This window comes from Pavona decussata, unplaced genomic scaffold (assembly GCF_977016875.1).
Source record: "Pavona decussata unplaced genomic scaffold, jaPavDecu1.1 SCAFFOLD_272, whole genome shotgun sequence".
Classification (NCBI taxonomy): domain Eukaryota; kingdom Metazoa; phylum Cnidaria; class Anthozoa; order Scleractinia; family Agariciidae; genus Pavona; species Pavona decussata.
The window spans coordinates 392,103-536,281 of NW_028145674.1; the positions used below are offsets into that span (position 1 = coordinate 392,103).

The window sequence follows — 144,179 nt, forward strand, 5'->3', positions numbered from 1 at the left end:
TGTTCAGTGCGCCCGGAGGGCCAATTTAACCTTGACGCCCCAAGGGATCCAAGTTTGTGCCATTTTGGTCACAGTTTGAAACACGACTGGCCTCAGTTTATCCCTAAGGTGTATTTGAAGTCAGTCATCAAAAAATTTGATTCTCACCCTAATTTAGGAGAACCAACTTATTAACCCCGATGATAGGCTTCATTTAATGGGATAAACTGAAGAGCCGTTCTTTTGAATTTACGGCGCAACCGCTTCAGTTCAGTAGCAATGCGTTCTGAAAGCAACCTCCGTATCTAACGTACAGCATAAAAATATATGAAATACTCGTGCAAAGGTTCTTATAAATTTAGATCGAACCCTGGATTTTTCCCTAGGTGGTATATTTTACAACGATCTTGGCCGTTTTCGCCGTAAAAGTTCACACTTGAGTCCTTACCTAACTGTTCTGAACGGTCCCTAAGACCTTTCAAGCTTAACAATTAGCTGCCTGTAATAATAGCTTAATTCATTTAAATTCCTGGACATATCATTGAAGATTGAGTTTACTAAAAGCGGTCGACGTGTGAAAATATTTTCCTCTACTAAGGTCGTTCAAGATGCGAAGCCAGAACGTATTTGAACACACTCAACGTGTTTTCATGCTTATTTGAGCGTAGCAGCTGGGAAGACAATGTAATAGGGAAATATTTTCACGCATCATCATCGTCATCACCGTTCATCATCGCATCAGCAACTACGCCCTTATTAATCATTCGAGAATGCTATTTTGTAGTGTTATAGTTAACCTAGAAATCAAACGGGTCACTAAGTGACACGCATTCGTGAAGGAACAAGTTCTTCGTTCAATGCTCGTGAGTAATAAATTTATATATTCAGCGGGTGACTCGAACTTTGACTGTTAAAATATTTCTGATACTAACGCTTCCATCTAGTTGAGAGAATTTGGACAATAAACGACAACACACGAGGGTACTGCTTTAAACTTTTATCTAAGTGGTCATATTTAAGGATTTTATTCAGAAACTCAAAGTAAGAACTGACTTGTACAGCATGACGAAGAGCACCACAAGAAAGTACTGCTCAGAAGCTTTCATTTGAATGGTCACAATGAAGGATAAAACCACGTTAGAACCACCTTGTACAGCATGATAAATACTACCGCATAAAACTACTACTGGATAACTTTCCTTTGAATCGCCACAGCTTAGAAATTTCGTCCATAGTATACAAACGGAAGAGTTAGCAACGCATTCGATGACTTAAGATTTAAATCTGTTGTCCTGGGGAGATATAAAAAGGTGGGTTTGCATGCGAAAAGTACCGCTTTAGGCAAATGAAAATAAACCGAGCGTTGAAAATTAGGTCTGTAATGCTCGTAACACTTCGAAGCCGCGTTAACTAGAATGTTAGTAAAGTACAATGAAAAATGTTGATGAGTGGATTCAAACGCATTTTGAACCAAGAGAAAGTAACTCTAAGAATTTACTCGAATTTTAGTTGTGTTCGTGTTTCATTCTGGTTTTATTGACTTTCCAATGAATGAATGCATTTCGCGCGCTTTGGACGCAGTTACCATATATGGTATGTAACGGTGTCTAATATCGCACTTGAAGACGAATCAAAACGAGGCTGAAGTTCCATTGAGTAAGAATAAAAAATGACTGGCAGCACTTAATGTCAGACGGGTTCTCCTGGAGTATTACGGAACTCCATCCCCAATGTCTAGCACATCGATATGCAAGCTTCGGTGGTCGTCTTTCTTCTGGCATGGTTTGTTCTAGCGAATACGAATGAAGAAAGCGACGAAGACGTTCATTTCACGAACTCTTGGGCCGTTCACATAGATCATGATGATATCGAAGAGGTGAACGATATCGCGCAAAAACACGGCTTTGTGAATCAGGGACAGGTAGGTGCTTCACGCAAGACTCGATCAACTTGCCAACGATGCGAGAGATCTGAACTTTTTTAACCCTGATTTTGTTTATGAAAGAGGTTATTTCCTGCGAGATCTTCAAACGCTTAATTTATTTGTTTAGTCGAGGGCAGCGCGACCGGCGACCGGTTTTCTTCCCTTGATTATTATAAAGACATGGTACCAGAAATCATGTCACATTTTAAGGATCACCAACTGTAAACATGTCAATACTGTTGCTTTGTTTTTCGCAGATAGGAAGCCTTCCAGGTTACTATCACTTTGTCAAACACAGTGCCCGAGAAAGATCGCGAAGAAGTTTGGACGAACATATCGAGACCTTGTTATCTGAGCCCAGGGTAAGGTTTCATCCGTTTATTTTTGTTTTATTATTTCCGACTTGCTGGTGGATTTTAAATCAATTCAATACCATTGCCCATTGCCGCTAGACAATAGAAATCTGAAATCACTAACGCCACTAACAATTCATGATGACAGCGCTCGAGACCAAACTTTTCGCTTGCGATGACGGCGGTGGGGACCTGACCTTTTTGTTTTCCTAAGAAAAATTCCACGAAGTCACGGTTCTCTGCATTTATTCTTGTTTTGTTAACTGCTCACTGACTGTAGTGACACCGGCTGTGATCTTCAAGAGAGCGGAACTTTACTGCCAATCTCAACGGTGACAAAAAATTGCCGACTCGTGAAATTTGTAGATGCTGGGTGACAAGTTCCTTAAGTTTTCTTCTTAGAATCCCGGCTATGGACATCGTTACAAAACCATGAATAGACAACCAATCTGGGAAAGTTTGCCTTCAATTGGAAGCTGGCAGCCTGTCATTTATATGATTGTCTTTGTGAATCTGATAATCGGGGGGCGTGCTAGAGCGAAATTTTAATTTCGTGCGCGAAAGTTAAGCCGTACTTTCCTTATTTTAAGGGTTTCTTTTTTTCAGTTATTCCGGCAGTACATGCATTTGACCTCTAGTTTCATATAGGTTGTGTTTCTTTTCTTCGCCTACTTTACCAAATTTTCAGCTTTACGTTAATTAACTTTCAACGGTAAAGAAAACTATTTGTTAGTACCAGGAACCACTGATGCAAGCACGGAGAAGAGCAACAGCTTATTTTGAAATGACGCAGACGTTTTGCGTTTATTGCAAAATTTTCTTTCAGAACATCTCAATATAGAACGTTAAGTGTTTATAACTTTAACTTGTTCAGTAAATACTGACATCTGGGTACTCCGATTCTCCACCTCTTCACTCTCGGTATTGCTATGTTGCTATCACAAGAAAGAATTTTCACATAAAAATTATGCCCGCTAACCAGTTATAAAAGTAAATCAATCGCTTGTTGCAATCATCGGATTCCCACAAAGCAATCATATAAAGCAGTAATAAAATTTTGTTATAAATTACACCTTGTATTTTTTATTGATGTTTTTACCATGGCTGACTGAGTAACTTTAATTACTTACCCGTTAGTTTTTTAATCCCATTCCCCGTTAATAAGATTCTATTAAATCTTGCAAACCAACACTAAGAAGGAAAAACTCAAATATCTCGTAACAGTTGTGTCTTGAAATGCTTTTCATTCAATCATTTCATTGAAAAAGTTGAAACCGGCCCAATACATGATTCAAAATGATTGCAGAAACGAAAAAAGCGCAATTCCAACCTTGTATGATATACGTACAAGTCGCTTACACCAAGAAACCATGATACCATCTTCTCTGGCAAACATGATTATCCTGTTCTCTGTCTTCAACACAACCTTTTGATTTGTGTCTGTGCATAGCAGTAGTCATTAACACTAAACATTTTCACTGACCTCGAATTCAACTTGAAACAATGTCTTCTATTATTCTGATTCTTAGGTAAAATGGGTAGAACAGCAAAGAATCCTAGAACGGAGCAAGCGTGACTTTATACCTGGCGAGGATGAATTGGTACAGAGATCGGTAGAGAGACTAAGACAAGATACCGCAGTCACTATCCGTGATCCTTTCTACAAAGATCAGTGGTACCTAGTAAGTAAAATGAACCTTAGACAACAAGGAGCGTTACCGTCACATACATCACGGAACCGATGGGTTCTCGAAGTCTACACATTCTCTTCTTCCAATGTTTCTCTTTTGACGTGTTTTGACGCCGCCAGTGCAATTTAGAAACAATTAAACTAGTGTTTTTAAATCCTATCAGTTACGAAGAAAAAATGCAACAATAGCAATAATTAATACTTTTTTTGCTTACGTTCCTACCGTTCGCAACCTCAATGACTCTCAATCGTCTCATTTCATAAGATTCCTTACGAAATCAATGATAATCTCAAAAAGAGGCATTGAGGATTTTAGTTTCATTTAGAGACGAAAATTAAAAAGGGACAAACAGTAGTGAAAAACAACTGGAGGAAAAATTACCCAACTCTGGATGAAGGGAAACCGAATACGAACAATCCGGGCCATGGCAATTCACGAAGCCTTCCAGAGTAAAGGTGTATTCCAAGGATTGTTTCTTAATAGTAGGGAATTGTTCAGAATACAATACTTAGGATGTATCGTAAATTAATCAAGAGTACATCGTGAATCTGACCGCTGGTATCGAAAGCCAAGGTAACCTTGGTAATTCTGGCCGATGTTTCATATTAGGCTGGTGCGCCAGCGTGAGGAAGCGATCTCAACGTCTTTTCGTACACCCAATTCGGATTTCTTGGCCAGTAACAAACAAGAACTTTAACCGTGCTCTCCACAATAAAAAAATGCCCAAATTACATCCTCATTGAATCCCACCTCAGTTGTTTTCTGTTTCCACTTCTTCTGATCTTTTCATCCACCTCCGTAGAAAAAAATACGTGTATCGTTTGCTGAAAATTATTTTTCGCTCCTCTAAACCCTGATCTACAAGCTGTCAGTCTTACAGTCGTTACATTCGTAAGGGTAGAATACAAAAGATAGTTATAGAGTAACGTAGAGGGTAAAATGATTGCCATCTGATTTACCATTAGCAAAATATCGGCCAATCTTCTGGTCCAAGCGGGATTGATATCAACGTATTACCAGTCTGGGCTCAAGGGTATTCTGGAAAAGGAGTCGTGGTGTCGGTCCTGGATGATGGTGAGTTTTGTAAGGAGCTTTAAATTAAATTTAACATTAGTAAAATTTATTGAAGCTTAGTGAAGATGATAGTAAGTGGAGTATCTGACTTTAAACAAAGACGACGGCAACGCCAACGAAAACGTCACATGAAAATAAAAGTTAGTGTTCCTTGCACTACCTCGCGATGATTCCAACTCGTTCAACTTGGCCTTGATGTGGCCAACTCATCCGGACAGAATTGGTAGAAAAATTTACCTTCTAGTTCTCACGTTCTCCAAAAACCTTGAAATAGGTCATTTATCTTTTTTGTTTGTTTGTTTGTTTTTTGCCGAGGACGGTACAGAAATGTACCACAATAGATAACGCATGTGCAGGGCCTGGGTTTTGCTAATTAAATCCTGTTTTGTTTTGAAGTTCTCGTAGCCGTCGCCATCACCGTAGCAGCTACTTTTAAAACTCTCTAATATTTAATTTACGGAAGACGACATGTAAGCCCGCCAAGAAAAAATGCGTGTCAATGGAAATACGTGCGTGCAAAAGCTGGCGCGTGTGGTATAAACGTTTAAAGCACGTGCGTGAATTTTTTCTCTTTAGAACATCTTGGATAGAAACTTCTCGGATGGAATAAATGAAGTCTGACTTGGGGAGTGTATGTGCATATGATAAGCACCGTTACGGCAGGTGGCTTTAAAAGTCTGTCGCGTGGTTAGCCAGATTTGACAGATGTGATAGTTTCCGAGTTTGTGCCATTGGGGACCATTCAAAATTTACGGCAATTTTGCTGTTATTTCAGTTATATCTGGATTATTCAAATATTCTTCTGCACATCTAAGAAGTTCCCTTTTTGCATTTCTAGGAGTAGACCATACCCATCCGGATCTGAAAAGCAACTATGTAAGTTTTTTCATATCTTAGGCTTAGAGCAGTCGGTTAAATGAAATGTAGATTGGGGGGAATTCAAGAATAATTTACGGGTGGTGCTTGTCGCAATTGTAAAAGAAGTAACACCTGCTACTAAAACGGATTTCTAAGGCTATGCAGTCGCTTTTTGCAGGAAATATCCTGATGGGAACTACTAATATAATTACAAAGTAAAATGTCTTAATGGGAACTGCCAAGAACTTGAATATAATTAGAAAGTAGCAGCTTGAAAATCGTGTATCACTTTGTTAGAGACAGAGAGATGGGGAATTGCCAAGAACAGAACTATCCACCAATATGGAGCGCCCAAAGTTTTACAAAACTGACCAGTCTGGTACTTGGGCAAACCTCTACGGAAAAATCATGACATTCAGAATCCATTGTAATGAGACCGTTTGATGGTCAGTCTAATAAGGTCTCTATCTGAAACGAACAGTTCGGTTGGTTGGGCCTTAACTTTACATAGTATGGAGAATCAAACCTATTGTCTCTTTTAGGATCCCGACGCAAGCTTTGACTTCAATGACTTTGATGGAGATCCAAAGCCTCGTGATGAAAGCCTGGAAAACTGGTAAAACGAAAGGCACTTCGCACGGCAAAATTCATGCAAAAAAATACCTCCCTGTCCTCATACCGGAAAACTATTTTGCCACATTGATACTCCTGAAATTGTAACTTCCATTACGAATTTGCAGCCTTGAATTTGCCGTGTAATGGCGCCTTATATTATTAAGAAAGGCGAATTGCAAATAAAGGCAGGAGCAACCAAAAACAGTACAATTAACCATTTATTAAATGATACTAACCTTGTATAGGAAATCTAGTGGCTCGCAAGATAGTCTTTAAAAGGACCCCTTTTTATGGCGTTGACACTGATTGAAGCTAGATTAGACTATATTAGATTCGATTAGATTAGATTACAAAACCTAACTTGTCTACAAAATCGTTGTTTTCGTCTGCAGTCCAATTTTGGCTAAGAAAATACCTTTTTATACAACAAACAATCAAGAACCACCTCGGTATGATTAGGTTCAATTACATGTACATACTCGTTGGTCTGTTTGGTATGATGGCGGGTGTAGGTAATGTTGGAAGAGACTGTTGTTTGTCACATTATCACTGACTGACGTTTCGACAACCTGTACAGAAGTCATCTTCAGGGTCTTTAGCTACTGAAAGTCTAGCTAACACTAGGGTCAATCAATTAACTAGCCTCTTTTGTCTAATGTTGTATAGCCATGGCACAAAATGCGCAGGCGAAGTGGCAGCCCAAGCAGATAACGGCATCTGCGGGGTAGGAGTGTCCTTTAATGCCAGTATTGGAGGTGAGGCGTTTTATATGAATGCATTTCTCTTCAAGAGTATGCAACTCTCAAGAAACTTACTTCAAATTAGAATATGACAACAATCCAGGCCTATAACGATAGAAACTTTCAGGTATTACTCCCATATAGTTTGCCTGACTGAAGGTCTGGCCAAACGAACCCATCATCGCGATATAACAACGTCCAACGCTATTGATTAGATAGGACGTGTCGGGCTTCATTGACCACGTTGGATCACGTTGGACGAACTGATTTCCATCATCCCACGTTGTTAAATCTTTGATGCGAATGGCCTGTTCAACAGGGTCGTTTCATGTTAAACGTTCAGTTTAAGCTTTAAATCTGAATTAATTGTAATCTCAGCATAGTGCCTAAATAGCTCTTGATTTAAAATCAATCAGCTAACCTGCTTACCAATTCTTGGAAGTAGTTTCTTCCCTGAAAGAGCAAATTAATCTGTTCCTTGACAATAATATATAACCTCGTCTTTTAGAAGCTAGGAAATGGCGGAAAAACTTCATAAGTTCTACTTTCAGAAAGACGTTCTCAGTCAAAACGGAAATCAAATCAACACAGACCATTTTTTTTTTTTCTGTCCTTGGAAAAGCTGCTTTAAGACAAAACATTTTTCTTCTGACGCCAATGCGTAATTCAGTCTATGACTTTAAATACTTTAAATTTTACAGGTATTCGTATGTTAGATGGCAAAGCTACAGATACCCTTGAAGGAAGCTCGCTAAGTTACCGTTCAGATTACATCGACATTTACAGCTGCTGTTGGGGGCCGAAAGATGATGGAAAGAGATTTGGCAAACCTGGTTACTTGGCCAGTAAGGCGCTTCAAATTGGCGCTGAGCGGGTACATCTGGAGACATTGCTTGCTCACATTTTGATTTAAGGCTCAGAAAGATTTGCCTACGCCACACTGGTCGTCAAAGAAAAAGTTACAGTAACACCAAACTTCCATCAGAGTAGCAGTTTTATACTTCTTTTTGTTGTTACTGTTGCGTTTTCTTACTAAAAAAAAGGACGAATCGTTGTTAGACCAATCTCGAATAATCACACGAAGATAAAAATATTAGGACTACATAAACCACTTCTTAACTGGGCTAAATTGTATTCTGATAACACTTAAAAATCGCGCAGGCCCTGTTTAACATTTGTTAGATACTTGTTTAGACCAAGATTTCCCCTAGCCTAGTCTAAACTTGTGTTTAATGATTAGTCCCTCGACCCAATGGGTAAAAATGGGTTGCCCTTTTTCCTATGATCCATTTCCAAACTGTTCGGGAGTTCACACTTCGTCTTTTACAAACAATGGTTACAAGAACGAGGTGAAAATCAAGCCTAATTTTGCTTGCTGGACATTGTTCTTTGCTAGTGATGAGCTGGACACTGATAGCAACTAATCAAGTACTTTCTTAACCTGTCTCGTTCTCCAGGGTCGTGGCGGTAAAGGTAACATCTATGTGTGGGCGACTGGAAATGGAGGTCTCACAGACGACGACTGCAACTGCGATGGCTACACGACCAGTATATACACCATCTCGATTGGCGCCATCAGTGACCACGGCCTTTCTACCTATTATACAGAGAACTGTGCGTCTACATTGGCAGTCACATTCTCTGGAGGATCACACAGAGAAACAGCTGAGAACAAAATCGTAAGCTATTAAAACTTTTATATATCTGGGGCACATAACGAGGATTTTTTTTTATTAAGAATGCATTGTTTATCAGGAATGTTTTTTCGCATGAGTGACCAAAAGAAAGCTCATTCCATTCCCTATCTCGTAAATACCTCTTGCCTTTCTGCCACAAAAGTCTGAGTATACGTTCTTTTCTTTTAAGGTAACTACGGATCTAAATCACAAGTGCACAGAGGTATTTAAGGGGACGTCATCTGCTGCGCCGCTAGCCGCAGGAATGCTGGCTCTGGTCTTGGAGGCAAAGTAAGTTTATATCTTTCTTGTTGAAACGCTCCTCTTTCCTACTACTGTTATGAGCTTCGTATTTCATGTTGTTTTTGTTAAATCCACCTAGTTTTGAAACGCGAAATTTCCTCTAGTAACAAGTTCTCTCCTAATGTAAGCCCCCTGAAAAAGTACGTGAAACTAATATAAGGCCAGTTGTTCGCAATAGTAAATTGCTGGCTGGGAAATGGAAGATGCTAGGATGTTTAGAATACTCAAAAAAACTTGCAAGGAACCAGCAAATTGCATGTTATTCAAAGAAAATACTGAACATACCTATAACCACACATTATGAAGCACTGAAAGTCCTTGCCTTTTCTTTAGTCCTAAGCTAACATGGCGCGACATACAGCATCTTATCGTGGAAACGTCTCAAGTAACAAGTCCGCTGGATGAGGGATGGAAGATCAACGGAGCAGGGAAACGTTACAATCGCAAATTTGGGTTCGGGAGGCTGGACGTGAATAAAATGGTCCACAAAGCACTTAAATGGAAGAACGTAGACAAGCAAAAAGTATGTCATGGAGCTGCACACACTACATCAAGGTTTGTGAAGAAACTATTTAACGGTTCCATTGGACTTAAGAGACTCGAACTTATTGTTACCCCAGAAGACGCTTCTCATCATAGTACGCGTGTATTTACTACAAGCTATATTTTACCGCGTGGATAGGAAGTTACTCAATAGCTAGGGTAAAACACTCGGGAAGCACACAACACAGTGTTGTCAGTATCGAGTTTTAGGGTTTTCGTATTGTATGTGTTTAAGATAAAGGTCTATTCAAAAAACAAAATTAAAAAAAAAATTAAAAAAATAAAACACTTGGAAAACCAACTAGGTAACCCATACAAATGGATTTAACGGGCATCCATTGGCGCAACCTATGAAAATGCTGCCGTGATTGATCGATGTATATTTTACTTCTTGCACTGTTAGTTGTTAAAGATTTAAAGGTACATTAAGACAACCACTCGAATTATTTATTTCATATTCTAATATTCGGTTTTATCAGCGGAGTTTATAAGGTACGGCTTGGCCATCGTAAAGAGATTCGAGAGCTGACGTTTCGAGTGTTAGCCCTCTGACCAAATAAAACCAAATATTCGTTTCCACTACCTCAATGACTCAGCACAACACTTTCTTTAAAACCTCACTCCCTCATCTATTTCATATTCTGGTCAGAAGTAAAATTTTCTTACTTTTTACAATTACATTATAATCCAACAGATTTATTCGGGCCTCTGGGAGTCTTATTCTATCAGCCAACACGTCGGCATGTTCAAGTACCGCCTCAGAAATAAGAAAACTAGAACATGTACAACTCAACATCACATTGCAACATCGTCATAGAGGAGATTTGAGCATTACACTAATCTCACCATCTGGCACAAGAAGCCAACTATTGGCCACCAGACGGAATGACCATTCGGCCCGAGGACTCAAGGTAAGTTGGGCAGTAAAATCCTTCATTTTTATCAGCCCCGGCATGGCAGATAACGTTGCGTCTGTCACAGTGAATAGTATCAGTGTATGTAAACTAACATGCTCGCTGCTATTTAACCCGGGCACTAAAACGGAGCTTAATATTAGATGGTCCTAGTGATTATAGACAGCTGCAGATTTTAAATTGGAAGATTCCTTAATAGAGTAGCCACTCTATGATACCGTTATAAGTCGGCAATGTTTTTACTGGTTACAATTTGTAACATTATTTAAATTTTTATGCAACTATTTCTGAAACGTGTCAGTATTTACGACGAGAAGGGAAAATAGTCATTCAAGACATGCAAGGACTTCTTTCCTGCTTAGAATTAAGATTGCCACAAATAATACGTTTTACAAACTACCTTTAGTGCAGTCTAATGGGTAGTTCGTTCGTTTAAATTTCTTTCATTTCCATTTATCACCTACTAAAAGTCAGTTTGTTTCCTTTAGAATTGGGTTTTTATGACAGTACATTGCTGGGGTGAGGATCCTAGAGGAATGTGGACTTTGATTGTTACTGACAATGACAACAATAATCGTCAGCACTATCTGGAGAAGCTCACAAAAGGAGACGAAGAGGATGTAACGAGAATATTTTTGGACAGCACAGGCAAATATCAGCAAAAGGAAACGCCAAATTTCACACCCCAAAAAGGTTATCCACAGGACCATATTTTGAAAACGATGGAAGATACAGCTGGAACGGTCTTCAATGGAGACGGGTTTGCAAAGCTCGCACACCTAAAGAACGCTCATCACATTCTTTCTAAGCCTCGAGTAAGGCTTAGTAAAAAGAATGGGTCAGTGAGGTATCACGGCGTGAAAACAAAAGAACACAGAGCAGCACACATGCAGAAACATTATTCGAAAACTGAAAAGAATAGCAAACCTAAAACAAGGAAAGTAAAGCAAATAGCGAAAGATTCGAAACAAAAACATATCCAAACAAATGCTAGTGTAGTTAAAGATCAAGGTGACAAAAAGTCGTCGAAGAAATATACATCATCCAAGAAAGTGTATTCGAAAACAGCTCTTAAGAAAAAACAAAAAAATTTTAAAGACGCTTTGAAGAAAGAAATCAGTGACGGAAAGAAAATTTTGAAGCCTCAGAAAACGTCATCAAACAAATTGAACTCGACTTCAACCATAGCACCCAATCTAATGAAAAATTTGAACACTTCGAGTGCCTCTGTCTTTATGAATAGAAATGCATCTGACAATGCTACAGCCCTTGATCTCATCAGAAAGTTGATATCAGAAATTCAGAAAAATCCATTGGTGACGAGAATTGCCTTGGAGGCCTTGAAAAATCCTGCCATTGGAAGACTATTTGATATTGAGTCCTCTTCAGAAAACAACCAAAAAATCTTGCAACTAACGAAGGGTATCGGGCAAAGCAAGGACATGCAAAATGGGTCCACGATACATGGTTTACCGTTCAACACATTTAATCATACTGTCGTGGGTAAAAAAGAAGTGGATACAATCCCCAATAATACAAAACTTGGGAACAATAGAACAACTCTAGAAGAACCACATAAACGCTTGCTAAGAGTTAAAACAAATAAACACAGACGCATTCAGTTCTTCAAAATACTTAAAGATACTCAAGAAGCTACTCGTAGAACAGACGCCAGTGGAAGTGGCATTGGAGAGAGTGGAAATGATATGGACTCGGGGAGTGGAGACTATCTTGATCAAAACGGATCAGAACATGTGGAAGAATTTCAGATAGTAAAATTTCAATCTTTTCGCTGTGTGCGGTCCAAAAACTGCAGTGATATTCAAAAGGAAGACACCTCTATTTCTGGTTCGGAAAAACCAGTGATGAAAGTAATGAAAATACCGACGGACTTTGAAAGGGAAGGCGACACCTTCGAAGCAGACGACGAAGATGTAAAAGAAAACAAATTTGGCGATGGAGATGGAGACGATTTCTTACAAAATGTAAAAGAGGCTGATGGAAGTGACGAAGAGAGCGACGATTTAGTGACAGACTTTGGAGCCGCTATGAAAGACATTATTAGAGAGAAGACAAGACTTTGCGCCAATTTTTCCTCGGATTCAAGGAATAATTCATCAATTTCTAGCAAGGGGAATTGTCCAGAAAATGCCACACAAGCTAATAAAAGGGAAAGAGAAGACAAAACTCTCGCACATTATCTGGCTGTTGATAAGTTGAAGTCAGTGTCAGAGGACAACGACCCGGATAGCAATGGAAACCATGACGAAAGCAACTCTTTACAGGATGTTAACGTAGACAGCAACCCTAGTGGTGATCAGGATTCTTTAGTTTCTAAATACAACGGCAAGGACTTGGAGGTCTTACAAGAAGCATTAGAAGACCAACTGTCACGCCTGTCCAAGGATCCAAATTCTCAAAAATCCAACGCGAAAATTCTAGCACGAGTTAAGGAAGATATAAACCACGGTGATATAGATGATTTAGAGCTCTTAGAATCTCAAATTACAAATGGAAAAACTGATCTTTCTAGAGTTGTTAGGAGCCTGTCTTCTGACGATGAAGAAATGGATGATATGGATGATTATGCAGATACAACACCTGAAGTATTTGGAGAGTTCAATGGTGAAGTAGAGGAGTTAGAGCGCAGAAGGATATCGCACCAAGCTGATGAACAAAAATCATCACAAGCCTACTATGTTGAACCAGACAAATATGGAAAGGATAACTCGGGAATAATAGAGTCTTGGACTTTAATACTTTATGGAACTAAATAGGTCAATTTGTATGTCAGTTTTTGTAAGGATTGTTTTAATTAGAATGTTTTAAAGACGAAGGATATTTTGCAAAATGTTTAGAAATGTAGAAAAAGAGAGTTTTATTTAAAAGGTTAGTCTAATATAACGTCCTGGTGCATCTTGATATTAATTAAAGTATAGTTAGGTTAGAAATTACTCTTTTCGCCAAACTAGAGACTCTGCAGACACTTTACTACGTCAATGTTTTGCATATTTTGCTTCCTTTTTGCTTTTCATATCGCTGGTGCCTTTTCTACAAAAAAAAAGAGTTTCAACAAATTCTTCGCAAACTCAAGAACATTTAGGACAATTTTTTGTCACGAAAAATTTACCTGTAATAGTCTGTCTATACCAACTAAGTTTAATCAAGTGCTATTTGAACAGATAAAAAGAATTAATTTCTCTGAAATGTCAAATCCTGGATATAAATATCAAGATCGTACGTCTCCGAGAACACGACAAGTGGCTTATTTAAGTTATAATTTCTGATAAAAAAAGGCTTGTATTTTACCCAAGAACTTCTTAATCGGATATAATATAGGCCCCGGTTGCTCAAGGAAGAGTTAAGCTAAGCCAGGACAAATCCGTTTTTTGCATTAGTTGCTTTCAAATAATAAGTTTAAGCTAGCAAGGACATTTTATCAAATCTCTTCATCCTGTAACCAAAGAGCACGCAAAAATGAACAATTTGAGATAAATTATAAATATATAGAACCATAGAACAGTGAGTGGAGGTTCGATTGTGTTGTGGTAAGCGTATGGGACTTTTAATCGGAAAATCGCAGGGTCATTGAGGCAAGGTTGACCTTTGTATTGTGGTCTTGTTTTCTCGCTACTTCAATACCTCCACAACCTGGCACCAAGAAAAAAAAAATTCCACCTTGCCTCTCTTCAATCTGGTATACAATTGGTTACCGGCCACATACTGCTAATGGTAGCCCTGCGATGGACCAGCATCCCATCCGGGGAGGAGTAGCACTACTTTTACAGTGCAATGAACTCAACCGGGGCCACCGAAAAAACTGACACTGAAATTTAAAGAAATGTTTTCGTTTTTGATTGGTTTACAAACTACCAAGGCCAGACTCCTTTGTTGTAAACGTGACCTGTGATTGGCTGATCAATGTTGGGTGGTCTCGATTGAGTTCGTTGAACTGTAATTGCTTCATGCACAAGCCGGGTTAATTTACGACAGTATAGACCTCTTAATCTTAAATCTTCTCTTTCAATAGAAAAAAACAAGGCGATTAGTTAATTCGAGTTAACTTTTATTATGGTCGATAATTGTACCAGATATTAACATAGGCTCGTAGGGCCTGCATGTGAAAGGTTTAAAGGTATGATCCCGTTTTATGGGGGCTTTCATGGATTAACTGATTTTTTAAGCTCAGCAATATCAATAGTGCAAATAAAGTTTAAAATCGATGGATGTGTGTGAATAATGACATCACTCGAACCTTAAAGCTTTATACATGTATTACGAACGTCCTTGTGCCGTTAAACCCTCTGAAAGATAAACGTTAGTCAATGTGAAAATGAACTATCCAAAGTAGAAACAAAAATAATAGTTTTAGTCTTGATACAACGATTTTGGGAAACCTCCTGTCCTTTTTTTATTGATTTTATTATTATTATTATTATTATTATTATTATTATTATTATTATTATTATTATTATTATTACTATTATCATGAAAGTAATTCTTAACAGACCCCATAAAGCAACATTGGAGCACTGATTATTTCACCAGTTCCCACTTTCAGTGACAATTAAGGGTAAGTTGATTTGAAAACATGTTCCACACAAAACTGTCGAAAACAGCTAACGCCAAAAACGACATTTACAGATTTCAGACAACAGGCTTATCAAAATGACCAACTACCATTGGCTTTGATTGCTCAGCTGGCAGAGCACTGCGCCGGTATTACAGAGGTCCCGTTCAAGCCCCCCTCCTTTTTTTTCCAGGCTTTCCTTTCTTTTCGCAGTATGCTTTTAAAAGTTGCTTACGTAACTGAAAGAGTCTCTCGCTTATTATGGCTAATTTTCTGCTAACGTCAAAAGACTCATTTAGAAACGTTAGACGGATTTTCTTTTGTATTAACTCGGGTATTGCCAAGTTCTTCTTTTTTATTCATCTTTCCTGAGGATTCAAAGGACAACGATCCAGATAACAACGAGGACAACAATTTGAAATCAGAAAAAGAAGAAAAATTCTGCTTCTGAATCAACAGTCGTACCAATTTACATTGAAAAGATGACCAGGAAAAGCCATACTCTCGTTTATTTATATAGTTTTAGTTTCCTATTTCGTATGACTTCGTCTTCCAGTAAAGAAATTGAACGTGTTCGGTCGTTTACATATGAAGTCTCATTTTGACAGTAAGTAATGCTCTCCTGTAAGTAAGGAATACAGGGTTGAAGGAATTTTTGGCAGCGATGACCATTTGTAATAAGGCGCTCTTGACGTGGAATTTGAAAAAGGTGCTCCTTACATAGTATAATTTTGGAAACGGAAAAGTTTGCTCCAAGAGCATGCTGCAAACCACAAAATACCCTTTTTCTTTAGATTAATACCCATGAGGCTGCTGCCCCAATATATTTGAAACACAGGTCTTTACACTTTCTTCAAGGACTTGTGGAAGCTCTGAAAACGCGACAAGAACCAAAGATGTCTCTCAGGACTTCCGAAGAATTCGTTCAGCTGTCAAGAAATTAATGTCCAAGGGCTTTCTCAGTTCTCATAGGTTGCCATAATCTTTGATGATTCTAGTCAAACACAGGTTCGGCCATAACACCCATTTGTTTTCGTTCGCTAGCGTTAGCGGCCAAGCATTCCGATTGATGTCAGTGTTGAGATTTCCACTGGGAACATGCTTTGAACGACAGTGACCTTGTCTAAAGAGTCGGGAATTACTCGGGCCCTAAATTACTCATGACGTTAACATTGGCAAAACCATAAATGTTGCTGCATTTTGCTCGTTTTTTTTTCCTAGAGAAGGTTGTGATAGTTTGGAAGCCGAGGAACAAACTGAACCTAGAAGTGACTCCGACGTCGAAGTCTAAGAGCCTATTCAATTAGACTTTCTACAATGTAAAAGGCGAAGAATATCAAGAAAGAAAGAGTCTATTGGAAAACTGTTTCAGTAAAATAATCAGTTAAACTTATGATCCTTGACAAAGCCGTCTAAGAAGAAATGTTCGATTAAAATGTTTCAACGTTACCCGGGCATTGATAAAGTTTCATGTGAAAATAGAAGTTTTGAAAGCTTTTCTCATTTAAAGGAAATATAAGCATTTTTAAACGATAATTGCCATATACATTTTTAAATAAATCGGAGCCGCGAAATTAAACTGTATATCACAAAGTAAAAGCAAGGAGAATCTTAGTAACTTAAACGGGAAATTGAAATAAAATGTTGACGAAAGTTCGATTTATCACGTTTTAAATACTGTAGAGTTTAAATCAGTGGAAACTGTTTTCAGTTCGACTTAGAGACAGGCATTATATTTCTTCAACAAGTATTTTAGGGTGACCAGTGTTGGAAATTTTTTCTGCCCAAACGTTTTTCATGAATAACGTTTTCTGGCAAAATTCAGTTTACTTTGTTAACCTGTGCTTAATATTTTTCGTATTTGCTGAAAAGCATCCGTTAAAATTATATTACCCCCACGCACACCATTAACATAATAGCCATACTTATAAAAGGTACCAAATTTATCATCGTTTAGAATACAGATGTATGAAGGGCATTTGTAGCTGACTAGACGCTGCTTAATTTTGATTATCTGGCATTTTGTGAATAACCCTCCTGCGACAAAAAATGTACGTGTTTAAATATATATACCCTCCCACAACAATAACATAACATTATGCCTTGTTCTGCTTCAATTGCTTAGAGTTGTTTATGATCCTTTTCACAATGTTGTCACTTGTCCTATTAATTTTTTCCTTTCCTTAATCAGTGGAGATGAAAATCTTAATTTTTCGGAAATTTCCTAACATGAACCAGATTCCCCCTTTCATTCGCTACAAACACCCTTAGAATACAAAGAGAAACTGGGGAAGGTTTTTGTGTCCTTTTCGTAAAGTACTGCAAACCAGCCTTCAAACCTATACCAGCATGACAGGAGGGTCAGTTGGATCGAGTTTAGTTTTGTCGCTACATCGGAAACAGTGGAATAGTGTTGAGACCAAACTCCACTCTGTCTCTTCACCAAGGTGTATAAATGGGTAGGGCGGCACGCTGCTTGGGGTAAGCGTGAAGTGCACAGGAATCCGATCCAGGGAGGTGTAGCAGTACCCCTAGTCGCTTCATGCTACAGAAACCGGGTTAAGCTGTGGCCATTTGGGCCATACTGTGACTAAACGTTAACTATTGTTTTGCAAATAGTCAACTAAATATCAAAACGAAAATAATACCAGTTTAGTCTGACACGTCTTTAGCCAATCGGAACCATAAGAAAGATGTAATGTTCATCATGTCACGAACATAAGATGAAAAGAAAATATGAAATTCCTATTCAACGGACCAATTTTCCAATAGAAAGAAAAAGAACTTTAAAAAAGGTAGCGTTTTGCGAACGAATTAAAACAGAAAAGGCTAACACAGACAGTAATCAAGAAATTACTTTTGGTTTTAAGCTTACTTTAATAACCGTTATAAACCAATCTAATACAGCGAAACTGAACTGAATAAACCCAAAGCACTTTGTACTTCTCGTTATAAGAGAATAGACCCACTTCCACATTCTTCTTTTTTTTCTCAATTTTTTTTTCAAGAAAGTTCTTAAAATATAGTGAAACAAAAGTGAATACAAAGTATCACTTAGGACAGAATCAAGTTTTAACTCAAAGAACTAACTTGGAATACAATGTATTTCATCAGTTCCGCAAACGGCATAACTAATTGTGTAGAAGAGTTGATAATATTCTCTTCAAGACACAAGTATTCATGGCTTTATTTTCCTTCGCGATTATTGAAGAACCTCGTCTTGCATGGCTGGGATGAGGCCTTTACGGAAAGCAATGGAGAGCAGCTCCTCAGCAGTCTTGGTTTCAGGATACTGGCGAATGGCCCACTTCAGGTACAAAGCGAATTCTTCCCAATCCACCTTTCCGTCCGCATCCATGTCGATGGCTTTCAAGGCACGCTTAGTCTCGTCACATCTGTAGCAACCAAAGTAAGGCCCCATGAAGCCATTGTAGAAAGCATCAAACTCCAGACAATCATCTTTTTGGCCATCTCTCAGATCCCACTCATCCCACATCTCACGTATTTCTGAAATCAGATACTCGCTGTGGGCCTTCTGTGGCTTTTCTTGGGCGATGACCTCGCACATTTGCTCGGTAAGCTTTCCACCAGACCGATCAAATAAGATTGCAAGACCAACTGCACTCATGTACTCCTCTTTTCTGTTCTGGTGCAGATCCTCCAACATCACCTCCAACATCCTTTGGCCTCTTGCTTCTGTAAACTGAGGATCGTCACCAAAGACGTTGTTCAGCCTATCTGCTATCATTTTAGGGGATGCCAGTGTGGACATTCTCATGATGGGCTTTTCACCAAAGAACGCCGCCATGTCAAACTCCTCCTTGCTCGGAGTAAAGTTTGGCATTCCGAAGACCATGTCCAGGGCCCGTTCACCGTAAACAACCTGCCTGTCATACGGCTCGACACCAGTAGTGATCCTGGTTATCTCTTGTGGTACTCCTCGTAAATTTGTGCAGTTGTACTGTTTAAGCACCTTCTTGTTCCCCATGCGGATCAGGTTCATCAGTGTGACGCTGGAACAGGAATGGCCCATAGAGGCTCCTTCTATAATCAAGCTGGCCCAGATGCCGTTTGCGCCGTTGACAAGACATTCTAACTGGGTGCTGTCTGCCAATCCCCACTGCTCATGAACGTGAACAAGCAGGTGGCCTTCCTTGAACCCGCATTCGTCCATCTCTCTGCGAACGGCTTTTGTCCATGCACCAAGCTCCTCAGGAAGGTACTTACCAGATTCTTCGAACACCAAACTAAAAGGGCGCTCATCTGGTGGCAGAGAGGACAAGTACTTTACCACCTTGAAGATGCGCTTGGGATTCTTTATCATGCCATCTGGAAGGTCACGTAGGTTAAGGAATATCTTGGCATCTTTGCCAAGATTTTTACGGCACCACGCCATCCTCTCAGAGAAGAGTTGGTTGATAGCTTCGACTTTGAACTTCTTGTAGTCAATTCCTGCCCAAACCAAGTCTGCTTCGATGATGGCGTTCTTTATGCCGAGTTCTTTCATCTTGCGCAATCCAACTGGAACGGTCTTCGTGTCTGGAACCCTGTCTTTGTCGACAGACTCCAAGAACTCCGAGAAGGCATAAAGATTGGTAAAGTCCTCACCTTTCTCTTTTAGTTGCCGAATAAAGGTATCACCCAAGCGAGTCATGTGAGAGAAAGAGGCCACAATGATGTGCTTGAAACCGACCTTTTTTACCTAGATGAAAGCGGAAACTCAATAATTATTTAAATACATAGGATTCTTGGGTTAAGTTTACTTGCCCCCTCTCTAAAAAGCTGGAAATTTAATCTCGTCATACTAAGTTTTGCTGGAGGGTCTGTGTTTAGCATTTGCTTTGGTCTTTTTTATTGGGAGATTGGAGGGTTAATTGCTCGAGAACAGGTTAAGCAACTCTGCTTTGTCACATTGTTTCCCTGGACTAGAAATTTACGCATCTAATACACAATTTATATCTCTATCTTAGAGTACAAATTGATACTGGTGACAGCATGCTAGGGGGTAACGCTGCAATGGACTGTTATCGCGTTCATGGAGTAGCAGGTATACTACTAAGTGGATCATATTACACAAACAGGGTTGAGATCAGCTACCATGGGTCACTTTGGCCCGAAATGTGACTTTCACGTATTGACTTTTCACACCATAGTTAAAATGAACCACTTGGCGTAGATTCCAACCATGAAAGAATGATTTTAGCAGAGATGCGAGACTCGATTCGCATAAGGAAACAACACATTAATGCAGAGATCAAAGTAGCCTCAAACCACCAACCCTCCGACTGACGCGTTAACCACTATACGACCTCGCCTTTCCTTCCTTCCTTCTCTTTCGTCGAACATAACTTTAAACTATTCTTCTTGGTTTATCGTGGTTCTTGTCTACTCCTATAAGCGGTCTGGTTGACAAAAGATCTGCCATTTTAACAGTTATAAGGATACCTACAAACAGACATTAGCAGCGATAACTCAATGAAAGAATTAAGATTGTTACTAGAGGGCGTATATTTCGATAACGATATCGAAAATGTTCAAATGGCCTCAGTGGCAGAACGTTTCTGAGTGAATGAAACTACAACTCTGTATAACAGCCACAATTTAGTGGGGAGTGTCAAGTACTGGAGGAAATATACTCTAATATGTTCTATACTCTAACAATGACAAAAATCAAAACAAAATTAAAGAAAGTAACAAAAAACTATCGTACCTGTTCATAGATTTTCCACTTGTTCTCGATGGTGTGACCTCGCAGCTGCCCAACTGTGCTCTCACGGAGAGAATTGTCCAACACGAAGAGTTCCATTTCCTTCAGTGATTTTCGCTTTTCTTTCACATCATTTATCTCCTGGTTCATACGTCCAATTTTTCTACGAAACTCTCCTTCCATGGACATGATTCAGTTGTGCTAAGATCTGCAGCAAACGAAGTAAGAAAAAATGAAAGCCTTCATATTAACCCTTTTCTGGTTCTCGGATTTTAGGAGACCCTCACTCTAATATCCCAGTCAATTCCAAGAGAGCCCATACCCACCCAGGCAACATAGCGGGACATGTGAGATGTGACGCCGATAGAAGCCAACCGCGTCACAGAGTTCGTACACTATTCTCTTTGTTTCGTTAAATTGCATGACTTTTCAAGATCGTATGAGACAAGATCTACAACTCTGGAAATTCTTACATGTCACACTATAAAATAAATCCAACACCTTTCGATGGAAAGAATTGCCTATTTGATCTTTGAAAGTACGCAGTCAGGAATATGAACAGTTGATATGCGGTCTTAGATAACACACATGTGGACAGATTATGAGGTCATTTTTCAAAAACTGAGACAACAATCTCATTATGCTCAAGAAAATCAAAATCAAATTTTCCATGATTTCCATGAACTCCCCTTACTTTCCAAAATTTCAAAGCCTGGAATTTACAATGTTGAAATTCCATTACTTTGCAGGATTTCCATGACCTGTGGGAACCTTGTTATCATTTGACTGTCTGTGAAACTTGGTCAGCGGTCACGTATGAAAACAATTTGTGCCTTATGTAACAAAACATACTACGAATGAGTGTTTGCGTGACCATTTGTACGTAACAATATATTTTGATTGACGCAATGAATCATTTGCTCATCATCTTGAAGACAGAATACAATACGTGCATTCTTCCTTCCGATCCACCATTGTAAATATTTATCATTATGTACTATTTATAATTTATGTACTATTTGTAATTATATTTTTTAAGAAAACATACTTTGCAAGAGAACAATAAGGAAGTACCCGAGAAGGATTTATAACAACGCATAATAACTCATGAGGATGATGCCCGGATCTGAACGTGGATTACTACAAAGTTCTTTGCCTTTCGCTCTCTGAACAGCAGGTTCCGCTTGTTGTATTTTTGTTTTTGTTTTTCTTTTCTTTTTGGTTTGTTTGTTTTTGTTGTTGTTGTTGTTTTTTTTTTTTTTTCGCCAGGAGACAGCCATAAAAAATAAACCGCAAAGTTCGACGTGAACATACGGTAGCTAATTCGTGTACGTCTTTACTCACTCATTGCAAAAAATATGGTCGTCCCTTTGTCTTAAATGTATGACGATAAGCAACGCGCGATAACCTATCAATTTGTGTTGATATAGACTAAGCCCGCTCTCTCTAGGGGTCAGGTTGCACATGAAGTTGGTTTTCAACGGTCGTGTGTTGTGTTGAAATTGTACCAAGATCGTTGCCATATTTTTAGCGTGGCTCTAGGATGAGAAACCGCCACTTGGCTTCTGTTGCAGGGCTTGGATTTCGTGGTTTCCATTTGAAATGAAACGGACACATTTGCGCTTAAATTTTTCTTGGATTGGGGACCGCGTGAAGCCGGGATGTTAACCTGTAATTTCATTTTTATGTCACCTCGTTGTGGCTTGCAAGGCCACTTGCCGGTTTATTCCCCTTATCTCTTTGTTAATTGAACTTCTGTGCTTAATATTATGGCTTCTTGGATTGAGTTCCCCCTTTACGAGCGCTTAATCAAAAGAAGAAGTTCTAAGGGATATCCGACAGCATAAACTGTTTGAAGGCGAAGAAATCAAGCTCCAAGGAAGCCGGCTTGTGGTCTTAGGTCAAAGCAAGAAACTACTAACTATTTTGATTGACAAATTCTTCGCATTCCTAGCAGTTTTTGCTACATTTTCGAAGAACATGCTTAGTTTGGATCAATAAGTTTGCTTCAATGAGTCTTGATAGGGTGAGGGTAAAAGGAGGAAAGAGTTTGCGGAATGGTATGTGGAATGGCGTGCGGAATGGCATAATTATGCGAAATACGATTTTACGTGGGAAATAGGAGCAGCAGCTTTTTTGATGCTGCGGACTCTCGCTAAATATTAACAACAATTCGAGGATTTAATCGTCTGTTTGTTGATTTGGAAGAAGTGAGGGTAAAGAAAGCGATGAAAACTGTTTATAGTTTTCGCATTCAAGGAACTATGAGTAAATCCGTAGTAAATTAAATTTCATGTTCACTTTACTCCATGCGACTTCGGTTGACAAAAATAACGTGGCAGCGTGAAGTCTTCTCAGGACAAAGATTGATCCTTTACCGAGGGCAAATAATAAACATTTTTTTCTTTTTTTTCAAACCCTCGGTAAAAGATCAATTCTCATACCCTGTACTGAGTGCTCGATGATTCATTTATCATGAGCGGGAAAATGAACAACAATTTGACCAAAATGCATTTGTGATAAGAATAGTTTCGCAACCTTTCACACAACCAGTGTCGATAATTAGACACCATACTTGTCATCTGCTTTTTTGCTCTAGGGCTTTTTCACTTTTAAATCTCATTTTAGGTTGGGACGTCCGTGGCATTGAAAGACCTTAATTAAAGACGGATATGTTTAGTTCGATAACGCGTAACTGAACTATAGCTACCTGAATCGCCGTATTAAATAGCTAGGTAGCTAGCTCAGCAGCTCAACAGTGACTTGCGTACTCGTCGCTCGACGAAAATGTAAGGTGAGAAAAAGTAGAACATATTTTTCCCATGAGTTGTACAAATTGTAACCGTCAAAGAGTTCGATAAAATGACCGAGTTTAAATTTAAAATTTCTCACATAATAGTTTTGGCCTTGGACTGATGTTATTTCTCCAGTCTGGTGTTGCTTTTTGTCTAGGCTACTCGCTGCAACGTTCTTTTTGTCAACTAGAAATTTAATTTATTCTTAGTTCCTTGAATGCGAAACTTCATCGATTTCTTCACTGTCACTTCCTAACCAGCGATCAGACATGTTCTATCCCAGGCGTATATTTTCTAATCTTCGATCTGTTGTTTGGTTGTTTAATAGTCCGCAACATCGAAAAAACTGCTGCTCTTATAAAATTGGCGCGAAAACAGGATGCGCTCTTCAGTTAATTTATTCCCCCGCGTAAATCGTATTTCGCATAATTATGCCATTCCGCACGCCATTCCACATACCATTCCGCAAACTCTTTCCTCCTTTTACCCTCACCGGTCTCGATCTCGCGACAGACTCCTGGAAGTGAAAATTATACGTAATAGGTTTTAAGACGTAAATAAATGCTTATCTGAATAAATTTATCGTATGTAAAACTTTTTGTTCACTTATCTGCGCACTATCTTTTATAGATCTTGATATATAAAAAAAAACCCAGATTCTCGTGGCTCAATTTTTGCGCAAATAATTTTACAAGGAAAGAAATGTTGGCCAGCTTTTCAGAAAATGATCAACAGCTCAAGGTTCCCTTTCATTAAAGGATTAAAACACACTTAACAAAAATAAACACTCCAAAAAATTGTAACCCTTTAAATTACAGTAGATCCGTATGCAACTACACCTTTTCTAAAATTTAGTAAGACAAATTTATTATTTAAAAATCCGTTCGTCGTTTAATTCTGATTAATATTCTAAAAAGCGTTGGCTTCTTTCAAACAATACCCCATAGTTAAATTTAGCCAAACATTGTTTAGACCAAAGGAAGCTTTAAAAGGCAATGTCCCTAAAAGCGTTCCACTCGATTTCAGACACGAAAACACTTTTGCCTCATATTTATATCATCAGTACCACTATCCACCCTTATAACGAAAATGCAGTAGAATGAGGAAATATTTTATTTTACTGCCATTATCAGCATCGACCGATACCGGCTAAAATATGCAAATTTTAGACGCTGTTATTCAGGTTTTTCAAGGATCGTTAAAAGCTACTGCGGGCCGTTAAAACCTAGGCCATTTGTACTCATTTGGAAGTATATTGCTACTTCTTACTGTTCCAATACGATTTAGCAATATTTCTCTGTAATCAGCAAAAACAGGTTATCGTTATTCTAGTAATTCAATTAAGTAAGCAAACTGCACCAAAATATGCCTCAGAAATTTCACAAAATTCTTAAAAGTGGCACCTAACCTAGACTTAAAAACATGTTTTAGTTAAAGATAAAGAGGTATTCTATCAATTTATGCAATAAAACTTGTGGCACAACGCGGTTCAGGATTAAAGTTTTCGATTCAAATTTGCATATTGATGCTGAATTTTCATTGCGTGACACAGGCTGCTTTGACAGAAAAATTTCTCATCCAGTTATTCAAATATTTGCCACGTCTTCTATTTTCCAACCAAAAACTTTATCTCTCTAGTTCTTCCTTCTTTAATGATACCTGTTGTTCCAAAATTCCACAGGTGTACGTAAGATGCAGTTTTAAGCTTGATAAATCCCAACATTTGTGTTAAAGTGCAGTGTTCTTTAAATTGTCAAGATGCAGATTTCAAATTTCTTTTCAGAAGCAAACCTCTTTTACTTTAAAATGTGGTCCAGTGTGAAGCAGCTGCACTACCCAGTATTTGATACGACTTTATCTCCATCACATTTTAAAAATGAACGTTAGATGTTAAAAAAAAGTAAATCTCCCACAGCGTTTTTAAATATGCGCGAACAGGTCAGAAACTTTTGGACAATGACTACAAGAACTGGAATGCGGACCGCGAATAAATAGTCTTGCTTTATTTATCACTTACTGAGGAGCACACATCTTTATCTAATTTAAAGACCTTTCCTAATGAAATTCCAATAAGATGGTTCCGTCCTGTCACTGTCTGTTTCTTCTATTGAGAGTGGTCAGCTATATCGCACACGCTCCTTGGTCCACAGTCCGGGATCCAACGCTACTCCACTTACACAGCCAGTTGGCAGCGGAGTTGGCACGCGCAAATACTACGGCGCTGATACCACAACTTCAACATGACTTTCGAATCGTGCAGCTTTAGGCAAATTAAGAAAATAGCGTGTGGAAGTTCGCGCAATTTGTCCCAAATGGTTAAAGTAGATGAATGTCAGGACACAATTACGACTAAGCTTAAAATCTGTCATTTATCAAAGTCTGGACTCAGTGAAGCGGAACTAATACTTTCAAGGGCCGGTCATTTTGACCTTACGAAAGATCAAATACAACAGATGGTAATTTGCCCACAACATCGGCATAAACTCGGAAAATTTTGGCGGCCACCTCGTTCTTGCCAGTATCCATCGCATAGTGGACCAAGGAAAAAAAACATTGTAACGAAAGGCATGTAATTGGTTGGGAGACTGCGAAGAACATACAAAGTCACCGTGGGAATAGGATCACGTAAGAATTAAAAATAACACGTGACGAGGCGGCCATGGTGGGGGTCAAAACAAAAGAATATTTCCTCGAAGAATTTACATGAAAATAGATTTTAGTTCCCAGAGGAGAGAAATGCTTTTGTTCTTGACCACCAACATGGCCGCCGTGACGTCACGTGCAAACCAGCAATACCGTAAAATTCCGAAAATAAGCCCCGGGGCTTATATTTTTCAAAGACCGTTTTTGAGGGGCTTATTTTTGGAGGGGCTTATATACGGAGGAAAATTTGGGTGTCAAAATCGATTGGGCTAGCCATAGAAGTAGATTTACCGTTTTTGCTTTGTTTTACTTTGTATTTAAGGGCAATTTTCCAAGTACAAGCCCCGGGGGGCTTATAGTTGGCGGGGCTTAATTATACACGGAGGGGCTTATTTTCGGAATTTTACGGTAATTTAATTACTTAATTCTTTATCAAGATGAGTGTTTTTCTTCTTTGAGAAGACAAAGGGAAAAGGGAAAAATTTTTGATGATAATGATAATGACGACGACGATGATGATGACGAAGTTGTCATAAAAATTGCAAGACCATGATGAACTCAGTAGTCCACTCAATCTTTTCTATTCAGCAATATGTGGGAAGTGTAGAAGCAAACATAAGGAAGTGATGGACAAAAGTAGGATATGGCTTAAGTTAGATCCTGATAAGGAAGAAGAATGCGATCCGCATCACAGTGCTGCAGCTTACGGCCTAAGAAACAGGTAAACGATCGTTGTTGGTGGCTATCTACCTCTCCTTGTAGACGCCTCCATTCTCCGTGTTGATGATGTAGAAAATTGACCTCTGAACAAACCCCTTAAAGGTCTTGGGATATCTAAACACTTTTCTGAAAGATCCGCATTTGGCCCGTTCAGGACCAAAGGTACACACCGCGTTTACTAAATTACGCGCTGCGGCATATATCATTCCGATTTTGCGACTTAGCTGCTGCACTCATTTGCGGAATGCCATTATTTTGAGGGCGGCGTTTACTTAAAAATCCTCATAGATTTATAAAAAAAAAATGGTTACTTTTAGTGGAAAAAATGGGCTTGCTAACTTTCGCCGTTCCGAACTACAAAACAGTGCTAGGCACAAAAATAAGTTTCCCACACTGTTTTAGGAAGAGTGTCATGTTCGGGTTGTGTTTTCTTGCTTTCACGGGGGACGGGGGGGTGGGGTGGGGTTTTAAATAGAGGCAGCACTTCATCAAGGGTGACGCAATATTGCATCCATAGCATATGTCGGTTTACTTAAGATGTCATTTTCCAAAAGTGCCAAAATGTTTTGTTTCCAACTCTTGGCGAACTGTAGTGCAGTGTTGACAAAACAAATTTTAAAGACGCCTTTTATTTTATCAGGCTGCTAAAAGAAACTTTCGCGCTTGAGACCCCACAAACGGACAGGCTTGCTGGCGCTAACTGGACGCCTGGATGTTGGAGTGGGGTTGGTAGTGGTAGTTCGCAGGAAGACATACATACAGACGAAATTCCTGAAGTATTCGATGACGTCGTTGCTGATTTTTGACTGATAACAGCACAAATTCTCGCCTAAGTATCGGATGGGCTCTTAACAAAGGTAGACCTGGTGGAGTTCATTTTTCTGAGAACGTGAGACGGTACCTTACAACAAGGTTTGAAATGGGAGAAAGAACGGGCAAGAAAGCCAATACAGAAGAGATCGAACGTCAAATGCGCAACGCCAGAAATGAACGGAATGAAAGATTGTTTCAAAGAGAGGAGTTTCTCACCAAGGCTCAAATAATGGGGTTTTTTTCACGCCTCGCTTCACGACAGAGAACTCGCGGTCAGAAAGCTACATCAAAGGAACAGACATTTGATATTACAGCAGATGAGAATGACGACATCGACGCCCTCATTGGAGACTCTGATCGCAACAATTTGCTTGACGACATTCAAAGCAGAATTGGACTAGAGCATCCGATAGTATACGACACATATGATCTTTGCGTCTATCACAAGGAAGGAAAGCTACAGGCCTTCAATGTTGCAATGCTCAAGACTATTCTTCGGCACTTTGAAGTACCTTTCCGAGCAAAAGATAGAAAAGCAGACCTTATTAGGTTGTTAACGGAGGTTATCCAAGAATGCAACTGCTGAAAAGAGTCTACTGTCCCTTTTATCAGACAAAAGGGACAACAATATTTCTTCTTGTAACTGAATCAATTAAGCTTTTATTGTGCAAGTCTTAGTTAATTTTTTTTCCGAAAATTCTTTGGCATGTTGAGTTTTTTCGTATTTGTTATGTGACTTTTACCCGATGACACGAGACGGAGACGCTTAATTCGATAAAATATTTAAATAATGTTATTGTTTTCTTATAAGCCCGCCAATCGAACACTGTCGAGCTCACTTAACTCACTCTCCATCAAGGAATAACTAAAGTTCGAGAAATCAAAATTCCAACTAGAATTCAAGTTTCGATCTTCAACTGTCCAGTCTGTCTCGGAATTCCCTGAAGAGAAAGCACATAGAATAACAAACCAAATACAGACTGAAATATGACCATTATGACTGATGCTAGAATTTTCAAATATCGAACTTAAGCTACTGACAACGTGTAGCACGGCCTATTATATTTGCGATTAGTGGTTGGTTGATTCATCACGCCTTAACAATGTACTATATGACCTACTATTACTAAAGTTGCTTAAGTTAAGGTATCTAGACATTGACTGTACACATTTCACCGTTTTCAAGCAAAAATAGCAATCAGTTTAGTCGTGATGGGAATTCATAAACATGTACTGAATTAAAATGTGGACTAGACGTGAATAGACACCCTATACTGGTTTTCGATTCCTCGGCTTTTGGAGTCCAATCTTCGTTTTCACAACTTATCTTTAAGGACTACCGTGTACTCTCGTCCCATACAGCGTAAAGGTCAATTCGTGAAGGACTTGCCCGCTGTAAAATGTAAATACGTAATTTTACCGGTAAAAAAAATGTTCCCTAAAAACGCGACTGTTGTATGTCGAATAAAGCACGTTTGGAAGGGCGAGACTAACAAAGGTTAGTGGCAAAGGTAAGTAAACTTAATGGTCTACACTTCCGTTCAGTTTTCCTGTAAATAAAGCACAAAAAAAGTTGCCTAATGGCATTTTTTATTATTTTTAAGCTTAATAATATCAATAATTATAACAAAATATTACAACAAGCAAATGCGATGACCTTTCTAAAGTCTCGCCTGTGACTACGTACCATGCTTCCAATAAAAGCGTTAAAACAATTTATTTAGTAAATAAAAATTAAGGTTTGGCTGCTGAACTTTTAAGAATAATTATATTTCTGAAGATCTATTTATTGAAAAAGGAAGAAGACGAAGAAAAATAATTCTTTTCGGTTAAAAAACATATTTTACTTCCGAGCGGCAAGTATTTGGAGAAATTTCCCGTCGAAGCAGCCGGTGTCACGCAACGCGAATTCTGCATCAATATGTAAATTTGAGTCGAAACCTTCAAGTCTGAATCGCGTTGTGCCACAAGTTTTATTGCATAAATTGATAGAATACCTCTTTGTCTTTAACTAAAACATGTTTTTAAGTCTAGGTTAGGTGCCACTTTTAAGAATTTTGTGAAATTTCTGAGGCATATTTTGGTGCAGTTTGCTTACTTAATTGAATTACTAGAATAACGATAACCTGTTTTTGCTGATTACAGAGAAATATTGCTAAATCGTATTGGAACAGTAAGAAGTAGCAATATACTTCCAAATGAGTACAAATGGTCTAAGTTTTAACGGCCCGCAGTAGCTTTTAACGATCCTTGAAAAACCTGAAAAACAGCGTCTAAAATTTGCATATTTTAGCCGGTATCGGTCGTTCAGAGATGAAATGCTGATAATGGCAGTAAATATATCTTATTCGATGGTTTTACATATAATACGCGCGGATATTTTGCGAGTTGCGTAGTATTTTTCCGAGCCCCGAAGGGGCGAGGAAAAATACGAGCAATGAGCAAAATGTTCGCGAGTATTATATGTAAAACCATCGAATAAGAGATTTATTATTCCACTACAAAAAGATTTTGTTATTTTGGGGTCTCTGTTTTGGTAACAGTTTTGAAATACACCCGGCATTAACTGTCCATCGGTTTATGGCGCGTAGGAATGACGTATACAACACAGAAAGCCAGTTAAATGTCTTTAATTTGATTGGATAAAATGAAAAGATAAATGACAAGTGATTGGCATGCTAAAAACTTGTTTTTGAGCTTGCATCGTTTAAAAAACTATTCTTCTTCCAGTCCGACCATTGTTGCTCCTTTTTTCTGCCTTTTCCGTCTGTATTCGCTCTGTTGTAAACCGGTCAAACCGGGACACTACAGTGTATTACGGTCTCATATTTTGCGCGTTCTCTTGACCTTATTTGGTGAAATGACATAATAGTGGAATAATAAAATAAAATATTTCCTCATTCTAACTGCATTTTCGTTATAAGGGTGGATAGTGGTACTGATGATATAAATATGAGGCAAAAGTGTTTTCGAGTCTGAAATCGAGTGGAACGCTTTTAGGGACATTGCCTTTTCATACATGATCACCTCATGCAAATTTGGCCTGTATTTCTAAGATGCCAATAATGTTACGAAGAATGTTTATACGAATATCTTTCTGGTGCCTCAAACTAAACTAGTGGCCACCAAGCAAGTCACTGGAAGGCTAAAATCAACAAAACCTTTGTTGTCCACTCTTATTACGTCCAGAAATTAAGTCGTTCATAGCTAAACCTAGCCGGTTTCTTTTCGATATTCTCGCATTTTAGACCGTGATACCTGCATCCTGGAGACAAAGAAACTAGAGGATACCACCTATGTTCAAGGCTCCAAGAACTTCAAAATAAATGCTACCAGTAAACAAGACTCGAAAATCGACACACCAAACCACACTTAGAGATCGAGACCCGCTCAAAGAGCGGGCCTACCAAATTCATGACATCTGACTGACATTTTCCAGCATCGTTTCTTTGAAAGAAAACGCGTTCACCAGATTTCGGTTCTTTGCTTTCAAGAACAGCAGATCCAGAATAAAATTATTGCTCTTATTATTTCCAAAGATCTATCGAGAGAGCTTTTCCGCTTGCAACACTCACCTTCAATCAGCAAAGTCTCTCTTGTTCTTCAACACAAATTGATGGTCCGCTTGGCCGAAATGATAACTTTGTTGCTGATCAACGGAATAATATCACTGTCAGATTAGCATAGGAATGGCCATAGCCGCTCATGTTTTGCAAATCACCCATTTCGTTGTAGTTTCAATCCCCTCTTGATCGAATCATCGTCACAATTTCAAAATCTCTTCTAACAGTGAATGAAATGGCTTAGCAATATACTCATCATACTGAATGTAAAAAGTCTGAATTCCCTTAAAGTCGACGAAATAACAAATTTTAAATGGAATGTCAAATGGCTAGCTATTTAAATGTTTCTATTAAAAGTCAATGGGGAGTTAGCTTTTTACGTCGGCTTGCAAAACCTTTAACGATTTCTAGAATTTAGTAAAGCAATCTATTTATTAAATAAGCCGTTCTTCGTTTAGTTCTGATCAAACGTTGTTTAGAATAATCTAAAAACGAGCGTTTTAAAGCAAATTTGGCCCGCATTTCTAAGATACCAGTCATGTTCTGGGGAATGTTAAGAGTAAACAATATTTTAGTTAAATTCACTTCGGGGTATTTTTCGTATGAAGCCTTCTTTCCAAAAATACTCCAAGACTATAGTGAGTTTTAGATATACATTGGTTATTCCGAAGTTAAAGACGAAACTTTACAGTCAAACCGGATGTTCTTTTGATGGCAACCTTGCAACTTTTTGCCGCAACATTAGTAATTTGATTGACAGTTTGAATGGAGCAAGTTGCAACCCGCCCGCTGGCGGACGGTACTGGTTTCAAATTTTATTTGATGTGTATGTTGCGAATTTTTGCGGCTTCTATGGCTCACATATATCGCAATCGTACAACTAGGGAACGAATGATTGCCTTGTAGTCGTCTGGTGTAAAACAGGGACAAATTGCAGAAGTTGTTGGATTACCACCACAAACTGTTTCCAATATTATGAACAAATTTCTGTAACACGGAACGTATTTCCCCCGAAAAAAATCCTGTTTGGAAGGAACGAACAATTTCTACCCTCTACGTCGTAACATAACTAAAACTAGTACTTACACTTCAAAAATCAGGCAAGCTTTTGTTGGCAACGGAATATGTACGGCCGCCTATGCCCCATCTCGTTCTACAATAAGTGACGTTTTGAAGCAAGACCTAAATTTCACTGTCACAAAACGTTTTGTTTGCCCTGAAGAGTCCCTCTGTGCGGTAAAACTAATAAAAACACATACAACACCACATCATATCATATTCATGGCTGGATTTCATCATAATAAAGCATGGGGAAATATTGACGAACGCTATGAAATTAAAATTCGTGGCAAATGTAATTAATTTATTCTGTAGGATTCCCTGCTAGCAGAGGTCTCTGACGACCCCCAATGAATCTTCTGTCGCGCGTGCGCTAGTGTTCCCTGGCAACGAATGACATTTTAACCACATGTAACACAAGCTTCGCAAACCGGTTTGCGCGCGAAGCAGCAGCCGCGGTAGGGCAATGTGTGAAATTACTAATAGCTGTCTGTGGAATGCCACGGACTTCTCAACAACATCGCAAATTCAAAGAACATAATTCTCCACGGACACCAATAAAACCAGCAGCTGTAGGTAAAGACACAAACTCCCTTTTGTGCGGAGTAAATTTCAAGTTAAGCGGCCTGAACACCTGACCATCGCTTAATACAGGAGATTGGAAAGCTAAAGTTTTCGGTTTGTTGGAGAGCACTCCCGACTTTCAAAAGGAATCTTCCGACTCTACAGGGGAATGCTTTCGCAAAGTAGAATCGTCAATCAAGCGAAGTAAGGATTTTGAAGATGGCAAACGCGAAATAATTGAAGTGCGAAACTTCTAAACTAGCGGAGGCCATAACAACTTTGGACTCAGAAATTTCCAGCGCACAATCTGAACAGAGTATGCGCATTGCATATTAACGGTAACCGGTTTTGACTGGTCAGTTTCGACCAAAAATCTGGTCGGCGGCTACATGAGAGACCGGCAGAGGTCTCTTTCCCTTCTCCCCGTCAGAGACCTCTGCTCCCAGAGAATCTGTAGGATATTTGAAGGTGGATTTTCATTGGAACTTTATGTATACACATTACATGTAAACACAGCCGTATTCTTGTTAAAATTTTTTGTTGCATGTAAAACAACTCTTAGATTATTATTCTGAATAAGAAATATCACTAGAAATAGCAATAAATATTATCAACAACAAGATCAGCGTCTGAGTTGGCGACGGCTACATCTTATCAAATTGTAAACAAACTTGAAGTTTTTATTCATTGTACGGCATGTAACGCAACATTTAGTCCTGTCATTTCCCTACTATAAAATAACTTCACAATGTAATACGCGTAACTTATAGTCCCTTCGAACTCAATCTATCAAACATCAAATTTAGGACCTATAAACGTTGTCTACCTGAGAGCGCTTGAAACACTGATCGCTTAGCTCTTCCCGCAGCCGAGCGGCAACCGCTATTGTTGCCAGTTCGTCTGAATTACATTTTTGTGCGACTGCAGCAGCCTTTGCAACGTTCGTCTATTTCTCTTTTGAAAGATTGCCGGTGATCATCCTCTGACTCACTGGAACTGTCAAATTTTCGGTGCTTTTTCCGAGACTTTTTTCAACGGCTTTTCTTGCGATAATGGAGAAGATGACATTTCTTGTTTTGGACGCTTATATTTTCTTTCTGAGGTGCAGTGACGACCCCGACTCCTCACTCCTTTCAGTGTTAGGACTTCTTGACCCTTTCTTTCTTCGCTCAGTTCCCGGAGGCGACACGGTAAAGTTAACTGTTGTTTTATTTTCATTTGCGTTTACCTTTACGTCAACTGGGACAGAGGGTGAAGCGTTTCTGAAAGCTTCTAATACATGTACACCGGAATCGTTGCCATACTTTTAGCGTTGCTCTAGGAGGAGAAATTACCGCTTGGCTTCTGTTGCAGGGCTGGGAGTGCGTGGTTTTTTCCACTTGAAAAGAAAGGGAAACATTTGGGATTTCTTGGATTTGGGAACGCGTGAAGGATGTTTACCTGGTATTTCATTTCTATCCTCAAGTCATGTCACCTCTCTGTGGTTTGCAAGGCGTCTTGCCGGTTTACTCCCCTAATATCTTTGTTATACATTCCGTTTACAGCAAACGGCAAACGTGAGATTCACGTTTCTGTTTTCTTGAAAACAATTTGTCCATAAATGAGAGTCATGAGTGCAAAACAATTCTGGCCTTTGATGTTAACTCTAAACTACTCTGAAAAAAAAAAGTGAAAACAGCGAGCGGCAAATCAATGATAAACATGGTTACGAGGTCATTTCGCTGCCATTTGCCGATGGTGGATACTGAAACGTTTTCGAAAGTTAAGTACTGAACGAGTTGTACAAAATATAATGCATTTGTTTTCAATCGAAAGGAAACCGCGTTCGTCAACCGTTCACAATTGCGATAGTTAATATCGAGCTTCTTAAAACTAATTTTACTAGTTACATCACACAGTTCCGTAAACGTTTGGAAAATGAATCGTCGTAATTCGCGAATAAGAGTGAAGAATTTCTGAAAATTTTCATTCTCTGCCACTGTCTTAAACATCCAGGCAGTGTCTACAGTTCCCTATTAGTAGAACTTATCTGTAGGGTCAGTATTAAATGGACTTACGACTCCAAATTCCTCTTCTTCGGTTGGATGCGAATCTGCCAAGTCAGAACTGCGTGCTCCGTGCTATGTGTTTTCTTTCTTAGGGTTTATCATGTAATTATGACTAATTATGTGTCAGTAGATAATATGAAACTGTCATAAAACGGAGCGTTTTAAGCGCAAGGCAGAAGTTGACATCCCTATAATCCAAACAACGCGTGCCTCTAGGGAAAGATGAATTCTATCCCCAAAACTTCTTCATCTTTAAATATAAAAATGCGATTCGGTATTAAGACAAGCGAAAGTCGAGAAGGAAGACCAGTCACCATTTTTGCCGCATGGATGATGCACTCCATGAGGTATTGCAGGTGTTGAAATTCACTCGATCACTCCGTTGTCAACAATGCGAAGTAAACTGTTAGCTTTGCAGTCTTCACCAACTCCTGATTAAATTGAACCGAATTTCTGAGCTAAATATTCTGGCTTCTTGGATTGAATTCCTCCTTCACGAGCGCTTAAACCAAAGGAGAAATTATAAGGGATCCCCGACAGCTTAAACTGTTTGAAGGCGAAGAAATCAAACTCCGAGGACGGTTTGTGGTCTCAGCTCAAAGCAAGGAGATAGAAACCACTAACGATCGCAAATGCTCACTGACGGGGCGGACTTTCTAGGAATTCTCTGAGTGCTTTTGGGAATCCAACTTACAAAAAATTTCAGGTTTAATATTGTAAATTTGTGCTGCACTACTTCTTTGATTGACCAATTCTTCGCATTCGTTAGCAGTTCCAGCGACATTTTCGAAGAACATGCCCAGTTTGGATCAATAAATTTGCTTCAATGCGTCTTGATCTTGCGACAGACTCGTGGAAGTGAAAATTATACGCGATAGGTTTTTAGACGTAAGTAAATGCTTATCTGAATAAATTTATCGTTTGGAAAAACTTTTTGTTTACTTACCTGCGCACTATCTTTAATAGATCTTGATATCTAAACAAACCCAGATTCTCGTGGATCAATTTTTGCGCATACAATTTTTACAAGGAAAGAAATGTTGACCAGCTTTTCAGAAAATGATAAACAGCTTAAGGTTCCCTTTCATGAAATGCTTAAAAGCACACTTAACATAAACAAACACTCAAAAAAATTGTAACCCCCTTCAAATTACAGTAGATTGTTATGAAACTTCACTAATTCTAAAATTTAGTAAGACAAACCTATTATTTAAAAATTCCTTGGTCGTTTAGTTCTGATTAAAATTCTGAAAAGATTCAGCTTCCTTCAAAAAATACCCCATAATGAATTTTAGCCAAACATCATTTAGACTAAAGCAAGCTTTAATACATCATCACCTAATGCGAATTTGGCCTGTATTGGTAAGGTGCCAGTAATGTTTCGAAGAATGTTTATGCGATTATCTTTCTGGTGCCTCAAACTGAAACTAGTGGATGCCAAACAAGGCATTGGAAGGCTAAAATCAACAAAAACGTTTTGTCCACTCTTATTACCTCCAGAAATTAAGTCATTCATAGCGTAATTTAGCCGGTTCCTTTTCGATATTCTGGCATTTTAGTCCGTGACACCTGCATCCTGGATACAAAGAAACTAAAGGATACCACCTATGTTCAAGGCTCCAAGAACTTAAAAAAAAATACTACCAGTAAACAAGACTCGAAAATCAACACACCAAGCCAGACTTAGAGATCTAGAGAACCGCTCAAAGAGCAGGCCTACCAAATTCATGACATCCGGCTAATATTTTCAGAGAGCCTCGTTCTTTGGTAGAAAACGAATTCACCAGATTTCCATTCTTTGCCCTTAAGAACAGCAGATCCAGAATTACATTATTGCTCTTATTATTTCCAAAGATCTATCGAGAGATATTTTCCGCTTGCAACACTCACCTTCAGTCAGCAAAGTCTTTCTTGTTCTTCAACACAAATTGATGGTCCGCTTGGCCGAAATGATAACTTTGTTGCTGATCAACGGAATAATATCACTGTCAGATTAGCATAGGAATGGCCATAGCCGCTCATGTTTTGCAAATCACCCATTTCATCCATTCTTTTCAATCCACTCTTGATCGAATCATCGTCACAATTTCAAAATCTCTTCTAACAGTGAATGAAATGGCTTAGCAAGTTTGAATTCCTTTCAAACGAATTCAAACTTATATAGTCGACGAAATAACAAATTTTAAATGAAATGTTAATGGTTAGCTATTTAAATGTTTCTATGAAAAGTCAATGAGGAGTTAGCTTTTTATGTCGGCTTGCGAAACCTTTAACGATTTCTAGAAATTTAGTAAAGCAAATCTACTTATTAAATAAGCCGTTCTTCGCTTAATTCTGATCAAACGTTGTTTAGAATGGTCTAAAAACAAGCGTTTTAAAGCAAATTTGGCCCACATTTTCAAGATACCAGTAATGTTCCGAGAAATGTTCAGAGTAAACAATGTTGAAGTTAAATTCACTATGGGACATTTTTCATATGAAGCCTTCTTTCCAAAAATACTCCAAGACCATGGTGAGTTTTTTAGTAAAACATTGGTTACTCTGAAGTTAAAGACGAAACTTTACAGTCAAACCGGATGTTCTTTTGATGGCAACTTTGCAACTTTTCGTCGCAACATTGGTAATTTGAGTGACAGTTTAAATGGAGCAAGTTGCAACCCGCGTGCGGGCGGACGGTACTGTCTTTGATACTAGTTTCAATTTTCTTTGATGTTTATGTTGCCGGGTGTTACTATAAACTAAATTCGATTTTGAGACGACATTACGGCTTTATAATGACGGCTAGTTGGGAGAAAATATATTCCGTATTGGGCAGAGTCGCGAAGCGACGGGGCACAGCTACAGAGAACAGCTACACCAGCAACTATAACTGAAATCAAGGGAGCCTTGGTTACGAAAGTAGTAAGCTTATAAACATTGTTTGTTTGTTTGTTTGTTTGTTTGTTGCCGTTCTTTCTTTCGCTGCTTCATTTATGCCTTTTTCCTGCCAAACAGAAAACTGCAATATCGTCATTTCGGACAGTTCAAGGCAAGGTTTTTCTCATAGAGCACAAACACAATCGCGGGCAAGCTCTCGAATCTTTTAACGGACAGATCGAGTAAGAAGCAATAAAGCAAGAAAATGTTTCTTAAGAATCGAACGGATTAAGTTTTTTTTGGCAAAAAATCGAAATTTGCCACTTCAATTCGTTCTAAAAATATAGCGCAATATGGCTTGTAATACTGAATGATTTGTTATCGAAGTATTGTATGTGATTGTACAAAGACTGAATTACGTGTATAATGTACAAGAAACAAAATCTATAATTAAATTAATCACAAAGGTCTGTGATAATAAAAAATGTACAAACTAATTTACTCATGGTTCAAAATATACATTGATCAATTTATTTCTCCTGCAGCTGCGTTTATTTACTTGACTGATATATAACATGTACACCAAGCGAAAATGTCAAACAACTTTTGAAACCTTCTTTTGTCTTTTTTTTTTTTCGTTTAACCTGTGAAATTTTTCCCCGTTGCTTTTTTTATTTCTTTCTCTATTTGTCTTCCGAGTACAAAATATTTACAACATCTAAAATAAATATACGTACATTTGTCAGTCAAGAGGCGGCAGTTCTTGTTTTGCGGCTTTTATGGCTCACATATATCGCAATCCTACCACTTCGTTTGAGAAAAGGGAACGAATGATTGCCTTGTGGTCGTCTGGTGTAAAACAGGGACAAATTGAAGAAGTTGTTAGATTACCACCACAAACTGTATCCAATATTGTGAACAAATTTCTGCAACACGGAACTTATTTTTACAAAGGGGCTGCCGATACGAAAATATATCAAGCATGACGTAGAGTGCTTTATCCAAATTCCAAACACCAAGACGTCGTTGAAAAGGCGAAGGGCAGCCTATTTTTTTTCAAATTCTTATCTGGGGTTGGGTGGTGGGGTAAGAACAAACACTCTCCTTGGAGAAATTAAAGGCAAATATTCATCAAATTTTATGATAATTAAGATCAGATTTCCAAACTTCCATCACCGCAGTGATTTCCTTGGTCTCTCTTCATGAATGGAAAGTGGGGTGACCATTTTCTGCTTTCGGGATAGTTGTTGTCAGAAATCGTGGCACGATCAAAAACGCTTCACCCGTCCCCTACTGGGGCTCAATTCCGTTGACTGCTCAATGTGGTCTTTCGTGTCACTCGCGAACTCCATGGTGGCAATATTGAAGTGCATTGGTTATTTTGTGGAGCTGTGAATTCCCAAGAATGATAAGGTTTGTTTGAATGGTTTTCAGGGAAAAAAAAAAACATTTATAGTATGAAGTCAGAATGGGATAAGAAAAGAGTTTCATAAGAGAATAGGCCATTTTACAGGTGTGTGCTGAGTGATCTGGCATTGAATTAGAAGAGAAGCTTAGTTGACCTTGTTTTGATACAAACCTCACTGCTTTTCATATGTAAATGAAAACTAGCTATCATAATAACTGCATGATCTACATATGAAAAGCAGTGAGGTATGTATCAAGACAACCTCACCCCCAGCCTCGCTTCCAATCCAAGGCCAGGTCACTTAGCACACAACTGTAAAATGGGCTATTCGATGCAGTTTGCAAATGAGTCGTACGTCGAAATTCGCTCTTGCATTTAATTAAGTCAAATTCTCTTAGACGTTGTCAATGAATACGTACATGTGTAACACACATAGACTAAGAATGGCTCAAACCTGCGCAAAAAATGCGTTTTGACCCAATGTTACAATAGACGACAGCACCATGTATTGTTTTATTTACTTTGTTTAGTTATTTGACTTTCATTTATTTCTCAATTTGCCAGTTTCAGAAATACCATACCAACTCTTATATTTTCTCAAAGTAATTGAGATGCAAATTCAGCAAATAATACACGTTGGCGACCTGTGGATTGACAGATTTATAAATCATAATAAATAACCTTTATTTACCCTCGACAATGTTTATAGCACAAGTGCTAATGGGGCTGAGCATTAAACTTCACAAACCAATAATTTAAATTGGAATTGGTAAAAAAAATCGCAGCTGGGAGGAGGCAGACCAGCTGGCTATTTACAAGTCCGGCCGAGGAGTTGAACTCGGGGCTACCGAGAAACAACTCCAGCTAGCGGTCAGAGCGGGACTTTACCCCGGGAACCTCCGGATTTCAAGTCCGGCTCCCTAACCACTCGATCGCGCTGCCTCTTAATGAAAGAAAAAAAGAAAAACACTGTCTTTTTCAGAAGCAGGTAGCTTATGTTCCATCCAGTAAAGAGACGAAACTCTTGCATATAAAACAGCTCGTCAGCCACCTGGCATAAAATAAAACTAAACCGTCTCCTTATGCTGAAATATAAATTGTTTTCAGTTTTCAGTTTTATACTGTTTTGCACGTTTGCCAATTTTAATAACTTGGTTATTTATGATTTTCCGTTTCCGTTCCTCCTCATTTGCTTCCGTTTAAGTTGTAGCAAAAATCCGTTTCCTGTTTCATCTTACGATGACGCACGCGAGAAAGGATCTTATATCAACCATCCCCTTGGTCGTTAATTTAAACGACTCGGGATAGGGAAGAAATCCTCTCCAAGTTCCATGTTTGTTGCTGTTTGAATAACTTTTGTTATTCTAGGAAATAAACTTCTCTCATGGCCAAAAACGTTGGCGGGGAGAATTTGCGTCCGTTTCCGTTTGTAGCAAAAATCCATTTCCTGTTTCATCTTACGATGACGCACGCGAGTAAGGATCGTATATCAACCATCCCCTTGGTCGTTATTTTAAACGACACGCGATTGGGAAGAAATCCTTTCCAAGTTCCATATTGTTTGAAGGAAAATTATTTTGATTGTTCCCTACCTCAAGGAACTCGTTTTTCTCTCGGAACGTTCACAGGTAACCCTAGCCTTTCGAGAACGTTTCTTATGTCATACTTTCTTGTCAATAGCGACCTCCAGCACAAACGACGACAGCGAAGACGAAAACGGAACTTCAAAATCAAATTCTCGTTTTTTTTTTTTTAATATATTCGCGATATTATTATAGTTCCAACTCATTTCATCCGTGACGCGTCAGCTATTAAAAGTCGTAGTGGTCGGCTCAGTGTTGACTTTAAACAAAATAGTTCAGAAAGAGAAAGAACAACTTATCGTCATACATTCGCGCTATCCATGAAACATTGAATGTCCTCATTTCCGACGTTGCTGATTTGCAGAGGATGACAAAGATATGTACCACAGTGTATAACACACGCAGAACCGTAAGTAAAACTATTGTTTTCCGACGTTCTCGTTGCCGTCATCGTCGTTACTGTTTAAGGTCTTGGCCTAAATTAGCTCAGTGCATACTTAGTGAGATAAGCTCATAAGACGGAATTCTTTTTCTAAGACGAGAATGCAAGGTCATCGCGTTCTGTTTGGTGTGTAACCCCACATCATTTAACATGCGCTCAGTAAACACCTGCACCGAAGAAGAATTGGATTAAGAACCTCCAGGCTGAAATTCGTCATTTATATAAGAACCTTTCAATAGACTTATTCAAGGCTGACTTTGAAAAAAGTAGGTTATTAAATGTGGGAGTTTACTGTACTACATTTACAATTTGCAGTCTGTGTAAAAAGCAAGGTAGGATACCTTATTTAGTTGGTTAAGAATGCGGAAAAGCATGCCTCTGTAATTCGACGGTTTTTCAACTTTTAAAAAGTAAAAGTAATAGTGTTAAGGCATTTGTAACATTAAGTGTTTAATATTTTTGCTTTCGTTTGTCTCGCCTTGAAATGAAATATGTAATGCATGAGTAGCGTACAATACTCCTCCCATACTTTTCAATGTTTAATCTGATCTTTCCATGACATCCAAAGTTTATTTGCAATTTACGTTCCGCCATAAGCTTTCGTCGCTTGTCGTCGGTTCAATGCAACAGGCAAAACATATTTTCGTGGGCTTGAGAATGATGTTGGGGAAACGACAACCAAGATACAACGTTCATGTTTTTGCCAATATTAACGTCAGGAGTAATTCAGAGCCATATTCATAATTTCCCGATATGTCAATATCATATTGCTTCTTTAAAACATGCCACGGAAGAAAAATTCAACAATGGCGTCAATCAGAATGCTCGGCCGCAGTCCTAGGTAGCCTTTCAAACGTTTGACAAGAATCGTCACTAAGAAACGGATATCCTTAAATCTTGCCAACTAACCGGCACTTCGCAGACTTCGGGAAGCGCTGACCGATATCTTTGGTTCTTGTCGCACTGAGTTATCCGAGTTTCAGCAAATCCTCGAAGGCAGAGATGGTGAAGACCACTCCTTCAAAAAATATGATTGTTAATGTAATAAAAACACCTGAGATTGTATGGTCTGAAACAAACTTGTACAACCTTGTCCAATTTTATCAAGGGGCACCTTTCAAATACCACCTTATTACAAAACCCCTCCGGAAGTGTTTAGCCTTACGGAAATATACACGGCTGTTAGAAATTCCTTCAAGCCCTGTCTTCCTTATTTACACGTGAACATTACTGACGTGTCACACTGACACATTATGTAAACCTCAAAACACGTTCGATTTATTTGAACGAAGACGAAATCATGCGAAAGTCAGAAAAATATGAATACACGCGATTCTTGTATTAATCATCTTCACAATATCAACGATCTTTGCAGTGTAAACGTTTAAAGTTGTTAAAATTCACTTTGTTTTCTCAAACAAGATGCCTATACTGGCATTTACGCGAGATGCATTTATTCCAACTGTATGCTTCGCAGATTTATAAAACTATCCTTGCTAATGGAATAGTTTGAGTCACGACGACCGCGTTACGTTGTTTCCCTTCTGTTACGCGACTCAGACTTTCACCGGAAATTTCTCAAATTACAATACGATAACGTAAGCTTCTCAATGACTTCTTCTTAGTCTCGCATCGTGGTCTAAGTCTGTCAAACAAAGCACGATTCCTTCGCCAGGAATTCTCCAATTTCCACCGTTTTAAAGGCTTCTTAGAAGTTATTCTTTCGATTTACCGTTTCAAAATTGTTTATTTTCCGTTTTAAAACGGCACACTTGAGTCCACAACATGTTAACAATATGGCGCCACCAATTTAATCCAAGATTAATGAATAAATCAAATAATGCTTTGACGTCACACAAGTAGGGGTGAGTGGGTCCCCTCTCTCGCGATATACGTGACAAGAATGGATTTTGATTGGCCTGCTTTTGTTGAAGACAATCAGAACAATACATCCCGAGTAGGAGAGGGGAGAGTTTAATTAATAAATAAATGTACCGATTTGTGGCTACGACGAAGAAAAACGAGATGCCTGCTATACTGGCATTACGCGTGATGCTGGGGCTAATTCATTTATTCCAACTGTATGCTTCGCCGATTGATAAAACTAGCCTTGGTATGAAATAGTGTGAGTCACGATGATCGTGTTACGTTGTTTTCCTTGTGTTACGCGACTCAGACTATCACTGGAAATTTGTGACATTCCAATATGATAACGTAACCTTCTCAATGACCTCTTTTCAGTCTCGCATCGTGGTCTAAGACTGTCAAACAAAGCACGATTCCTTCGCCAGGAACTCACCAATTTCCACCGTTTTAAATGTCGGGTGCTTCTTAGAAGTTATTCTTTCGATTCACCGCTTCAAAATGGTGAAATTTCCGTTTGAAAACGGCACACTTGAGTCCACAACATGTTAACAATATGGCGCCACAATTTAATCCGTCTTTAATAAATTTATTAATAAAGGGCAAAATTACTGAGCGCTGATTGGTTGAGAGAGAGGGCATTTTTTCTTAATCGAGGGCATTTTTAGTAATCAAGAGAGGGCATGATTACCTGTTAATGATTGGTTAATCCGTTGCATAGCAACCGTTCGTTATCTTGAAATTTGTTGCCAAGTTTTTGTTGCAACAATGGCTTGTCGTTTTATTGAAGCGGACGACGAATTAATAGAACTTTTGAAATGCGAAAGTGAAAACAAAAACACCAAACGAAGCACAGGCTATTGGAAAGGAATTTTTGAAAAGTGGGCGAAAACTAGGGGAAAGGAGGAACAGCTAGAAAGCTACGACATCCCAGAATTGAACGAGGCCCTTTCGCAATTCTACGCTGAGCTGAGAAAAGAAAACGGCCAAGAATACGAGCCAGACTCGCTAAAGGTGATGCAGGCGGCTTTAGATCGACATTTAAGAAGCAAAAATTTTCCAAAGTCTATCCTGAGGGATACAGAGTTCCTGTCTTCGAGGAAAGTGTTGGAAGGGAAGGCGAGAAAGCTGCGCGAACAAGGGATGGGAAAACGACCCAACAAAGCGAAAAGCCTGACGAAGGAAGAAGAGGAGATACTATGGCAAAACGGCCAGCTAGGCAACCAAACCCCTCGTTCTTTGATCAACACAATGTAGTGGCTGCTAACAATGCATTTTGGTTTACGTGGTCGGCAAGAGCACCACGACATGATGGTCGAAGATTTTTCCATCGAAAAGGATGATGATGGCGTCGAGTTCGTCACTTTTTCCGAAGGGCCTACAAAGACTAGGCAAGGTGGTCTCCGAGTGAAACCTCGGCTAGCTACTCCCAAGATGTTCGCCACAGGCGAGAAGAGGTGCCCCGTTGCTCTGTTTAAACAATACCTGGAAAAACGTCCAGAGGAAATGAAGAAAACAGGGCCATTTTACCTAGCTGTTATCGACAAGCCTCAAACCAGCGCCTTGTGGTACAAGAAAACACCGATGGGCAAGAATACAACCAATAACATAATGAAAACAATGAAAGAGGACTCACCGTTAAAAGATGTCTGCCCCGAAAAGAAGCTGACCAACCACAGTGCAAGAAAGACCGTTGTGAAGAAATTGAAAAGCTCCGGTATTCCAAAATGCGAGATCAAAAACATAACGGGTCACAACTCCGAGCAGGGCCTAGATGACTACGACTCCGGTGATGAAAACGAGCAGAAAATCATGTCCAACATCATCGACAATGCCAAGCCTGCTTCCACTTCAAGACAAGTTCTCCATCCATTGTCATCAGTTCAAACTCAGTCCAGCTCAGCTTCCAGCCATGTCTACAATTTCAGCCATTGCAATGTAACGCTCAACGTCGCAGGAAACCATTCTTTGTAATCCAGTCTTAGCCAGAGCAAGCGGGCTTACAAAAGAATCATGCTTCAGGAATCGGACTCAGATTAAACTGTGTTTTCTTCAGTTAAAAGCACTTTGTTGTTATTCTGTTGGCAGAAACGCTCTGTTGAAACGAGCTTTGTTTTCAAGACTTTTGGCAGTGTATCACGACACAGTTTTGGAGGATAAAATTTCATTGAATCGATTGGTCAGTTCAATTTAATTGATGATTTGCCGTTGCGCTAAACAGGCTTCCCAGATAAAAATAGACTGCGCGCGTGATTTTCCTTCGTATAAATTTTGCCCTTTATTGATAAACAAGTAATCCCATGAGACCTCGTACTATTAAGGATTAATTGCACTTGAGTTTTCAAAATTTTCCAAATTGCCCTCGTCGCTTCGCGACTCGGGCAATTTTGGAAAATTTTGAAAACTCTCGTGCAATTAATCCTTAATAGTACTTGGCCTCATGTGATTACCTATACATATCAAATGATGCGTTGACGTCACACAGGTAGGGGTGAGCGGGTCCCCTCCCTCGCGATATAAGCCACAGTAATGGATTTTGATTGGCCTGCTGTTGCTGACGACAATCAGAACAATACATCCCGAGTAGGAGAGGGGAGAGTTTAATGAATAAATTAATGTACACATTTGTGGCTACGACGAAGAAAAAAAAAACAAGATGCCCCTCTAATGGCATTACTCGGAATGCTTAATGTAGTCCCAATTATTCCCCATTGTATGTTTCGCAGATATTTAAAAACTATCCTCCCTTGGCAATTGAAATAATTGTTTGAATGGTTTTATTCAGATATATTGCGTGATACTTATCGTTGTGTTACTAGGAATCATACCAGAAATAACTATGCAATGACGTCATGACCCCGCTGAACTGGTCTGGCCTACTCTAGCTATAATCCTTTGCGTTGATTATTCGATCTGTTTTTTAAAGCGAAGTTTCTTAACTGTGAACTCTCCCAATTTCCACCGTTTCAACTGTCGAGTACTACCTAGAAGTTAGTATTTCGATTTACTGCTTGAAAAAGGTTTGTTTTCTCTCTGAAAACGGCAGATCAGAGTCTTAAATTCATACATGTGGCCGCCATTGAACAAAAACAACTTTTCGAAGTGATGACTTGCTTTGACATCACACAGGTAGAGATAAGTGGGTCCCCTCCCTCGTGATATACGCGCCGATAATAGATTTTGATTGGGCTGTTTTTGTTCGAGACAATCAGGCCCCAGTTGTTCAAAGGCCGGATAACTTTATCCGCTGGATAAGGCACTATTCGGGGTCTAAAATATACTTCACGTTAAACGTTGTCCAAGGTTTTCGTACACTCCTAAACTAGACTGTGGTTAGAGTGTACATATTCACTTGTACCCGACGAAATACTGAAATCTTTGCACAGATTGAAACTGTCGGATAGTGACTTATCCACTGGATAAAGTTATCCGGCCTTTGAACAACTGGGGCCAGAACAATAAATCTCTTCTGGGAGAGGGTAGAATTTAATCAAGGTTTAATGAATAAATCAAATAATGATTTGACGTCACACAGGAAGGGATGAGTGGGTCCCCTCTCTCGTGATATGTGCCGAATAATAGATTTTGATTGGCCTGCTTTTGTTGAAGACAATCAGAACAATACATCCCCACTAGGGGAGGACATATTTTAATGCATAAATTAATTTGTCGATTTGTGACTACGACGAAGAAAAAGATACCCGACCGAAACCTAGACACGTCATGCCCTGCGGGCATTCCGTGTAAAAAAGAAATCGACCCGTTTTTAGACACGGTATGCCCCCTCAGGGCATCCCGCGTAAAAAAGAAATCGATCCGTTTTTAGACACGGTATGCCCCCTCAGGGCATCCCGCGTAATAAATCACTACCAGAGTCGCAATAACATTTTTTATCATTTGCATTCGACGTTAGGGCTAGATAATTTATGCCGTGTGAGATACTTTCAACTTGCATAATTATGGAACGCTTCGGTGATTCCACATTGTAGAAGAATGTTATCTAAAAAATTCTTTTGCTGTTTTCGTACCAGCTTGTGTTTCTTCGACCTCCTTTCTATGGAGCAATTCAACATTCAATTCATGCCACAGGCAATAAATCCCTCTTCAAGCCTACAAAGGCAGGGCTATTCCAAATAGGTGATCCATCTTATGTTACTGATGATGTTTAGGTCAGTTCCCAACGCTAGTTCATTGCAACAACCTAGCCAAAATTTTCAAAACTGAGAATTGTTGGGAAATTTCGCCCAGCATGTTGTCTAACGGATGTTTACGTTATAGGAGAAAATAGCGTTTCGTTGCTCTGATGTAACACGAATTGAACAAGAATCATGGAACCTTTAGCCGTTGTCGTACCAGCTTGTGTTTCTTCGACCTCCTTTCTTTGGACCAATTCAACATTCAGTTCGTGCCACAGGCAATAAATACCTCTCACGCTAGATTAATTATTTCGGCCAACAAGCCTACAAAAGCAGGGCTATTCCAAATAGGTGATCCGTCTTATGTTATGTTTAGATCAGTTCCCAACTCTAGTCTATTGAAATGACCTGGCCAAAATTTACGAAACTGAGCATTGTTAGGAAATATCGCCCAGCATGTTGTCTAACGGATCTTCACGTTACAGGAGAAAATAGCGTTTCGTTGCTTCGGTGTGTCACGAATTGAACAAATATCATACGCCAGCTGCCACGTAGGTTGAAACTAAAGTGCTTTAACCAATAAAAACTCCGTACGTAAAATAACTTACATCCACATTCAAGAACATTTCTGTCCTTGGACCTTCCCTCAGTTAGCGGTGAATGAGCATGCTGTTCACAAAGTGCCAAAATCAAAATAAGGTAAGAGTCCTTGGTTATATTCTGCATTTTTAGAGTAGTCTTGCCTTCCCCTGTAATGAACGACTTAAGAGCAAAACACTTGTCACTATCAGTATGCAAGCGAGAATGGTAAATGGCCGTTTCAAGGCGGCACGGAGACTGAATTAACGACTATTCATCACCAATAATAGCCCTAACAATACTTTAAAAAATATGACAGGAATTCCATAACCTTAACGAATTCTGTTGGAAATAACGGAGTTCTTGCACGTGGATAATGATATTATTATCATTATTTCAAGTCGAACCGCATAACGCCATGTATGATAACGATTTTAGTATTACCTTATTACCATACTAGAGGTTTCGCTCACAAATGTCTTTTATCAGGTAAGCCCCCACCACTGAAATGCAAGGTCACATTTTGCCAGAATTAGCCCTTTTGTCTCTAGCCTGTTTGAATTTTTACGAAAAGTCAAAAATGCTAATTCATATCGATGGATAGCTCGTCATTTCAAAAAACCTTTGACCTAGTGAGAGCTTCCTTTGGGGAAAACATATAAAGGGCGGAATAGTTCATTTCAAAATGAGCTGCGCTCAACGAAAAAATATCTTTGAAACGTACAGCCAAAATAATCTGTTCATGTTGTCCTTCGGCAGCATGGTTAAAAATATATAAAACTGTTCAATTGAGGCCTTAAACTGCTGTTTAAAAGTAAAAACTAAAATCCAAGCTTTCGCCGATCAACGGCATCATCAGCCAAAACTTTAGAACAGTTTAAGGCGCATAACTTTTACACTAATATTCAGAGTCCGTTTATTATTGTTAGAAAATTTGTGTATTAGATTTTCAGGGTTCTGAGATAATGAATTTGGTGTTGCTTTCATTGAGAATTGGCTTTGAGGAAAGTTTACTAACTAGCTCAGTGGTAGAGCATTCTACTCCTGTTGGGAGCACTCGGATCCCGTTTTTTCCGAGTATGTCTGTGTCAGACTGAACAACACATCAATCTTAACATATATACTATCACAAGGATTGTCAACAATACGCGTTGTTAAAACAGGAATAGGAGAGTGGTTTTTTTTTCAGCGGGATGCACTGGGGCAGATCGCGTCAAGGTTTCGGTCGCGTTGTTTTTTGTTTCGTTCGTCATCTTCGCATTTTTTTCTTCATCGTAGTCCAAATTGACATATTAACTTATTCATTAAACCTGGATTAAATCCTCTTCCCCTATAAAAGGGATTCCTTTTTTCTTCTATTGTTCCAATTTTCTGTAGCAAACACTGCACAATCAGAATTATTAAATGCGCGTATATTTATAAGTCTTAGTGGGGCCTAGAAAGGAAGGATTTCGTCCAGTGAAAGATTTAATCAGTCAGTCATGAAGCCGGCCATATGTGTAAATTTTCAAGACCCTAATATGCGTTTTTCAGAAAGAAAACTAAGCCTTTCGAAGTGCAAAATCAAAAGAGTAACTTCTAAGAAATACTCGACAGTTTAAACAGTGGAAATTGGAGAGTTAAAGGTGAAGAAATTGCGCTTTGAGGGACAGCTTCACAGGACAGACTGTGGAGAGAAACCTAAAGACAACGAGCTCAAATCATTCCACGATATAGAAGGAGAAGATACGATAGAGAAACGTCTGAGGGTGTTTCGAGCTCGTTCGCTTGTTGTTTTTTTGCCGTAAATGTCATTGCGCCATGGACCCTGGATGGTTTGACGCTATAAAGGAATGATTCAATAGTAAATGTAATTCAAGTCTGTTTGTGTGTGGCTGGGTCATGACGTTATCATAAATCCCTTTCCGTTATGACTTCAAGTAGCGTAACGCTGTGTATACGGAATCCTGATGCAAGTGTATAACATCCTGATATTTTCTTGACATATCCTGAGATACACTGACCCTTATACGTTATGCTACCTTTTTCCAAAGCCGACTCTGTGTATTGACTGCCTGCGACCTGAGTAAGAGACCGTACAGCGGTGCCTGCAGAACTTTATCAGGTCCAGGACAGCACAGACGTATTGGACAAGGAGCACTTCTGCTAAGAACCATTGTCAGCTGTGCTTTAAACATTAACAAGCTAAACGACGAATAAAATTTGGACGTGTTTCCAAAAACCTATGGTATCAGTATGTGAGAAAACTCAAATTGATTAATTAATAAATTAATAAGGAAAGTGGTCTTAAACGGTTCGGTTGACTTGGCAGCTTAAAGGGGAAGTGTCACAGAAATTTTCACCTTTTTTAGTGAAATTAAATGTCATAATAACTTCAATTAGTCACAAGCTTACTCTACAACACCAAGAGAAAGAAATCAAATTAATTCTTCTTGAAATGAAAAACTGATGATCTGATCCAATTCTCCGTGACACTTAGTTTAGTTTTGTTTGGAAGGAATTTTCGCACCACTTTGTGAACTTCAAGTAATATATCAAACACGAGACAGTGTTTCATCACATATCAAACAACGAGAAGAGAGTTGAAACTGCGACGCGTAGCGGAGTATTTTTGACCAAATTCGAGGTTTTTGATATTGTGATGAAACACTGTGACGACTGTTTGATATAACTTCTTAAACAAACTGATTTTGAAGGGGAAATCAAGGATGCAAAAACCAGGAGTTTTTGATCAGATATCCAAAAACGTCACGCTGCATGATTTCCTTTGTCTTTGGCTTTTGAATTATTAATGCTATTGAGAAATTTTTATTCAAAACGAGGCCTATAGTGAAGTGAATGTTTTAGTCAAAGAGAGGCTACAAGTATCAGTAAATGAATAAATAAATAAATAAATAAATACATAAAAAAGAACTTTATTTACGTGTCGATGTATTTAGCTAAACGGTTAGCTAATTAAGGACACTTGTCCACTACAAACCAATCTAAGATACCGAAACTATTACCAGCAACAACTTCAACAATCTGGATCCGCTGCTTGTGCTATGATTCCTAACCAACAAAACGTCACAAGGCACGATGTCCGATTCAACTTCTCAACCATATTCGCAGGCTGCCAAATCGGGCAAGTTCACGTCACTTTCAAGAGCGAGCAATCACAGTGACATTCATTTTCAGCTTAAGTAAACTCCTCATCTTGAAGTTCTTTCCTTACAGAATCGTATATTTAAAGACTTCTTCTAGTTTTCACCGAACGTTTTGTATTTTTCTGCAAGATTTACGAGGATTCAAAGTTGAAATCGCCGTCATCTACACGGCGCTAGCTGGCGCTTGCCACAAATTTCAACTCGGTTTTGACTTTTGCAACGCGAATTTTGATTGGTTCATGTGTTGTCAGATGCGCGTTTTCATTGGTTAGTAGCAAATATGATTGTCCAGAGCGTGTATTGAGAAAATATATTTCAATAAAGAAATGAATCAACAAAATCTCTTTTGATTTGTCGAAATATTTTTGAAAAATATTTTATAAAAGCAATAGAGGACTTGTTTTCCATGTTTAAATAGCCTAATCTAAGCACGAGGGGAGTTGAGAGAATTATCGGAAGTTATGCAAACCCTCAACTGCGTCTTGGGTTTGCGTAACTGTCTCGAATTCTCCCAACCCCCTCGTGTTTAGACGAGTCTATGTAAACATGAAAAAAGTCCTCTCTTGCTTAAAATCTAAGACCTATCTCTTATAGCTCAAATTAGAACAGCAACGCGCTTGAACGGTAAAAAACTCATCAAAGGATCATATCCCTTCAGGACTTCCACAGACGATTTTATACGGACCTCACCCGGAAACGTCGCTGAGTCAGTTTCTTAGTCCTAGCTATTTCAGTTGAGTTCTGAGCACACAATCTTCTATTGAACTGAACTGTAGACGAACAGAAACAGACAACTTGAATTTAATATAGAAAAAGATTTTTATAGGCTTTCCTTCAAACTGCACGAAATAACAAAATTCAAAGGCCTGTGGCAATGAAATGCCAATGGAAAGTTGGCCACCTATGCCTACTGGCGTACAGAATAATTCATAAAGAGTTCTTAGTTTATTTTAAACTTTCGCTCAAAATACAGCTTATGATTTAAATGATAACGAAATCGAGGAATATTTTGCAATTGGCTGTCTTGTAAAAAGCATCCCGACTAATGTTCGACGTGTACACCCACTTAATGAACCAGCTACTCGTATAAGCGCAATAACATACAGCGGACCTGTATCTTTGTCGAGGAACAGATAATGTCTAAGAACAAATATCCGTGCATAATTTAAAACCTTAATAAGGGGTACTACGTCCATTACCCTGGGAAAACCACGCAGGAAGTCGACTGTTTTAAAAGTGTTTTCTGTGACCGTGGGAAATGGCAAGGAGTGACACGCCTGCACGACATCTAACGATCCATGGAAACAGTTTTGAAATGTAACCGCCTTAGAATTTTGCTCTAAAAGGATGTCAGGTAGTGATTTTCCTTTTCTAAAAAGGAAAAAAGTGGTGGCTCTTTGAAGATTTATCGTATTTATCGTATTTGAGATTTCAGCTTCTGTATAATGTGAAGGATTTGTTTGGCAAGCATGTGTCCTGTCATGTGTCCTGTGTGTAAAGAACCTAATGTATTCTCAGCTGAATAAAGCATGAAATTTAAAAAGCATTCACGCTTTTACCAAAACGCTCGACAGAGTTTTTTTTTTCTTCGCGTAAAATTTACCACCTTCTGTTCACGATGCAAAGTGGCCTTATTAAAAAATAAGTGATGCGACAATGGACACAAGACCCGTGAAACCCTCGGGTGCCCATTTTTTCTCAATGGTTTTCTTCCGAAGAAAGTTAAATCAGTCTTGTCGTACCTGATCTTTACGGCATAAGACACCAATTCGCATAGATCTTAGCTTTCCAAATTCCAGCTTAATAAATATTACAAAGGAACTAGGAAACGCCAAAGTTCCTCGAGGCGCTACCACTCTGACGCTACTTCGGTGCGTAGCAACCTCCCACAACGCACTTTTTTTTACGACGTTTTAATCATTACTTTAACTGTCGGTTTTAGAATCGTAGACTGACAACTTGATTTAGAGAATTATGGAGCTCCACTTTAAGGCTTTGCTAAATATATAAATTAAGCAATTAATTGTTGTTCAAAAAAGTGTTTAGCCTTACGGACATATATACTGCTGTCAGAAATTCCTTCAAGCCCTATCTTCCTTATTTACACATGAACATCACTGACGCGACAAACTGAGACATTTTGTAAACCCCAGAACACGTTCGATTTATTTATACGAAGACGAGATCATGCGAAAGTCAGAAAACTATAAATAAACGCGGTTCTTGTGTTTATCATCTTTGCAATACGAACGATCTTTACAGTGTAAACGTTTAAGAGTTGTTAATATTCAATTTTTTTTCTCAAATAAATCACTACCAGAGTCGTAATAGCATTTTTAATCGTTTGTATACGACGTTAGGGATAGATAATTTATCCCTCTTGAGATACTTTGAACTTCCATAATTATGGAACGTAGAACCTATTATGGAACCTTTTGCCGTTTTCGTACTAGCTTGTGTTTCTTCGACCTCCTTTCTTTGGACCAATTCAACATTCAGTTCGTGCCACAGGCAATAAATACCTCTCACGCTAGATTAATTATTTCGGCCAACAAGCCTACAAAAGCAGGGCTATTCCAAATAGGTGATCCGTCTTATGTTATGTTTAGATCAGTTCCCAACTCTAGTCTATTGAAATGACCTGGCCAAAATTTACGAAACTGAGCATTGTTAGGAAATATCGCCCAGCATGTTGTCTAACGGATCTTCACGTTACAGGAGAAAATAGCGTTTCGTTGCTTCGGTGTGTCACGAATTGAACAAATATCATACGCCAGCTGCCACGTAGGTTGAAACTAAAGTGCTTTAACCAATAAAAATCCCGTACGTAAAAGAACTTACATCCACATTCAAGAACATTTCTGTCCTTGGACCTTCCCTCAGTTAGCGGTGAATGAGCATGCTGTTCACAAAGTGCCAAAATCAAAATAAGGTAAGAGTCCTTGGTTATATTCTGCATTTTTAGAGTAGTCTTGCCTTCCCCTGTAATGAACGACGTAAGACCAAAACACTTCTCACTATCAGTATGCAAGCGAGAATGGTAAATGTCCGTTTCGAAGCGGCACGGAGGCTGGGATTTCCAGAATTAACAACTATTCATCACCAATAATAGCCTTCAATATTTTAAAAAATCTGATAGGAATTCCCTAACCTTAACGAATTCTGTTGGAAATACACGTAGTTCTTGCACGTGGATAATGATATTATTATCATTATTTCAAGTCGAGCCGGATAACGCCATGTATGATAACGATTTTAGTATTACGTTATTACTATACTAGAGGTTTCGCTCACAAATTTCTTTTATCAGGTAAGCCCCCAGCACCGAAATGCAAGGTCACATTTTGCCAGAATTAGCCTTTCTGTGTCTAGCCTCTCTCAAATCCATCAAGTGTTGGGATTAAAATGTTTGAATTTTTTCAAGAGGTCAAAAATGCTAATTCATATCGATGGATAGCTGGTCAACTCAAATAGCCATTGACCTAGTGAGAACTTCTTTTGGGGAAAACATATGAAGGGCGGAATAGTACATTTCTAAATGAGCTGCACTTTACGGAAAATGTCTTTGAAACGTTCAGCCAAAACTTTAGAACAGCTTAAAACGCATAACTCTTACACTTATATTCGGAGTCCGTTTATTATTGTAAGAAAATTTGCGTATGAGATTTTTAGGGTTCTGAGATAATGAATTTGGTGCTGCTTTTATTGAGAATTCGCTCCGAGGAAGGTTTACTAACTAGCTCAGTGGTAGAGCATTCGACTCCTGTTGGGAGCACTCGGATCCCGTTTTTTCCGAGTATGCCTGTGTCAGTGCCTTAACAACACACAAATCTCAACATATAGACTGTCACAACGATTGTCAACCATACGCGTTGTTATAACAGGAATAGGAAAGTGTTTTTTTTTTTTTAAGCGGGATGCACTGGGGCAGACCGCGTCAAGGTTTTGGTCGTCTTTTTTTTTTTTTTGTTTCCTTCGTCATCGTCACATTTTTTTTCTACATTGTAGTCCAAACTGACATATTAATTTATTCATTAAACCTGGATTAAGTCCTCTTCTCCTATAGAAGGGATTCTTTTTTTTCTTCTATTGTTCCAATTTTCTGTAGCAAACACTGTACAATCAGAATTATTATCTGCGCGTATATTTATAGGTCTTAGTGGGGCCTAGAAAGGAAGGATTTCGTCCAGTGAAAGATTCAATCAGTCAGTCATGAAGCCGGCCATATGCGTAAATGTTCAAAACCCTAATATGCGTTTTTCAGAAAGAAAACTAACCCTTTCGAAGCACAAAATCGAAAGAGTAACTTCTAAGAAAGACTGGACAGTTTAAACGGTGGAAACGGGAGAGTTAAAGGTGAAGAAATTACGCTTTGACGGCCAGCTTCACGGGACAGATTGTGAAGCGAACCCTAAAGACAACGAGCTTAAATCATTCCACAATATAAAAGGAGAAGATACGATAGAGAAACGTCTGAGGGTGTTTCAAGCTCGTTCGCATGTTATTTTTTGGCCGTAAATGTTATTGCGCCATGAACCCTGGATGGTTTGACGCTATAAAGGAATGATTCAATAGTAAATGTGGTTCAAGTCTGTATGTGTATGTGTGGCTCGGTCATGACGTTATCATAAATCGCTTTCCGTTATGACTTCAAATAGCGCAACGGAAGGTTAGCGAAATAATATCACGCTATCTTTCTGACTAAAGCTAGCTCAATCGCCACGGGAGGCTACATTTCCACTTGCACTTAGCGCTAAACATACAACAACACAACCCGTGTTAACACTCATTATGCGTCTTGTCATACTGCTGATAGAGTCGTACTCGGTCATGTAATTTGAGAGGGAGAAGATCTGCTGAAGAGACAAAAAAATTTAAAAGCCCTGTATAAAAATAAAAAATATAAGGTGGTATATGTAAAGTATGTGGTGAACAGTTTACATTAAATTCCTTACGCGGTGTTTACGGAATCTTGATGCAAGTGTATAACATCCTGATATTTTCTCGACATATCCTGAGGTACACTGATCCTTAAACGTTATGCTACGTTTTTCCAAAGACGACTCTGAGTATTGGCTGTCTGTGACCTGAGTAAGAGACCGTACAGCGGTGCCTGCAGAACTTTATCAGGTGTAGGACAGCGCAGACGCATTGTACAAGAAGCACTTCTGCTCAGAACCATTGTCAGCTGTGCTTTTTACATTAAAAGGCTCGACGCATTATTAAAATTGGACCTGTTTCCAAAAAACCTTTGGTATCAGTATGTGAGAAAACACTAATTGATTGATTAATTAATTAATTAATTAATTAATAAGGAAAATGGTCTTAAACGGTTCGGTTGACTTGACAGTTTTAAGGGGAAGTGTAACAGGGATTTTGACCATCCTGCGTGAAAGCCTCCAAGCACCTTGTTTCATTACAAATGAAGTCAAATGAAGTCCGAAAAAAGACCTCCTTGAAACTTTTCTCACGAAAACTAATTATATTCTTTCCATCCAGGTTACAATGAAATCCTTGGCATTCGTGGCTTTGTTCTTGCTCTGCATAGCATCTTCAAAAGCCAAAAACCGGGGTAAGTGTCCACCTTCATAAAAGACTATTCGTACTTGTTAGAGTGTTCGAGACAGCAGGAAATACATACTAGTTGTCTTTATAAATAAAACGATATTTTCAGTGTAACACATGTTTCGATATGGCTCACCTCATCGTCAGTCGTACAGCGATTATGAAAAACCTCTAGAATATGAAGCAACAAAACATATACATAGTTGACTAATTGTTACAAATGTTCTATAACAACTAGGGTTAAAACGATATAATAGGGTTAGGGCGAAATTGTTAATTAACATGTTTGACTTGTTGTTTTAAGCTGGGTTTTGTCCACCTAATACACACACATGAAATTGAAATATGGTCGACGCAGAATCTATGATTTCAAAACAATATTGAGAAGAGGAGTCTCGGCGAAATTAAAATCGATATAGGTATTTGTAAAGGTGAGAGGACTTTTCCAAAGAGAAATGTTGACATATACGCCTAGAAAGATTTTCACGGGTCCTGCCACTCTAGCAGGTATCACAGCCTGTACAGAAAATTTTGTAAAAAAACGTGTAGACGAAGCGCTCTAAGGACAATGTCTGTTACTGAAAAGAGATTTGCAAACTTGAAGGTGGAAAAATTACTTTGATGGCAACATTCTCCCACTGACGGTTGCATATTTTCTTTTGAGGCAGAGTTGAACAACTCCCTATGTACTGTACTATTGTCGTAAAAGTATAGTCTTTAGTTAGATGTAGTGGTAGAAATTAATAGAAATAATCAGTAGGTGAGCCTCTGAAACTTTTCCCAAGGGATGTTTTGCATGCTTTGCATCTATTTTTTGTTATTATGTATTCCAACGGTTTTTCGAAATCTCTTTAAACCTTACAGTGACCTCAGCAACATCGCCACATGTATTCCGTAAAAAAAATAAAACTATCTACTTTTTAAACTGTGGTAATTACTAAGAAAAACTTGACAGAAATAATTCAGAACATATGAAATAAATGTGATGGTATATTTCCAGCCTGGTCAATAAATGAGAATGATGTATCATTCTAGAAAGTGATACAGGCATACTCGGAAAAAAGAAATCCGAGTGCTGTTTCAAAACAGTGCTACGAAAAATCTCTATACGTCCAGAATATATCATTCCAAAAAACAACCTAATAAAATAAAAACTGCCACTCAGAAAACTTCCCACTCAAACTAAAAAAAAACAACCTTCAGAATGTCAAAAAGTTCTAGGCGTCAAAAGAAGTGCAATTTTTGACAAACAAATAGGTGCCTCATCAAAGTGTGACGCTGATCAAAACGCAAACCGAGCAAAATTGTTAGAGTGGGTGTTAATAAAATGAAGCCCTCATTTCTTTTTAAAAAGGTAAACGGAAAAAATGTTGACATCAACACTAAACCTAATGTGTTCTTTTGCAGAATGTCAAAAAGCTCTGGGCGTGGAAAACGGTGCAATCTCTGACGCACAAATCAGTGCTTCGTCACAGTTTGACGCTAATCATGCCGCCATCCAGGGCAGATTACACTTTCAGAAATCTCCAGGTAAAGCAGGATCATGGTCAGCTCGCACCAATGATGTCAATCAGTGGCTGCAGATTGATCTTGGTAATCAGGCAACCAAAGTAACCCGTTTGGCAACACAAGGAAGGAACGCTTACAGTCAATGGGTAACCAAGTACAAGCTGCAGTACAGTCAAGACGGCGTCACCTTCCACTATTATAGCGACCAACCACATACTGCACCCAAGGTAACATAGCCTTCTTCGAAAATGAAAACTCACCCAGAAATTGAAGTATCAGCTATACTTAAACGCTACATTACCTCTTAAGAAAGATATATCTCAGTATTTACTTTTTCTTTCTAGTAGAAACGTCAACAATTAGTTTTCATCTGTGGGCACTAGTCTTTAAATTCAACAGTCTACTTTTTTTGTCAAGGTCCAACATACCTTTATTGCACATATCAAAGCAATGCAATGCCCAGTTTAACTTTCCTTGATTGAGCTTTATTGCGAAAAAACAATCAACTAAACAGGAATACCCTTTTCGCCGTCAAAGCTATGATACTCTTTGATGAATTCGACATGTGACGATGAATTTCCATTTAAAGCTTTCTATCTCGTTACTTTAGGAGTTTGTTGGAAACACCGATTCGGATACGGTTGTTTCTCATGAGCTGGCCACAGCAATCAGGGCACGCTACATCCGCTTCCGACCAACAGCCTGGCATGGTCACATATCGATGAGAGTAGAACTCTATGGCTGCAAAGGTAAAATTACTTTTGATACTCACAAGTTTTCTTCACACAGGTTCTCACGTTCTACTAATAGCTAATGTGCCATTGGCAGTGTACATAGGTCAAGAGCAATTTTCTCAAGTTTTTTTTTTCTAATTCTAATCACTACTACGTCGATAAAAATGTTTTCCAGCAGTATTTTGCAAATAGTAATTGGTTTCTCAAATATTACGATTTTACTTTTCTCTAATACTCGACATGATGTGTTCCTTTGCAGAATGTCGAGAAGCTCTGGGCGTGGAAAGCGGTGCAATCTCTGACGCACAAATCAGTGCTTCGTCACAGTTTGACGCTAATCATGCCGCCATCCAGGGCAGATTACACTTTCAGAAATCTCCAGGTAAAGCAGGATCATGGTCAGCTCGCACCAATGATGTCAATCAGTGGCTGCAGATTGATCTTGGTAATCAGGCAACCAAAGTAACCCGTTTGGCAACACAAGGAAGGAACGCTTACAGTCAATGGGTAACCAAGTACAAGCTGCAGTACAGTCAGGACGGCGTCACCTTCCACTATTATAGCGACCAACCACATACTGCACCCAAGGTAACATAGCCTTCTTCGAAAATGAAAACTCAACCAGAAATTGAAGTATCAGCTATACTTAAACGCTACATTACCTCTTAAGAAAGATATATCTCAGTATTTACTTCTTCTTTCTAGTAGAAACGTCAACAACTTGTTTTCATCTGTGGGCATTAGTCTTTAAATTCAACAGTCTACTTTTTTGTCAAGATCCAACATACCTTTATTGCACATATCAAAGCAATGCAATGCCCAGTTTAACTTTCCTTGATTGAGCTTTATTGCGAAAAAACAATCAACTAAACAGGAATACCCTTTTCGCCGTCAAAGCTATGATACTCTTTGATGAATTCGACATGTGACGATGAATTTCCATTTAAAGCTTTCTATCTCGTTACTTTAGGAGTTTGTTGGAAACACCGATTCGGATACGGTTGTTTCTCATGAGCTGGCCACAGCAATCAGGGCACGCTACATCCGCTTCCGACCAACAGCCTGGCATGGTCACATATCGATGAGAGTAGAACTCTATGGCTGCAAAGGTAAAATTACTTTTGATACTCACAAGTTTTCTTCACACAGGTTCTCACGTTCTACTAATGGCTAATGTGCCATTGGCAGTGTACATAGGTCAAGACCAATTTTCTCAAGTTTTTTTTTTCTAATTCTAATCACTACTACGTCGATAAAAATGTTTTCCAGCAGTATTTTGCAAATAGTAATTGGTTTCTCAAATATTACGATTTTACTTTTCTCTAATACTCGACATGATGTGTTCCTTTGCAGAATGTCGAGAAGCTCTGGGCGTGGAAAGCGGTGCAATCTCTGACGCACAAATCAGTGCTTCGTCACAGTTTGACGCTAATCATGCCGCCATCCAGGGCAGATTACACTTTCAGAAATCTCCAGGTAAAGCAGGATCATGGTCAGCTCGCACCAATGATGTCAATCAGTGGCTGCAGATTGATCTTGGTAATCAGGCAACCAAAGTAACCCGTTTGGCAACACAAGGAAGGAACGCTTACAGTCAATGGGTAACCAAGTACAAGCTGCAGTACAGTCAGGACGGCGTCACCTTCCACTATTATAGCGACCAACCACATACTGCACCCAAGGTAACATAGCCTTCTTCGAAAATGAAAACTCAACCAGAAATTGAAGTATCAGCTATACTTAAACGCTACATTACCTCTTAAGAAAGATATATCTCAGTATTTACTTCTTCTTTCTAGTAGAAACGTCAACAACTTGTTTTCATCTGTGGGCATTAGTCTTTAAATTCAACAGTCTACTTTTTTGTCAAGATCCAACATACCTTTATTGCACATATCAAAGCAATGCAATGCCCAGTTTAACTTTCCTTGATTGAGCTTTATTGCGAAAAAACAATCAACTAAACAGGAATACCCTTTTCGCCGTCAAAGCTATGATACTCTTTGATGAATTCGACATGTGACGATGAATTTCCATTTAAAGCTTTCTATCTCGTTACTTTAGGAGTTTGTTGGAAACACCGATTCGGATACGGTTGTTTCTCATGAGCTGGCCACAGCAATCAGGGCACGCTACATCCGCTTCCGACCAACAGCCTGGCATGGTCACATATCGATGAGAGTAGAACTCTATGGCTGCAAAGGTAAAATTACTTTTGATACTCACAAGTTTTCTTCACACAGGTTCTCACGTTCTACTAATGGCTAATGTGCCATTGGCAGTGTACATAGGTCAAGAGCAATTTTCTCAAGTTTTTTTTTTCTAATTCTAATCACTACTACGTCGATAAAAATGTTTTCCAGCAGTATTTTGCAAATAGTAATTGGTTTCTCAAATATTACGATTTTACTTTTCTCTAATACTCGACATGATGTGTTCCTTTGCAGAATGTCGAGAAGCTCTGGGCGTGGAAAGCGGTGCAATCTCTGACGCACAAATCAGTGCTTCGTCACAGTTTGACGCTAATCATGCCGCCATCCAGGGCAGATTACACTTTCAGAAATCTCCAGGTAAAGCAGGATCATGGTCAGCTCGCACCAATGATGTCAATCAGTGGCTGCAGATTGATCTTGGTAATCAGGCAACCAAAGTAACCCGTTTGGCAACACAAGGAAGGAACGCTTACAGTCAATGGGTAACCAAGTACAAGCTGCAGTACAGTCAGGACGGCGTCACCTTCCACTATTATAGCGACCAACCACATACTGCACCCAAGGTAACATAGCCTTCTTCGAAAATGAAAACTCACCCAGAAATTGAAGTATCAGCTATACTTAAACGCTACATTACCTCTTAAGAAAGATATATCTCAGTATTTACTTTTTCTTTCTAGTAGAAACGTCAACAACTTGTTTTCATCTGTGGGCATTAGTCTTTAAATTCAACAGTCTACTTTTTTGTCAAGATCCAACATACCTTTATTGCACATATCAAAGCAATGCAATGCCCAGTTTAACTTTCCTTGATTGAGCTTTATTGCGAAAAAACAATCAACTAAACAGGAATACCCTTTTCGCCGTCAAAGCTATGATACTCTTTGATGAATTCGACATGTGACGATGAATTTCCATTTAAAGCTTTCTATCTCGTTACTTTAGGAGTTTGTTGGAAACACCGATTCGGATACGGTTGTTTCTCATGACCTGGCCACAGCAATCAGGGCACGCTACATCCGCTTCCGACCAACAGCTTGGCATGGTCACATATCGATGAGAGTAGAACTCTATGGCTGCAAAGGTAAAATTACTTTTGATACTCACAAGTATTCTTCACACAGGTTCTCACAGTCTACTAATGGCTAATGTGCCATTGGCAGTGTACATAGGTCAAGAGCAATTTTCTCAAGTTTGTTTTTTTAATTCTACTCTCTACTACGTCGATAAAAATGTTTTCCAGCAGTATTTTGCAAATAGTAATTGGTTTCTCAAATATTACGATTTTACTTTTCTCTAATACTCGACATGATGTGTTCCTTTGCAGAATGTCGTGAAGCTCTAGGCGTGGAAAGCGGTGCAATCTCTGACGCACAAATCAGTGCTTCGTCACAGTTTGACGCTAATCATGCCGCCATCCAGGGCAGATTACACTTTCAGAAATCTCCAGGTAAAGCAGGATCATGGTCAGCTCGCACCAATGATGTCAATCAGTGGCTGCAGATTGATCTTGGTAATCAGGCAACCAAAGTAACCCGTTTGGCAACACAAGGAAGGAACGCTTACAGTCAATGGGTAACCAAGTACAAGCTGCAGTACAGTCAGGACGGCGTCACCTTCCACTATTATAGCGACCAACCACATACTGCCCCCAAGGTAACATAGGCTTCTTCGAAAATGAAAACTCACCCAGAAATTGAAGTATCAGCTATACTTAAACGCTACATTACCTCTTAAGAAAGATATATCTCAGTATTTACTTTTTCTTTCTAGTAGAAACGTCAACAACTTGTTTTCATCTGTGGGCATTAGTCTTTAAATTCAACAGTCTACTTTTTTGTCAAGATCCAACATACCTTTATTGCACGTATCAAAGCAATGCAATGCCCAATTTAACTTTCCTTGATTGAGCTTTATTGCGGAAAAACAATCAACTAAACAGGAATACCCTTTTCGCCGTCAAAGCTATGATACTCTTTGATGAATTCGACATGTGACGATGAATTTCCATTTAAAGCTTTCTATCTCGTTACTTTAGGAGTTTGTTGGAAACACCGATTCGGATGCGGTTGTTTCTCGTGAGCTGGCCACAGCAATCAGGGCACGCTACATCCGCTTCCGACCAACAGCTTGGCATGGTCACATATCGATGAGAGTAGAACTCTATGGCTGCAAAGGTAAAATTACTTTTGATACTCACAAGTTTTCTTCACACAGGTTCTCACGTTCTACTAATGGCTAATGTGCCATTGGCAGTGTACATAGGTCAAGAGCAATTTTCTCAAGTTTTTTTTTTCTAATTCTAATCACTACTACGTCGATAAAAATGTTTTCCAGCAGTATTTTGCAAATAGTAATTGGTTTCTCAAATATTACGATTTTACTTTTCTCTAATACTCGACATGATGTGTTCCTTTGCAGAATGTCGAGAAGCTCTGGGCGTGGAAAGCGGTGCAATCTCTGACGCACAAATCAGTGCTTCGTCACAGTTTGACGCTAATCATGCCGCCATCCAGGGCAGATTACACTTTCAGAAATCTCCAGGTAAAGCAGGATCATGGTCAGCTCGCACCAATGATGTCAATCAGTGGCTGCAGATTGATCTTGGTAATCAGGCAACCAAAGTAACCCGTTTGGCAACACAAGGAAGGAACGCTTACAGTCAATGGGTAACCAAGTACAAGCTGCAGTACAGTCAGGACGGCGTCACCTTCCACTATTATAGCGACCAACCACATACTGCACCCAAGGTAACATAGCCTTCTTCGAAAATGAAAACTCACCCAGAAATTGAAGTCTCAGCTATACTTAAACGCTTCATTACCTCTTAAGAAAGATATATCTCAGTATTTACTTTTTTTTTCAGTAGAAACGTTTACACGTTGTTTTCAATAGTGGGAATTAGATTTTAATTTTAACAGTCGACCTTTTTTGTCAAGATCCAAGATAATTTATTGCACGCGTCAAAGCAATGCAATGCTCAGTTACGTGTCGTTGATTGAGCTTCATTGCGAAAACACAATCCACTTAAGAGCAATACCCTTCTTGCCTTCAAACCTTTGATACTCTTTGATGAATTCGACATGTGACGATGTATTTTCATTAAAAGCCTTTTATTTCGTTACTTTAGGAGTTTGCTGGAAACACCGATTCGGATACGGTTTTTTCTCATGACCTGGCCACAGCAATCAGGGCACGCTACATCCGCTTCCGACCAACAGCTTGGCATGGTCACATATCAATGAGAGTAGAACTCTACGGGTGCAAAGGTAAAGTTGCTTTTGATACTAACAGGTATTCTTTACAGAGGTTCTCAGAGTAGATATATCAAGAGCAATATTTTGATATTCAATATTTTGCAAGCTAAATCTGCTTTCGACCAACAGCTTGGCATGGTCACATATCAATAAGAGAAGAACTATATGTTTGCAAAGGTAAAATTTCAAGTACTCTTGACACATGTTACCAGGTAGTACTAATGGTCAACGTGCTGTTCGTATCTTACACATGTCAAGAACAATTTTGTTACCTTTTTTTCAATTCTAATCGTTAATACGTGGATATAAACTCTTGTTTTGCATGAGTCGGCCAGCGAAATCAGGGCACGTTACATATGCTTCCGACCAACAGGTTGGCATGGTTACATATCTATGAAAGTAGACGTCTACGTCTAAGCCTGAATGTTTTTTTTCAATTGCATAAATTGGAAAATTCACTGCGATGATCACTTCTCACTTCCATCTACATCCGCAGTTCATAAATGAATCATTTCATATACTTTACATCTTTTCACTTCTCGCACGGGAAAATGGGAATTCACAATTGACCTTGCTCCCAATGTGTGGCTTCATAGCTCAGTTGGTAGAGCATCGCACCGGTAACGCGGAGGTCACGGGTTCGAATCCCGTTGAAGCCTGAATTTTTTTCGGGCTTCTAATTTCCAATTGCATAAATTGGAAAATTCACTACGATGATCACTTCTCATTTTCTTGTAAAGGTACAGTTGGTTTCTTTACTTAAAAATTGCTCTTAACACACCTTTTCACCTTTAACTTTAGAATTCCTACGTCAGTATTTTCTTCCTGGTTCACAAGTCTATTATGGGATATTGTAACGCTGTATTGGAGCAACTTCTTATACCAAAGAACTTGATCAGCTTATTTCTTCTGTAATTGTTTTTCACTCGGCTATTATATTCGGTTATGACTTTGATTTTTCTAACAAATCAGAGGAAATGCGCCAATTCTTCAAAATAGGTGAATATTTCGTCTTAGTTGTCAATATTGGCCCTCACCACGCTCAAGAACTTTATCGACAGTCAACACTTTAATACTGGCCCATTTCCGCCTTGGGGACAAGGAAATAAGTCAAGTAAGTCAAGTCGGTACTGCAAACGTCACTACAGGAAATAAACGACAGAATTCCACTCACCATCACTTCCAGTTTCACCCACACAAGCGTGAAGTCAAACGTATCATCACAAAGAACTTCACGTTGCGTCTAAATGAACCTGAAACTAGTAAAATTTCCACAACCTCCACTGATTCCATATGTCTAACGTGATAAAAGCATTGGTAACTTTCGAGTTAGAAACGTTCTCAAATCCGGCAATCAACCTGGCAGTTTTTAATGCGGCCGCGCACTATGCAAATCACAACACGGATAAAATTCCAGGATCCATGCGATCTATTGAAATCATTGATAGTTTTTTATTGATCTCCGCTAATGTTATCTATTGCATAAAATATACGTTTTAAAAACGTTATACATTGGTGAGACAGGATGGAGGCTAGGCGGACGATTTCACGAACATCTTAGAGACGTTGAAAGAAATAACAAAGGTGAATCAAAGCCAGTCGCTCGACACTCTAACCTGCCTAACCCGGTCTTCTTCCTGGTAGTTTCAATACTGATATGTTTTCACTGACATACCATGTGCATTCTTATGAAACGAGAATTCCGGGGCTCCTTTCCTTACCCCATTGTAGGACTAATATAAAAAAAAAAGTTTTCTATCTGTTTCCAAGGCCCAACATTTGTTAATTCTCTTAGCTTTGATATTTAAAATGCAACATGTATTGCCTCTTTCACTTCGAAACAATTCCTGTCGATATAAACCTAACGTAAACCTATAATTTTTTTTCTTTGTTTGTTTCCATGTTTTTCACTTTTTCGATTTACACTTCTTTTTAGCCTAATTACGCTTGAAACATATAGGTAATTTAATGTCTTAGGCCCGGTTCATACGTCGAACTTTACATGAGCCGAACCTAATACCTATTAAGGTCGACCCAAATAATTAAGTTCGGCAGTTGATTCAGACGTCGAACCTAACTGAAGTCGAACTTAATTAAAGCTAAAGTGAGAAGGTAGATTTTCGTGGTCAGCGGCTGTTGTTTGTACTCAACAAGATTTAAAATGGCGGGAAAGATGAATTCTGACATGGAAGAGCTTGCTTGATAAAATAATAAAGACAGGCCAAACACGGCTCCTACAGGTCGAGATAGGAAGAATATGACCTTCAAAGCTAATTTGCTCTTACGAGTACGTCTTTCAAAGATCTCTCTTTTCTGTACGAAAGTAAGGAAGGGTCGTTGTAGATCTCCCCTAGCAGAGGCTGATTTTCTATCAAGTGTCATTTACCAGGAGCCATAATCAGGGATGGAGACCGTAACGAGATGCCATTTTGACTTGTGGGCTTTTCCCCATGTGTTGTATCAAAAAATCTATTTTTAGAAAAAAAATTGCGCCATACGCGCGTGCGCGCACGCGTGTAAACAGCCAGGATTTTTTTCTACCCGTTCAAAATGGCGTCCAAATTTTAAAATTCTGCCAGGGAATATCTCCTCAGTACTCACATTTAAGGAATTAGACCCTCGCTAAGAAAAGGTAGCAATTGAAAGAAGACGGGAAAAGTTGGAATAAGCGGCCTATTGATCACATGACTCTCACAGTAAAGTCAAAAAGGCGCCAAGACGGTGGCGCTGCGTGCGTTGCTACTGTTGAATGAATGAAAAAAGCTTACACTCTACGGACATGTACTCAGACACGTAAGGACTTTTTTATCTTTAGTGAATTTTTTCTCAGCTGCTTTCTGTGTCACATATAAGGTAGTAGCCCCACGCATATTTGCGTGTATTCACGCGGGTTTATGACGTGAAGGGGGAGGGGGGGCAATTTTTTCTAAAGCTAGTTTTTTTTGGTACAACACAAGGGGACGCGTGGACCCCACGCTTACGGTCTCTCTTCCTGATTATGGCTCCTGTATTTACTCATCTGAATTGTTTTAGGTTAGACACAGAAGGGCGATATTTCATAACAAACCTCAAAATGTTTTTGCGGGTTTTTAGTTTGTTTTGTAGTGCCGACATTCTTTCGCGGAGGTTGACTTCTGAAAGAGTTTTATCTATAAGGTTATCGAGGTAATCTCTGATAGGTAATCTCTGTTTGAATAGAGTGATGTTTTCTTCAAATGTTGTTTTTGAAGATTTTGTTCTGAGAAGTCTTGAGTCTTCGCCTTTGATATAGCCTATATTGAAAGTTTCTGTCGGTTTGAAGTGCATGTGCACATCAAGATTAGATTCTTTTTTTTTTAAATCTTTCGTATCTCAGACAAGTATATTCAGTTGTTTCGAAACAAGAGGAGCAAGCACATTCCTCATTTCCCGCCATCTTGTTCAGAATGAATTCCTTTGCGCATGCCAAGTCGATGGAATGCACAGACCTCTGGGATAGATATAATTTATATAATTTATACGTAACGTATGCATTTGGTTCGGCACATGAAAAGTTCGACGTCTGAATCGAAGTCGAACTTTTGCCGTTCTATTAGACTGGCGCAGTCGAATAGAACGGCGGGTCGACCCAAATACAAATCTGTCGATCCTAACTGATTCATACGTCGATCTTTACATGCGCCGAACCAAATGATTAGGTTCGGCTCATGCAAAGTTCGACGTATGAACCGGGCCTTAGCTCTTTTTTATTTCTACTCTGCCATTGATTCTTTCATTATTCTACTGTTAATTTGGCGATAAATATACACAACAGACGGAGCCCATTATTTAAAAGCTTTGTGGTTTCTCATGGGCTTCCTCGGCACCTTTATTTTATTATTATTATTATCATCATCATCATCATCATCATTATTATTATTATTATTACACTGCCTTGTATATCCCCTTATTGTGACAAAAATAAGCTTGAAACTTTAAACTTACAAATACAAGGCAGTTTGTGGTATTTCTTCACACCATGGTTATGGCAGAAATCTGCAAAGGTTTCACAGTAAAAATTAACCTTCCAAATCGGCATTCTTACTCCCCATGGATTCATTCGACTAATGTACCCTTGTTTTTCACGTAACTATGCTTCCACCAATAGCGAACTGCTTCACTTCTCGCTATATACAACGCACACAACCCGCAATTCCTGATATCGAATTATGATTTCGATACAGTGTATCAGCAATGACTTTAGCTTTGTGTTGATGTGTCCACAATTTATTGATTATTTACCATGTTTTACGGGAAACATGTCTATTACCAGCTAAGTTCACGAACGCCAAATTTATTTCGTCTTCTTCAGAGGATGCTCTCTTTTCAACAAACAGTCGACTCTTGTTTATCGCAGATGACATGAATTGTTGTACTTGTTGTGTTGTGGGAGAAATCAGAAAATTAACTTATTCCATTGCCGCGCATTGCCATCTAAGTAGGCCTTATCACGGTTTTCGACGCCATTTTGACGAGTAGGCAAACAGGCTTGAAATAACAGTGTTTGTATGGAAATCCGATGTCAAATAACTTTCATAAAACATCGCTTCTGAAAAATTCATGAATTGGATCTTCTGGCATTAGGAAAAGGATTTTAAGCAAAAAATGGAGGAATGTAGCTGTGCCAGAAAGCGTCCAGTCGTGTTTTGAACTTTCCAAACGTTTCCCTGTATTTTTTTTCCCGCGAACTATTTTAAGTAGCAGTTCACGGCTGGTTCGCTTTACAGACAAATGTATGGAAAGTTCAAAACACGACTGGACGCTTTCTGGCACAGCTACATCCCTCTAATTTTTTTTCCTAAAATCCATTTCCTAGTGCTAAAAGTTTCCAATTCATTAATTTTTCAGAAGCGATGTTTTATGAAAGTAATTTGACATCTGATTTCCATACAAACGCTGATATTTTAAGCCTGTTTGCCTACTCGTCAAAATGGCGTCGAAAACCGTGATAAGGCCTATTACCTTTGAGCTGCTCCCGTCTGGCCTCACAGCTCAGTCGATAGAACGTTGCTATCATATCGGTGGTCAGAATCCCGGCGTCATTTGTTCGAATCAAAATTTGTTTTACCTCGTGTGGATCACATTTTCTTCTTACGAAAATGCTCAAGAAAAATTAAGTAGTTTCCTCGCAGTAACTTAAATTTACGCTGCTGTGTTAATTCTCTTATTTCTCAGCTTATTTAATGTACCCTTCAATGTCAAACGACAAAAAGTTTTAAAAACTCCTTGACTCCATCATCATCAAACTACAACCCAAATATTTTACAATTGATTCATGCTTTTGCTTGCAGCTATCGAGTTTTGTGCACTTGGGAAGTTTGGAGTGTCGACAGAAGCTTAAGAGTTTCCAAGAGCAACTTCAGCGCTCTCCAAACTTCACAAGTGCATTATGACACGATTTACTCACAACTAAATGCCTGAAACAATTGTTTTATAACATTGCCAGTGGAAATGAACGCAGATGTACGACGAGCAACTTAACGAAAGCCGGGACAAAAGTCGAAAACTAAATAGCGCGAAGGAATCTATAAAATGAAAAAGGTCTTACCTTCCTTTTTCTTCTTCTTTTTTTTTTTCCTTATCAAGAATTAATTCCTTGACCATTTTTTCTGCCGAAGAAGTCTTCTACTGTTGCACTAGGCCACTCGCGCGAGAAAAAAAAACATTTCTCATTGCAAAGCAAGGAACTGGTAAAATTTGCTTACGTCATTATTGAGTAACCGATGAGTAGTCAGCTATTAGTAACTGATTTTTGCCGATAACTAATGAGTAATCGATGACTAATCGAAGATAACAAATTTTATATAGAAGAAAGATCCTCGCAGTTATGTACGCAACTTAAGCAGTTGCGAAAAGAAAAAGCTTGAAACAATTCAGGCTTGAGCGGCATTCGAACCCGTCCCGTTCAAGCATGAATTTTTTCCAAGCTTTCTTTTCGTAACTGCTTAAGGAGGGGGGTGAATAGGGGTAGGTAAATCCGCTGATCCGCTAAAATTAATGGCTGAATCCGTCGATCTGCTCAAAAAATCAACTAAATCCGAATCCGCAAATTGTTTGCCGCGTTAGATGATACGCGAGATACAAAGTGACTTCAGTTGTTGGAGTTGCCTTGCGTGATATTGTGTTTTAGTGTTAAGGATGACTATCAACGAAATATTTATTTAACCAACGTCTCTATCGAAACAAAATCTTGCAGATACGAGAAAAAAGAGCAAACTTGAACTTCCTGACAACCAAAATCCAAAATCCGAGACCCAAAACTGGATAAAACCGCGATCCGCTGTGATCATAGGATCCGCAGATCCGTTAAAATTTCGCTCTGAATCCAGAATCCGGGCTAAAATATTTACCAAATCCACCGAACCGTAGACCTATTCACCCCCCTCCTTAAGTTGGATAAATAACTGCGAGGATCTTTCTTTTATATAACCTTTCACCCGCTGTTCAAATATAAGTTTCATATATTCATACTAATTTATAAAAAAAAAAATTGGCCTACTCTCCCATCTCATTGATTAGTCATTTATGTCATTGACTACTCATTGGGAAACAAACTGTCTTAAACTGTACTGCCCTTCTATTAGATAATTAAATAACTTTTTGTGGAACTTATTTATATTTTTTTATTGTTTGCAGAGGCAACTTTGTGACTGTCGTCACTTCAGTTCCTTTCTAAAGAAACTGCAGAAAGATCTTCCATTTTTGACTCACTTCAAAACCCCAAGTCGACCATAAACTAAATGTTGCATTCGTAGGTAAAATAAACGCTTCATGGGTATTTGTAGCAACGGTTGTATTAGAATGATGTAATACCGTATACTTTATTAAAAATGTAGATTGAGGTAAAGGGTAGTTACATAATAGTCTTAAAGGTGATGTTGTAATGAGGGAAAAGACTTCTGTTATTGCTGTTTAATAAAGGTTGACTCATATATGAAGTATGTGCAGCCTTGTTTATGTGCATATTGGGTACAACGGAAACTTCCAATCAATTTCGGCCCTACATCCCTTCTCATTGTCACTTATTCTTACTGCTTACTGGGTTATTCTTATTTGTCAAAGAGGTATTTCTTGATCGAAATTTCTGTTTGTCGTCTTTACATCTTAAAATGACGTGCTCGCCCGATTGCCGCAACCAGCTTGTTACAGTCAAGTATTATACTATTAGGCGTCTATTAGAGATTAAAGGTACAACTGCTCGTATTAGATATGCTTCCATTCATGAAAGTTTTCGGTAATTTCTTTGCGCAATTTGACTTAACTAACTTTTGCGTCACATCTCTCAAATCTCCTCCAAGGACTTTTACAACAGACTTAAAATTCTATTCGTAACAATTCGCGCTTCGAATTTATCATAACAAAAAAGTTTAACATTTTGATTTTAAATTGCTGTATGTAGACTGATTAACTGTCTGATTGATTGTCCAATCTCCAGTATCGTGATATATCTTTTATGGCCTTCTCCTAGTCCAAGACAACAGAACTCTTTCTCTTTTTCGCAATTCACTCGCTTCATTAATCCAGGGTCTTTCAGAAAATCAGCACACTAAAGCGTCTGATTTTGTCCGTTTTTGTCTGCAAACCTTAGTCAAAAATGGCTCCCAATTTAACATTCCTCCACTTGCATTTAAATTAGCCTTTCTTGCCTCGTTCAAGGTAAAGTATTCTTTTGATTTATGACCTCAAGAACAAGGTATAAGAATGGCTAATTTTGAATACGCACAAAAGAATATTAAAATGGTTTCTATCTTGAAATAAGGTCTGTCGTGAATTTTATTCCGATTTACATTATATATTCAATGAGCTTTGCACCGGTAAGGTAAACAGGATAAACACCCAATCCCCAATTACGACCCTTGTGCTTATTAAGCAGGTATTTGTATTAAACAGCACATTATGAATGACTGAGGTTCTACACTTGATGGAAAAACAACACAAAAATAAAAAACTCAAATCAAAAACGAAGAAAACGTATAAAACAAAAAATGTAACGATAGAGTACATACGTTCGCTGCATGTTTTCTGAGATATCGAATAAAAGTCTGTAATAAATGTACCAAAAAAAATAGTACAAAAATAACAAACGCCCAGATAGTTAAAATATTTTTTTGTCCGTCACAAATAATAAAGTTGACTGAGTGCAATTCGAACAATCAGACTTGGGCGGGTGAACCAGAATGCTTTTGGCCGGACAGCAAAATACCGTGTTTATTCGAATAATAACCGTCCCTCGACTAATCTCCGCTCTAGACTAATCGCTCCCCCTTTGGTGGACATATTTGAAATAATCAACCCCACCCTCTCCCCTTCACCTTCTTTGACTACTAAAACCCTTCTACGTCTACCCTCCCCCCTTCTTTCACCTCCTCCCTGTCATGTTCAAAATTTACGCCTTAGAGAGGAAAAGAGAGGCTGATCGAGGACTCCGGCTCTGACTCCGAAGACATTGACATTGTTAGTTCATAACTGACCAAATTGAGAACACTTTTAGGACACTGCTGAGAAGATTTACAAAGCCCATGTTCTGTTTGCTTTGTGTGATTAGAACGATTAGGGTTAGGGTTCAGTGTCGTAAAACCAAAGTAATTACCCTGACTAATCACAACAAATGTAAACAACACAACAAGGCAATCAGAATTCGTAGCAAATACATGTAACCGGCGCCAAGCGCGGGAAATAGCGTGCAGCGAAAACACAATTGGTTTTCGTTTAGATTCCCGTTGGTTGAGAAAGTGGCGCGAGTTTTGTTAACCATGCAATCACAGAGCGTAGTAATGCAAAACCAAAGCAAACACGAAATTACTTTCGACACTCAATTGAAAACCGCTCTATTTAATGATCAAACGGAATAATATTTAGGGCACGACCTCTCACGAACAATATTTAAGATAATCGCCGCCCTCGATTAATCCGCCCCTCGAATAATCGCCCCCTTTTAGTGCAAAAAAAAAAATTCTCACGGCTATTATTGGAATAAATACGGCAGGCTATGTCACCTCCTTCAGAACCCTCTTCATACCAGCTTCATGTAACAAACAACTCAAGTTTTTCTCGTAATAAACATAATCTCAAGCCTTCCATCCTTTTAATCTTTTATTGTTGTCTTCTTTCTACTGAGCACGACAAACTGAAGAAGGGTATTTCCTAGCATTTTCCGGGTCGCTTTCTAGACAAGATAACCAAATCTTTAAATTATGGATAATAGTCGAGCTTTAACTTTTTTTCTTTCAAGTTCTTAATCGAAAATTTCATTCAGAGTTCACTTTGTGCTTTTCCAGGTGATTTTGAAACTTACGGGGAGTTTGACGACCGCCTAATCATTTTCGCTTTCTCAAAAACGCAGTATTAGAGAGAAACTGTAAAATAAATGGTGTACGACTTACAAGCAATTAACCAATAATGCAGTGTGGCCTCCTAAAAGCCGACGTTAGGTAAAAGTGCAATGTCAGGTGACTAGTGACACTCATTTGCGGCAGTACAGATACAACATTTGCTAAGTGATGAAAAGCAAAATATGAAGCCTTTGACTGACAATTAACTAAGTAGAATTTTGATGGTTTAAAAAACTATAAAGAAAACAAGTTTGTTGCGAGTCGGAGGTGATATGTAAGATAATTGTCAATCCTGTTTTTCTTATATTCATCCTACCTCCATGTAAGTCATTTACAGTGTCCTCAGTTACCACTGCAGTGCCTGATAGGAATCAATTAATCCTCGCTTTGTACATGATTTTCTCAAACTCATTAATAATTCAAAAGCCAAAGGCAAAGAAAAACATGCAACGTGACGTGTTTGGATATCTGATGAAAAAATCCTCATTTTTGCATCCTTAATTTCCCCTTCAAAATCAGTTTGTTTGAGAAGTTACAGCGAACACTCGTCAAAGTGTTTCATCACAATATCAAAAACCTCGAAGCTCGTTAAAAATACTCCGCTACGCGTCGTATTTTCGACATCTCTTCTCGGTGTTTGATATGTGATGATACTCTGTGTCTCGTGTTTGATATATTACGTACAAAGATGTTCACTTGCGTATTTTCATCCATTACTGAAAAAACTTATCCAATTAAAATAACAAAGCGTATTTACAAATCGGTCCGGCTTGAGCGAAAGGTTAATACTATAAAAACGAAGATACTAGGTAACGCTGAATGGTCCGAATACAAACCCAATCAAAACAAGGAAAAAATATTCTTAACCAAGGTCGTAACTAGGGTCAAAACATGAAATCATCAAAACTACTCGAAATAGGCTATTTTTCAGATGTCCGCTATATCCGAGTTTGAAGGCAGACACATGGGTGGAGTGGGTGGGGAGGGGAGTGCTTCGAGACTGAGTACAGTTGAAGTTTTCAGTAGACCTGCATCTTTCAAAAGCTCTTTTGTCACTCGAACTTTACAACCTGCAGCTACATTGTTTTTTAGGGCTGGGAACATTGTTCTGTTGTTCGTTTTTTTGTTCTCTCGACCAACCATGTAAGACGTTGCAAACGTTGCAAGTTGCTCCGAAGTTTTGGGCCCTGAGCAGTTTGAGAGCGGGCATGTTTTGGAAATTGAACACGTGTTATATCCTTTTGCGGAGTTTTTTTCCTCTTAGTTATTGTTTGTTTTTTGATTTGTTGTATTAGCTTTATTATAAATTCAAATTCAAAATTTCACTCACGTATGAAGTATAAAAGAGAAAGAAGATGCTCCCAAGAAAACGACGCACTTCATCACGTTATGAAGTTGGCACGAGTGAGCCGCAACATCCGAGCACAGCTCGTGACTACTACAGAGGACTACACTTTGAAGCATAAGATTGCTTAACATCTGCTATAAAAGAGCGTTTCAACCAGCCACCATTTCTTGTTTTCAAGAAGCGCGACGAAGCGCGAGTGACGCGTGACGCAAAATCTTTGAATGTGCACGAATGAGATTTTATTGGCCAAGTAGCAAGAATCTGTAAGCTAGTACACGTTAATCTTGCCACCAGTTCAACAGGAGAGCGTTCGTTTTCAACGGCTAGATGAGTGGAAAACCTGCCTTCGTTCTCAAATGCATCAAGCACGTTTTACTCATTTGTCCATCCTAAACACTCACAAGACAAGACTGGATGGCATTTGCCTGGTACCGGTTGCCAATGCTTTTGTATAGCTCAGTGACAATCACAAGAGAAATTTAGGAAATCCACGGTGGCGGATTTTCATTAACTATGTTGTTGAGATATAAGTGATGCCATAAGAGTGCCGCTGCTACACTGAACTATCGACTCATAATATTGAAATATGGAGCAAGACTTGTAATAATATGTTGTAAAACGCCATTTTATAGTTGTTGTGAAATTTAGTTACTGTTATTGACAGTTATTAATGTCATTCCAGAGTCATTTTTCAGCAAGGGATCGTATCTCGTGTCATTTTTGACTGAATAGTAAACTACTTCCGTTAAAGTTAATTCAATTAGACTGCAAGCAGTCCCTTTCTGGTCAGTCGAGCGCAGCGAGACTGGTGCGAGGAGAAACAAACGAAACCGCCCTTTTTCCCGCCTCTCCCCAAGCACCGCCCCCCCCCCCCCCCCCCCATGCTAGTTCGCTCCAGTTTTTTCGCGCTCGGCTATTCCGCGCGACCTTGACTATCCAGAAAGGGACTGCTTGCAGTCTATAATTCAATTCATGCTCACAACTTATTGGAGAAAAGACGTAAAATACTAACCTCTTACTAACCGAATATTGGCCTGAGGTCGTGGCAGTACGGACCAAGTGCAGCGGGGTCCGTACAAAAACGACCGAAGGCCAATATTCCCCAGTACGGCTCAAGCAAGCTAGGTTAGTAAGTAGTTTATTATATGGCACTCGGAACAAACTTGTTTATTTATAAAAACGCCCTTCCGGTCACTTGAATTCAAAGGGTTTCCGTCGCGACGTGTGTTTGATGACGCGAGCAACCCAGAAAGAACAAGCTACGGTACCACGAGTTTGAAAACAAATTTAAATGTTGATTATAGAAAAGACTTCAACAACGATTTGTAGCGGAATTTGACGAAAATCTTAACAGCTGCGGTTTGTTTTTGAAACTCACAAAAGGGTTTCGTCGATCCCAGAAAATTTACTAGCGCATCACAAAGTACGGATCAAGAAAAGGTTGCTGTGAAAATCACATTTAACTTTAAAAGAAGCGGCATTAAGTCAATCGTCCTCATTGCTCTCATCTCTGGCTCGGAAACCCAAGTGTAGGGATAAAAACCGCCACACAGTTCTTTGAAGTACAACTGGATTGGAGTCGTCGAATTTCCTGCCTCAAAAAGGGCATCTTCTTCGTTTTTGTCAATCGCCGGAGCGGCTTGCAGCTTGTTTCTTCTGTCGTGCTCGTGAACTAGTGACTTGTGCTTCGCAGCTAGAACTCTTCTCGACTTTTTCAAACTCATTTTCCTTGAGTATGTTGAATGGATATTTCTTCTCAGATACGTATTGCTATATATTGCGCTGAAAACTGGAAAATGTTGCTGGCTCGTATTCAACATTTTTCCTGCGTACGCTCCGTAAAAACTAAAATCTTACTTTAAGACGTTTTTTACACTTAATTCTGGTGCTGTGGTAAATCTCATTTGAAGACGATTTATCTTAGGATAAGACGACTTTCTTCTTATTTATACGATTATGGCGTCTTAGATTAAGATGATTTTTTCTTAGATTCAAAGTCCAGTGGTAAGTCATATTTTCATCTTAACTCAAAATTTGAACAATCTTATTCTAGATGCTTAAGAATCTCAATTTAAGTTTCGAAGCAAGGAAGAAATATTCAATCTAACTGCATTGGTCACTATTAAGCCTACATTCAAAAACAGGGAGCGTTTAATATTGTTAAGCTTGAACATGATACATGCAGCAATGAAAACACAACAAATTTGAATCCATAAAACCAAATCTGAAATGACACAACTTATACAAATCCGCTTACCGTAAATTCGCAGGAAAACAGAGGTCGGGCCGCCGCATTTTAAATACTGTTTTGTTGGTCTTAAAAGTCCCGTAAATTATAAACTTTGCATTGCAGATTGTCTGAATTGTCACTACACTCATTCCTTTGATCGGTGACGCAGCAGAATTGCAGGACTCATCTTGGTTTTCAAAAAACAGGCGGTTTAGAAAGCGGCAGTAATTTCTTCATTCCATTTTCATTCCGCTGAGTGTGCAGTGCATGCTGTTAAGTTCGTGTATAGTTACAACGTTTAGCCGAGGCTTTAGACCGTATTTGATGTCCAGATGTCTTCTCATTTGAATATTGAAGTTGTTGTCTCGAAATTCTTGTAAATTCTCCACTCTCCGCTGCTTGAAAAATATTAACGGCTTGTTTTAAGTCTGAACAAGGTGAGAGTTTGCGATGGATCAAAGCTCCAGACTAGACTCCGTGTCTGCAGAGTTTGGATCAAAATCAACCAATCAGAAGAGAAGTCCTGTTCCCTATGGGGACTGCATTTTTTTAATGAACCAATCAGGAAGGGCTTTCCAAAATTTGGATCCTTTTTGTGTTGGAATTTTCTATTTCTTCCAAGTTAGCCTTTTTTTATTTTTTTTTTTTACCGAGAACTAAAATGGTGAGAGTAGAGATCGGCGTATTAAATCGCCGATATCTGGCATGTCAGATATCGGCGATTAAATTCGCCAAATGTGCCCGTTCCCGCGATTTTTTTACGCTCATCGCTGCGAATTGCTAGTAAAGTCAACCAGTCAAGTTGGGCGGGTTTATCACATGAACAACGCCGCAATCGGCGAAAAAAAATCGCCAGGTGTGTCCGCATCAATCGGTGGCGAAAATCACTTGCGATTTTCGCTGGCGATCAAATTCGCTGCGATCGTCGTATAAAATGCCAGGTGTGTCGCCAGTTTAAGGCGTATTGCATCTTACGTAGGATGGCAGTATCTTATAGCCTGCTTAGGCGTCTTAAAATTTCCACAAGACCAAAAAACGTCTTCAAATAAGGACCCCATCGACTCAGATTAATATAATTAAGACTGGTCTTTCTTAAAGTAAGATGCCTCAATGTTGATTAAGATAAGCGCTTCTCAAATGAAGACGATTTAAAGACAATATTTAAGACGATCTTTTATCTTATATACTAACTGAGACTCCGATAGTCTTCATTTGAGATCTCCTGTGTTAAAATAAGATGATCACCGTCTCAATTTAATGTGGTGGTGGTCTTGCATAAGACGGGAAACGTAAGGTAAAATCTTAGTTTAAGATTTTAGTTTTTACGGAGCGTTCATAAAAAAAATTGTTAAAAGGTGGTCAAGTTCGGACGCAGGTAGGCTTTCAATTGTTTCACTATTCAAGCCATTAGCTTCAATAAAACGGAGTAGAGTGTTCATATCAGTAGACGTCTTTCTTTTGTGTTTTCACTCTTCTGTTTGTTTATTTTTAGTAACAATTTGCTTTGTAAACGATATTCTTCTTCGTCCATGTTGGAATCAGTCTTTTGGGTAGTTTCTTTTGCGAAGAATGAAAGTACTTTCAGGTTTTCTTTTCGCAGTTTTAGCTGCAAATTTTCAAATCGTAAACAAAAATACACGGTTTATGACCGTTTCCCTGGAAACGGTCCGTATGGTAAAATCCTGACCAAGAAAGAACCAATCAGAACGCGCGGATTTACCTCAAGACTACCTTGCCATATAATAAATAAAATTATTCACTAGACGAAAGTAGTGTTTGAATCGTACTTGCTTTATTATGTGACGAGAATTTACAAAGCTACCACCTTATACAAAAACTGTCGGAAACTTTTCGACAGAAAATATCTCATGTAGAATGTTGAAATACATTTCTGAGCTTTCAAACTTTTCTGGGGGAGGATGGCTCCAGAGCCCCCTACAAACTCGCGACACCGGCGCTCGTTTTCAAGGTAGCAATGAGGACAACAATTTGAAATCAAAAAAAGAAGAAAAATTCTGCTTCTGAATCAACAGTCGTACCAATTTACATTGAAAAGATGGCCAGGAAAAGCCTTACTATTTATATAGTTTTAGTTTCCTATTTCGTATGACTTCGTCTTCCAGTAAAGAAATTGAACGTGTTCGGTCGTTTACATATGAAGTCTCATTTTGACAGTAAGTAATGCTCTCCTGTAGTACCCATGAGGCTGCTGCCCCAATATATTTGAAACACAGGTCTTTACACTTTCTTCAAGGACTTGTGGAAGCTCTGAAAACGCGACAAGAACCAAAAATGTCTCTCAGGACTTCCCGAAGAATTCGTTCAGCCGTCAAGAAATTAATATCCAAGGGCTTTCTCAGTTCTCATAGGTTGCCATAATCTTTGATGATTCTAGTCAAACACAGGTTCGGCCATAACACCCATTTGTTTTCGTTCGCTAGCGCTAGCGGCCAAGCATTCCGATTGATGTCAGTGTTGAGATTTCCACTGGGAACATGCTTTGAACGACAGTGACCTTGTCTAAAGAGTCGGGAATTACTCGGGCCCTAAATTACTCATGACGTTAACATTGGCAAAACCATAAATGTTGCTGCATTTTGCTCGTTTTTTTTTTTTCCTAGAGATGGTTCTGATAGTTTGGAAGCCGAGGAACAAACTGAACCTAGAAATGACTCCGACGTCGAAGTCTAAGAGCCTATTCAATTAGACTTTCTACGATGTAAAAGGCGAAGAATATCATGAAAGAAAGAGTCTATTGGAAAACTGTTTCAGTAAAATAATCAGTTAAACTTATGATCCTTGACAAAGCCGTCTAAGAAGAAATGTTCGATTAAAATGGTTCAACGTTACCCGGGCATTGTTGAAGTTTCATGTTAAAGTAGAAGTTTTGAAAGCTTTTCTCATTTAAAGGAAATATAAGCACTTTTAAACGATAATTGGCATATACATTTTAAAATAAATCGGAGCCGCGAAATTAAACTGAATATCACAAAGTAAAAGCAAGGAGAATCTTAGTAACTTAAACGGGAAATTGAAATAAAATGTTGACGAAAGTTCGATTTATCACGTTTAAATACTGTAGAGTTTAAATCAGTGGAAACTGTTTTCAGTTCGACTTAGAGACAGGCATTATATTTCTTCAACAAGTATTTTAGGGTGACCAGTGTTGGAAATTTTTTCTGCCCAAACGTTTTTCATGAATAATGTTTTTTGGCAAAATTCAGTTTACTTTGTTAACCAGTGCACAATATTTTTCGTATTTGCTGAAAAGCATCCGTTAAAATTATATTACCCCCACGCACACCATTAACATAATAGCCATACTTATAAAAGGTACCAAATTTATCATCGTTCAGAATGAAGGGCATTTGTAGCTGACTAGACGCTGCTTAATTTTGATTATCTGGCATTTTGTGAATAACCCTCCTGCGACAAAAATGTACGTGTTTAAATATATATACCCTCCCATAACAATAACTTAACATTATGCCTTGTTCTGCTTCAATTGCTTAGAGTTGTTTATGATCCTTTTCACAATGTTGTCACTTGTCCTATTAATTTTTTCCGTTCCGATAATCAGTGGAGATGAAAATCTTAATTTTTCGGAAATTTCCTAACATGAACCAGATTCCCCCTTTCATTCGCTACAAACACCCTTAGAATACAAAGAGGAGCTGCGGGAGATTTTTGTGTCCTTTTCGTAAAATACTGCAAACCAGCCTTCAAACCTATACCAGCATAACAGGAGGGTCAGTTGGATCGAGTTTAGTTTTGTCGCTACATCGGAAACAGTGGAATAGTGTTGAGACCAAACTCCACTCTGTCTCTTCACCAAGGTGTATAAATGGGTATAGGGCGGCACGCTGCTTGGGGTAAGCGTGAAGTGCACTGGAATCCGATCCAGGGAGGTGTAGCAGTACCCCTAGTTGCTTCATGCTACAGAAACCGGGTTAAGCTGTGGCCATTTGGGCCATACTGTGACTAAACGTTAACGATTGTAAACCAATCTAATACAGAGAAACTGAACTGAATAAACCCAAAGCACTTTGTACTTCTCGTTATAAGAGAATAGACCCGCTTCCACATTCTTCTTTTTTTTCTCAATTTTTTTTTCAAGAAAGTTCTTAAAATATAGTAAAACAAAAGTGAATACAAAGTATCACTTAGGACAGAATCAAGTTTTAACTCAAAGAACTAACTTGGAATACAATGTATTTCATCAGTTCCGCAAACGGCATAACTAATTGTGTAGAAGAGTTGATAATATTCTCTTCATGACACAAGTGTTCATGGCTTTAGTTTCCTTCGCGATTATTGAAGAACCTCGTCTTGCATGGCTGGGATGAGGCCTTTACGGAAAGCAATGGAGAGCAGCTCCTCAGCAGTCTTGGTTTCAGGATACTGGCGAATGGCCCACTTCAGGTACAAAGCGAACTCTTCCCAATCCACCTTTCCGTCCGCATCCATGTCGATGGCTTTCAAGGCACGCTTAGTCTCGTCACATCTGTAGCAACCAAAGTAAGGCCCCATGAAGCCATTGTAGAAAGCATCAAACTCCAGACAATCATCTTTTTGGCCATCTCTCAGATCCCACTCATCCCACATCTCACGTATTTCTGAAATCAGATACTCGCTGTGGGCCTTCTGTGGCTTTTCTTGGGCGATGACCTCGCACATTTGCTCGGTAAGCTTTCCATCAGACCGATCAAATAAGATTGCAAGACCAACTGCACTCATGTACTCCTCTTCTCTGTTCTGGTGCAGATCCTCCAACATCACCTCCAACATCCTTTGGCCTCTTGCTTCTGTAAACTGAGGATCGTCACCAAAGACGTTGTTCAGCCTATGTGCTATCATTTTAGGGGATGCCAGTGTGGACATTCTCATGATGGGCTTTTCACCAAAGAACGCCGCCATGTCAAACTCCTCCTTGCTCGGAGTAAAGTTTGGCATTCCGAAGACCATGTCCAGGGCTCGTTCGCCGTAAACAACCTGCCTGTCATACGGCTCGACACCAGTGGTGATCCTGGTTATCTCTGGTGGTACTCCTCGTAAATTTGTGCAGTTGTACTGTTTAAGCACCTTCTTGTTCCCCATGCGGATCAGGTTCATCAGTGTGACGCTGGAACAGGAATGGCCCATAGAGGCTCCTTCTATAATCAGGCTGGCCCAGATGCCGTTTGCGCTGTCTGCCAATCCCCACTGCTCATGAACGTGAACAAGCAGGTGGCCTTCCTTGAACCCGCATTTCCATCTCTCCGCGAACGGCTTTTGTCCATGCACCAAGCTCCTCAGGAAGGTACTTACCAGATTCTTCGAACACCAAACCAAAAGGGCGCTCATCTGGTGGCAGAGAGGATAAGTACTTTACCACCTTGAAGATGCGCTTGGGATTCTTTATCATGCCACCTGGACGGTCACGTAGGTTAAGGAATATCTTGGCATCTTTGCCAAGATTTTTACGGCACCACGCCATCCTCTCAGAGAAGAGTTGGTTGATAGCTTCGACTTTGAACTTCTTGTAGTCAATTCCTGCCCAAACCAAGTCTGCTTCGATGATGGCGTTCTTTATGCCGAGTTCTTTCATCTTGCGCAATCCAACTGGAACGGTCTTCGTGTCTGGAACCCTGTCTTTGTCGACCGACTCCAAGAACTCGGAGAAGGCATAAAGATTGGTAAAGTCCTCACCTTTCTCTTTTAGTTGCCGAATAAAGGTATCATCCAAGCGAGTCATGTGAGAGAAAGAGGCCACAATGATGTGCTTAAAACCGACCTTTTTTACCTAGATGAAAGCGGAAACTCAATAATTATTTAAATACATAGGATTCTTGGGTTACGTTTACTTGCCCCCTCTCTAAAAAGCTGGAAATTTAATCTCGTCATACTAAGTTTTGCTGGAGTGTCTGTGTTTAGCATTTGCTTTGGTCTTTTTATTGGGAGATTGGAGGGTTAATTGCTCGAGAACAGGTTAAGCAACTCTGCTTTGTCACATTGTTTCCCTGGACTAGAAATTTACACATCTAATACACAATTTATATCTCTATCTTAGAGTACAAATTGATACTGGTGACAGCATGCTAGGGGGTAACGCTGCAATGGACTGTTATCGCGTTCATGGAGTAGCAGGTATACTACTAAGTGGATCATATTACACAAACAGGGTTGAGATCAGCTAGCATGGGTCACTTTGGCCCGAAATGTGACTGTCACTTATTGACTTTTCACACCGTAGTTAAAATGAACCACTTGGCGTAGATTCCAACCATGAAAGAATGATTTTAGCAGAGATGCGAGACTCGATTCGCATAAGGAAACAACACATCAATGCAGAGATCAAAGTAGTCTCAAGCCACCAACCCTCCGACTGACGCGTTAACCACTATACGACCTCGCCTTCCCTTCCTTCCTTCTCTTTCGTCGAACATAACTTTAAACTATTCTTCTTGGTTTATCGTGGTTCTTTTCTACTCTTATAAGCGGTCTGGTTGACAAAAGATCCTGCCATAAGGATACCTACAAACAGACATTAACTCAATGAAAGAATTAAGATTGTTACTAGAGGGCGGATATTTCGATAACGATATCGAAAATGTTCAAATGGCCTCAGTGCCAGTGAGTGTGGGGAGTGTCAAGTACTGGAGGAAATATATTCTAATAAGTTCTATACTCTAACAATGACAAAAATCAAAACAAAATTAAAGAAAGTAATAAAAAACTATCGTACCTGTTCATAGATTTTCCACTTGTTCTCGATGGTGTGACCTCGCAGCTGCCCGACTGTGCTCTCACGGAGAGAATTGTCCAACACGAAGAGTTCCATTTCCTTCAGTGATTTTCGCTTTTCTTTCACATCATTTATCTCCTGGTTCATACGTCCAATTTTTCTACGAAACTCTCCTTCCATGGACATGATTCGGTTCTGCTAAGATCTGCAGCAAACGAAGTAAGAAAAAATGAAAGCCTTCATATTAACCCTTTTCTGGTTCTCAGATTTTAAGAGACCGTCACTCTAATATCCCAGTCAATTCCAAGAGAGCCCATACCCACCCAGGCAACATAGCGGGACATGTGAGATGTGACGCCGATAGAAGCCAACCGCGTCACAGAGTTCGTAAACTATTCCCTTCGTTTCGTTAACTTGCATGACTTTTCAAGATCGTATGAGACAAGATCTACAACTCTGGAAATTCTTACATGTCACACTATAAAATAAATCCAGCACCTTTCGATGGAAAGAATTGCCTATTTGATCGTTGAAAGTAGGCAGTCAGGAATATGAACAGTTGATATGCGGTCTTAGATAACACACATGTGGACAGATTATGAGGTCATTTTTCAAAAACTGAGACAACAATCTCATTATGCTCAAGAAAATCAAAATCAAATTTTCCATGACTTTCCATGAACTCCCCTTACTTTCCAAAATTTCAAAGCCTGGAATTTACAATGTTGAAATTCCATTACTTTGCAGGATTTCCATGACCTGTGGGAACCCTGTTATCATTTGACTGTCTGTGAAATTTTGGTCAGCGGTCACGTATGAAAACAATTTGTGCCTTATGTAACAAAACATACTACGGTTGAGTGTTTGCGTGACCATTTCTACGTAACAATATATTTTGATTGACGCAATGAATCATTTGCTCATCATCCTGAAGACAGAGTACAATGCGTGCATGCTTCCTTGCGATCCACCATTGCAAATATTTATCATTATGTACAATTTATAATTTATGTACTATTTGTAATTATATTTTTTAAGAAAACATACTTTGCAAGAGAACAATGAGAAAGTACCCGAGAAGGATTTATAACAACGCATAATAACGCATGAGGATGATGCCCGGATCTGAACGTGGACTACTACAAAGTTCCTTGCCTTTCGCTCTCTGAACAGCAGGTTCCGCTTGTTTTATTTTTGTTTTTGTTTTTCTTTTTTTTTTGGTTTGTTTGTTTTTGTTGTTGTTGTTGTTTTTTTTTTTCGCTAGGAGACAGCCATGAAAAATAAACCGCAAAGTTCGACGTGAACATACGGTAGCTAATTCGTGTACATCTTTACTCACTCATTGCAAAAAATATGGTCGTCCCTTTGTCTTAAATGTATGGAGATAAGCAAAGCACGATAACCCATCAATTTGTGTTGATATGGACTTAGCCCGCTCTCTCTAGGGGTCAAGTTGCACATGAAGTTGGTTTTCAACGGTCGTGTGTTGTGTTGAAATTGTACCAAGATCGTTGCCATATTTTTAGCGTGGCTCTAGGATGAGAAACCGCCACTTGGCTTCTGTTGCAGGGCTTGGATTTCGTGGTTTCCATTTGAAATGAAACGGACACATTTGCGCTTAAATTTTTCTTGGATTTGGGACCGCGTGAAGCCGCGATGTTAACCTGTAATTTCATTTTTATGTCACCTCGTTGTGGCTTGCAAGGCAACTTGCCGGTTTATTCCCCTTATCTCTTTGTTAATTGAACTTCTGTGCTAAATATTATGGCTTCTTGGATTGAATTCCTCCTTTACGAGCGCTCAATCAAAAGAAGAAGTTCTAAGGGATATCCGACAGCTTAAACTGTTTGAAGGCAAAGAAATCAAGCTCCAAGGAAGCCGGCATGTGGTCTTAGGGCAAAGCAAGGAGATAGAAACTACTTACTATTTTGATTGACAAATTCTTCGCATTCCTAGCAGTTTTTGCTACATTTTTGAAGAACATACCCAGTTTGGATCAATAAGTTTGCTTCAATGTGTCTTGATCTCGCGACAGACTCCTGGAAGTGAAAATTATACGCGATAGGTTTTGACACGTAAATAAATGCTTATCTGAATAAATTTATCGTTTGGAAAACTTTTTGTTTACTTACCTGCGCACTATCTTTTATAGATCTTGATATCTAAACAAACCCAGATTCTCGTGGATCAATTTTTGCGCATATAATTTTTGCAAGGAAAGAAATGTTGACCAGCTTTTCAGAAAATGATAAACAGCTTAAGGTTCCCTTTCATGAAATGCCTAAAAGCACACTCAACAAAAACAAACACTCAAAAAAATTGTAACCCCTTCAAATTACAGTAGACTATTATGAAACTTCACTAATTCTAAAATTTAGTAAGACAAACCTATTATTTAAAAATTCCTTGGTCGTTTAATTCTGATTAAAATTCTGAAAAGATTCAGCTTCCTTCAAGAAATACCCCATAATGAATTTTCGCCAAACATCGTTAAGACTAAAGCAAGTTTTAATACATGATCACCTAATGCGAATTTGGCCTGTATTTCTAAGGTGCCAGTAATGTTTCGAAGAATGTTTGTGCGATTATCTTTCTGGTGCCTCAAACTGAAACTAGTGGATGCCAAACAAGGCATTGGAAGGCTAAAATCAACAAAAACGTTTTGTCCACTCTTATTACCTCCAGAAATTAAGTCATTCATAGCGTAATTTAGCCGGTTCCTTTTCGATATTCTAGCATTTTAGTCCGTGACACCTGCATCCTGGATACAAAGAAACTAGAGGATACCACCTATGTTCAAGGCTCCAACAACTTCAAAAAAAATACTACCAGTGACCAAGACTCGAAAATCAACACACCAAGCCAGACTTAGAGATCTAGAGAACCACTCAAAGAGCGGGCCTACCAAATTCATGACATCCGGCTAATATTTTCAGAGAGCCTCGTTCTTTGGTAGAAAACGAATTCACCAGATTTCCATTCTTTGCCCTTAAGAACAGCAGATCCAGAATTACATTATTGCTCTTATTATTTCCAAAGATCTATCGAGAGAGCTTTTCCGCTTGCAACACTCACCTTCAGTCAGCAAAGTCTTTCTTGTTCTTCAACACAAATTGATGGTCCGCTTGGCCGAAATGATAACTTTGTTGCTGATCAACGGAATAATATCACTGTCAGATTAGCATAGGAATGGCCATAGCCGCTCATGTTTTGCAAATCACCCATTTCATCCATTCTTTTCAATCCACTCTTGATCGAATCATCGTCACAATTTCAAAATCTCTTCTAACAGTGAATGAAATGGCTTAGCAAGTTTGAATTCCTTTCAAAGGAATTCAAACTTATATAGTCGACGAAATAACAAATTTTAAATGAAATGTTAATGGTTAGCTGTTTAAATGTTTCTATGAAATGTCAATGGGGAGTTAGCTTTTTATGTCGGCTTGCGAAACCTTTAACGATTTCTAGAAATTTAGTAAAGCAAATCTACTTATTAAATAAGCCGTTCTTCGTTTAATTCTGATCAAACGTTGTTTAGAATGGTCTAAAAACAAGCGTTTTAAAGAAAATTTGGCCCATATTTCCAAGATACCAGTAATGTTCCGAGAAATGTTCAGAGTAAACAGTGTTGGAGTTAAATTCACTATGGGACATTTTTCATATGAAGCCTTTTTTCCAAAAATACTCCAAGACCATAGTGAGTTTTTAGTAAAACATTGGTTACTCTGAAGTTAAACTTTAAGACGAATCTTTACAGTCAAACCGGATGTTCTTTTGATGGCAACTATGCAACTTTTCGCCGCAACATTGGTAATTTGATTGACAGTTTGAATGGAGCAAGTTGCAACCCGCGCGCGGGCGGACGGTACTGTCTTTGATACTAGTTTCAATTTTCTTTGATGTTTAAGTTGCCGGGTGTTACTATACACTAAATTCGATTTTGAGACGACATTACCTGTGAAACTTTTCCCCGTTGCTTTTTTTATTTCTTTCTTTATTTGTCTTCCGAGTACAAAATATTTACAACATCTAAAATAAATATACGTACATTTGTCAGTCAAGAGGCGGCAGTTCTTGTTTTGCGGCTTCTATGGCTCACATATATCGCAATCTTACCACTTCGGTTGAGAAAAGGGAACGAATGATTGCCTTGTGGTCGTCTGGTGTAAAACAAGGACAAATTGCAGAAGTTGTTAGATTACCACCACAAACTGTATCCAATATTGTGAACAAATTTCTGCAACACGGAACTCATTTTTACAAAGGGGCTGCCGATACGAAAATATATCAAGCATGACGTAGAGTGCTTTATCCAAATTCCAAACACCAAGACGTCGTTGAAAAGGCGAAGGGCAGCCTATTTTTTTTTCAAATTCTTATCTGGGGTTGGGTGGTGGGGTAAGAACAAACACTCTCCTTGGAGAAATTAAAGGCAAATATTCATCAAATTTTATGATAATTAAGATCAGATTTCCAAACTTCCATCACCGCAGTGATTTCCTTGGTCTTTCTTCATGAATGGAAAGTGGGGTGACAATTTTCTGCTCTCGGGGTAGTTGTTGTCAGAAATCGTGGCACGATCAAAAATGCTTCACCCGTCCCCTACTGGGGCTCAATTCTGTTGACTGCTCAATGTGGTCTTTCGTGTCACTCGCGAACTTCATGGTGGCAATATTGAAGTGCATTGGTTATTATGTGGAGCTGTGAATTCCCAAGAATGATAAGGTTTGTTTGAATGGTTTTCAGGAAAAAAAAACATAGTATGAAGTCAGAATGGGATAAGAAAAGAGTTTCATAAGGGAATAGGCCATTTTACAGTTGTGTGCTGAGTGATCTGGCATTGAATTGGAAGAGAAGCTTAGTTGACCTTGTTTTGATACAAACCTCACTGCTTTTCATATGTAAATGAAAACTAGCTATCATATTAACTGCATGATCTACATATGAAAAGCAGTGAGGTATGTATCAAGACAACCTCACCCCCAGCCTCGCTTCCAATCCAAGGCCAGGTCACTTAGCACACAACTGTAAAATGGGCTATTCGATGCAGTTTGCAAATAAGTCGTACGTCGAAATTCGCTCTTGCATTTAATTAAGTCAAATTCTCTTAAACGTTGTCAATGAATGCGTACATATGTAACACACATAGACTAAGAATGGCTCAAACCTGCGCCAAAAAATGCATTTTGACCCAATGTTACAATAGACGACAGCACCATGTATTGTTTTATTTACTTTGTTTAGTTATTTGACTTTCATTTATTTCTCAATTTGCCAGTTTCAGAAATACCATACCAACTCTTATATTTTCTCAAAGTAATTGAGATGCAAATTCAGCAAATAATACGCGTTGGCGACCTTTGGATTAATAAATAACCTTTATTTACCTTTGACAATGTTTATAGCACAAGTGCTAATGGGGCTGAGCATTAAACTTCACAAACCAATAATTTAAATTGGAATTGGTTAAAAATCGCAGCTGGGAGGAGGCAGACCAGCTGGCTATTTACAAGTCCGGCCGAGGAGTTGAACTCGGGGCTACCGAGAAACAACTCCAGCTAGCGGTCAGAGCGGGACTTGAACCCGGGAACCTCCGGATTTCAAGTCCGGCGCCCTAACCACTCGATCGCGCTGCCTCTTAATGAAAGAAAAAAAGAAAAACACTCTCTTTTTCAGAAGCAGGTAGCTTATGTTCCATCCAGTAAAGAGACGAAACTCTTGCATATAAAACAGCTCGTCAGCCGCCTGGCATAAAATAAAACTAAACGGTCTCCTTATGCTGAAATATAAATTGTTTTCAGTACTAAGTCTCCGTTAAGCATATTTTTATACTGTTTTGCACGTTTGTCAATTTTAATAACTTGGTTATTTATGATTTTCCGTTTCCGTTCCTCCTCATTTGCTTCCGTTTAAGTTGTAGCAAAAATCCGTTTCCTGTTTCATCTTACGATGACGCACGCGAGAAAGGATCTTATATCAACCGTCCCCTTGGTCGTTATTTTAAACGACTTGCGATTGGGAAGAAATCCTCTCCAAGTTCCATGTTTGTTGCTGTTTGAATAACTTTTGTTATTCTAGGAAATAAACTTCTCTCATGGCCAAAAACGTTGGCGGGGAGAATTTGCGTCCGTTTCCGTTTGTAGCAAAAATCCGTTTCCTGTTTCATCTTACGATGACGCACGCGAGTAAGGATCGTTTATCAACCATCCCCTTGGTCGTTATTTTAAACGACACGCGATTAGGAAGAAATCCTTTCCAAGTTCCATATTGTTTGAAGGAAAATTATTTTGATTGTTCCCTACCTCAAGGAACTCGTTTTTCTTTTGGAACGTTCACAGGTAACCCTAGCCTTTCGAGAACGTTTCTTATGTCATACTTTCTTGTCAATAGCGACCTCCAGAAGAAACGACGACAGCGAAGACGAAAACGGAACTTCAAAATCAAATTCTCGTTTTTTTTTTTTTTTTAATATATTCGCGATATTATTATAGTTCCAACTCATTTCATCCGTGACGCGTCAGCTATTAAAAGTCGTAGTGGTCGGCTCAGTGTTGACTTTAAACAAAATAGTTCAGAAAGAGAAAGAACAACTAATCGTCATACATTCGCGCTATCCATGAAACATTGAATGCCCTCATTCCCAACGTTGCTGATTTGCAGAGGATGACAAAGATATGTACCACAGTGTATAACACACGCAGAACCGTAAGTTAAACTATTGTTTTCCGACGTTCTCGTTGCCGTCGTCGTCGTTACTGTTTAAGGTCTTGGCCTAAATTAGCTGCATACTTAGTGAGATAAGCTCATAAGACGGAATTCTTTTCCTAAGACGAGAATGCAAGGTCATCCCGTTCTGTTTGGTGTGTAACCCCACATCATTTAACATGCGCTCAGTAAACACCTGCACCGAAGAAGAATTGGATTAAGAACCTCCAGGCTGAAATTCGTCATTTATATAAGAACCTTTCAATAGACTTATTCAAGGCTGACTTTGAAAAAAGTAGGTTATTAAATGTGGGAGTTTACTGTACTACATTTACAACTTGCAGTCTGTGTATAAATCAAGGTAGGATACCTTATTTAGTTGGTTAAGAATGCGGAAAAGCATGCCCCTGTAATTCGACGGTTTTTCAACTTTTAAAAAGTAAAAGTAATAGTGTTAAAGCATTTGTAACATTAAGTGTTTAATATCTTTGCTTTCGTTTGTCTCGCCTTGAAATGAAACATGTAATGCATGAGTAGCGTACAATACTCCTCCCATACTTTTCAATCTTTTATCTGATCTTTCCATGACATCCAAAGTTTATTTGCAATTTACGTTCCGCCATAAGCTTTCGTCGGTTGTCGTCGGTTCAATGCAACAGGCAAAACATATTTTTGTGGGCTTGAGAATGATGTTGGGGAAACGACAACCAAGATACAACGTTCATGTTTTTGCCAATATTAACGTCAGGAGTAATTCAGAGCCATATTCATAATTTCCCGATATGTCAATATCATATTGCTTCTTTAAAACACGCCACGGAAGAAAAATTCAACAATGGCGTCAATCAGAATGCTCGGCCGCAGTCCTAGGTAGCCTTTCGAACGTTTGACAAGAATCGTCACGAAGAAACGGATATCCTTAAATCTTCCCAACTAACCGGCACTTCGCGGACTTCGGGAAGCGCTGATCGATATCTTTGGTTCTTGTCGCAGTTATCCGAGTTTCAGCAAATCCTCGAAGGCAGAGATGGTGAAGACCACTCCTTCAAAAAATATGATTGTTAATGTAATAAAAACACCTGAGATTGTATGGTCTGAAACAACCTTGTACAACCTTGTCCAATTTTATCGAGGGACACCTTTCAAATACCACCTTATTACAAAACCCCTCTGGAAGTGTTTAGCCGTACGGAAATATACACGGCTGTCAGAAATTCCTTCAAGCCCTGTCTTCCTTATTTACACGTGAACATTACTGACGTGTCACACTGACACATTATGTAAACCTCAAAACACGTTCGATTTATTTGTGCGAAGACGAAATCATGCGAAAGTCAGAAAACTATGAATAAACGCGATTCTTGTATTAATCATCTTTACAATATCAACGATCTTTGCAGTGTAAACGTTTAAAGTTGTTAAAATTCGCTTTGTTTTCTCAAACAAGATGCCTATACTGGCATTTACGCGAGATGCATTTATTCCAAATGTATGCTTGGCAGATTTATAAAACTATCCTTGCTAATGGAATAGTTTGAGTCACGACGATCGCGTTACGTTGTTTCCCTTGTGTTACGCGACTCAGACTTTCACCGGAAATTTCTAAATTCCATTACGATAACGTAAGCTTCTCAATGACCTCTTCTTAGTCTCACATCGTGGTCTAAGTCTGTCAAACAAAGCACGATTCCTTCGCCAGGTATTCTCCAATTTCCACCGTTTTAAAGGTCGAGTGCTTCTTAGAAGTTATTCTTTCGATTTACCGTTTCAAAATTGTTTATTTTCCGTTTTAAAACGGCACACTTGAGTCCACAACATGTTAACAATATGGCGCCACCAATTTTATCCAAGATTAATGAATAAATCAAATAATGCTTTGACGTCACACAAGTAGGGGTGAGTGGGTCCCCTCTCTCGCGATATACGTGACAAGAATGGATTTTGATTGGCCTGCTTTTGTTCAAGACAATCAGAACAATACATCCCGAGTAGGAGAGGGGAGAGTTTAATGAATAAATTAATGTACCGATTTGTGGCTACGACGAAGAAAAACAAGATGCCTGCTATACTGGCATTACGCGTGATGCTGGGGCTGATTCATTTATTCCGACTGTATACTTCGCCGATTGATAAAACTATCCTTGCTAATGCAATAGTTTGAGTCACGACGATCGCGTTACGTTGTTTCCCTTGTGTTACGCGAGTCAGACTATCACCGGAAATTTGTAAAATTCCATTACGATAACGTAAGCCTCTCAATGACCTCTTTTTAGTCTCGTGTCGTGGTCTAAGACTGTCAAAGAAAGCACGATTCCTTCGCCAGGAACTCACCAATTTCCACCGTTTTAAATGTCGAGTGCTTTTTAGAAGTTATTCTTTCGATTCACCGCTTCAAAATGGTGAAATGTCCGTTTGAAAACGGCACACTTGAGTCCAGAACATGTTATAAACAATATGGCGCCACAATTTAATGCAGTTTTAATAAATAGATCAAATGATGCGTTGGCGTCACACAGGTAGAGGTGAGTGGGTCCCCTCCCTCGCGATTAAAGTGACAAGAATGGATGTTGATTGGCCTGCTGTTGTTGAAGGCAATCAGAACAATACATCCCGAGTAGGAGAGGGGAGAGTTTAATGAATAAATTAATGTACCGATTTGTGACTACGACGAAGAAAAAAAAAAGCAAGATGGCTGCTATACTGGCATTACGCGTGATGCTGGGGCTGATTCATTTACCCCAACTGTATGCTTCGCCGATTGATCAAACTATCCTTGCTAATGCAATAGTTTGAGTCACGACGATCGCGTTACGTTGTTTCCCTTGTGTTACGCGACTTAAACTATCACCGGAAATGTGTGAAATTCCATTACGATAACGCAGCTTCTCAATGACCTCTTAAACTTTTCAGTCTCGCGTCGTGGTCTAAGACTGTCAAACAAAGCACGATTCCTTCGCCAGGAACTCACCAATTTCCACCGTTTTAAATGTCGGGTACTTCTTAGAAGTTATTCTTTCGATTCACCGCTTCAAAATGGTGAAATGTCTGTTTGAAAACGGCACACTTGAGTCCAAAACATGTTAACAATATGGCGCGACAATTTAATCCGTTTTTAATAAATATATCAAATGATGCGTTGACGTCACACAGGTAGGGGTGAGTGGGTCCCCTCCCTCGCGATATAAGCGACAAGAATGGATTTTGATTGGCCTGCTGTTGTTGAAGACAATCAGAACAATACATCCCGAGTAGGAAAGGGGAGAGTTTAATGAATAAATTAATGTACACATTTGTGGCTACGACGAAGAAAAAAAAAAGAAATCGACCCGTTTTTAGACACGGAATGCCCCCTCAGGGCATCCGCGTAAGAAATTGACCCGTTTTTAGACACGGTATGCCCCTTCAGGGCATCCCGCATGATAAATCACTACCAGAGTCGCAATGACATTTTTTATCATTTGCATACGACGTTAGGGCTAGATAATTTATGCCGCGTGAGATACTTTCAACTTGCATAATTATGGAACGCTTCGGTGATTCCACATTGTAGAAGAATGTTATCTAAAAAATTCTTTTGCTGTTTTCGTACCAGCTTGTGTTTCTTTGTTTCTTTGTTTCAATTCATGCCACAGGTAATAAATACCTCTTCAAGCCTACAAAGGCAGGGCTATTCCAAATAGGTGATCCATCTTATGTTATGTTTAGGTCAGTTCCCAACGCTAGTCCATTGAAACAACCTGGCCAAAATTTACAAAACTGAGAATTGTTGGGAAATTTCGCCCAGCACGTTGTCTAACGGATGTTTACGTTATAGGAGAAAATAGCGCTTCGTTGCTCCGGTGTAACACGAATTGAACAAGAATCATACGCCTACCACGTAGGTTGAAACTAAAGTGCTTTAACCAATAAAAACCCTGTACGTAAAATAACTTACGTCCACATTCAAGAACGTTTCTGTCATTGGACCTTCCCTCAGTTAGCGGTAAATGAGCATCCTGTTCACAAAGTGCCATAACCAAAATAAGGTAAGAGTCCTTGGTTACATGATTGATGCATTTTTAGAGTATTCTCGCTTAACCCCTGTAATGAACGAGTTAAGAGCAAAACACTTGTCACTATCAGTATGCAAGCGAAAACGGTAAATGGCCGTTTCAAGGCGGCACGGAGACTGAACTAACAACTATTCATCACCAATAATAGCCCTAACAATACTTTAAAAAATATGACAGGAATTCCTTAACCTTAACGAATTCTGTTGGAAATACACGGAGTTCTTGCACGTGGATAAAGATATTATCATTATTTCAAGTCGAATCGCATAACGCCATGTATGATAACGATTTTAGTATTACCTTATTACTATACTAGAGGTTTCGCTAACAAATTTCTTTTATCAGGTAAGCCCCCACCACTGAAATGCAAGGTCACATTTTGCCAGAATTAGCTCAAATCATTCCACAATATAGAAGGAGAAGATACGATAGAGAAACGTCTGAGGGTGTTTCGAGCGCGTTCGCTTGTTGTTTTTTGGCCGTAAATGTTATTGCGCCATGGACCCTGGATGGTTTGACGCTATAAAGGAATGATTCAATAGAAAATGTAATTCAAGTCTGTGTGTGTGTGGCTGGGTCATGACGTTATCATAAATCCCTTTCCGTTATGACTTCAAGTAGCGTAACGCTGTGTATACGGAATCCTGATGCAAGTGTATAACATCCTGATATTTTCTTGACATATCCTGAGATACACTGACCCTTATACGTTATGCTACCTTTTTCCAAAGCCGACTCTGTGTATTGACTGCCTGCGACCTGAGTAAGAGACCGTACAGCGGTGCCTGCAGAACTTTATCAGGTCCAGGACAGCACAGACGCATTGGACAAGGAGCACTTCTGCTAAGAACCATTGTCAGTTGTGCTTTAAACATTAACAGGCTAAACGACGAATAAAATTTGGACGTACCTCCAAAAACCTATGCTATCAGTAATTAATAAATTAATAAGGAAAATGGTCTTAAACGGTTCGGTTGACTTGGCAGCTTAAAGGGGAAGTGTCATAGAAATTTTCACCTTTTTTAGTGAAATTAAATGTCATAATAACTTCAATTAGTCACAAGCTGACTCTACAACACCAAGAGAAAGAAATCAAATTGATTTTTCTTGAAATGAAAAACTGATGATCTGATCCAATTATCCGTGACACTTAGTTTAGTTTTGTTGGGAAGGAATTTTCGCACCACTTTGTGTACTTCAAGTAATATATCAAACACGAGACAGTGTTTCATCACATATCAAACAACGAGAAGAGAGTTGAAACTGCGACGCGTCGCGGAGTATTTTTGACCAAATTCGAGGTTTTTGATATTGTGATAAAACACTGTGACGACTGTTTGATATAACTGCTTAAACAAACTGATTTTGAAGGGGAAATCAAGGATGCAAAAACCAGGAGTTTTTGATCAGATATCCAAAAACGTCACGCTGCATGATTTCCTTTGTCTTTGGCTTTTGAATTATTAATGCTATTGAGAAATTTTTATTCAAAACGAGGCCTATTCCATGGTTAATCCATTATAGGTGAAGTGAATGTTTTTCTCAAAGATAGGCTACAAGTATCAGTAATTGAATAAATAAATAAATAAATAAACAAATACATAAAAAAAAACTTCATTTACGTGTCGATGTATTTAGCTAAACGGTAAGCTAATTAAGGACACTTGTCCACTACAAACCAATCTAAGATACCGAAACTATTACCAGCAACAACTTCAACAATCTGGATCCGCTGCTTGTGCTATGATTCCTAACCAGCAAAACGTCACAAGGCACGATGTCCGATTCAACTTCTCAACCATATTCGCAGGCTGCCAAATCGGGCAAGTTCACGTCACTTTCAAGAGCGAGCAATCACAGTGACATTCATTTTCAGCTTAAGTAAACTCCTCATCTTGAAGTTCTTTCCTTACAGAATCGTATATTTGAACACTTCTTCTAGTTTTCATCGAAAGTTTTGTATTTTTCTGCAAGATTTACGAGGATTCAAAGTTGAAATCGCCGTCATCTACACGGCGCTCGCTGGCGCTTGCCACAAATTTCAACTCGATTTTGACTTTTGCAACGCCAATTTTGATTGGTTCATGTGTTGTCAGATGCGCGTTTTCATTGGCTAGTAGCAAATATGATTGTCCAGAGCGTGTATTGAGAAAATATATTTCAATAAAGAAATGAATCAACAAAATCTCTTTTGATTTGCCGAAATATTTTTGAAAAATATTTTATAAAAGCAATAGAGGACTTGTTTTCCATGTTTAAATAGCCTAATCTAAGCACGAGGGGAGTTGAGAGAATTATCGAAAGTTATGCAAACCCTCGACTGCGTCTTGGGTTTGCGTAACTGTCTCGAATTCTCCCAACCCCCTCGTGTTTAGACCAGACTATGTAAACACGGAAAAAGTCCTCTCTTGCTTAAAATCTAAGACCTATCTCTTATAGCTCAAATTAGAACAGCAACGCGCTTGAACGGTAAAAAACTAATCAAAGGATCATATCCCTTCAGGACTTCCACAGACGATTTTATAAGGACCTCACCCGGAAACGTCGGTGAGTCAGTTTCTTAGTCCTAGCTATTTCAGTTGAGTTCTGAGCACGCAATCTTCTATTGAACTGAACTGTAGACGAACAAAAACAGACAACTTGAATTTAATATAGAAAAAGATTTTTATAGGCTTTCCTTCAAACTGCACGAAATAACAAAATTCAAAGGCCTGTGGCAATGAAATGCCAATGGAAAGTTGGCCACCTATGCCTACTGGCGAACAGAATAATTCATAAAGAGTTCTTAGTTCATTTTAAACTTTCGCTCAAAATACAGCTTATGATTTAAATGATAACAAAATCGAGGAATATTTTGCAATTGGCTGTCTTGTAAAAAGCATCCCGACTAATGTTCGACGTGTACACACACTTAATGGACCAGCTACTCATATATGCGCAAAAACATACAGCGGACCTGTATCTTTGTCGAGGAACAGATAATGTCTAAGAACAAATATCCGTGCATAATTTAAAACCTTAATAAGGGGTACTACGTCCATTACCCTGGGAAAACCACGCAGGAAGTCGACTGTTTTAAAAGTGTTTTCTGCGACCGTGGGAAATGGCAAGGAGTGACACGCCTGCACTACATCTAACGATCCATGGAAACAGTTTTGAAATGTAACCGCTTTAGAATTTTGCTCTAAAAGGATGTCATGTAGTGATTTTCCTTTTCTAAAAGGGAAAAAAGTGGTGGCTCTATGAAGATTTATCGTATTTATCGTATATGAGATTTCAGCTTCTGTATAATGTGAAGGATTTGTTTGGCAAGCCTGTGTCCTGTCATGTGTCCTGTGTGTAAAGAACCTAATGTATTCTCAGCTGAATAAAGCATGAAATTTAAAAAGCATTCACGCTTTTACCAAAACGCTCGACAGAGTTTTTTTTTTTTCTTCGCGTAAAATTTACCACCTTCTGTTCACGATGCAAAGTGGCCTTATTAAAAAATAAGTGATGCGACAATGGACACAAGACCCGTGAAACCCTCGGGTGCCCATTTTTTCTCAAAGGTTTTCTTCCGAAAAAAGTTAAATCAGTCTTGTCGTACCTGATCTTTACGGCATAAGACACCAATTCGCATAGATCTTAGCTTTCCAAATTTCAGCTTAATAAATATTACAAAGGAACTAGGAAACGCCGAAGTTCCTCGAGGCGCTACTACTCTGGCGCTACTTCGGTGCCTAGCAATCTCCCACAACGCACTTTTTTTTACGACGTTTTAATCATTACTTTAACTGTCGGTTTCAGAATCGTAGACTGACAACTTGATTTAGAGAATTATGGAGCTCCACTTTAAGGCTTTGCTAAATATATAAATTAAGCAATTAATTGTTGTTCAAAAAAGTGTTTGGCCTTACGGACATATACACTGCTGTCAGAAATTCCTTCAAGCCCTATCTTCCTTATTTACACATGAACATCACTGACGCGACAAACTGAGACATTTTGTAAACCCCAGAACACGTTCGATTTATTTATACGAAGACGAGATCATGCGAAAGTCAGAAAACTATAAATAAACGCGGTTCTTGTGTTTATCATCTTTGCAATACGAACGATCTTTACAGTGTAAACGTTTAAGAGTTGTTAATATTCAATTTTTTTTCTCAAATAAATCACTACCAGAGTCGTAATAGCATTTTTAATCGTTTGTATACGACGTTAGGGCTAGATAATTTATCCCTCTTGAGATACTTTGAACTTCCATAATTATGGAACGTAGAACCTATTATGGAACCTTTTGCCGTTTTCGTACTAGCTTGTGTTTCTTCGACCTCCTTTCTTTGGACCAATTCAACATTCAGTTCGTGCCACGGGCAATAAATACCTCTCACGCTAGATTAATTATTTCGGCCAACAAGCCTACAAAAGCAGGGCTATTCCAAATAGGTGATCCGTCTTATGTTATGTTTAGATCAGTTCCCAACTCTAGTCTATTGAAATGACCTGGACAAAATTTACGAAACTGAGCATTGTTAGGAAATATCGCCCAGCATGTTGTCTAACGGATGTTTACGTTACAGGAGAAAATAGCGTTTCGTTGCTTCGGTGTGTCACGAATTGAACAAATATCATACGCCAGCTGCCACGTAGGTTGAAACTAAAGTGCTTTAACCAATAAAAACCCCGTACGTAAAATAACTTACATCCACATTCAAGAACATTTCTGTCCTTGGACCTTCCCTCAGTTAGCGGTGAATGATCATGCTGTTCACAAAGTGCCAAAATCAAAATAAGGTAAGAGTCCTTGGTTATATTCTGCATTTTTAGAGTAGTCTTGCCTTCCCCTGTAATGAACGACGTAAGAGCAAAACACTTCTCACTATCAGTATGCAAGCGAGAATGGTAAATGTCCGTTTCGAAGCGGCACGGAGGCTGGGATTTTCAGAATTAACAACTATTCATCACCAATAATAGCCTTCAATATTTTAAAAAATCTGATAGGAATTCCCTAACCTTAACGAATTCTGTTGGAAATACACGTAGTTCTTGCACGTGGATAATGATATTATTATCATTATTTCAAGTCGAGCCGGACAACGCCATGTATGATAACGATTTTAGTATTACCTTATTACTATACTAGAGGTTTCGCTCACAAATTTCTTTTATCAGGTAAGCCCCCAGCACCGAAATGCAAGGTCACATAAGTTGCCAGAATTAGCCTTTCTGTGTCTAGCCTCTCTTAAATCCATCAAGTGTTGGGATTAAAATGTTTGAATTTTTTCAAGAAGTCAAAAATGCTAATTCATATCGATGGATAGCTGGTCAACTCAAATAGCCATTGACCTAGTGAGAACTTCTTATGGGGAAAACATATGAAGGGCGGAATAGTACATTTCTAAATGAGCTGCACTTTACGTAAAATGTCTTTGAAACGTTCAGCCAAAACTTTAGAACAGCTTAAAGCGCATAACTCTTACACTTATATTCGGAGTCCGTTTATTATTGTAAGAAAATTTGCGTATGAGATTTTTAGGGTTCTGGAGATAATGAATTTGGTGTTGCTTTTATTGAGAATTCGCTCCGAGGAAAGTTTACTAACTAGCTCAGTGGTAGAGCATTCGACTCCTGTTGGAAGCACTCGGATCCCGTTTTTTCCGGGTATGCCTGTGTCAGTGCCTGAACAACACACGAATCTCAACATATAGACTGTCACAAGGATTGTCAACCATACGCGTTGTTAGAACAGGAATAGGAAAGTGTTTTTTTTTTTTTTTTAAGCGGGATGCACTGGGGCAGACCGCGTCAAGGTTTTGGTCGCGTTTTTTTTTTTTTTTTTGTTTCCTTCGTCATCGTCACATTTTTTTTCTACATTGTAGTCCAAACTGACATATTAATTTATTCATTAAACCTGGATTAAATCCTCTTACCCTATAGAAGGGATTCTTTTTTTCTTCTATTGTTCCAATTTTCTGTAGCAAACACTGTACAATCAGAATTATTATCTGCGCGTATATTTATAGGTCTTAGTGGGGCCTAGAAAGGAAGGATTTCGTCCAGGGAAAGATTCAATCAGTCAGTCATAAAGGCGGCCATATGCGTAAATTTTCAAAACCCTAATATGCGTTTTTCAGAAAGAAAAATAACCCTTTCGAAGCACAAAATCGAAAGAGTAACTTCTAAGAAAGACTGGACAGTTTAAACGGTGGAAACGGGAGAGTTAAAGGTGAAAAAATTACGCTTTGACGGACAGCTTCACGGGACAGATTGTGAAGCGAACCCTAAAGACAACGAGCTTAAATCATTCCACAATATAGAAGGAGAAGATACGATAGAGAAACGTCTGAGGGTGTTTCGAGCTCGCTCGCATCTTGTCTTTTGGCCGTAAATGTTATTGCGCCATGGACCCTGGATGGTTTGAAGCTATAAAGGAATGATTCAATAGTAAATGTGGTTCAAGTCTGTATGTGTATGTGTGGCTCGGTCATGACGTTATCATAAATCGCTTTCCGTTATGACTTCAAATAGCGCAACGGAAGGTTAGCGAAATAATATCACGCTATCTTTCTGACTAAAGCTAGCTCAATCGCCACGGGAGGCTACATTTCCACTTGCACTTAGCGCTAAACATACAACAACACAACCCGTGTTAACGCTCATTATGCGTCTTGTCATACTGCTGATAGAGACGTACTCGGTCATGTAATTTGAGAGGGAGAAGATCTGCTGAAGAGACAAAAAAATTTAAAAGCCCTGTATGAAAATAAAAAATATAAGGTGGTATATGTAAAGTATGTGGTGAACAGTTTACATTAAATTCCTTACGCGGTGTTTACGGAATCTTGATGCAAGTGTATAACATCCTGATATTTTCTCGACATATCCTGAGGTACACTGATCCTTAAACGTTATGCTACGTTTTTCCAAAGACGACTCTGAGTATTGGCTGTCTGTGACCTGAGTAAGAGACCGTACAGCGGTGCCTGCAGAACTTTATCAGGTGTAGGACAGCGCAGACGCATTGTACAAGAAGCACTTCTGCTCAGAACCATTGTCAGCTGTGCTTTTTACATTAAAAGGCTCGACGCATTATTAAAATTGGACCTGTTTCCAAAAAACCTTTGGTATCAGTATGTGAGAAAACACTAATTGATTGATTAATTAATTAATTAATAAGGAAAATGGTCTTAAACGGTTCGGTTGACTTGACAGTTTTAAGGGGAAGTGTAACAGGGATTTTGACCATCCTGCGTGAAAGCCTCCAAGCACCTTGTTTCATTACAAATGAAGTCAAATGAAGTCCGAAAAAAGACCTCCTTGAAACTTTTCTCACGAAAACTAATTATATTCTTTCCATCCAGGATAAAATGAAATACTTGGCATTCGTGGCTTTGTTCTTGCTCTGCATAGCATCTTCAAAAGCCAAAAACCGGGGTAAGTGTCCACCTTCATAAAAGACTATTCGTACTTGTTAGAGTGTTCGAGACAGCAGGAAATACATACTAGTTGTCTTTATAAATAAAACGATATTTTCAGTGTAACACATGTTTCGATATGGCTCACCTCATCGTCAGTCGTACAGCGATTATGAAAAACCTCTAGAATATGAAGCAACAAAACATATACATAGTTGACTAATTGTTACAAATGTTCTATAACAACTAGGGTTTAAACGATATAATAGGGTTAGGGCGAAATTGTTAATTAACATGTTTCACTTCTTGTTTTAAGCTGGGTTTTGTCCACCTAATACGCACACATGAAATTGAAATATGGTCGACGCAGAATCTATGATTTCAAAACAATATTGAGAAGAGGAGTCTCGGCGAAATTAAAATCGATATAGGTATTTGTAAAGGTGAGAGGACTTTTCCAAAGAGAAATGTTGACATATACGCCTAGAAAGATTTTCACGGGTCCTGCCACTCTAGCAGGTATCACAGCCTGTACAGAAAATTTTGTAAAAAAACGTGTAGACGAAGCGCTCTAAGGACAATGTCTGTTACTGAAAAGAGATTTGCAAACTTGAAGGTGGAAAAATTACTTTGATGGCAACATTCTCCCACTGACGGTTGCATATTTTCTTTTGAGGCAGAGTTGAACAACTCCCTATGTACTGTACTATTGTCGTAAAAGTATAGTCTTTAGTTAGATGTAGTGGTAGAAATTAATAGAAATAATCAGTAGGTGAGCCTCTGAAATTTTTCCCAAGGGATGTTTTGCATGCTTTGCATCTATTTTTTGTTATTATGTATTCCAACGGTTTTTCGAAATCTCTTTAAACCTTACAGTGACCTCAGCAACATCGCCACATGTATTCCGTAAAAAAATAAAACTATCTACTTTTTAAACTGTGGTAATTACTAAGAAAAACTTGACAGAAATAATTCAGAACATATGAAATAAATGTGATGGTATATTTCCAGCCTGGTCAATAAATGAGAATGATGTATCATTCTAGAAAGTGATACAGGCATACTCGGAAAAAAGAAATCCGAGTGCTGTTTCAAAACAGTGCTACGAAAAATCTCTATACGTCCAGAATATATCATTCCAAAAAACTACCTAATAAAATAACAACTGCCACTCAGAAAACTTCCCACTCAAACTAAAAAAAAACAACCTTCAGAATGTCAAAAAGTTCTAGGCGTCAAAAGAAGTGCAATTTTTGACAAACAAATAGGTGCCTCATCAAAGTGTGACGCTGATCAAAACGCAAACCGAGCAAAATTGTTAGAGTGGGTGTTAATAAAATGAAGCCCTCATTTCTTTTTAAAAAGGTAAACGGTAAAAACGTTGACATCAACACTAAACCTAATGTGTTCTTTTGCAAAATGTCAAAAAGCTCTGGGCGTGGAAAACGGTGCAATCTCTGACGCACAAATCAGTGCTTCGTCACAGTTTGACGCTAATCATGCCGCCATCCAGGGCAGATTACACTTTCAGAAATCTCCAGGTAAAGCAGGATCATGGTCAGCTCGCACCAATGATGTCAATCAGTGGCTGCAGATTGATCTTGGTAATCAGGCAACCAAAGTAACCCGTTTGGCAACACAAGGAAGGAACGCTTACAGTCAATGGGTAACCAAGTACAAGCTGCAGTACAGTCAGGACGGCGTCACCTTCCACTATTATAGCGACCAACCACATACTGCACCCAAGGTAACATAGCCTTCTTCGAAAATGAAAACTCACCCAGAAATTGAAGTATCAGCTATACTTAAACGCTACATTACCTCTTAAGAAAGATATATCTCAGTATTTACTTTTTTTTTCTAGTAGAAACGTCAACAATTAGTTTTCATCTGTGGGCACTAGTCTTTAAATTCAACAGTCTACTTTTTTTGTCAAGGTCCAACATACCTTTATTGCACATATCAAAGCAATGCAATGCCCAGTTTAACTTTCCTTGATTGAGCTTTATTGCGAAAAAACAATCAACTAAACAGGAATACCCTTTTCGCCGTCAAAGCTATGATACTCTTTGATGAATTCCACATGTGACGATGAATTTCCATTTAAAGCTTTCTATCTCGTTACTTTAGGAGTTTGTTGGAAACACCGATTCGGATACGGTTGTTTCTCATGAGCTGGCCACAGCAATCAGGGCACGCTACATCCGCTTCCGACCAACAGCTTGGCATGGTCACATATCGATGAGAGTAGAACTCTATGGCTGCAAAGGTAAAATTACTTTTGATAATCACAAGTTTTCTTCACACAGGTTCTCACGTTCTACTAATGGCTAATGTGCCATTGGCAGTGTACATATATCAAGGGCAATTTTCTCAAGTTTTTTTTTTTAATTCTAATCACTACTACGTCGATAAAAATGTTTTCCAGCAGTATTTTGCAAATAGTAATTGGTTTCTCAAATATTACGATTTTACTTTTCTCTAATACTCGACATGATGTGTTCCTTTGCAGAATGTCGAGAAGCTCTGGGTGTGGAAAGCGGTGCAATCTCTGACGCACAAATCAGTGCTTCGTCACAGTTTGACGCTAATCATGCCGCCATCCAGGGCAGATTACACTTTCAGAAATCTCCAGGTAAAGCAGGATCATGGTCAGCTCGCACCAATGATGTCAATCAGTGGCTGCAGATTGATCTTGGTAATCAGGCAACCAAAGTAACCCGTTTGGCAACACAAGGAAGGAACGCTTACAGTCAATGGGTAACCAAGTACAAGCTGCAGTACAGTCAGGACGGCGTCACCTTCCACTATTATAGCGACCAACCACATACTGCACCCAAGGTAACATAGCCTTCTTCGAAAATGAAAACTCACCCAGAAATTGAAGTATCAGCTATACTTAAACGCTACATTACCTCTTAAGAAAGATATATCTCAGTATTTACTTTTTCTTTCTAGTAGAAACGTCAACAACTTGTTTTCTTCTGTGGGCATTAGTCTTTAAATTCAACAGTCTACTTTTTTGTCAAGATCCAACATACCTTTATTGCACATATCAAAGCAATGCATTGCCCAGTTTAACTTTCCTTGATTGAGCTTTATTGCGAAAAAACAATCAACTAAACAGGAATACCCTTTTCGCCGTCAAAGCTATGATACTCTTTGATGAATTCGACATGTGACGATGAATTTCCATTTAAAGCTTTCTATCTCGTTACTTTAGGAGTTTGTTGGAAACACCGATTCGGATACGGTTGTTTCTCATGAGCTGGCCACAGCAATCAGGGCACGCTACATCCGCTTCCGACCAACAGCTTGGCATGGTCACATATCGATGAGAGTAGAACTCTATGGCTGCAAAGGTAAAATTACTTTTGATAATCACAAGTATTCTTCACACAGGTTCTTACGTTCTACTAATGGCTAATGTGTCATTGGCAGTGTACATAGGTCAAGAGCAATTTTCTCAAGTTTTTTTTTTTTAATTCTACTCACTACTACGTCGATAAAAATGTTTTCCAGCAGTATTTTGCAAATAGTAATTGGTTTCTCAAATATTACGATTTTACTTTTCTCTAATACTCGACATAATGTGTTCCTTTGCAGAATGTCGGGAAGCTCTGGGCGTGGAAAGCGGTGCAATCTCTGACGCACAAATCAGTGCTTCGTCACAGTTTGACGCTAATCATGCCGCCATCCAGGGCAGATTACACTTTCAGAAATCTCCAGGTAAAGCAGGATCATGGTCAGCTCGCACCAATGATGTCAATCAGTGGCTGCAGATTGATCTTGGTAATCAGGCAACCAAAGTAACCCGTTTGGCAACACAAGGAAGGAACGCTTACAGTCAATGGGTAACCAAGTACAAGCTGCAGTACAGTCAGGACGGCGTCACCTTCCACTATTATAGCGACCAACCACATACTGCACCCAAGGTAACATAGCCTTCTTCGAAAATGAAAACTCACCCAGAAATTGAAGTATCAGCTATACTTAAACGCTACATTACCTCTTAAGAAAGATATATCTCAGTATTTACTTTTTCTTTCTAGTAGAAACGTCAACAACTTGTTTTCATCTGTGGGCATTAGTCTTTAAATTCAACAGTCTACTTTTTTGTCAAGATCCAACATACCTTTATTGCACATATCAAAGCAATGCAATGCGCAGTTTAACTTTCCTTGATTGAGCTTTATTGCGAAAAAACAATCAACTAAACAGGAATACCCTTTTCGCCGTCAAAGCTATGATACTCTTTGATGAATTCGACATGTGACGATGAATTTCCATTTAAAGCTTTCTATCTCGTTACTTTAGGAGTTTGTTGGAAACACCGATTCGGATACGGTTGTTTCTCATGAGCTGGCCACAGCAATCAGGGCACGCTACATCCGCTTCCGACCAACAGCTTGGCATGGTCACATATCGATGAGAGTAGAACTCTATGGCTGCAAAGGTAAAATTACTTTTGATAATCACAAGTATTCTTCACACAGGTTCTCACGTTCTACTAATGGCTAATGTGCCATTGGCAGTGTACATAGGTCAAGAGCAATTTTCTCAAGTTTTTTTTTTTAATTCTACTCACTACTACGTCGATAAAAATGTTTTCCAGCAGTATTTTGCAAATAGTAATTGGTTTCTCAAATATTACGATTTTACTTTTCTCTAATACTCGACATGATGTGTTCCTTTGCAGAATGTCGAGAAGCTCTGGGTGTGGAAAGCGGTGCAATCTCTGACGCACAAATCAGTGCTTCGTCACAGTTTGACGCTAATCATGCCGCCATCCAGGGCAGATTACACTTTCAGAAATCTCCAGGTAAAGCAGGATCATGGTCAGCTCGCACCAATGATGTCAATCAGTGGCTGCAGATTGATCTTGGTAATCAGGCAACCAAAGTAACCCGTTTGGCAACACAAGGAAGGAACGCTTACAGTCAATGGGTAACCAAGTACAAGCTGCAGTACAGTCAGGACGGCGTCACCTTCCACTATTATAGCGACCAACCACATACTGCACCCAAGGTAACATAGCCTTCTTCGAAAATGAAAACTCACCTAGAAATTGAAGTATCAGCTATACTTAAACGCTACATTACCTCTTAAGAAAGATATATCTCAGTATTTACTTTTTCTTTCTAGTAGAAACGTCAACAACTTGTTTTCTTCTGTGGGCATTAGTCTTTAAATTCAACAGGCTACTTTTTTGTCAAGATCCAACATACCTTTATTGCACATATCAAAGCAATGCAATGCGCAGTTTAACTTTCCTTGATTGAGCTTTATTGCGAAAAAACAATCAACTAAACAGGAATACCCTTTTCGCCGTCAAAGCTATGATACTCTTTGATGAATTCGACATGTGACGATGAATTTCCATTTAAAGCTTTCTATCTCGTTACTTTAGGAGTTTGTTGGAAACACCGATTCGGATACGGTTGTTTCTCATGAGCTGGCCACAGCAATCAGGGCACGCTACATCCGCTTCCGACCAACAGCTTGGCATGGTCACATATCGATGAGAGTAGAACTCTATGGCTGCAAAGGTAAAATTACTTTTGATACTCACAAGTTTTCTTCACACAGATTCTCACGTTCTACTAATGGCTAATGTGCCATTGGCAGTGTGCATAGGTCAAGAGCAATTTTCTCAAGTTTTTTATTTTTTTTAATTCTAATCACTACTACGTCGATAAAAATGTTTTCCAGCAGTATTTTGCACATAGTAATTGGTTTCTCAAATATTACGATTTTACTTTTCTCTAATACTCGACATGATGTGTTCCTTTGCAGAATGTCGAGAAGCTCTGGGCGTGGAAAGCGGTGCAATCTCTGACGCACAAATCAGTGCTTCGTCACAGTTTGACGCTAATCATGCCGCCATCCAGGGCAGATTACACTTTCAGAAATCTCCAGGTAAAGCAGGATCATGGTCAGCTCGCACCAATGATGTCAATCAGTGGCTGCAGATTGATCTTGGTAATCAGGCAACCAAAGTAACCCGTTTGGCAACACAAGGAAGGAACGCTTACAGTCAATGGGTAACCAAGTACAAGCTGCAGTACAGTCAGGACGGCGTCACCTTCCACTATTATAGCGACCAACCACATACTGCACCCAAGGTAACATAGCCTTCTTCGAAAATGAAAACTCACCCAGAAATTGAAGTATCAGCTATACTTAAACGCTACATTACCTCTTAAGAAAGATATATCTCAGTATTTACTTTTTCTTTCTAGTAGAAACGTCAACAACTTGTTTTCATCTGTGGGCATTAGTCTTTAAATTCAACAGTCTACTTTTTTGTCAAGATCCAACATACCTTTATTGCACATATCAAAGCAATGCAATGCCCAGTTTAACTTTCCTTGATTGAGCTTTATTGCGAAAAAACAATCAACTAAACAGGAATACCCTTTTCGCCGTCAAAGCTATGATACTCTTTGATGAATTCGACATGTGACGATGAATTTCCATTTAAAGCTTTCTATCTCGTTACTTTAGGAGTTTGTTGGAAACACCGATTCGGATACGGTTGTTTCTCATGAGCTGGCCACAGCAATCAGGGCACGCTACATCCGCTTCCGACCAACAGCTTGGCATGGTCACATATCGATGAGAGTAGAACTCTATGGCTGCAAAGGTAAAATTACTTTTGATACTCACAAGTTTTCTTCACACAGATTCTCACGTTCTACTAATGGCTAATGTGCCATTGGCAGTGTACATAGGTCAAGAGCAATTTTCTCAAGTTTTTTATTTTTTTTAATTCTAATCACTACTACGTCGATAAAAATGTTTTCCAGCAGTATTTTGCAAATAGTAATTGGTTTCTCAAATATTACGATTTTACTTTTCTCTAATACTCGACATGATGTGTTCCTTTGCAGAATGTCGGGAAGCTCTGGGCGTGGAAAGCGGTGCAATCTCTGACGCACAAATCAGTGCTTCGTCACAGTTTGACGCTAATCATGCCGCCATCCAGGGCAGATTACACTTTCAGAAATCTCCAGGTAAAGCAGGATCATGGTCAGCTCGCACCAATGATGTCAATCAGTGGCTGCAGATTGATCTTGGTAATCAGGCAACCAAAGTAACCCGTTTGGCAACACAAGGAAGGAACGCTTACAGTCAATGGGTAACCAAGTACAAGCTGCAGTACAGTCAGGACGGCGTCACCTTCCACTATTATAGCGACCAACCACATACTGCACCCAAGGTAACATAGCCTTCTTCGAAAATGAAAACTCACCCAGAAATTGAAGTATCAGCTATACTTAAACGCTACATTACCTCTTAAGAAAGATATATCTCAGTATTTACTTTTTCTTTCTAGTAGAAACGTCAACAACTTGTTTTCATCTGTGGGCATTAGTCTTTAAATTCAACAGTCTACTTTTTTGTCAAGATCCAACATACCTTTATTGCACATATCAAAGCAATGCAATGCCCAGTTTAACTTTCCTTGATTGAGCTTTATTGCGAAAAAACAATCAACTAAACAGGAATACCCTTTTCGCCGTCAAAGCTATGATACTCTTTGATGAATTCGACATGTGACGATGAATTTCCATTTAAAGCTTTCTATCTCGTTACTTTAGGAGTTTGTTGGAAACACCGATTCGGATACGGTTGTTTCTCATGAGCTGGCCACAGCAATCAGGGCACGCTACATCCGCTTCCGACCAACAGCTTGGCATGGTCACATATCGATGAGAGTAGAACTCTATGGCTGCAAAGGTAAAATTACTTTTGATACTCACAAGTTTTCTTCACACAGATTCTCACGTTCTACTAATGGCTAATGTGCCATTGGCAGTGTACATAGGTCAAGAGCAATTTTCTCAAGTTTTTTATTTTTTTTAATTCTAATCACTACTACGTCGATAAAAATGTTTTCCAGCAGTATTTTGCAAATAGTAATTGGTTTCTCAAATATTACGATTTTACTTTTCTCTAATACTCGACATGATGTGTTCCTTTGCAGAATGTCGGGAAGCTCTGGGCGTGGAAAGCGGTGCAATCTCTGACGCACAAATCAGTGCTTCGTCACAGTTTGACGCTAATCATGCCGCCATCCAGGGCAGATTACACTTTCAGAAATCTCCAGGTAAAGCAGGATCATGGTCAGCTCGCACCAATGATGTCAATCAGTGGCTGCAGATTGATCTTGGTAATCAGGCAACCAAAGTAACCCGTTTGGCAACACAAGGAAGGAACGCTTACAGTCAATGGGTAACCAAGTACAAGCTGCAGTACAGTCAGGACGGCGTCACCTTCCACTATTATAGCGACCAACCACATACTGCACCCAAGGTAACATAGCCTTCTTCGAAAATGAAAACTCACCCAGAAATTGAAGTATCAGCTATACTTAAACGCTACATTACCTCTTAAGAAAGATATATCTCAGTATTTACTTTTTCTTTCTAGTAGAAACGTCAACAACTTGTTTTCATCTGTGGGCATTAGTCTTTAAATTCAACAGTCTACTTTTTTGTCAAGATCCAACATACCTTTATTGCACATATCAAAGCAATGCAATGCCCAGTTTAACTTTCCTTGATTGAGCTTTATTGCGAAAAAACAATCAACTAAACAGGAATACCCTTTTCGCCGTCAAAGCTATGATACTCTTTGATGAATTCGACATGTGACGATGAATTTCCATTTAAAGCTTTCTATCTCGTTACTTTAGGAGTTTGTTGGAAACACCGATTCGGATACGGTTGTTTCTCATGAGCTGGCCACAGCAATCAGGGCACGCTACATCCGCTTCCGACCAACAGCTTGGCATGGTCACATATCGATGAGAGTAGAACTCTATGGCTGCAAAGGTAAAATTACTTTTGATACTCACAAGTTTTCTTCACACAGGTTCTCACGTTCTACTAATGGCTAATGTGCTATTGGCAGTGTCCATAGGTCAAGAGCAATTTTCTCAAGTTTTTTTTTTTTTTTTAATTCTAATCACTACTACGTCGATAAAAATGTTTTCCAGCAGTATTTTGCAAATAGTAATTGGTTTCTCAAATATTACGATTTTACTTTTCTCTAATACTCGACATGATGTGTTCCTTTGCAGAATGTCGAGAAGCTCTGGGCGTGGAAAGCGGTGCAATCTCTGAAGCACAAATCAGTGCTTCGTCACAGTTTGACGCTAATCATGCCGCCATCCAGGGCAGATTACACTTTCAGAAATCTCCAGGTAAAGCAGGATCATGGTCAGCTCGCACCAATGATGTCAATCAGTGGCTGCAGATTGATCTTGGTAATCAGGCAACCAAAGTAACCCGTTTGGCAACACAAGGAAGGAACGCTTACAGTCAATGGGTAACCAAGTACAAGCTGCAGTACAGTCAGGACGGCGTCACCTTCCACTATTATAGCGACCAACCACATACTGCACCCAAGGTAACATAGCCTTCTTCGAAAATGAAAACTCACCTAGAAATTGAAGTCTCAGCTATACTTAAACGCTTCATTACCTCTTAAGAAAGATATATCTCAGTATTTACTTTTTTTTGTCAGTAGAAACGTTAACACGTTGTTTTCATCAGTGGGAATTAGATTTTAATTTTAACAGTCGACCTTTTTTGTCAAGATCCAAGTTAATTTTTTGCACGCGTCAAAGCAATGCAATGCTCAGTTACGTGTCGTTGATTGAGCTTCATTGCGAAAACACAATCCACTTAAGAGCAATACCCTTCCTGCCTTCAAACCTATGATACTCTTTGATGAATTCGACATGTGACGATGTATTTTCATTAAAAGCCTTTTATTTCGTTACTTTAGGAGTTTGCTGGGAACACCGATTCGGATACGGTTGTTTCTCATGACCTGGCCACAGCAATCAGGGCACGCTACATCCGCTTCCGACCAACAGCTTGGCATGGTCACATATCAATGAGAGTAGAACTCTACGGGTGCAAAGGTAAAGTTGCTTTTGATACTAACAGGTATTCTTTACAGAGGTTCTCAGAGTAGATATATCAAGAGCAATATTTTTAACTTTTTTTTCAATTTTAATTGTCACTTCGTCGATAAAAACACCTTTTTTTCTTGAAAACGGGCCACAACAATCAAAGCAAGCTAAATCTGCTTTCGACCAACAGCTTGGCATGGTCACATATCAATAAGAGAAGAACTCTATGTTTGCAAAGGTAAAATTTCAAGTACTCTTGACACATGTTACCAGGTAGTACTAATGGTCAACGTGCTGTTCGTATCTTACACATGTCAAGAACAATTTTGTTACCTTTTTTTCAATTCTAATCGTTAATACGTGGATATAAACTCTTGTTTTGCATGAGTCGGCCAGCGAAATCAGGGCACGTTACATATGCTTCCGACCAACAGGTTGGCATGGTTACATATCTATGAAAGTAGACGTCTACGTCTAAGCCTGAATGTTTTTTTTCAATTGCATAAATTGGAAAATTCACTGCGATGATCACTTCTCACTTTCATCTACATCCGCAGTTCATAAATGAATCATTTCATATACTTTACATCTTTTCACTTCTCGCACGGGAAAATGGGAATTCACAATTGACCTTGCTCCCAATGTGTGGCTTCATAGCTCAGTTGGTAGAGCATCGCACCGGTAACGCGGAGGTCACGGGTTCGAATCCCGTTGAAGCCTGAATTTTTTTCGGGCTTCTAATTTCCAATTGCATAAATTGGAAAATTCACTACGATGATCACTTCTCATTTTCTTGTAAAGGTACAGTTGGTTTCTTTACTTAAAAATTGCTCTTAACACACCTTTTCACCTTTAACTTTAGAATTCCTACGTCAGTATTTTCTTCCTGGTTCACAAGTCTATTATAGGATATTGTAACGCTGTATTGGAGCAACTTCTTATACCAAAGAACTTGATCAGCTTATTTCTTCTGTAATTGTTTTTCACTCGGCTATTATATTCGGTTATGACTTTGATTTTTCTAACAAATCAGAGGAAATGCGCCAATTCTTCAAAATAGGTGAATATTTCGTCTTAGTTGTCAATATTGGCCCTCACCACGCTCAAGAACTTTATCGACAGTCAACACTTTAATACTGGCCCATTTCCGCCTTGGGGACAAGGAAATAAGTCAAGTAAGTCAAGTCGGTACTGCAAACGTCACTACAGGAAATAAACAACAGAATTCCACTCACCATCACTTCCAGTTTCACCCACACAAGCGTGAAGTCAAACGTATCATCACAAAGAAGTTCACGTTGCGTCTAAATGAACCTGAAACTAGTAAAATTTCCACAACCTCCACTGATTCCGTATGTCTTACGTGATAAAAGCATTGGTAACTTTCGAGTTAGAAACGTTCTCAAATCCGGCAATCAACCTGGCAGTTTTTAATGCGGCCGCGCACTATGCAAATCACAACACGGATAAAATTCCAGGATCCATGCGATCTATTGAAATCATTGATAGTTTTTTATTGATCTCCGCTAATGTTATCTATTGCATAAAATATACGTTTTAAAAACGTTATACATTGGTGAGACAGGATGGAGGCTAGGCGGACGATTTCACGAACATCTTAGAGACGTTGAAAGAAATAACAAAGGTGAATCAAAGCCAGTCGCTCGACACTCTAACCTGCCTAACCCGGTCTTCTTCCTGGTAGTTTCAATACTGATATGTTTTCACTGACATACCATGTGCATTCTTATGAAACGAGAATTCCGGGGCTCCTTTATTTACCTCATTGTAGGACTAATATAAAAAAAGTTTTCTATCTGTTTCCAAGGCCCAAAATTTGTTAATTCTCTTAGCTTTGATATTTAAAATGCAACATGTATTGCCTCTTTCACTTCGAAACAATTCCTGTCGATATAAACCTAACGTAAACCTATAATTTTTTTTCTTTGTTTGTTTCCATGTTTTTCACTTTTTCGATTTACACTTCTTTTTAGCCTAATTACGCTTGAAACATATAGGTAATTTAATGTCTTAGCTCTTTTTTATTTCTACTCTGCCATTGATTCTTTCATTATTCTACTGTTAATTTGGCGATAAATATACACAACAGACGGAGCCCATTATTTAAAAGCCTTGTGGTTTCTCATGGGCTTCCTCGGCACCTTTAGTTTATTATTATTATCATCATCATCATCATCATCATGATCATCATCATCATTATTATTATTATTATTATTACACTGCCTTGTATATCCCTTTATTGTGGCAAAAATAAGCTTGAAACTTTAAACTTACAAATACAAGGCAGTCTGTGGTATTTCTTCACACAATGGTTATGGCAGAAATCTGCAAAGGTTTCACAGTAAAAATTAACATTCCAAATCGGCATTCTTACTCCCCATGGATTCATTCGACTAATGTACCCTTGTTTTTCACGTAACTATGCTTCCACCAATAGCGAACTGCTTCACTTCTCGCTATATACAACGCACACAACCCGCAATTCCTGATATCGAATTATGATTTCGATACAGTGTATCAGGAATGACTTAAGCTTTGTGTTGATGTGTCCACAATTTATTGATTATTTACCATGTTTTACGGGAAACATGTCTATTACCAGCTAAGTTCACGAACGCCAAATTTATTTCGTCTTCTTCAGAGGATGCTCTCTTTTCAACAAACAGTCGACTCTTGTTTATCGCAGATGACATGAATTGTTGTACTTGTTGTGTTGTGGGAGAAATCAGAAAATTAACTTATTCCATTGCCGCGCATTGCCATCTAAGTAGGCCTTATCACGGTTTTCGACGCCATTTTGACGAGTAGGCAAACAGGCTTGAAATAACAGTGTTTGTATGGAAATCCGATGTCAAATAACTTTCATAAAACATCGCTTCTGAGAAATTCATGAATTGGATCTTCTGGCATTAGGAAAAGGATTTTAAGCAAAAAATGGAGGAATGTAGCTGTGCCAGAAAGCGTCCAGTCGTGTTTTGAACTTTCCAAACATTTCCCTGTATTTTTTTTCCCGCGAACTATTTTAAGTAGCAGTTCACGGCTGGTTCGCTTTACAGACAAATGTATGGAAAGTTCAAAACACGACTGGACGCTTTCTGGCACAGCTACATCCCTCCAATTTTTTTTCCTAAAATCCATTTCCTAGTGCTAAAAGTTTCCAATTCATTAATTTTTCAGAAGCGATGTTTTATGAAAGTAATTTGACATCTGATTTCCATACAGACGCTGTTATTTCAAGCCTGTTTGCCTACTCGTCAAAATGGCGTCGAAAACCGTGATAAGGCCTATTACCTTTGAGCTGCTCCCGTCTGGCCTCACAGCTCAGTCGATAGAATGTTGCTATCATATCGGTGGTCAGAATCCCGGCGTCATTTGTTCGAATCAAAATTTGTTTTACCTCGTGTGGATCACATTTTCTTCTTACGAAAATGCTCAAGAAAAATTAAGTAGTTTCCTCGCAGTAACTTAAATTTACGCTGCTGTGTTAATTCTCTTATTTCTCAGCTTATTTAATGTACCCTTCAATGTCAAACGACAAAAAGTTTAAAAACTCCTTGACTCCATCATCATCATACTACAACCCAAATATTTTACAATTGATTCATGCTTTTGCTTGCAGCTATCGAGTTTTGTGCACTTGGGAAGTTTGGAGTGTCGACAGAAGCTTAAGAGTTTCCAAGAGCAACTTCAGCGCTCCCCAAACTTCACAAGTGCATTATGACACGATTTACTCACAACTAAATGCCTGAAACAATTGTTTTATAACATTGCCAGTGGAAATGAACGCAGATGTACGACGAGCAACTTAACGAAAGCCGGGACAAAAGTCGAAAACTAAACAGCGCGAAGGAATCTATAAAATGAAAAAGGTCTTACCTTCCTTTTTCTGTTTTTTTTTTCCTTATCAAAAATTAATTCCTTGCCCATTTTTTCTGCCGAAGAAGTCTTCTACTGTCGCACTAGGCCACTCGCGCGAGAAAAAAAAACATTTCTCATTGCAAAGCAAGGAACTGGTAAAATTTGCTTACGTCATTAATGAGTAACCGATGAGTAGTCAGCTATTAGTAACTGATTTTTGCCGATAACTAATGAGTAATCGATGACTAATCTAAGATAACAAATTTTATATAGAAGAAAGATCCTTGCAGTTATGTACGCAACTTAAGCAGTTGCGAAAAGAAAGCTTCAAACAATTCAGGCTTGAGCGAGATTCGAACCCATTCCGTTCAAGCATGAATTTTTTCCAAGCTTTCTTTTCGTAACTGCTTAAGTTGGGTAAATAACTGCGAGGATCTTTCTTTTATATAACCTTTAGCCGCTGTTCAAATATATGTTTCATATATTCATACTAATTTATAAAAAAAAAATTGGCCTACTCTCCCATCTCATTGATTAGTCATTTATGTCATTGACTACTCATTGGCAAACAAACTGTCCTAAACTCCTAAACTGTACTGCCCTTCTATTAGATAATTAAATAACTTTTTGTGGAACTTATTTATATTTTTTTATTGTTTGCAGAGGCAACTTTGTGACTGTCGTCACTTCAGTTCCTTTCTAAAGAAACTGCAGAAAGACCTTCCATTTTTGACTCACTTCAAAACCCCAAGTCGACCATAAACTACATGTTGCATTCGTAGGTAAAATAAACGCTTCATGGGTATTTGTAGCAACGGTTGTATTAGAATGATGTAATACGGTATACTTTATTAAAAATGTAGATTAAGGTTAAAGGGTAGTTACATAATAGTCTTATAGGTGATCTTGTAATGAAGGAAAAGACTTCTGTTATTGCTGTTTAATAAAGGTTGACTTATACATGAAGTATGTGCAGCCTTGTTTATGTGCATATTGGGTATAAAGGACACTTCCAATCAATTTCGGCCCTATATCCCTTCTCATTGTCACTTATTCTTACTGCTTACTGGGTTGTTCTAATTTGTCAAAGAGGTATTTCTTGTCCGAGATTTCTGTTTGTCGTCTTTACATCTTAAAATGACCCTCCTGCCGGATTTCCAAACCAGCTTGTTATAATCATTTTTACTATTAGGCGTCTATTAGAGATTAAAGACACAACTGCTCGTGTTAGATGAAAGTTTTCAGTAATTCCTTTGCGCAATTTGAATTAACGTCACATCTGCCAAATCTCCACCAAGGGCTTTACAACAGACTTATAATTAAATTCGTTACAATTCTGACTTCAAATTTATCATAACAAAATAGTTTTATATTTTAATTTTTAATTGCAGTATGCAGATTGAATGATTGATTGCCTGACTGATTGTCCAATCTTCATTATCGTGATATATCTTTTGTGGCCTCCTCCTAGTCCAAGACAATGAAACTCTTTCTCTTTTTCGCAATTCACTCGCTTCATTGCTCCAGGGTCTTTCAGAAAATCAGCACACTTAAGCTTCTGATTTTGTCCGCTTTTTCCTGCAAACCTTACTCCAAAATGGCTCCCAATTTAATATTCCTCCACTTGCATTTAAATTACCCCTTCTTGCCTCGTTCAAGGTAAAATATTCTTTTGATTTATGACCTTAAGAACAAGGTATTAGAATGGCTAATTTTGAATACGCACAAATAATATTAAAGTGGTTTCTATCTTGAAATAAGGTCTGTCGTGAATTTTATTCCGATATACACTACATATTCAATGAGGTTTGCACCGGTACGGTAAACAGGATAAACACACATTCCCCAATTAAGACCCTTGTGCTTATTAAACAGGTATTTGTATTAAACAGCACCTTATGGAAAAACACTTGATGGAAAAACACTTGAAAAACACTTGATGGAACACTTGATGGAAAAACTAGTAACATAAAAATTGAACGCGGCCTAACTGAGAATGAACAACAAAGAAAACGTATAAAACAAAAAATGTAACGATAGAGTACATAAATTCGCTGCAGATATCGAATAAAAGTCTCTAATAAATGTACTAAAAAAAAAATAGTACAAAAATAACAAACGCCCACATAGTTAAAATATTTTTTTTGTCCGTCACTAATAATGGAGTCGACTGAGTGCAATTCAAACAATCAGACTTGGACGAGTGAACCAGAAGACTTTTGGCCGGACCGCAAAATACCGTATTTATTCGAATAATAACTGTCCCTTGATTAATCGCCCCTCTAGAATAATCGCTTCCCTTTTGGTGGACATATGTATGAAATATTCACCCCACCCTCTCAACTTCTCCTTTGACTACTCAAACCCTTCTACGTCTACCCCCCCCCCCCGCCCCCTTTCTTTCAACCCCTCCCTGTCATGTTCAAAATGTACGCCTTAGAAAGGAAAAGAAAGGCTGATCGAGGACTCCAGCTCTGACTCCGAAGACATTGACATTGTTAGTTCATAACTGACCAAATTGAGAACACTTTTTAGGACACTGCAGAGAACATTTACAAAGCTCATGTTTTGTTTGCTTTGTGTGATTAGAACAGTTTCCAGTTCAGTCTCGTAAAACCAAAGTAATTACTCTGACTAATCGCAACAAATGTAAACAACACAACGAGCCAATCAGAATTCGAAGCCAATACATGAAACCGGTACCAAGCGCGGGAAAACGCGTGCGGCGAAAACACGATTGGTTTTGGTTTGGATTCCCATTGGTTGAGAAAGTGGCGCGAGTTTTGTTAACCATGCAATCACAGAGCGTAGTAATGCAAAACCAAAGCAATAGCGAAATTACTTTCGACACTCAATTGAAAACCGTTCTATTTAATGATCAAAAGGAATAATAAAACGAAATATATAGGGCATGACCTCCCACGGACAATATTTAAGATAATTGCCGCCCTCGATTAATCCGCCTCTCGAATAGCCCCCTTTTAGTGCAAAAAAAAAATTCCCACACTTATTATTCGAATAAATACGGCAGGCTATGTCACCTTCAGAACCCTCTTCATACCAGCTTCATGTAACAAACAACTCAATTTTTTCTCGTAATAAACATAATCTCAAGCCTTTCATCTCTTCCTTTTTCTCTGTGCTTCTCCTTTTATTTTATTTAATCTTTTGTTGTTGTCTTCTTTCTACTGAGTACGACAAACTGAAGAAGTATATTTTCTAGCATTTGCCGGGTCGCTTTCTAGACAAGATAATCCAATCTTCAAATTATGGATAGTTGTCGAGCTTTAATATTTTTCATTCAATTTCTTAATCGAAAATTTCATTCAGAGTTTGTTTTGTGCTTTTCCAGGTGATTTTGAAACTTACGGGGAATTTGACGACCGCCTAATCATTTTCGCTTTCTCAAAAACGCCGTAATACGGTATACAATAGCCTTAAAGGTGATGTTGTAATGAGGGAAAAGACTTCTGTTATTGCTGTTTAATAAAGGTTGACTCATATATGAAGTATGTGCAGCCTTGTATATGTGCATATTGGGTATAACGGAAACTTCCAATCAATTTCGGCCCCGTATCCCTTCTCATTGTCACTTATTCTTACTGCTTACTGGGTTGTTCTTATTTGTCAAAGAGGTATTTCTTGATCGAAATTTCTGTTTGTCGTCTTTACATCTTAAAATGACGTGCTCGCCCGATTGCTGCAACCAGCTTGTTACAGTCAAGTATTATACTATTAGGCGTCTATTAGAGATTAAAGATACAACTGCTCGTATTAGATATGCTTCCATTCATGAAAGTTTTCGGTAATTTCTTTGCGCAATTTGACTTAACTAACTTTTGCGTCACATCTCTCAAATCTCCACCAAGGACTTTTACAACAGACTTAAAATTCTATTCGTAGCAATTCGCGCTTCGAATTTATCATAACAAAAAAGTTTAACATTTTGATTTTAAATTGCTGTATGTAGATTGATTAACTGTCTGATTGATTGTCCAATCTCCAGTATCGTGATATATCTTTTATGGCCTCCTCCTAGTCCAAGACAATAGAACTCTTTCTCTTTTTCGTAATTCACTCGCTTCATTATTCCAGGGTCTTTCAGAAAATCAGCACACTAAAGCGTCTGATTTTGTCCGTTTTTGCCTGCAACCCTTAGTCCAAAATGGCTCCCAATTTAATATTCCTCCACTTGCATTTAAAGTACCCCTTCTTGCCTCGTTCAAGGTAAAGTATTCTTTTGATTTATGACCTCAAGAATAGGGTATAAGAATGGCTAATTTTGAATACGCACAAAAGAATATTAAAATGGTTTCTATCTTGAAATAAGGTCTGTCGTGAATTTTATTCCGATTTACATTACACATTCAATGAGCTTTGCACCGGTACGGTAAACAGGATAAACACCCAATCCCCAATTAAGACCCTTGTGCTTATTAAGCAGGTATTTGTATTAAACAGCACATTATAAATGACTGAGGTTCTACACTTGATGGAAAAACAACACAAAAATAAAAAACTCAAATCAAAAACGAAGAAAACGTATAAAACAAAAAATGTAACGATAGAGTACATACGTTCGCTGCATGTTTTCTGAGATATCGAATAAAAGTCTGTAATAAATGTACCAAAAAAAAATAGTACAAAATAACAAACGCCCAGATAGTTAAAATATTTTTTTTTTTCCATCACAAATAATAAAGTTGACTGAGTGCAATTCGAACAATCAGACTTGGGTGGGTGAACCAGAATACTTTTGGCCGGACAGCAAAATACCGTGTTTATTCGAATAATAACCGTCCCTCGACTAATCTCCGCTCTAGACTAATCGCTCCCCCTTCGGTGGACATATTTGAAATAATCAACCCCACCCTCTCCCCTTCACCTCCTTTGACTACTAAAACCCTTCTACGTCTAACCTCCCCCCTTCTTTCACCTCCTCCCTATCATGTTCAAAATTTACGCCTTAGAAAGGAAAAGAGAGGCTGATCGAGGACTCCGAAGACATTGACATTGTTAGTTCATAACTGACCAAATTGAAAACACTTTTAGGACACTGCTGAGAAGATTTACAAAGCCCATGTTCTGTTTGCTTTGTGTGATTAGAACGGTTAGGGTTAGGGTCCAGTGTCGTAAAACCAAAGTAATTACCCTGACTAATCACAACAAATGTAAACAACACAACGAGCCAATCAGAACTCGTAACAAATACAAGCGCGGGAAATCGCGTGCAGCGAAAACACGATTGGTTTTCGTTTAGATTCCCGTTGGTTGAGAAAGTGGCGCGAGTTTTGTTAACCATGCAATCACAGAGCGTAGTAATGCAAAACCAAAGCAAACACGAAATTACTTTCGACACTCAATTGAAAACCGCTCTATTTAATGATCAAACGGAATAATATTTAGGGCACGACCTCTCACGAACAATATTTAAGATAATCGCCGCCCTCGATTAATCCGCCCCTCGAATAATCGCCCCCTTTTAGTGCAAAAAAAAAAATTCTCACGGCTATTATTGGAATAAATACGGCAGGCTATGGCCATGTCCACACGTATCCGGAAATTTTTTTTTCCGCAAATATTTTTTTGCGGATGCGAAAATTTTCGCGTCCACACGCAGCGTATTCGAATCGTTTTCAGCCGTCCACACGTATCCGATTGTATCCGGAAATTTTCTGATTTGCTCTAGTTCGCAGTTCTAAAATTCTCTCTCCATTCTTCTTCGATCGTTGTGCCACTGATAAAATTGTCCCACTATGCGCTTGTCCTTCTTGGTTGCATCCAGAATAACAATCTCAAAACATCCTGTCGATCTCTAATGTATTGGTTGTGTAAATTTATCGCAGCTGCATTTATCTGAACGCATGATATCAAACTAGAAATCAGAGATCCTAACAAAGAAGCTACAACTCGGCTTGCTGTACGCCATGTTTGTTTATAATGCTCGCCGTGAAGACTGGATCCAAGAGAATGACGAAAGCGTATTCAAAAATTTCCGGATACGACCGTCCACACGTATACGTATTCGTATCGGATAAAGAAATTTCCACTCTGGAGAGCGTTTTCAAAAATTTCCGGATACGGCCGGAAAATACGCTGGATACGTGTGGACGCAAGCCGTATTCGTAAAAAAAAATTTGCGTTTTCACAAATTTCCGGATACGTGTGGACGACACCTATGTCACCTCATTCAGAACCCTCTTCATACCAGCTTCATGTAACAAACAACTCAAGTTTTTCTCTTAATAAACATAATCTCAAGCCTTCCATCCCTTCCTTTTTCTCTGTGCTTCTCCTTTTATCTTATTTAATCTTTTATTGTTGTCTTCTTTCTACTGAGCACGACAAACTGAAGAAGGGTATTTCCTAGCATTTTCCGGGTCGCTTTCTAGACAAGATAACCAAATCTTCAAATTATGGACAGTAGTCGGGCTTTAACTTTTTTTCTTTCAAGTTCTTAATCGAAAATTTCATTCAGAGTTCACTTTGTGCTTTTCCAGGTGACTTTGAAACTTACGGGGAATTTGACGACCGCCTAATCATTTTCGCTTTCTCAAAAACGCAGTATTAGAGAGAAACTGTAAAATAAATGGTGTACGACTCATAAGCAATTAACCAATAATGCAGTGTGGCCTCTTAAAAGCCGACGTTAGGTAAAAGTGCAATTTCAGGTGACTAGCGACACTCATTTGTGGCAGTACAGATACAACATTTGCTAAGTGATGAAAAGCAAAATATGAAGCCTTTGACTGACAATTAACTGAGTAGAATTTTGATAGTGTGAAAAACTATAAAGAAAACAAGTTTGTTGCGACTTGGAGGTGATATGTAAGATGATCGTCAATCCTGTTTTTCTTATATTCATCCTACCTCCATGTAAGTCATTTACAGTGTCCTCAGTTCCCACTGCAGTGCCTGATAGGAATCAATTAATCCTCGCTTTGTACATGATTTTCTCAAACTCATTAATAATTCAAAAGCCAAAGGCAAAGAAAAACATGCAACGTGACGTGTTTGGATATCTGATGAAAAAATCCTCGTTTTTGCATCCTTAATTTCCCCTGCAAAATCAGTTTGTTTGAGAAGTTACAGCGAACACTCGTCAAAGTGTTTCATCACAATATCAAAAACCTCGAAGTTCGTTAAAAATACTCCGCTACGCGTCGTATTTTCGACTCTCTTCTCGGTGTTTGATATGTGATGATACTCTGTGTCTCGTGTTTGATATATTACGTACAAAGATGTTCACTTGCGTATTTTCATCCATTACTGAAAAAACTTATCCAAACAAAATAACAAAGCGTATTTACAAATCGGTCCGGCTTGAGCCAAAGGTTAATACTATAAAAACGAAGATACTAGGTAACGCTGAATGGTCCGAATACAAACCCAATCAAAACAAGGAAAAAATATTCTTAACCAAGGTCGTAACTAGGGTCAAAACGTGAAATCATCAAAACTAATCGAAATAGGCTATTTTTCAGATGTCCTCTACAGTGCCCGCTATATCCGAGTTTGAAGGCAGACACATGGGTGGAGTGGGTGGGGAGGGGAGTGCTTCGAGACTGAGTACAGTTGAAGTTTTCAGTAGACCTGCATCTTTCAAAAGCTCTTTTGTCACTCGACCTTTACAACCTGCAGCTACATTGTTTTTTAGGGCTGGGAACATTGTTCTGTTGTTCGTTCTTTTGTTCTCTCGACCAACCATGTAAGACATTGCAAACGTTGCAAGTTGCTCCGAAGTTTTGGGCCCTGAGCAGTTTGAGAGCGGGCATGTTTTGGAAAAACCAGTCAGATATGTATGCTGTTTAACACAAATTGAACACGTGTTATACCCTTTTGCGGAGTTTTTTTCCTCTTAGTTATTGTTAGTTTTTTGATTTGTTGTATTAGATTTATTATAAATTCAAATTCAAAATTTCACTCACGTATGAAGTATAAAAGAGAAAGAAGATGCTCCCAAGAAAACGACGCACTTCATCACGTTATGAAGTTGGCACTAGTGAGCCGCAACATCCGAGCACAGCTCGTGACTACTACAGAGGACTACACTATGACGCATTAGATTGCTTAACATCTGCTATAAAAGAGCGTTTCAACCAGCCAGCATTTCTTGTTTTCAAGAAGCGCGACGAAGCGCGAGTGACGCGTGACGCGAAATCTTTGAATGTGCACGAATGAAAAGCGTTCCACTCGATTTCAGACACGAAAACACTTTTGCCTCATATTTATATCATCAGTACCACTATCCACCCTTATAACGAAAATGCAGTTAGAATGAGGAAATATTTTATTTTACTGCCATTATCAGCATTTCATCTCTGATCGACCGTTACCGGCTAAAATATGCAAATTTTAGACGCTGTTATTCAGGTTTTTCAAGGATCGTTAAAAGCTACTGCGGGCCGTTAAAACTTAGACCATTTGCACTCATTTGGAAGTATATTGCTACTTCTTACTGTTCCAATACGATTTAGCCGTATTTCTCTGTAATCAGCAAAAACAGGTTATCGTTATTCTAGTAATTCAATTAAGTAAGCAAACTGCACCAAAATATGCCTCAGAAATTTCACAAAATTCTTAAAAGTGGCACCTAACCTAGACTTAAAAACATGTTTTAGTTAAAGACAAAGAGGTATTCTATCAATTTATGCAATAAAACTTGTGGCACAACGCGATTCAGACTTGAAGGTTTCGACTCAAATTTACATATTGGTGCAGAATTCGCGTTGCGTGACACCGGCTGCTTCGACGGGAAATTTCTCCAAATACTTGCCGCTCGGAAGTAAAATATGTTTTTTAACCGAAAAAAATTATTTTTCTTCGTCTTCTTCCTTTTTCAATAAATAGATCTTCAGAAATATAATTATTCTTAAAAGTTCAGCAGCCAAACCTTAATTTTTATTTACTAAATAAATCGTTTTAACGCTTTTATTGGAAGCATAGTACGTAGTCACAGGCGAGACTTTAGAAAGGTCATCGCATTTGCTTGTTGTAATATTTTGTTATAATTATTGATATTATTAAGCTTAAAAATAATAAAAAATGCCATTAGGCAACTTTTTTTGTGCTTTATTTACAGGAAAACTGAACGGAAGTGTAGACCATTAAGTTTACTTACCTTTGCCACTAACCTTTGTTAGTCTCGCCCTTCCAAACGTGCTTTATTCGACATACAACAGTCGCGTTTTTAGGGAACATTTTTTTTACCGGTAAAATTAAGTATTTACATTTTACAGCGGGCAAGTCCTTCACGAATTGACCTTTACGCTGTATGGGACGAGAGTACACGGTAGTCCTTAAAGATAAGTTGTGAAAACGAGGATTAGACTCCAAAAGCCGAGGAATCGAAAACCAGTATAGGGTGTCTATTCACGTCTAGTCCACATTTTAATTCAGTACATGTTTATGAATTCCCATCACGACTAAACTGATTGCTATTTTTGCTTGAAAACGGTGAAATGTGTACAGTCAATGTCTATATACCTTAACTTAAGCAACTTTAGTAATAGTAGGTCATATAGTACATTATTAAGGCGTGATGAATCAACCAACCACTAATCGCAAATATAATAGGCCGTGCTACACGTTGTCAGTAGCTTAAGTTCGATATTTGAAAATTCTAGCATCAGTCATAATGGTCATATTTCAGTCTGTATTTGGTTTGTTATTCTATCTGCTTTCTCTTCAGGGAATTCCGAGACAGACTGGACAGTTGAAGATCGAAACTTGAATTCTAGTTGGAATTTTGATTTCTCGAACTTTGGTTATTCCTTGATGGAGAGTGAGTTAAGTGAGCTCCACAGTGTTCGATTGGCGGGCTTATAAGAAAACAATAACATCATTTAAATATTTTATCGAATTAAGCGTCTCCGTCTCGTGTCATCGGGTAAAAGTCACATAACAAATACGAAAAAACTCAACATGCCAAAGAATTTTCGGAAAAAAAATTAACTAAGACTTGCACAATAAAAGCTTAATTGATTCAGTTACAAGAAGAAATATTGTTGTCCCTTTTGTCTGATAAAAGGGACAGTAGACTCTATTCAGCAGTCGCATTCTTGGATGACCTCCGTTAACAACCTAATAAGGTCTGCTTTTCTATCTTTTGCTCGGAAAGGTACTTCAAAGTGCCGAAGAATAGTCTTGAGCATTGCAACATTGAAGGCCTGTAGCTTTCCTTCCTTGTGATAGACGCAAAGATCATATGTGTCGTATACTATCGGATGCTCTAGTCCAATTCTGCTTTGAATGTCGTCAAGCAAATTGTTGCGATCAGAGTCTCCAATGAGGGCGTCGATGTCGTCATTCTCATCTGCTGTAATATCAAATGTCTGTTCCTTTGATGTAGCTTTCTGACCGCGAGTTCTCTGTCGTGAAGCGAGGCGTGAAAAAAACCCCATTATTTGAGCCTTGGTGAGCCACTCCTCTCTTTGAAACAATCTTTCATTCCGTTCATTTCTGGCGTTGCGCATTTGACGTTCGATCTCTTCTGTATTGGCTTTCTTGCCCGTTCTTTCTCCCATTTCAAACCTTGTTGTAAGGTACCGTCTCACGTTCTCAGAAAAATGAACTCCACCAGTTCTACCTTTGTTAAGAGCCCATCCGATACTTAGGCGAGAATTTGTGCTGTTATCAGTCAAAAATCAGCAACGACGTCATCGAATACTTCAGGAATTTCGTCTGTATGTATGTCTTCCTGAGAACTACCACTACCAACCCCACTCCAACATCCAGGCGTCCAGTTAGCGCCAGCAAGCCTGTCCGTTTGTGGGGTCTCAAGCGCGAAAGTTTCTTTTAGCAGCCTGATAAAATAAAAGGCGTCTTTAAAATTTGTTTTGTTAACACTGCACTACAGTTCGCCAAGAGTTGGAAACAAAACATTTTGGCACTTTTGGAAAATGACATCTTAAGTAAACCGACATATGCTATGGACGCAATATTGCGTCACCCTTGATGAAGTGCTGCCTCTATTTAAAACCCCACCCCACCCCCCGCCCCCCGTGAAAGCAAGAAAACACAACCCGAACATGACACTCTTCCTAAAACAGTGTGGGAAACTTATTTTTGTGCCTAGCACTGTTTTGTAGTTCGGAACGGCGAAAGTTAGCAAGCCCATTTTTTCCACTAAAAGTAACCATTTTTTTTTTATAAATCTATGAGGATTTTTAAGTAAACGCCGCCCTCAAAATAATGGCATTCCGCAAATGAGTGCAGCAGCTAGGTCGCAAAATCGGAATGATATATGCCGCAGCGCGTAATTTAATAAACCCGGTGTGTACCTTGGCCAAATGCGGATCTTTCAGAAAAGTGTTTAGATATCCCAAGACCTTTAAGGGGTTTGTTCAGAGGTCAATTTTTTACATCATCAACACGGAGAATGGAGGCGTCTACAAGGAGAGGTAGATAGCCGCCAACAACGATCGTTTACCTGTTTCTTAGGCCGTAAGCTGCAGCACTGTGACGCGGATCGCATTCTTCTTCCTTATCAGGATCTAACTTAAGCCATTTCCTACTTTTGTCCATCACTTCCTTATGTTTGCTTCTACACTTCCCCGGATATTGCTGAATAGAAAAGATTGAGTGGACTACTGAGTTCATCATGGTCTTGCAATTTTTATGACAACTTCGTCATCATCATCGTCGTCGTCATTATCATTATCATCAAAAATTTTTCCCTTTTCCCTTTGTCTTCTCAAAGAAGAAAAACACTCATCTTGATAAAGAATTAAGTAGTTAAATTACCGTAAAATTCCGAAAATAAGCCCCTCCGTGTATAATTAAGCCCCGCCAACTATAAGCCCCCCGGGGCTTGTACTTGGAAAATTGCCCTTAAATACAAAGTAAAACAAAGCAAAAACGGTAAATGTACTTCTATGGCTAGCCCAATCGATTTTGACACCCAAATTTTCCTCCGTATATAAGCCCCTCCAAAAATAAGCCCCTCAAAAACGGTCTTTGAAAAATATAAGCCCCGGGGCTTATTTTCGGAATTTTACGGTATTGCTGGTTTGCACGTGACGTCACGGCGGCCATGTTGGTGGTCAAGAACAAAAGCATTTCTCTCCTCTGGGAACTAAAATCTATTTTCATGTAAATTCTTCGAGGAAATATTCTTTTGTTTTGACCCCCACCATGGCCGCCTCGTCACGTGTTATTTTTAATTCTTACGTGATCCTATTCCCACGGTGACTTTGTATGTTCTTCGCAGTCTCCAAACCAATTACATGCCTTTCGTTACAATGTTTTTTTTTCTTGGTCCACTATGCGATGGATACTGGCAAGAACGAGGTGGCCGCCAAAATTTTCCGAGTTTATGCCGATGTTGTGGGCAAATTACCATCTGTTGTATTTGATCTTTCGTAAGGTCAAAATGACCGGCCCTTGAAAGTATTAGTTCCGCCTCACTGAGTCCAGACTTTGATAAATGACAGATTTTAAGCTTAGTCGTAATTGTGTCCTGACATTCATCTACTTTAACCATTTGGGACAAATTGCGCGAACTTCCACACGCTATTTTCTTAATTTGCCTAAAGCTGCACGATTCGAAAGTCATGTTGAAGTTGTGGTATCAGCGCTGTAGTATTTGCGCGTGCCAACTCCGCTGCCAACTGGCTGTGTAAGTGGAGTGGCGTTGGATCCCGGACTGTGGACCAAGGAGCGTGTGCTATATAGCTGACCACTCTCAATAGAAGAAACAGACAGTGACAGGACGAAACCATCTTATTGGAATTTCATTAGGAAAGGTCTTTAAATTAGATAAAGATGTGTGCTCCTCAGTAAGTGACAATTAAATAAAGCAAGACTATTTATTCGCGGTCCGCATTCCAGTTCTTGTAGTCATTGTCCAAAAGTTTCAGACCTGTTCGCGCATATTTAAAAACGCTGTGGGAGATTTACTTTTTTAACATCTAACGTTTATTTTTAAAATGTGATGGAGATAAAGTCGTATCAAATACTGGGTAATGCAGCTGCTTAACACTGGACCACATTTTAAAGTAAAAGAGGTTTGCTTCTGAAAAGAAATTTGAAATCTGCATCTTGACAATTTAAAGAACACTGCACTTTAACACAAATGTTGGGATTTATCAAGCTTAAAACTGCATCTTACGTACACCTGTGGAATTTTGGAACAACAGGTATCATTAAGGAAGGAAGAACTAGAGAGATAAAGTTTTTGGTTGGAAAATAGAAGACGTGGCAAATATTTGAATAACTGGACGAGAAATTTTTCTGTCAAAGCAGCCTGTGTCACGCAATGAAAATTCAGCATCAATATGCAAATTTGAGTCGAAAACTTTAATCCTGAACCGCGTTGTGCCACGAGTTTTATTGCATAAATTGATAGAATACCTCTTTATCTTTAACTAAAACATGTTTTTAAGTCTAGGTTAGGTGCCACTTTTAAGAATTTTGTGAAATTTCTGAGGCATATTTTGGTGCAGTTTGCTTACTTAATTGAATTACTAGAATAACGATAACCTGTTTTTGCTGATTACAGAGAAATACGGCTAAATCGTATTGGAACAGTAAGAAGTAGCAATATACTTCCAAATGAGTGCAAATGGTCTAAGTTTTAACGGCCCGCAGTAGCTTTTAACGATCCTTGAAAAACCTGAATAACAGCGTCTAAAATTTGCATATTTTAGCCGGTAACGGTCGTTCAGAGATGAAATGCTGATAATGGCAGTAAAATAAAACATTTCCTCATTCTAACTGCATTTTCGTTATAAGGGTGGATAGTGGTACTGATGATATAAATATGAGGCAAAAGTGTTTTCGTGTCTGAAATCGAGTGGAACGCTTTTAGGGACATTGCCTTTTAATTGGCCAAGTAGCAAGAATCTGTAAGCTAGTACACGTTAATCTTGCCACCAGTTCAACAGGAGAGCGTTCGTTTTCAACCGCTTGATGAGTGGAAAACCTGCCTTCGTTCTCAAATGCATCAAGCACGTTTTACTCATTTGTCCATCCTAAACACTCACAAGACAAGACTGGATGGCATTTGCCTGGTACCGGTTGCCAATGCTTTTGTATAGCTCAGTGACAATCACAAGAGAAATTTGGGAAATCCACGGTGGCGGATTTTCATTAACTATGTTGTTGAGATATAAGTGATGCCATAAGAGTCCCGTTGCTACACTGAACTATCGACTCATAATATTGAAATATGGAGCAAGACTTGTAATAATATGTTGTAAAACGCCATTTTATAGTTGTTGTGAAATTTAGTTACTGTTATTGACAGTTATTGTTGTCATTCCAGAGTCATTTTTTAGCAAGGGATCGTATCTCGTAACATTTTTGACTGAATAGTAAACTACTTCCGTTAAAGTTAATTCAATTAGACTGCAAGCAGTCCCTTTCTGGTCAGTCGAGCGCAGCGAGACTGGTGCGAGGAGAAACAAACGAAACCGCCCTTTTTCCCGCCTCTCCCCAAGCCCCCCCCCCCTTCCCCCCCCCCCCCCCCCCATGCTAGTTCGCTCCAGTTTTTTCGCGCTCGCGACCTCGACTATCCAGAAAGGGACTGTTTGCAGTCTATAATTCAATTCATGCTCACAACTTATTGGAGAAAAGAAGTAAAATACTAACCTCTTACTAACCGAATATTGGCCTGAGGTCGTGGCAGTACGGACCAAGTGCACCGGGGTCCGCACAAAAACGACCGAAGGCCAATATTCCCCAGTACGGCTCAAGCAAGCTAGGTTAGTAAGTAGTTTATTATATGGCACTCGGAGCAAACTTGTTTATTTATAAAAACGCACTTCCGGTCACTTGAATTCAAAGGGTTTCCGTCGCGACGTGTGTTTGATGACGCGAGCAACCCAGAAAGAACAAGCTACGGTACCACGAGTTTGAAAACAAATTTACATGTTGATTATAGAAAAGACTTCAACAACGATTTGTAGCGGAATTTGACGAAAATCTTAACAGCTGCGGTTTGTTTTTGAAACTCACAAAAGGGTTTCGTCGATCCCAGAAAATTTACTAGCGCATCACAAAGTACGGATAAAGAAAAGGTTGCTGTGAAAATCACATTTAACTTTAAAAGAAGCGGCATTAAGTCAATCGTCCTCATTGCTCTCATCTCTGGCTCGGAAACCCAAGTGTAGGGATAAAAACCGCCACACAGTTCTTTGAAGTACAACTGGATTGGAGTCGCCGAATTTCCCGCCTCAAAAAGAGCATCTTCTTCGCTTTCGTCAATCGCCGGAGCGGCTTGCAGCTTGTTTCTTCTGTCGTGCTCGTGAACTAGTGACTTGTGCTTCGCAGCTAGAACTCTTCTCGACTTTTTCAAACTCATTTTCCTTGAGTATGTTGAATGGATATTTCTTCTCAGATACGTATTGCTATATATTGCGCTGAAAACTGGAAAATGTTGCTGGCTCGTATTCACCATTTTTCCTGCGTACGCTCCGTAAAAACTAAAATCTTACTTTAAGACGTTTTTTACACTTAATTCTGGTGCTGTGGTAAATCTCATTTGAAGACGATTTATCTTAGGATAAGACGACTTTCTTCTTATTTATACGATGATGGCGTCTTAGATTATGATGATTTTTCCTTAGATTCAAAGTGCTGTGGTAAGCCATATTTTCATCTTAACTCAAGATTTGAACAATCTTATTCTAGATGCTTAAGAATCTCAATTTAAGTTTCGAAGCAAGGAAGAAATCTTCAATCTAACTGCATTGGTCACTATTAAGCCTACATTCAAAAACAGGGAGCGTTTAATATTGTTAAGCTTGAACATGATACATGCAGCAATGAAAACACAACAAATTTGAATCCATAGGACTTTATTAAAACCAAATCTGAAATGACACAACTTATACAAATCCGCTTACCGTAAATTCGCAGGAAAACAGAGGTCGGGCCGCGGCATTTTAAATACTGTTTTGTTGGTCTTAAAAGTCCCGTAAATTATAAACTTTGCATTGCAGATTGTCGGAATTGTCACCACACTCATTCCTTTGATCGGTGACGCAGCAGAATTGCAGGACTCATCTTGGTTTTCAAAAAACAGGCGGTTTAGAAAGCTACAGTAATTTCTTCATTCCATTTTCATTCCGCTGAGTGTGCAGTGCATGCTGTTAAGTTCGTGTATAGTTACAACGTTTAGCCGAGGCTTTAGACCGTATTTGATGTCCAGATGTCTTCTCATTTGAATATTGAAGTTGTTGTCTCGAAATTCTTGTAAATTCTCCACTCTCCGCTGCTTGAAAATTATTAACGGCTTGTTTTAAGTCTGAACAAGGTGAGAGTTTGCGATGGATCAAAGCTCCAGACTCCGTGTCCGCAGACTTTGGATCAAAATCAAACAATCAGAAGAAAAGTCGTGTTCCCTATGAGGTCTGCATTTTTTTAATGAACCAATCAGGAAGGGCTTTCCAAAATTTGGATCCTTTTTGTGTTGGAATTTTCTATTTCTTCCAAGTTGGCCTTTTTTTATTTATTTTTTCTTTTTTTACCGGGAACTAAAATGGTGAGAGTAGAGATCGGCGTATTAAATCCCCGATATCTGGCATGTCAGATATCGGCGATTAAATTCGCCAAATGTGCCCGTTCCCGCGATTTTTTTACGCTCATCGCTGCGAATTGCCAGTAAAGTCAATCAGTCAGGTTGGGCGGGTTTATCACATGAACAACGCCGCAATCGGCAAAAAAAAATCGCCAGGTGTGTCCGCATCAATCGGTGGCGAAAATCACTTGCGATTTTCGCTGGCGATCAAATTCGCTGCGATCGTCGTATAAAATGCCAGGTGTGTCGCCAGTTTAAGGCGTATTGCATCTTACGTAGGATGGCAGTATCTTATAGCCTGCTTAGGCGTCTTAAAATTTCCACAAGACCAAAAAACGTCTTCAAATAAGGACCCCATCGACTCAGATTAATATAATTAAGACTGGTCTTTCTTAAAGTAAGATGCCTCAATGTTGATTAAGATAAGCGCTTCTCAAATGAAGACGATTTAAAGACAATATTTAAGACGATCTTTTATCTTATATACTAACTGAAACTCCGATAGTCTTCATTTGAGATCTCCTGTGTTAAAATAAGATGATCACCGTCTCAATTTAATGTGGTGGTGGTCTTGCATAAGACGGGAAACGTAAGGTAAAATCTTAGTTTAAGATTTTAGTTTTTACGGAGCGTTCATAAAAAAAATTGTTAAAAGGTGGTCAAGTTCGGACGCAGGTAGGCTTTCAATTGTTTCACTATTCAAGCCATTAGCTTCAATAAAACGGAGTAGATTGTTCATATCAGTAGACGTCTTTCTTTTGTGTTTTCACTTTTCTGCTTGTTTATTTTTAGTGACAATTTGCTTTGTAAATGATATTCTTCTTCGTCCATGTTGGAATCAGTCTTTTGGGTAGTTTCTTTTGCGAAGAATGAAAGTACTTTCAGGTTTTCTTTCCGCAGTTTTAGCTGCAAATTTTCAAGTTTGCTGCTTGTCGTAAACAAAAATACACGGTTTATGACCGTATGGTACAATCAGAACGCGCGGATTTACCTCAAGACTACCTTGCCATATAATAAATAAAATTATTCACTAGACGAAAGTAGTGTTTGAATCGTACTTGCTTTATTATGTGACGAGAATTTACAAAGCTACAACCTTATACAAAAACTGTCGGAAACTTTTCGACAGAAAATATCTCATGGAGAATGTTGAAATACATTTCCGAGCTTTCAAACTTTTCTGGGGTAGGATGGCTCCAGAGCCCCCTACAAATTCGCGACACCGGCGCTCGTTTTCAAGCCACCACCCCCCCCCCCCCCCCCCCCCACACACACACACACACACACACACACACACACACACACACACACACACACACACACACACAGAGTTGAAAATGGGCTCCGCCGTCCCTGCAACTGATGATGATGGTTTATCGATAAAAACACGTTGCTTTAAAATGAAATGTGACATTTATCATATATTAAACGCCACAGGGTGTAATTATGCTGGCACTTTGAAATTTGTGTGTTTCAAACTATAGTTTTGACATGCATTAACAGGTGTATGTTGAGGGATTGGGCACGGACAAGATGGCTGAACAGACGTGTCCGTAAGAGCTCCGCACTTGTTAGCTGATTGTAAACTAAATGTTGCCCGTCTATGGATGATATTGCTGTCACTCTAAAGCTACCAACGAAATCTGTTACTCAAAAACGTACATTAACCCAACGAAGTGATTCTAGCGGGTCGGAATCAAGCTCTCCGTTAGATAAGCGACTCAAGAACTCGACGCACGCTGAACACGAAGGCGAAGTCCAAGAAGTTTTGGAAGGAGCGCCCGAATCACCGCTTGCCGTAGATATGTCGGAGAAGTGGACAGAGAAGCTCGACGAAATACTAGTTAAGCTGAATAAGCTAGACAGCATTGAAACCACCTTAAACAATCTTTGTGCAAAGATGACTATGGTGGAAAGCGACGTATCGAAGCTGAAAGATGGCGCACGTGTTGCTGAGAAGAATCTGAAGGAGATGGATGACGGTTTACAATGGATGAATACAGAATTGGAAGGCTTAAAATTGCAAATAAAGTTTCTAGAAACAGCTAAAGAAGACCTGCATACGCAGCAACTCTATGCAGAAGCCTACAGTCGTAGAGAAAATTTGAAATTCTTTGCTCTGGCTGAAAGGGAAACAAAGAGTAATCAAGAAGGCAGCGAAGCGATTAACACACGTAACATTTTATTTGAATTTCTGGAGAATGGCCTTGGACTTGAAAACCCAGAAAAGAAGATAGAATTGCAGAGAGTACATCGTCTGGGGAAACCTACCGCTGGAAAGGCAAGACCGATTATAGCAAGATTTCTCCGCTACCAGGATCACGAGATGGTATTGAGAGCTTCTTTTCACCTGCAAGATTCCGAGATTAAAGTTCTGGAAGATTGTCCTCAGGAGATTATTGAGCGCCGACGTAAACAAATCAAGAAGTTAAAGTAGGCCAAAAAGAACGGTATGAAGGCATCTTTTAGCAAAGCAGAACCGGACAAGCTCTATATAAATGGTAAATTTGTCCCAATGTAAATTTCCGTTTGGCTAGAGAATGCGCTTTTGATTGCGCTCTGTCGGTTGTGATTTCTAATGTTTACATAAAATGATTTGGCGGGCCTAAAGTGTTTCAATTGGAATAAGGGGCTAACAAGTTCGACGGAGTTCTGAATGTTGGATGGAGTTTATATTATTCCATCTTGCATTCTTAGAGAGGAGTAATGTGTGTGTTCCTTTATATGTCATTTGCGGTTGCATTTTAGTCAGTCTTAGTTTAGTGGGATGTTTGTTTGCAAAGTTCACACTGTTGAGTATTAAGCGAAGAATGATTTCTTTTGTATTTACTTCAAAACAATCAGGAATATATTTTTTACGGAAGTTCGTAAGTCCTTCAACCCTCAGCTGTTTATTCGGAATTTCAGTTCTTATATATGGAATTCATTGTTTACGCAGGTAGAACATGTCAGCTACTTTAAAAATAATGTCTCTGAATGTAAGGGAAATTAGCAACTTCAAAAAAAGACGTACAATTTTCACCTGGTGTCGCAGAAAGAGCGCAGATGTGATTTTTTCACAAGAAACGCACTCAAACAAAACAACAGAAATACAATGGAAAAATGAATGGGGCGACAATTTTAAAAATATATCAGGTTTAAAGGTCAATAGCTCAAAGACAGAGGGAATGTGGAATAATCAAGAAATACGAATAAACAATAAACCAGTTTTCTATAAAAGGTACTTCAATAATGGGATTCGAACTGTGGGCGACTTACGCTTTGATCTTAATAATATCGACTCTTATGAATTACAGGCAAAATACATAGAGAAGACGAATTTTCAGGAATGGACTGGTCTACGCCACTCCATACCGCTCAATTTAAGAAATGCTAATTATAAACCGGATCCCATAGTCCTAAATCCATCCTTCAAAACTGACAGTGGTCTTTTCGATGTAACTAAAAAGAAATCTAAAGATTACTATTCCCTTTTTGTCCGTAAAAAGGCACGCTTCCCTAATCATGCGCAAAAACTAAAGGGTGAATTTAATTTATCTGATGAGGCGTTGAAAAAAGCTTTCTGTCTTCCCCATTCAGTTGCTTTTGAGCCATACGTTCAGGCCTTTCAGTTTAAGGTATTAAACTCTATACTTTACACTAATTCAAAATTACATAAAATCGGCTATATTTCAGACAATCTGTGCTCTTTTTGCAAACGGGAATCAGAAACTATACAGCATCTCTTTTATAATTGTTCTTACTCAATTACTTTTTGGAAAGACTTTGAATTATATTACTTATCCCTGACAAAACAACAAATACATCTTGAGTTGAGAGATATTTTAATCGGTGTTCTAACACCAGAATGCCCCTTACTAAATTACCTATTACTTATAGGAAAAATTTATTTATGGGGGTGTAGAAGAAATAACGAACTTCCGAATATAGGTGGTTACAAATTTAAAGTATCGTTAAAGTATGACACAGAGAAATTTATTTGTACGAAAAATAATACATTAGACATATTTAAAAAGAAATGGACAATACTTAGACCTATTTAATATATATATATGACTTGTACGGGTGTGACTTTCAATTTTTTGTGAGTGAGTGCATGAGAGCATGAGATGAGTGAGTGAGTGTTGTGAATGGTGTGTTAGCGGGCCAGCGAGTGAGTAAGCTAATTGTAATATTGTACAAAGTGTAAGTGCGTAAGTACTGTCTAGTTTATTATTGTATGTAACTGTGTGTTTTCTTGCAAATAAAAATTAAAAAAAAAAGTGTATGTTTTCATCTTTCACAAATAATAGTGAATGATTCAGCTAGTCAGACAAGGCGAGAGCACCAGAATATTTTAGGTCTGAAACTTGAAATTTTGCCAACATTTTGGTTGTGAAATATATGTAACGGCACCGACAGGAGCCTCTCAAAAACAGCTGCACATGGCAGACAACTCATCGTTTCTCCGCCGCGATGAATAAGATTTCATATCTGCTTTCTTCGTGTGCCGCTTTCACATTTCTCTTTCTTTTAAGATTTTCTATTTTCTAGCTCGTCTCACTTGCTTTCTACCCCAGAGAAACAGATATTCCAAGTTTGAATCACGGCTTTTAGTTTTCTCGTAAATCAATTACAGATTTCAGACAACAGGCTTATGAAAATGACCAACTACCATTGGCTTTGATTGCTCAGCTGGCAGAGCACTGCGCCGGTATTACAGAGGTCCCGTTCAAGCCCCCCTCCTTTTTTTCCAGGCTTTCCTTTTTTTTCGCAGTATGCTTTTGAAAGTTGCTTACGTAACTGAAAGAGTCTCTCGCTTATTATGGTTAATTTTCTGCTAACGTCAAAAGACTCATTTAGAAACGTTAGACGGATTTTCTTTTGTATTAACTCGGGTATTGCCAAGTTCTTCTTTTTTATTCATCTTTCCTGAGGATTCAGAGGACAACGATCCAGGTAGCAATGAGGACAACAATTTGAAATCAGAAAAAGAAGAAAAATTCTGCTTCTGAATCAACAGACGTACCAATTTACATTGAAAAGATGGCCAGGAAAAGCCATACTGTCGTCTATTTATATAGTTTTAGTTTCCTATTTCGTATGACTTCTTCTTCCAGTAAAGAAATTGAACGTGTTCGGTCGTTTACATATGAAGTCTCATTTTGACAGTAAGTAATGTTCTCCTGTAGTACCCATGAGGCTGCTGCCCCAATATATTTGAAACACAGGTCTTTACACTTTCTTCAAGGACTTGTGGAAGCTCTGAAAACGCGACAAGAACCAAAAATGTCTCTCAGGACTTCCCGATGAATTCGTTCAGCTGTCAAGAAATTAATATCCAAGGGCTTTCTCAGTTCTCATAGGTTGCCATAATCTTTGATGATTCTAGTCAAACACAGGTTCGGCCATAACACCCATTTGTTTTCGTTCGCTAGCGCTAGCGGCCAAGCATTCCGATTGATGTCAGTGTTGAGATTTCCACTGGGAACATGCTTTGAACGACAGTGACCTTGTCTAAAGAGTCGGGAATTACTCGGGCCCTAAATTACTCATGACGTTAACATTGGCAAAACCATAAATGTTGCTGCATTTTGCTCGTTTTTTTTCCTAGAGATGGTTCTGATAGTTTGGAAGCCGAGGAACAAACTGAACCTAGAAATGACTCCGACGTAGAAGTCTAAGAGCCTATTCAATTAGCCTTTCTACAATGTAAAAGGCGAAGAATATCATGAAAGAAAGAGTCTATTGGAAAACTGTTTCAGTAAAATAATCAGTTAAACTTATGATCCTTGACAAAGCCGTCTAAGAAGAAATGTTCGATTAACTGAAATGGTTCAACGTTACCCGGGCATTGTTGAAGTTTCATGTGAAAGTAGAAGTTTTGAAAGCTTTTCTCATTTAAAGGAAATATAAGCACTTTTAAACGATAATTGGCATATACATTTTTAAATAAATTGGAGCCGCGAAATTAAACTGTATATCACAAAGTAAAAGCAAGGAGAATCTTAGTAACTTAAACGGGAAATTGAAATGAAATGTTGACGAAAGTTCGATTTATCACGTTTAAATACTGTACAGTTTAAATCAGTGGAAACTGTTTTCAGTTCGACTTAGAGACAGGCATTATATTTCTTCAACAAGTATTTTAGGGTGACCAGTGTTGAAAATTTTTTCTGCCCAAATGTTTTTCATGAATAATGTTTTTTGGCAAAATTCAGTTTACTTTGTTAACCAGTGCACAATATTTTTCGTATTTGCTGAAAAGCATCCGTTAAAACTATATTACCCCCACGCACACCATTAACATAATAGCCATACTTATAAAAGGTACCAAATTTATCATCGTTCAGAATGAAGGGCATTTGTAGCTGACTAGACGCTGCTTAATTTTGATTATCTGGCATTTTGTGAATAACCCTCCTGCGACAAAAATGTACGCGTTTAAATATATATACCCTCCCACAACAATAACATAACATTATGCCTTGTTCTGCTTCAATTGCTTAGCGTTGTTTATGATCCTTTTCACAATGTTGTCACTTGTCCTATTAATTTTTTCCCTTCCTTAATCAGTGGAGATGAAAATCTTAATTTTTCGGAAATTTCCTAACATGAACCAGATTCCCCCTTTCATTCGCTACAAACACCCTTAGAATACAAAGAGAAGCTGCGGAAAATTTTTGTGTCCTTTTCGTAAAATACTGCAAACCAGCCTTCAAACCTATACCAGCATGACAGGTGGGTCAGTTGGATCGAGTTTAGTTTTGTCGCTACATCGGAAACAGTGGAATAGTGTTGAGACCAAACTCCACTCTGTCTCTTCACCAAAGTGTATAAATGGGTATAGGGCGGCACGCTGCTTGGTGTAAGCGTGAAGTGCACTGGAATCCGATCCAGGGAGGTGTAGCAGTACCCCTAGTTGCTTCATGCTACAGAAACCGGGTTAAGCTGTGGCCATTTGGGCTATACTGTGACTAAACGTTAACGATTGTTTTGCAAATAGTCAACTAAATATCAAAACGAAAATAATACCAGCTTAGTCTGACACGTCTTCAGCCAATCGGAACCATAAGAAAGATGTAATGTTCATCATGTCACGAACATAAGATGAAAAGAAAATATGACATTCCTATTCAACGGACCAATTTTCCAATAGAAAGAAAAAGAACTTTAAAAAAGGTAGCGTTTTGCGAACGAATTAAAACAGAAAAGGCTAACACAGACAATAATCAAGAAATTACTTTTGGTTTTAAGCTTACTTTAATAACCGTTATAAACCAATCTAATACAGAGAAACTGAACTGAATAAACCCAAAGCACTTTGTACTTTCCGTTATAAGAGAATAGACCCGCTTCCACATTCTTCTTTTTTTTCTCAATTTTTTTTTCAAGAAAGTTCTTAAAATATAGTAAAACAAAAGTGAATATAAAGTATCACTCAGGACAGAATCAAGTTTTAACTCAAAGAACTAACTTGGAATACAATGTATCAGTTCCGCAAACGGCATAACTAATTGTGTAGAAGAGTTGATAATATTCTCTTCATGACACAGGTATTCATGGCTTTAGTTTCCTTCGCGATTGTTGAAGAACCTCGTCTTGCATGGCTGGGATGAGGCCTTTACGGAAAGCAATGGAGAGCAGCTCCTCAGCACTCTTGGTTTCAGGATACTGGCGAATGGCCCACTTCAGGTACAAAGCGAACTCTTCCCAATCCACCTTTCCGTCCGCATCCATGTCGATGGCTTTCAAGGCACGCTTAGTCTCGTCACATCTGTAGCAACCAAAGTAAGGCCCCATGAAGCCATTGTAGAAAGCATCAAACTCCAGACAATCATCTTTTTGGCCATCTCTCAGATCCCACTCATCCCACATCTCACGTATTTCTGAAATCAGATACTCGCTGTGGGCCTTCTGTGGCTTTTCTTGGGCGATGACCTCGCACATTTGCTCGGTAAGCTTTCCACCAGACCGATCAAATAAGATTGCAAGACCAACTGCACTCATGTACTCCTCTTTTCTGTTCTGGTGCAGATCCTCCAACATCAACTCCAACATCCTTTGGCCTCTTGCTTCTGTAAACTGAGGATCGTCACCAAAGACGTTGTTCAGCCTATCTGCTATCATTTTAGGGGATGCCAGTGTGGACATTCTCATGATGGGCTCTTCACCAAAGAACGCCGCCATGTCAAACTCCTCCTTGCTCGGAGTAAAGTTTGGCATTCCGAAGACCATGTCCAGGGCTCGTTCGCCGTAAACAACCTGCCTGTCATACGGCTCGACACCAGTAGTGATCCTGGTTATGTCTTGTGGTACTCCTCGTAAATTTGTACAGTTGTACTGTTTAAGCACCTTCTTGTTCCCCATGCGGATCAGGTTCATCAGTGTGACGCTGGAACAGGAATGGCCCATAGAGGCTCCTTCTATAATCAGGCTGGCCCAGATGCCGTTTGCGCCGTTGACAAGACATTCTAACTGGGTGCTGTCTGCCAATCCCCACTACTCATGAACGTGAACAAGCAGGTGGCCTTCCTTGAACCCGCATTCGTCCATCTCTCTGCGAATGGCTTTTGTCCATGCACCAAGCTCCTCAGGAAGGTACTTACCAGATTCTTCGAACACCAAACCAAAAGGGCGCTCATCTGGTGGCAGAGAGGACAAGTACTTTACCACCTTGAAGATGCGCTTGGGATTCTTTATCATGCCACCTGGAAGGTCACGTAGGTTAAGGAATATCTTGGCATCTTTGCCAAGATTTTTACGGCACCACGCCATCCTCTCAGAGAAGAGTTGGTTGATAGCTTCGACTTTGAACTTCTTGTAGTCAATTCCTGCCCAAACCAAGTCTGCTTCGATGATGGCGTTCTTTATGCCGAGTTCTTTCATCTTGCGCAATCCAACTGGAACGGTCTTCGTGTCTGGAACCCTGTCTTTGTCGACAGACTCCAAGAACTCGGAGAAGGCATAAAGATTGGTAAAGTCCTCACCTTTCTCTTTTAGTTGCCGAATAAAGGTATCACCCAAGCGAGTCATGTGAGAGAAAGAGGCCACAATGATGTGCTTGAAACCGACCTTTTTTACCTAGATGAAAGCGGAAACTCAATAATTATTTAAATACATAGGATTCTTGGGTTACGTTTACTTGCCCCCTCTCTAAAAAGCTGGAAATTTAATCTCGTCACACTAAGTTTTGCTGGGGGGTCTGTGTTTAGCATTTGCCTTGGTCTTTTTATTGGGAGATTAAAGGGTTAATTGCTCGAGAACAGGTTAAGCAACTCTGCTTTGTCACATTGTTTCCCTGGACTAGAAATTTACACATCTAATACACAATTTATATCTCTATCTTAGAGTACAAATTGATACTGGTGACAGCATGCTAGGGGGTAACGCTGCAATGGACTGTTATCGCGTTCATGGAGTAGCAGGTATACTACTAAGTGGATTATATTACACAAACAGGGTTGAGATCAGCTAGCATGGGTCACTTTGGCCCGAAATGTGACTGTCACTTATTGACTTTTCACACCATAGTTAAAATGAACCACTTGGCGTAGATTCCAACCATGAAAGAATGATTTTAGCAGAGAGGCGAGACTCGATTCGCATAAGGAAACAACACATCAATGCAGAGATCAAAGTAGTCTCAAACCACCAACCCTCCGACTGACGCGTTAACCACTATACGACCTCGCCTTCCCTTCCTTCTTTCTCTTTCGTCGAACATAACTTTAAACTATTCTTCTTGGTTTATCGTGGTTCTTTTCTACTCTTATAAGCGGTCTGGTTGACAAAAGATCCTGCCATTTTAACAGTTATAAGGATACCTACAAACAGACATTAACTCAATGAAAGAATTAAGATTGTTACTAGAGGGCGGATATTTCGATGACGATATCGAAAATGTTCAAATGGCCTCAGTACCAGTGAGTGTGGGGAGTGTCAAGTAATGGAGGAAATATACTCTAATAAGTTCTATACTCTAACAATGACAAAAATCAAAACAAAATTAAAGAAAGTAATAAAAAACTATCGTACCTGTTCATAGATTTTCCACTTGTTCTCGATGGTGTGACCTCGCAGCTGCCCGACTGTGCTCTCACGGAGAGAATTGTCCAACACGAAGAGTTCCATTTCCTTCAGTGATTTTCGCTTTTCTTTCACATCATTTATCTCCTGGTTCATACGTCCAATTTTTCTACGAAACTCTCCTTCCATGGACATGATTCAGTTGTGCTAAGATCTGCAGCAAACGAAGTAAGAAAAAATGAAAGCCTTCATATTAACCCTTTCCTGGTTCTCGGATTTTAGGAGACCGTCACTCTAATATCCCAGTCAATTCCAAGAGAGCCCATACCCACCCAGGCAACATAGCGGGACATGTGAGATGTGACGCCGATAGAAGCCAACCGCGTCACAGAGTTCGTACACTATTCCCTTTGTTTCGTTAAATTGCATGACTTTTCAAGATCGTATGAGACAAGATCTACAACTCTGGAAATTTTTACATGTCACACTATAAAATAAATCCAACACCTTTCGATGGAAAGAATTGCCTATTTGATCTTTGAAAGTACGCAGTCAGGAATATGAACAGTTGATATGCGGTCTTAGATAACACACATGTGGACAGATTATGAGGTCATTTTTCAAAAACTGAGACAACAATCTCATTATGCTCAAGAGAATCAAAATCAAATTTTCCATGACTTTCCATGAACTCCCCTTACTTTCCAAAATTTCAAAGCCTGGAATTTACAATGTTGAAATTCCATTACTTTGCAGGATTTCCATGACCTGTGGGAACCCTGTTATCATTTGACTGTCTGTGAAATTTTGGTCAGCGGTCACGTATGAAAACAATTTTTGCCTTATGTAACAAAACATACTACGGTTGAGTGTTTGCGTGACCATTTCTACGTAACAATATATTTTGATTGACGCAATGAATCATTTGCTCATCATCTTGAAGACAGAGTACAATGCGTGCATGCTTCCTTGCGATCCACCGTTGCAAATATTATCATTATGTACAATTTATAATTTATGTACTATTTGTAATTATATTTTTTAAGAAAACATACTTTGCAAGAGAACAATAAGGAAGTACCCGAGAAGGATTTATAACAACGCATAATAACGCATGAAGATGATGCCCGGATCTGAACGTAGACTACTACAAAGTTCCTTGCCTTTCGCTCTCTGAACAGCAGGTTCCGCTTGTTTTATTTTTGTTTTTGTTTTTCTTTTTTTTTTTTTTGGTTTGTTTGGTTTTGTTGTTGTTGTTGTTTTTTTTTTTTTCGCTAGGAGACAGCCATAAAACATAGACCGCAAAGTTCGACGTGAACATACGGTAGCTAATTCGTGTACGTCTTTACTCACTCATTGAAAAAAATATGGTCGTCCCTTTGTCTTAAATGTATGAAGATAAGCAAAACACGATAACCCATCAATTTGTGTTGATATGGACTTAGCCCGCTCTCTCTAGGGGTCAAGTTGCACATGAAGTTGGTTTTCAACGGTCGTGTGTTGTGTTGAAATTGTACCAAGATCGTTGCCATATTTTTAGCGTGGCTCTAGGATGAGAAACCGCCACTTGGCTTCTGTTGCAGGGCTTGG

The 144,179-nt window shown here is 38.9% G+C and overlaps 10 protein-coding genes across 13 annotated transcripts in view; 6 read left to right on the plus strand and 4 right to left on the minus strand.

Moving 5' to 3' along the window:
• Nucleotides 1-1,648: 1,648 nt before the first annotated feature.
• LOC146455578 (uncharacterized) lies at nt 1,649-14,895 on the plus strand. The gene is made up of 13 exons (XM_085094094.1): nt 1,649-1,900; nt 2,161-2,265; nt 3,786-3,938; nt 4,913-5,021; nt 5,860-5,897; nt 6,422-6,495; nt 7,161-7,249; nt 7,936-8,108; nt 8,692-8,913; nt 9,101-9,201; nt 9,547-9,768; nt 10,451-10,667; nt 11,159-14,895. Exons 1-13 carry the CDS (start codon nt 1,727-1,729, stop codon nt 13,445-13,447), a joined length of 3,966 nt encoding a protein of 1,321 aa, XP_084950220.1. The 5' UTR covers nt 1,649-1,726; the 3' UTR covers nt 13,448-14,895.
• A 3,202-nt stretch (nt 14,896-18,097) lies between these two features.
• LOC146455579 (uncharacterized) lies at nt 18,098-37,237 on the minus strand. 3 transcript variants are annotated; one of them, XM_085094106.1, is made up of 3 exons: nt 37,043-37,237; nt 20,951-21,155; nt 18,098-19,942 (listed from the first exon to the last, which is right to left on the minus strand). In XM_085094106.1, exons 2-3 carry the CDS (start codon nt 21,134-21,136, stop codon nt 18,443-18,445), a joined length of 1,686 nt encoding a protein of 561 aa, XP_084950232.1. In that variant the 5' UTR covers nt 21,137-21,155; nt 37,043-37,237; the 3' UTR covers nt 18,098-18,442. The 3 variants fall into 3 exon arrangements, with proteins under 3 accessions (XP_084950232.1, XP_084950234.1, XP_084950233.1); XM_085094108.1 differs by lacking the exon at nt 37,043-37,237 and adding an exon at nt 31,494-31,746 and having other exon boundaries at nt 20,951-21,148; XM_085094107.1 differs by lacking the exon at nt 37,043-37,237 and adding an exon at nt 31,494-31,746.
• A 3,594-nt stretch (nt 37,238-40,831) lies between these two features.
• On the plus strand, nt 40,832-71,397 carry LOC146455580 (uncharacterized). Its single transcript, XM_085094095.1, has 15 exons — nt 40,832-41,408; nt 56,665-56,737; nt 58,138-58,466; nt 58,850-58,988; nt 59,233-59,561; nt 59,944-60,082; nt 60,327-60,655; nt 61,038-61,176; nt 61,421-61,749; nt 62,132-62,270; nt 62,514-62,842; nt 63,225-63,363; nt 63,608-63,936; nt 64,317-64,455; nt 71,098-71,397. Exons 1-15 carry the CDS (start codon nt 41,367-41,369, stop codon nt 71,109-71,111), a joined length of 2,937 nt encoding a protein of 978 aa, XP_084950221.1. The 5' UTR covers nt 40,832-41,366; the 3' UTR covers nt 71,112-71,397.
• On the plus strand, nt 44,073-44,561 carry LOC146455581 (uncharacterized protein KIAA1958-like). Its single transcript, XM_085094006.1, has one exon. The coding sequence runs from the start codon at nt 44,073-44,075 to the stop codon at nt 44,559-44,561; it is 489 nt and encodes a 162-aa protein (XP_084950132.1).
• Nucleotides 44,574-45,278, plus strand: LOC146455582 (uncharacterized). The gene has a single exon (XM_085094005.1). It carries the CDS (start codon nt 44,574-44,576, stop codon nt 45,276-45,278), a length of 705 nt encoding a protein of 234 aa, XP_084950131.1.
• A 10,182-nt stretch (nt 71,398-81,579) lies between the features above and the next one.
• On the minus strand, nt 81,580-82,513 carry LOC146455583 (uncharacterized). The gene has a single exon (XM_085094109.1). The coding sequence runs from the start codon at nt 82,511-82,513 to the stop codon at nt 81,683-81,685; it is 831 nt and encodes a 276-aa protein (XP_084950235.1). The 3' UTR covers nt 81,580-81,682.
• A 31-nt stretch (nt 82,514-82,544) lies between these two features.
• LOC146455584 (uncharacterized) lies at nt 82,545-87,241 on the minus strand. The gene is made up of 3 exons (XM_085094116.1): nt 87,171-87,241; nt 84,096-84,300; nt 82,545-83,153 (listed from the first exon to the last, which is right to left on the minus strand). The coding sequence occupies exons 2-3, from the start codon at nt 84,279-84,281 to the stop codon at nt 82,578-82,580; spliced, it is 762 nt and encodes a 253-aa protein (XP_084950242.1). The 5' UTR covers nt 84,282-84,300; nt 87,171-87,241; the 3' UTR covers nt 82,545-82,577.
• Nucleotides 87,242-103,654: 16,413 nt separating this feature from the next.
• LOC146455585 (uncharacterized) lies at nt 103,655-109,483 on the plus strand. The gene is made up of 7 exons (XM_085094072.1): nt 103,655-103,999; nt 104,383-104,482; nt 104,765-104,950; nt 105,859-106,044; nt 106,952-107,137; nt 108,049-108,234; nt 109,146-109,483. Exons 1-7 carry the CDS (start codon nt 103,655-103,657, stop codon nt 109,481-109,483), a joined length of 1,527 nt encoding a protein of 508 aa, XP_084950198.1.
• A 469-nt stretch (nt 109,484-109,952) lies between these two features.
• Nucleotides 109,953-144,179, plus strand: part of LOC146455586 (uncharacterized) — a 325,355-nt gene continuing 291,128 nt past the window's right edge. Inside the window, 5 exon segments of the mRNA XM_085094073.1 lie at nt 109,953-109,995; nt 110,243-110,571; nt 110,954-111,092; nt 111,341-111,669; nt 112,051-112,189. Of these exon segments, the coding sequence (XP_084950199.1) occupies nt 109,968-109,995; nt 110,243-110,571; nt 110,954-111,092; nt 111,341-111,669; nt 112,051-112,189 (964 nt within the window). The 5' untranslated portion in view covers nt 109,953-109,967.
• Nucleotides 139,801-144,179, minus strand: part of LOC146455587 (uncharacterized) — a 22,998-nt gene continuing 18,619 nt past the window's right edge. For both annotated transcript variants that reach the window (XM_085094096.1, XM_085094097.1), the window contains exons 2-3: nt 142,599-142,803; nt 139,801-141,644 (exon numbers count right to left, since the gene is read on the minus strand). In XM_085094096.1, coding sequence (XP_084950222.1) covers nt 140,121-140,975 — 855 coding nt within the window. In that variant the 5' untranslated portion in view covers nt 140,976-141,644; nt 142,599-142,803 and the 3' untranslated portion in view covers nt 139,801-140,120. The remainder of the gene's footprint in view (nt 141,645-142,598; nt 142,804-144,179) is intronic.

Bases quoted from the DNA above. Each gene is read 5' to 3' on its own strand.
- LOC146455584 (XM_085094116.1), bottom strand. From the start codon at position 84,281: ATGTCCATGGAAGGAGAGTTTCGTAGAAAAATTGGACGTATGAACCAG. The intron at 83,154-84,095 runs GTACGATAGTTT...GCTTTCATCTAG, and splicing joins AGTGGAAAATCTATGAACAG to GTAAAAAAGGTCGGTTTTAA.
- LOC146455580 (XM_085094095.1), top strand. From the start codon at position 41,367: ATGACAAAGATATGTACCACAGTGTATAACACACGCAGAACC. The intron at 60,083-60,326 runs GTAAAATTACTT...GTTCCTTTGCAG, and splicing joins AGAACTCTATGGCTGCAAAG to AATGTCGAGAAGCTCTGGGC. The intron at 61,750-62,131 runs GTAACATAGCCT...TCGTTACTTTAG, and splicing joins AACCACATACTGCACCCAAG to GAGTTTGTTGGAAACACCGA.
- LOC146455581 (XM_085094006.1), top strand. From the start codon at position 44,073: ATGGCTTGTCGTTTTATTGAAGCGGACGACGAATTAATAGAACTTTTG.
- LOC146455583 (XM_085094109.1), bottom strand. From the start codon at position 82,513: ATGGGCCATTCCTGTTCCAGCGTCACACTGATGAACCTGATCCGCATG.
- LOC146455585 (XM_085094072.1), top strand. From the start codon at position 103,655: ATGTGTTCTTTTGCAAAATGTCAAAAAGCTCTGGGCGTGGAAAACGGT. The intron at 104,000-104,382 runs GTAACATAGCCT...TCGTTACTTTAG, and splicing joins AACCACATACTGCACCCAAG to GAGTTTGTTGGAAACACCGA. The intron at 104,951-105,858 runs GTAATCAGGCAA...GTTCCTTTGCAG, and splicing joins GTGGCTGCAGATTGATCTTG to AATGTCGGGAAGCTCTGGGC.
- LOC146455582 (XM_085094005.1), top strand. From the start codon at position 44,574: ATGCATTTTGGTTTACGTGGTCGGCAAGAGCACCACGACATGATGGTC.
- LOC146455579 (XM_085094106.1), bottom strand. From the start codon at position 21,136: ATGTCCATGGAAGGAGAGTTTCGTAGAAAAATTGGACGTATGAACCAG. The intron at 19,943-20,950 runs GTACGATAGTTT...GCTTTCATCTAG, and splicing joins AGTGGAAAATCTATGAACAG to GTAAAAAAGGTCGGTTTCAA.
- LOC146455578 (XM_085094094.1), top strand. From the start codon at position 1,727: ATGCAAGCTTCGGTGGTCGTCTTTCTTCTGGCATGGTTTGTTCTAGCG. The intron at 2,266-3,785 runs GTAAGGTTTCAT...TCTGATTCTTAG, and splicing joins CCTTGTTATCTGAGCCCAGG to GTAAAATGGGTAGAACAGCA. The intron at 9,202-9,546 runs GTAAGTTTATAT...CCTTTTCTTTAG, and splicing joins GCTCTGGTCTTGGAGGCAAA to TCCTAAGCTAACATGGCGCG.